A 121,896-nucleotide genomic window follows, 5' to 3' on the forward strand; every position below is an offset into this window, starting at 1 on the left:
GGCTAAGCAGACGTTGCGCAGGGGGTTCTGATGATCTCAGGACCACGCAAACATCAGGTTAGTCAGATATCAGACTAACCAGGCTAGAACAGGCTGCCCAGGGCAGTGGTGGAGTCACCGTTCCTGGATGTATTTAAAAGCCGGGCAGACGTGGTGCTGAGGGACGTGGGTTAGTGATGGGTTTTGTCAGTGTTGGGTTGATGGTTGGACTCAATGATCTGAAAGGTCCTTTCCAACCTCAGCAACTCTATGATCCTATGATTCTAAATGTTAATCCAGCCCTTAATCTCCAGAGAGCATCTCCGCTGCGGCACAGCAGCATCACAAAGACAAGGCTCCAGGCCAGACTCACCTCCTATCCATCTTACTCACCTGCAGAAGCACCTTCAGGGCAGGTTCTGGGGCAGCCCAGCTGGTACTCACGGGGATGAACTCTGTGTGCACCCAACACATTGAACTGCACTCAAGGGCACGCTTACTCCCGTGTGGTGCAAAGAGGCCCCGGGACTGTGTGAAGCCTCTGCCTATCCCATTTGCCCTTGCAGACATAGCCTATGACCTTTATCAGGTGGACAAGAGTCATAGGATCATAGAATCGTCCAGGTTGGAAGGGACATTTCAGATCATCAAGTCCAACCATCAACGCAACACTGACAAATATCACTAACCCATGTCTCTCAGCACCACGTCTGCCCGGCTTTTAGATACCTCCAGGGATGGGGACTCCACCACTGCCCTGGGCAGCCCATTCCAAGGCTTCATAACCCTTTAAGAGCAAAAATTTTTCCTAATATCCAATCTAAACCTCCCCTGGTGCAACTTGAGGCCATTTCCTCTTGTCCCACCGCCTGTTCCTTGGGAGAAGAGACCAACCCCCCCTGGCTACACCCTCCTTTCAGGGAGTTGGAGAGAGCGAGAAGGTCTCCCCTCAGCCTCCTTTTCTCCAGGCTGAACAAGAATGTCTGGAGTGAGACAGAAATGTCTCTCGCCACATTGGTGCAGGTGGGATTTGTGGGCTACATGAGCTCAGGCCAAGTGTGAGTGTGAGCGTGAACATGAGATACTTTGCTGCTGGTGGTCCCAAGCCCCAGACCGCGTGGGAGCCCACCTTCCCAGGGCAGAGTAGTCACAGCCCCTCTGCCTCCGCTCCGCTGCCTCCACAGTAGCTGTGATCATCCCCCTACCAGCAGCGCTGGGAGGATGAAGGCAGCAATGGGTGCTGTCTCACACAGTGGGGGCCACTGTGACCACCAAAGACGGGGGTGTTTGAGAAGAGGTGGGAAAGCTGACAAAGAAAAAGTGGAAAGGTAGAAGCTCTTTCCTGGAAACTATTATTCCTGAGGAGCACAGCACAGAGAATGGTCCTTGCCCAGGGCAGAGGGGATGGAACCGGATGAACTTTAAGGTCCCTTCCAACCTAAACCATTCTATGATTCTATGATAACAGGGAAGAAGAAATGAATGATCATATCACTGCCAAATCCCACCCCTCCAGAGTCATGAGTCAGGCGCCACAGGATCACGAGACTTCAAAGCAAAATGTCATTTTTGTTCTTTCTAGTCGCCATCTGATTTTTTGAGTCCCTAGGGTTCATATGCAAACTTTTCCTCCATCAGAAAAATAGAGATGAGATTTTGCCCTAATGGCTTATCTCCAGAATATGTGGTTTACACCAAACAGAACAAAGCTCCCAATGAAACCTCCAGAGCTGAGAAGTCTCCTGTTAATCAGAGGGTTGGAGAGAGAAGGAAGACGGGAAGAAACAAGCAGCAGAAAGAGAGGAAAAGGCCGCAAACACCTCTTTAAGCCCTTCCTTAAGGCAGTAAGGGACTGGAAGACAGGAGATAAATTAGGGAGCGTGGTAACAGTCATACCTCTTGGGAGAAAAATGAAATTCTCCTTAGTTTGCCTTCTGCCCCAAAGAGACTGCAGCAAGTATTGAGTTTAGCTAAGAAATTTAAATACTGTATTTCAGCTAAGAAATGTAAAACTCCAATGTATAGCATGGATAATTAGTGACATGGCTAATTGGCGACTTTCACAATCTGTTCTCCTGCTGTGAAACAGAAGATGTCTCATATTTGTGTAGACTGCGAGTCTGAAAGGAGTGGGAAAAGGAACACTTGAATATTTGCAAACATGGCATGACTTGTTGTAAGGAGCAGGGTGCGGGTAAGGGAAACGTACTTGAATGAATCCACTGAGTCTTTTGGTAACGGCTGATGCACGCACACAGAGGAGGATGCTTGGCCATTCATCGTGTCTCGCCGGCAACATCTGCCGCGTCCCCGCTGTGCTCCTGTCCCCACACGGCAAAGCTCCCCGCTCCCGCCTGGGAGAAAGGTCCTGCAGATCACATACCCCCCGGTGCAGATCCCAGAATTTTTTATGAATGTGGGGAATCCAGATGTAGCTGACAGCTCAGAGGAAGCAAAATAAAGAGGGCTTTGTGTCCGTGTTTGCAGTGTAGCAAACAGGTGAGCCTGATACACGGCGTTAGATATATCTAGGTAATAAATCACACCACAATAAATCACAGTCTCATTGTGCTGTGAACAGCCCTTTTTCTAACTCATTCTTCTTTGACATGGAGTCCTTGTTCCCATTATGAAACTTCGTATTTCTCAATGACTCGCTTTATCAATTTGCCAATCAAGTTCCACAGCAATACAAAAGCATCAGAATTTTAATCCAGTTTAAAAATTCTAATGTTAAAAGCATAGATAATAGCACAAGTCCCTGCCATTTCGACCAAGATTCTTCATTGGCATCCAAACCTTTCTTTCTTTTTCTGTGGTGTCCGTTACTGACGTGCTACAATAGTCCCAAGGAAACACAAAGGTCTCTGTTGTACCTACAGGTAAAATCTTTGTGATTTCCTAAATTAGAGAACTGTGCACGGGACTGTTTTGGTTCCTTTAAAAGGTATTGAAATAGTCATCCTCTCAGAGGGGCAGAAATTCTACTTTAGAGTGGGCACGCTGCTGGCAGCATGGCATCCTGGTTTGAGCGACATTGGATTAGGGAAACTGTACTTTTAGAAGACTCTAGTGTCTGAATTTATGAAAATATTTACTTTATAGTCACCTATGATATGTGGGCTTCAAGGTCTCGGTGTTTTCGACCTCACCAGGTGTGGGGATGGGTAGGGGCAAGACCCGGGCACTTGACCCAAAGCTGCCAACAGGGTTATTTCATACCATGAATGGCACATTCAATAGAAATTAGAAGGTTTGCTGAGAAGAAGGACATAGACCTGATGGAGCAGGGCCAAAGGAGGCCACAGAGATGCTGGGAGGGCTGGAGCCTCTCTGCTGTGGGGACAGGCTGAGAGAGTTGGGGGGGTTCAGCCTGGAGAAGAGAAGGCTCCGGGGAGACCTTAGAGCCCCTTCCAGTCCCTCAAGGGGCTCCAGGAAAGCTGGGGAGGGACTCTGGATGAGGGAGGGGAGCCATAGGAGGAGGGGGAAGGGTTTGACACTGACAGAGGGGAGATGGAGATGAGATGTGGGGAAGAACTTCTTTGCTGTGAGGGTGGTGAGAGCCTGGCCCAGGCTGCCCAGAGAAGCTGTGGCTGCCCCATCCCTGGAGGGGTTCAAGGCCAGGTTGGAGGGGGCTTGGAGCAACCTGGTGTGGTGGGAGGTGTCCCTGCCCAGGGCAGGGGGTGGCACTGGGTGGGCTTTAAGGTCCCTTCCCACCCAAACCATTCCATGATTTTATGATTTACCTGAGATTTATTGCAGCATCCTCACCTGGGGGACGGTCCCCACCAGGAGGTGACATGCTGATGGTGGCGTCAGTCAGGCCAGCAAAGGGAATATCTAAAAGCTCATCTATATTCACACCAGCTCAAGGGCACTTCCCAACACCCACGTGTCCCCTCTTTCAGCTGCAGGAAACCTCTCTGGCTTGCATTTGCCTCGGCTCTTTCCCAGCCAGTGCCTTTCCAGAGCGAACACAAACATGACTCAGCTTTTCCTTTGAAACAGGAGAAATTGGGTTCTCTTTGCAGTTCCCACTTTGGTGTGCTGTGACAGAACACAGATCGGCCTTTCGCTTTGTTTAGAAGACGTGACGCCAGTAGCCGTTGTGGATTTCCTTGTATTTCGGCTGCAGGAGAATCTCAGTTATGTTTTTTTATGTCTCTCCTGACCTCAAAATGCCAGCTTTAGACAGGCAGAGCATTCTTTAATATCACTGATTGTGGCTAGGTCTGACTTAGGCCCTCATAAAAGAAATTACTTCTTTTTTGTCTGAAATGTTCATTTTGGCAATATAAAAACCCGTCTCTTTCATATATATGTGCGTGTGTATATATATACGTATATTGAATAAATGTCATTCTATAATTGCATAACGAATTGTATAATTAATATTTGAATTTCATCATGACACTGCGTAACGCATCTCTTGGCGCATAAATAAGCGTCAATATTCAAACCGTCTTTCCTACGTGCACCACCACCAGCAGAACTCCTCAGGAACCCTTAGCACAACGACCATGGCCTCAGAAGAAAGAAAACGCGTTTGTAAAGGCTGAACCCTCCTGTCAAACACCTCTCAGAAATAAAAAAAAAACCACCTTGTGATAGTCTTCGTTTTGTTGCATATTTAACAATGTTCGTTATAACTCATACGTGTTTCCTATAAGTTATTGCTTAAGGATTCACATCTGTGCAATATCGCTGTCACCTTGCCTTAGATGGTTCCTGTGCCCTAGCTCTCGGGAACTGTATTAGAGATGTTTTAATCTCTTAGTCCAAACCCAGCACGCCTCACCGCTTTGATAAAGTTCCCTCTTCTGGTGGGACTGATTTTTGTACCACAGTTTGGTGACAGGCCTTAAAAAGCACCTGGGAGCAAGGGAGGCAGGGAGGAGCTGGTGTTGCGCATGGCGACGGAATAAGCAGCTCGTTAGGGTAATGAGGAAGGGAGACCTAGCTATTAGCAAAAGAGGGTGGGTCTGAATCAGCCCAGCTCCCTGCCGCGGCGATGCCTCACCTACGGAGGGTGTGGAGGAGCGCGGGCGGATGGGTGCTCCCAGCCCCTCTCCATGGGGCCGTCCAGCATCTGCGCCGGCTCCCCACCCAGCCCACCTTGGGGTTCCTGGTCCTCTTTCATAGAACCATAGAATTGTCCAGGTTGGAAAGGACCTCTCAGATCATCGAGTCCAACCATCAACCCAACACTGACAAAACCCATCACTAACCCATGTCCCTCAGCACCACGTCTGCCCGGCTTTTAAATCCCTCCAGGAATGGTGCCTCAACCACTGCCCTGGGCAGACTACTCCAAGGCTTGACAACCCTTTCATTGTAAAACTTTTTCCTAATATCCATCCTAAACCTCCCCTGGTGCAACTTGAGGCCGTTTCCTCTTGTCCCATCGCCTGTTCCTTGGGAGAAGAGACCGACCCCCCCCTGGCTACACCCTCCTTTCAGGGAGTTGTAGAGAGCGAGAAGGTCTCCCCTCAGCCTCCTTTTCTCCAGGCTGAACACCCCCAGCTCCCTCAGCCGCTCCTCACAAGACTTGTGCTCCAGACCCCTCACCAGCTCCGTTGCCCTTCTCTGGACCCGCTCCAGCCCCTCAATGTCCCTCCTGTGGTGAGAGGCCCAAAACTGGACACAGCACTCGAGGTGGGGCCTCACCAGTGCCCTGTCCAGGGGGACTGTCAACCTCTCATGCCACCCTTGAGAACCAATTTGGGAGCCACCACAGAGAGGCTAGACTTGAAATCATAGAATCATCAAATTCTCCAGGTTGGAAGGGACCTTTCAGATCATGGAGTCCAACCATCAACCCAACACTGACAAAACCCATCACTAACCCATGTCCCTCAGCACCACGTCTGCCTGGATTTTAAATCCCTCCAGGGATGGGGACTCCACCACTGCCCTGGGCAGCCTTGTCCAATGCTTGACAACACTTTGAGTGTAAAAATTTTTCCTAATATCCATCCTAAACCTCCCCTGGTGCACCTTGAGGCCGTTTCCTCCCTGTTCCTTGGGAGAAATTAAGTTCCAGGGGGGGCGAAACAGCTTCTGCTCAAAGCATCACACAAAGCCCAGCCCCCAGCTTTCACTCGGGACGGGCGAACTTTCATCCATCGCTCCTCTCCTTCCCTCTTCCTGCCTCTTTCCTGCTTGGCCCATTCCCATCCCCGTGTCAGTGCCCGTGCCTTTTGTGTGTCACTTGGCCCAACACCAGCGGAACACAATTTACACAAAGCAGATATGAGACATCAGGGCCACTTCTCCTCTGCTGGAGAATCAACAGCCTCAGGAGGGGTCGGGGGGTGGTGGGGTGGTGGTGTTCTCTTTTCCTTCTTTGTCCAGCTGGGAGTGGTGAGGGAGAAAGAGCTGACAAAATGATATTCCGAAGATGCATTCCCACTTAATAAAAATGGAACGAAAACAATAAAAAAATGAGCAAAGAGGAAAATTTTCTTTGGGGGATATGATATAGGGAAGAACTTTGTAGTGTAGGGTAGATGGTTGGACTCGATGATCCCAAGGGTCTCTTCCAACCTGGATGATTCTATGATTCTATATGATTCTATGATTCTTCTTTCTGCATTCCCTGTGAGGCTTCACTTGCGGCACCCGGGGATTGCCTGGCTGCTGGTGTGTTTTCCACCCAGGGCCAGGCTGGTGAATGGCTTGTTCTTGTACAACATTGCCACGGCAGGACCAGGCAACGCGGCCGCCCTCCCTGATTCGGAGAATGAATGGTTAAAGGTCGTTAGTGTAGATTTAGTACAGCTTGGCAAAGAACAGAGCTCGGAGCCCAGGAGCCCAGAGATTCAGGGAGCTGAGAAACGGAGCCCCCGCACTTACGGCAGGGTAAAAGCCACGTAAATCTGGGTTTGAAGCCTAATTATTGGGGATCAAAAATACCAGATACCGGAACCCCGCCTGGAAAGTGCCGATCTGGTACAAAACTCACCGTGATAATTCAGGTTGTGCAAAAAAAAGGTCCTTCTCGGGTGCACTTTGGCTGGGATTTGCAGGCTTTACGCCTGACCCTCTGGATTTCCACCAGCCCAGGCGGCAGAAACGTGCTTTCGGGTGATTACACAGAAACGCCGTGGTGTGCCACACCTAACCTGAACCAAACACGTACTTCTGGGAGATCCAGTCATACGCGGATCCAGCCGTAGTAGTCACGGATTTACAGCCCGAGAAGCCTCCAGAGGGAAAAACTACAGGGCCAGGAAACAGCCAGGAATTCGTGGAAACAGAAGGCAAAAGAAACCATTATTGCAAATTGCTTCTTTGCATAACAAAGCCTGTAAAATCTTGTTCTTTGAGAGTTGTCAATTAAGCAATTTTTAATTCACTTGACGCGGTGGGATTGTACTGCTTTCCTGTCAGGCACTTCTTCAATCAGTGTCATGGGGGCAAACGCTTCTCAGAAGTCTAAAGGGCAGCAGAAGGAGTATTGTTAGCCCAATTTCTAATTTGGAAGTGGGGGGAGAAATTGCTATCAAATTGAAATCCAGACACTATAAAACTACATGGTCCAGCATCAATTATGCAAGTGTTCCTTTTCTTCACTGTTTGCATGCCACAACGGCCACTCTGTGATTTTTCTCAGCACAGGAAGGACACGGACCTGTTGGAGCGGGGCCAGAGGAGGCCACGGAGATGCTGGGAGGGCTGGAGCCCCTCTGCTGTGAGGACAGGCTGAGAGAGTTGGGGGGGTTCAGCCTGGAGAAGAGAAGGCTCCGGGGAGACCTTCGAGCCCCTTCCAGTCCCTCAAGGGGCTCCAGGAAAGCTGGGGAGGGACTCTGGATGAGGGAGGGGAGCCATAGGAGGAGGGGGAAGGGTTTGACACTGACAGAGGGGAGATGGAGCTGAGATGTGGGGAAGAACTTCTTTGGTGTGAGGGTGGTGAGAGCCTGGCCCAGGTTGCCCAGAGAAGCTGTGGCTGCCCCATCCCTGGAGGGGTTGAAGGCCAGGTTGGAGGGGCCTTGGAGCAACCTGGTGTGGTGGGAGGTGTCCCTGCCCAGGGCAGGGGGTGGCACTGGGTGGGCTTTAAGGTCCTTTCCAACATGAACCATTCCACGATTCCATGATTTACCTGAGATTGAAGCAGTTTCCCTGTTTTATTTGCTACAATTTTTTGACGCCACTGGCAGATCTCTGCAGATCTCCGCAGGACGTCTCGGCGTGCTGAGCTTTAAGGCTGGCGGGTTCAGCGCGGCTCTGTGCCAGCTGCGGCGAGGCTCTGGGGAGCACTTTGAACAAAAAAAAACAAAAACGTTTTAACTTCAGCAGGGACTGCTTGGTGTCCTTGTCGGTGGGGCAGGAGCTCGTTTCTGTCAGCCCCAACAGCCACCCAAGGGCGTTGCACATCCCCGGGGGGCAAGATACCTCCACCCTGCCCTTCTCCGCAGGCAGTGGGAGAAAAACAGCGTATTCAGCCCCCGGGATATCGGGCCGTTGGTCTCCGGTCCCCACGGCAAGGCAGGACCGGCAGAAAATATGCCTTATTGTGCAGCCCGATCTGCTAATCCTCTCTCAGGCTGCTGGAAAGTCTCTTGTCTAAGCGCAACACCCTGGCTGTAGGCTTTGGGGAGCCTGCTTGCTGTAATTACAGGCTGTCATAACACGAGCTTATTACAATAGTTCATGTAATAGGCAGAAATGTTTGTTCCCTTATGAAATACGCAGATGCTGGAAGATTTATGTGGGTAATGCAAACAGTAACGCCATCCCACATTACCAGCCACGCTTGATCCGCATACACCGCGCTGAAGAAATAACGACGGCAGTTTATAAAGTTATCTGCCCAAAGCCAAGATTTCGGTAAATTATTCACCTTCAAGGCAGCGACATACCACCTCTCAGCGATGCTTCTGTCTACGGACAATCACAAGTTATTTGCTGCCACTTAAAAATAAAACATAAGGGGGGCGAAGAGATGTCTCTGCTCAGGGGGAGGATTTCTCTTGGATTTTTAAGCACCACCAGCCCCCTCCAGGAACCAGGTACAGCATCGCTTTCCTCTACCCTTTTTGATCAAAGAACCTCCTAATTTCAGGGCGGAAAAAAAAATAATCCTTGCGTCATCCTCAACAGTACAGCCACAAGACCTACACACAGCTACCCAAACTGAAGTTAATCTCTCAGTGCTCATTTAGAGTGTTTTCTTTTGCCTGGCTCGTTGCCCCAGGCTCGCCCGCCTGGCAGAGTGAAGCAGGGTCTCTCTGTGTTTTATATTTATTTGTGATTGTTTCAAGAAGCCTTTATGAGGAGCTGTAGCTCCTCTGCCGCTCGTTGACAGTGTCTTAAAGGACAGGCCTGAAGGCGGCTGTGGCAGCGGAGGGTTCATGCAGCTTCTTGGGCTACTTATTTGTGCCAGTGTCACCCCAGAGATCATAGAATCATAGAATGGTTTGGGTGGGAAGGGACCTTAAAGCCCACCCAGTGCCACCCCCTGCCCTGGGCAGGGACACCTCCCACCACACCAGGTTGCTCCAAGCCCCCTCCAACCTGGCCTTCAACCCCTCCAGGGATGGGGCAGCCACAGCTTCTCTGGGCAACCTGGGCCAGGCTCTCACCACCCTCACACCAAAGAAGTTCTTCCCCACATCTCACCTCCATCTCCCCTCTTTCAGTGTCAAACCCTTCCCCCTCCTCCTATGGCTCCCCTCCCTCATCCAGAGTCCCTCCCCAGCTTTCCTGGAGCCCCTTGAGGGACTGGAAGGGGCTCTAAGGTCTCCCCGGAGCCTTCTCTTCTCCAGGCTGAACACCCCCAACTCTCTCAGCCTGTCCTCACAGCAGAGGGGCTCCAGCCCTCCCAGCATCTCCATGGCCTCCTCTGGCCCCACTCCAACAGGTCCGTGTCCTTCCTGTGCTGAGGACTCCAGAGCTGGACACAGTTCTCCTGGTGGGGTCTCCCCAGAGCGGAGCAGAGGGAGAGAACCCCCCCCCTCACCCTGCTGGGGATGCAGCCCCAAACGGCCGCGGGCACCTCGACAGCGATAACCCGCGCTTGGCCTTGGGAGCGATTCTGCGGCAGGGTTGGAAGTTCAATTTGTGTAAAGCCCACCAGGCGCGAGGAGGTGTGTCGTTCCACCCTCTCGCTTTCGTTAGAGCAAAATTTGCAGAGATACTCGTTTGCACGCAGGCTAACGCTGCGTCTGTTTGTACGAGCCACAGCAAGGTACCCCCCCTTACATCCTCTCTCTGCACACCGAGGGGTTGGCGGGACGCACAGGGATGCCACGCGTCGCACCGACACGACTGTTCCTTCGGATCCGCTGTTGACTCCGCTTGAGGTATTTTTATTTACGGTTATTTTCCTCCCGAGAAGCAGCCGGGCACACACCAGCGGGGAGACACACCGGCATTGCTTCTCGTTGAGAAAGCACCGCAAAAATACTACTCGTGCCTTTGCAGAACATACATTCAGAAGCGCAGAACAAGCGCGCAGGACAGTCCCTGCTCCGAGCAACTCAATTTAAAACCACGAGGAGACACAGTTTATGATAAAAAAAAAAAACAAAAAACAACCAACCAACCAAAAAAACAAACCAAAAAAACCCAAAAAACAAACAAAACAAAAACAAACAAACAAACAAACAAAAAAAAAAACCAACAAAAAAAACCAAACAAACAAAAAAACCCAGAAGGAAACAGAATAAACATGCTATTGAAACTGATGTTAGAATGTTCCCTACTGAATAAATTTAATTGCTTAAGGCTTAAGTATTGCTTTGGGTACTGCATCCTATCAGAACCCTCCACGCGCTCGATGCTTAACTTCCTACTTAAATTTAATTACCTTTGGAAACCACAGAAGCCCCTAGTGCCCGCAACACCCGATGCCAATGAATTCTGTTTTAACAACGTGTTGCGTGAAGAACCATCTCCTTTGATTTGCTTGAGCTTCCCACCCGATTATTTCATGTGATGCCCCCTAATTCCCGTACTACTAGAAACTGTTCGTGTCGTCCCCCCCCCCGAGCTTCTCCCTTCCGCTCCGTTTATCGATTGCTGGTTCATCCTCCCTCCCTTATCTCTCCTTGGGCTCGGGGATCTCAGTCTATGTAAGTATTCCTGATAGGAAAGCCCTTCCCTATCTCCAGGGATATTTTATGACCTTCTCTACACCTCGTATAACGTTACCGTACCTTTTTGAGAACCACACACAGTATTAAGGGGGGGGGGGGGGTGTTGTATCATGGATTTATACAGGGGGGTGGTTTTACTGCTACGAGCAATTTCTTATCATCTTCAGCGGCCAATCCAACCATGTTTTGGAAAAAAAGCAAAATGATGACAAAAAAGTAAACGTAAATCTGTTTGTAACTTCCGTGACCTCCCACTGATTCTGGAACTTGATATTCAAGCTCGAGTTTCTCAAGTCTAATTACTGATTTGGGGAATCTAATTGCCTCACCGGGGCATATAATTCTAAGTATCTTTCAGGCTGTAAGCAGAGATTTAGGTGCCTGCATTCTGTTTGATACTCATCTCTGGTTGGAAAAAAAAAAAAAAAAGGTAATTTTTTTGTTTTCCTTCTCCAGATTCCTAGGTGAGAACGGGACGGGAATGAAAACGCCTCATCTTAGAAGATAAAACGCTACAAATCACAAACCTTCTCTCTCCCTCCTTTTTTCCTGCTGGTATTTCTCTGTTTGCTCCCAGAAGCTGAAGACACGACCTGTTGCTGTTATTGGCCAGAAACAGAATCTTAAAGAACTCTATTAAGCAAATATATATAAATATATATATATAATTTTACTGGTCACACAGTAAGAAAAGCTTTTCACTGTGTGAAAACTGGCTATAACACATATACAGTGGTATATAACATATATACAAGGGTATATTGCGTAGCCACACTTGTTATCACAGCGCATTTGGCTATTTTGAACATAAATCAGCACCGGTTCTCTGACACCGATGGAGACGTGCTGGTTGAAATTAACTGGAAGAGGACAAAGCAACTTTCTGACCACGGCAGAATCGTAACTCTCCTGTCCCTTCCCAAAGACCTTCCAAGGGCTCCAACGGCAGGATTTACCAGGCCACAGGAGGTCCCAGCAATCCTCACGCCGCATTTGCAAAGCCATACTGCTGACAAAGGCGTTATTTACACCGGCTGCTCTGATAAGAGAATGTAAACACCTTAAAAGTGCCATTCCTCTTGCACAACGGGTCTGCTGGCTGCTGCGTCAGCGCTCCGGGGACAGCCAGCCCGCACCTACCTCCACTGCCATCCCCAACATCTCTCCTTCTCCAGGGCTCCACCGGAGCCTACGGGAACCCAGCCGGACTTTTGGCCACTCAGCACACAACTGTCATGCCCCTTTCCTCAGTCTTTCATAAACTAACGCACTGGAGGATGCGTTAGAGGTCCAGAGAAGGGCAACGGAGCTGGTGAGGGGTCTGGAGCACAAGTCTTGTGAGGAGCGGCTGAGGGAGCCGGGGGTGTTCAGCCTGGAGAAAAGGAGGCTGAGGGGAGACCTTCTCGCTCTCTCCAACTCCCTGAAAGGAGGGTGTAGCCAGGGGGGGTCAGTCTCTTCTCCCAAGGAACAGGCGATGGGACAAGAGGAAACGGCCTCAAGTTGCACCAGGGGAGGTTTAGGATGGATATTAAGAAACATTTTTACAATGAAAGGGTTGTCAAGCCTTGGAATGGGCTGCCCAGGGAAGTGGTTGAGGTGCCATCCCTGGAGGGATTTAAAAGCCGGGTTGACATAGAATTCAGAGACATGGTTTAGTGATGGTTTTTATCAGAGTTAGGTTGATGGTTGGACTCCATGATCTGAAAGGTCCCTTCCGACCTGAACAATTCTTTGATTCTATGATCAGGCAGTTGGGATAATGCTCCTTTTCACCAGGGCAGGAATAACCAGAGAGAATCCCCACCTTGCACACATTTTCTTTCAGGACGAGTGCACTTGTTCCTGAATTACCAAACCAACCTCTTCCCTAGATTAAAAATATGAAGAATCCCAGTAACTACTGACTGTTTTAAAATATATTTTTCCTTAAGTTTGTAGGTTCTTGCAAAAGCCCAATAACTCTAGAGAGCAAACCTCCGTACTGTCTGGGTAGGGACAGACATCCTGCCTTTGTAAAACACATCCTTAGAATCCTAGAATGGTTCAGGTGGGAAGGGACCTTAAAGCCCATCCAGTGCCACCCCCTGCCCTGGGCAGGGACACCTCCCACCACACCAGGTTGCTCCAAGCCCCCTCCAGCCTGGCCTTGAACCCCTCCAGGGATGGGGCAGCCACAGCTTCTCTGGGCAACCTGGGCCAGGCTCTCACCACCCTCACACCAAAGAAGTTCTTCCCCACATCTCAGCTCCATCTCCCCTCCCCTTCATCCATTCTGGGTAAAAACCAACGGATTTGAACCACAGATAAAGGCTTATCTTTGATTATCCAGAGAGGCTGTGGAGTCTCCATCCTTAGAGATATTTAAACATCCGCTGGAGATATTTAAATATCTGGAGATATTTAAACAACCGGCTCTGAGTGTGGTGAGGGGGGGTGGATTAGATGATCTCCAGAGGTTGTGACCTCAATCATTCTGTGATGCTGTGAGTTTATGGCCACTCACTGTATTTCAGTGGAGGGAGCCCTAGTGAACAGGTTATGAGGATCTTCACATCGTTGTAACCATCAAGGGGAAGTAGCAATAAAGAATTAAAGAAAATTTTGGGAGAAGAAAACAACTATTATCTACAGAAAAAAGAAAACAGAAATGTTAGAGGTTGGAGAGGTGCTCCCCAACCAAATTATCAGCTGGCAGCACAGCTCCTCAGGAAATGGATTTCATTTAGACTGAGGGAACTTCCAGCACGCCAGAGTCTGCTTTCAACCAGAACTGAGATGAAAAATGCAGATGATACATTTTACAGGAAAAATCCAAAATATTTCAATTAGTAAAAAATGTTACTCCTGTTAATAGATTATCACATAACACACAGTTGAACATAAACACATGCACATAAATAATAAAAATAAAAAAAAAAGAAAGAATTGGAACAAGAATACCAACGCTGAAAATCCAGGAAAAGTGATATGCAGGAGAATTAAAAAAAACCCACAAAACCAAAAGACTATCCAAATGGGATCTCATATTTCAATTTTTAATTTCTTTGAAATTTTCCCATGCAAAAAGCCAGTTGTTTTCAACGTTCTGCTTCGTGAAGTACCCAGTGGAGCAGCATTTTCCAAAGGGAAATTTCCATTTCAAAACTTTATATCAGTTCTCTTCAGCTATTCTTCCAAGAGCCAGTATCTTTGAGGAATACGGGCTTTCTTCACTGATACAACTTCGTTTCTTGCTGAGCCAGGATTCTCCTTTCCTCGCAATAAAGCAGTGAATTCTTCATGTTTGTTAGACATTCCTCTAGTGTTTTACAAAAAAAAAAAAAAAAAAAAAAGACATCTACAAATTTTAACTAACTGCCCTGTTTCTTTCCGGACCACCCTAACAAACAACTTCTGCTTTATTTTGAGAATTAGCCTTGCTTGCTGGCTTTTATTTTCCTGTGCAGCCCTAACATGATTTACTGTAATTCAGGTTTAACTGTTGGTTTGCTGCACCATACACCTGACGTGAAGGCACAAATAATCCTATTTTTTTCTCCCTGGGTGCTTCATGTCCCTCATCACTTAGGCTATTTGAGCACCCCGAATATTGACGATCAGAAAGAATAAAAATTATGCGACTTTCTTACTTCCAAGTGAGGGGGAGAGGTAATAAGATTCGCTTCCCAGCGAGTCCTCACTGCATGAAAAGCCATGACACGGCGCATTATGCTCCTGAATGTAAGAGTATAATAATTATGGAGGCGAGTGATGGCCAGGGAAGGAGGCTTGTACTTCTAGTGGTGTCATGCATTAAAGGTCACCTTAGAAGAACTCTGCATTGCAAAGATATAAAGAACTCTGACGTTTCAAAGGGATGTCGGTGAAAAATGAGTCTGTTTGGGGCTCCTGTGACTGTGTGAAGCAGCCGGCCAGGAAAAGGTTAAGATTATCTGGAAGTGGCGTCTCCGCAGATGGCAAATTCCTCTTTCTGATCAGATGAGACCGTCAAAAACAAAACAACCTCTTTCTCAGAGAAAGAATACTCATTTTCCACGAATTCAAGCCTTCCTTCTTCCACCGTTTCCTCAGCCGTTGGTTCACCGCCAGCTCGCTGCATCCTCAGCTCCCTCCCCTTCTCCAAAAAGACGGTGTTTGCCCCTTGCTGTTGTTTCCCGGCCCTGCTCTTGCTGTGGACGTTATCTCCCTCTTTCCCCCTGCTCTCATTCCTGCTTTTCCCTCCTGCCTTCCCAGTTCCATCCCCAGTTTGCAATGCCATGCGCTGCTGGAGCAAAAGACACTGCCTTTCCCCGTAAACCTGACTCATTCACACCTCTGAGCTCACAAAGTTAATTGCCTCAGGGGTTTTATTCATCTTTTTTTTTTTTTTTTCATCAAGCTCAGCCCATTCTCCTGATGATTGGGTTTCAGATCTATGCATTAACAGCTGGGGTTTTTTTCAGATCTTCTCTTGCTTTTCTGTGACAATCTTCATTTGCTTCACTGGGATCTTCTTTACCCTCACAGCTTTCAGGAACTGTTGTTGGCAGGCTTTACTTTTTCTCCTTCAGCCTTCCTCCAGGGCTTGAAAGGCTTCTCTTACATTCTCCCCATTTATTCTCCCTATTTATTTTTTTTTTCCTATCATGTAAGAAGAATTAACTGTACTTGACAACTAGTAGAAGCTCAACCATCAGCGTTAAATGTCTTAACCAAGACATTTAGGATACATCTCAGGAAGGACACATCCTTCTCTGGATGCCAGAACACTCATTCCAGAGAATGAGGATGTATAAAATTGGCCACTTCTACGGATTTGAAATTTTCTCAGGAGCAGGCCCATTTCTCCAGCAGGGATTATAATTCCTGTTTGTGTTCTTTGGCTCTAGAGCATCCATAACATATATGACTGCACTTCTGGTCAAGGTTTCGCACTTTCACACAGTTATACCAATAGTTTTTCTATATTCTAATGAATGATATAAAAATCCCCCGGCCTCTGAACAGCTGAAGCCTTACAAAATCTAACACAAATGCTTATCAATCATTTGGTTTAGCTCTGTGTTGCAGTTGCAGTAATTCAGTAGCGATGAATAACTCGGGAAAGGACGTTTAGAGAGGCTGCGTGTGCTTCAGAGGTGAACTGAACAGGAGGACCTCTCCAAAAAGCTGTGCTTACAGTACCAGGGGGACCAGGTATTGGTCTTAGAACACTTAAGGCACTTGTAAGAGAAAGTCCTAATTCTGTGGGAACATCCTGCACGAGACACCTACATCCAGGAAAAGATAAAATACTCTCCATAGGAAAAATGTGAAAGCTTTCATGATGAAATATTATCACAGAGCTTTTAAGTATGTGGCACATGAAAATTATTACTTCATCATCTTTTCCTGCTGTCTCTCTATGCTTTTAACTCCACTTTCACTCCCCTCCGAATTCTAACGCTTCCTTATCAGCACCTCTCCCAAAATCAGCTATTTCTGCTGCTGCCCGACCACCCAAACTGCCCTGTGCAGCGAGTCTGAGCCAGCTCATTTTTCATAGACTCATAAAATTGTCCAGGTTGGAAGGGACCTTGGATCATGGAGTCCAACCATCAACCTGATGAAAACCATCACTAACCCATGTCTCTCAGCACCATGTCAACCTGGCTTTTAAATCCCTCCAGGGATGGGGACTCCACCACTGCCCTGGGCAGCCCATTCCAAGGCTTCATAACCCTTTCAGTATAAAAATGTTCCCTAATCTCCAATCTGAACCTCCCCTGGTGCAACTTGAGGCCGTTTCCTCTTGTCCCATCGCTTGTTCCTTGGGAGAAGAGACCGACCCCCCCCGGCTACACCCTCCTTTCAGGGAGTTGGAGAGAGTGAGAAGGTCTCCCCTCAGCCTCCTTTTCTCCAGGCTGAACACCCCCAGCTCCCTCAGCCGCTCCTCACAAGACTTGTGCTCCAGACCCCTCACCAGCTCCGTTGCCCTTCTCTGGACCCGCTCCAGCCCCTCGATGGCTTTTTTGTGGTGAGGGGCCCAAAACTGGACACAGCCCTCGAGGTGGGGCCTCACCAGTGCCCAGTCCAGGGGGACGATCACCTCCCGAGTCCTACTCACCACACTGTTCCTGACACAGACCAGGATGCTGTTGGCCTTCTTGGCCACCTGGGCACACTGCTTTTATGCTGATTTATCCCTAAATAAGGGCTTCATGGGGAAAAGGAATGGAAAGCAATCTCTCGTTTTGCTAATCACAGTCCCAATTATGCAAATGGGACCCACCACCGTTACTCTGGCACCTGTTTTCGTGGTGGTAGCCATCAATTTTCACGTCACCTTTGGGTAAGCCGTGCTGGCTGGCTAAGTTCTTTCTTTATAAATACTACCTAGAGCTGTTGGAACCTGGGTTTTCCCAACTCAATCGAGGGTGAAATCTGGCTCGCTCAGTCTCAGATAAGGAGCAACCAGTTTCTCTAGCGCCTGGATGTTTTTACATCAAGAAACCCTCACAAAATACGCCTCTAGTAATTCCAAGGAGTTTCCTGGTTGTTAAATCAAGCTATGCCATGACAAACTGCCACTTTTAAACAAAACACAGTCTCATAATTCTCCCATTTCTGCAGATAAATGTTAAATGAGAACAATGTGGCGAAATTCCAGGCAGCTTTCTGGAAAGCAGAAAGGTTAATTAATCCTCAGTGTAGTTTCAATGGTGAACAAATAAAAATGTTTGAAGACCTCCAGGGCTTAGGTTTCAGCAGAGGCTGCTCTGCACACAGCAAGACTGGGATGTTCTTCATCAGTGTCTGGTGCTCCCCACAGATTTTGCTGCATAAATCCCACAATTTAGGATTTGAGTTTGATTCACATAACAGGGCTTAGGCTGAACGGCCAAGCAAAGCTTACCGGGGCACCCTTCTAGCTTCAGCTCCTCATTTCTCCCCTCTTTCCCATCTTTCCAGCGTCTGATCTCTTTTCTTTTCCCTTCAGACATCACCGCCGTCAGTCCCACGCCAGAGGCAGGCCACGACTCCCAGACTGGCATTTCTTCCCACCGCGGACCCAAGGATCTGCTCCGTGGTAGGAATTTGCCCGTTAAAACATTGTGTCCAAAGAAATCTGTGGCATGAAAAAGCCTTACTCACTCTTCTGCCATGGTTTCCCATTCTAGGCACCGTATTTTCCCAAAATGTTCATTTATAGAAAAAATAATGAGGCATTTTGCTCCTTAGCACAATTGGGTAAATGATTAGCGAGAGATCATCATGTTAAGGAGACCCCCCCACCCCGATAGCTCTGATCCTGCATCAACCAGAGGAGCTTTTTCCCGTGACTTGGGTGGGAATCAAATCTGTCCCAAACCCACCCGAAAGATGGGTAGGGGCAAGTGGGTGTTGACAGCTGGCCGTTGGGGAGCGTGGCATATGAAAGATCAGACCTGCAGCTCCGGCAGCGGGGAGCTCAGGGCTCGAGTACGTGATCCCGTGACTCGTGCAGCGAGCGTGACAAGCACAACGACTTACAGGAGGAGGCGGCACACCCAGTATCAATGTTTGAAGAGCTGAAACTCTATCTGATACCTTTGCAGAAGGACAGAGAGGCAAAGGACTATTAATATGTATTGGGAGAGGGATGTAAATTCGAGCCGTGAAACAGCCCTTGTGGAATAAAACCGTGAGATAGGCCACGGCCAAAACTATAGATCTGAGTTTCCTATTTCCCTGCTATGGGAAACTAGAACCTCAGGCACAACTGCACCGAAATCCAGCGATCAGGACTTTGGACCCGGATCCGACCTTTCCATCTTTGTAGGTTTTCCGCAACGATGGTGAGATTTGGTCTAACGTAAATTCAGACCCAGACCCAAAAATCTCAATTCAGACGACCCAACTCTACTGAAAGTGAGTTGTTATCCAGTTTATGCCATTCAAATCCAAATTTGTCCCTATTCCTAAGAAGTTCCACTTCAGCTAAACTGATTCGGACGTTCTATGGTGAAGTTCAGATTCAGATGCCTGAAGTCTGGAGAAATTAGGATACCAGGAATAAGAGGCAAACACAAGGATGGAAATCGGAAGCAAAATAGCGAGAGGACCAGCTGATGGCCAAGAGAGGAAAGACGCACTGAGAAGGGAAAGAAGGAGCCACTGTTGCAGAGCTCTGTTCACACTTCTATCAGGTAGGACACAGAAAACTGGTTCTAGTGTGGAAGCCATGGAGATAGGTCAGCAGGCGATGTGTCTATTCCAATAAATCTTGCTTTTCAGGTAGACTTGTCGCAATGGGATCACTCTCATCCTAACCAGCGACGTAGCTCTGGGACTAGAGCTGACTTGAATTTCTCTTGGAAGCGATGGCACCTGACTGCTTCCACCTCCTGAGCAGGTATCCGGTATTTCAGATAGCTGGCATGTCATGAGTAGACATGACGTGAGTCCTGGGTAACAGGCCCAAGGAGAAGTAACTTAAATCAGTACCAGTGACATCTCTTCAGCTGTTAAAGACCCTCATATTAACACCAAACTCTTGGTTTAAATGTGGCACCACTTCTAAACTGAAATGGTAAAAATCTTACTCCAGCCCTAAGAAGGTTATTTCCATAAATGGAGCCACATGTGGAATATTACTGTTTCAGCTTTGCTCTTCTTGATAAAGAAGGACACCACAAATCCTCGCTTGCTCTGTCCTACAGAAAGACAGAAGGTAAAACACCACCAAGTGACCTCTTGCTGTGCAAGCACCAAGGCTGAGACCAATGTAAAGGCCTGGTAAGAAATAAACCTGAAACAGCCCTCTTCCACCTCAGCACGACCAAAGGTATAAACTTCCTCACACACGGTGTCTCCTTCATCAGCAAGATCCACGTGGGCTGTGGAACCCAACAGAAACTGCTCTGTGTTAGTGCTCTGCCTTTCCCATCTCTCGTGTACTCACCATCGAAAATAACTGGAAAGGTCATTATTCAAAGACCCAAAGACACCTGCAAAAAGCACCTTCCTCAGCCTTTACAAAGGCAGTGACATCGCAGAAATTCTGCAAAATTATCGTGCCAAACTCAAGGTGGTGTTGCGATCTTTGTCCTTTCCTATCGTTTTCACATTTTTCTTTACCTACTCATCACGTGCAGGTGTGAAAACTGCACATACAGCCCCAGGTGCAGTTTTTCACCCATCTGTGTGCAAACCCTCGACACACGTGGGTCAAGGACAGATTCCAGAGCAGAGATGGTTGTGTGGCGAAAAAAAAAATAAGGGGTAAGGGGTAAGGCCCATGGGAGCCCAGACCAAGTACCAGAGATGCCCGATAGCTAAAGAGGTTGGAAATTGAAGGCTGGTCCTGAAATTCAGCTAAGACTTTCATGGGGCTGCGGTGAACAGAAAACTGGACTGAAAAAAACCAAACACAAACCAGAAAGGAAATCCTACCAGTGTTGAAAAACTTCATGAAAAGGAGAAAGCAGGAGCAGTAGCAACAGAAGCTATTAAGATCAAAGGTGGAGATTTTTTTAAGGTGGACTAGACTAAAGCTTGCTTGCATTATGGGGCAAAAAAAAATGGCAGAGCAAAGAGAAATGAAAGCAGAAAGCAGAAGAGAGCAGGGATGGGAGGGGTCCAGCCAGATATTGGCCTCCGGAGGGGATATATTCCCTACCTCATGCCCCACACACCCCTATGACCAGCCACAGGGTGCCTGCAGCTTGTGCAGCACGACCACATTCCCTAGACATCAGCTCAGCTGCTGCCTTATCATATTCATAGAATCATAGAACGGTTAGAATTGGAAGGGACCTTAAAGATCATTGAGTTCCAGCCCCCCTGCCCTGGGCAGGGACACCTCCCACTAGACCAGGTTCTAGACCATATTCCTCATTAACCACTCCGGGATGTGCTTTTAGGACCCTTCTGGGTTGGGCAGATCTACCTACATGACAGGGTTGCCGTGGGCCAAGGAGCTATAATGACAAATCTCAGCTGGGCTCTCACATCTCTGAGCGTGAGCACATAAAGACTTTGGGCACAACAACAGGGAACAGGCCCTTGCTCAAAATACACTAAATTTTTTGAAGCATTTTTTTTCCCCAAAAACTGATGGCATAGCCTGGGAAATGAAAGCTGGTCTGCAGGGCATTATGCTGGGACCTACAGAGTGGTTTTTTCTTCCGCGCCCCAGATGTTTTTTTGTTTTTTTTTTTATCAGTGTTAGGTTGATGGTTGGACTCGATGATCTTAAAGGTCCCTTCCAACCTAGACAGTTCTATGATTCTATGTGGTCCCTTCCAACCTAGACAATTCTATGTGTCGATTCATGGATCCGTGCATGACTGCTCACATAGTGAACTGCACGGCAGCTTGACATCACCCACACAGCAACTGCTGGGAAGAGTCTTCGGAGTTAAAACATTAAGTAAATTCTTTGAAAGGCCTGGAAGAAGTTAAGGTGAAGCTTTCTTTTTTTTTTTTTTTTTGGTTTTTCTTTTCCTGAGACATTCAGTACTTGGTTCAGACCCAACATTATGTTACATGTACGTGGTGCTCGCTTTGGGTATACAAGAGCTTGAAGATGTTGAGCATCCTGGAGGAACTGGTGACACAAGTCCAAGGATAGACTTTTCTTGGGAAATCATTTCAGGTTACCTTTAAAATTATAGGGCAAAAGGCGACAATAAAACAGGTAATAAATTACTATCACAACCAGAGCCCTGTATCTCCTTCTAAGCAAACATCTGAGCGAGACCAAACTACCGGCAGCGCAATAAAACACAGAGGGTGTGGAGTTTGTGTGACATGAAGACATAATTTCTGCTTCATGAATCTACTTATAGAAAGAGGAATGAATTTCTGGGAAGTAAGCAAGTTTGTTTAAACAGAAAATAAACTTCAAAGAAAATCATAAAAAAGGGAGGGTAAACGCCGCAGAGATGACTTTGTTTTGAACTCTGTACAATTGCTCAATAAAAATGTCTGCTTTTCAGATTTCACTTTGGGTTCCAACATTATAGTTTCTTTTGCTACTCTTGGCAAAATGCTGTCCTTATCCCGGAGGCAGTTCTGTCATTGCTCTCTTCCTCAGGCTCTGACCTTAAGGCTCAACGGGGACAACGAATTCATCCCCATAGATTAGTTTCCAGGACTGAGGGGTCGCTTACAGCTTCTCAGAGGGAGTGGAGTGATGTTTTTCAGATATGGAAACCTAGGTTTTCCTGCAAAATCAGCCCAGGTTCACTCAAAGCTGGAGAAACTGGATGTGTTACTACTGTAGAAAAAACATAAGATCCCATTCTTCACTATTTCTTTTCACACTGTAGCATAAATTTCAACTATAAGGAACCTACTTCTGATTTTTAACTCAAAATTACACATTTTTAGAGCAGTGGGGGGTTAGCTGGCAAGACAGCCCCTGCTTTTGCTCTGTTGCTGATCCCAATTCCTCTTTTAAAAGACACTGTGACCCTCTTCAGCGAGGCGTATCAGACACAGAGACATGGAAGCGAAAGATGCAGTTTCCATTTACTCACGTGCTGTCTTTGAGAAGGAGAAGATGAGATTGTCTGGAAGCAGATGTGCTTCAGCAATACATGCTCATAAGCCCTTGTTTTTAAACTGATCCAATTTCAATTTTTATGAAATGCCGTAGCCATATTTTACCCACAATTTCCTTATCCTCCCGAGAGCTGAACCAGCTGACATTTATGGCTTTAACTGCTAGTATATGTGATATAGCTGAATTCACGTATGCACTCTGCACACAGCAGCAAGGGCTGCCAGAAGAAAAAGCAATTTTTAACAGTCAAACTTCCTTTTAGTGGACCTAGCTCCCTTTGGGGACCTACCTCCTTTCCCTGCCTTTGAAAATCCAAACCAATATTAATATTTAACAGTTTTCATAGCAACCCTTATACCAGGCTTTTAATGTTCTTTGAACAGATTAATGAATTGAACTTTCTAATACCCAAGAGAGACAAGTGGTATTTGCATACAACAGATCCCAAAGACCTCAAGAAGATAAAAACAAAACCCAAAGCCCACTGGAGACAGAGGAAAGCCGTGGGCTGACACCAGGGACATCAGGATCATGTTTTTGGCCAGTGGCTGCGCTGAAAGCTGGAAAAAAACCAGAAATTTCCCTATTTACCCACAGGCTTGGCCTTGCCTTGTGAACATCAAACTCACTCGGAGCATGAAATATTTCTGGAGACTATGGAGCTGTTTTGATCTGGTTAATATTTCTTCTTATAAAGCTTTTTATCACACTTTTCAAACAGTGTTAGCACCAAAATGACCTGCCACCTTTCATTTTTAAAGAAGCATGGCGGGCCAAATTCCTAGGAATAACTATAAAAGCCAGAGGGCACGTGGTAGCCAAAGATCCTCTACCCTTATAACCAACTACTTCTGTAAAACATTGCTTCAAGCAGAGAAAATGTGGCAGATAAGGCATTGCTGGACGACAGTTACATTTTCCTCAAAGCAGGAAAAACAACGTCATAGTTCCCAAAGGCCTCATCTCTGTAGGTTTGAAATAGAGAAAAAAAAAAAAAGAAAAAAAATATGTAAGCGCTGTCTTCCATTTCTCAAGAACTGCCAGTAATAAAAAGACAACAGATAAGCCTTTCTCGCACTGTATATAATATTTTTGCATCATCATGAATGTTATATATACAAAGCATACAGGCACACAAGTACACAGAGATGTCAAGAAAAAGAATCCCATTAAAGCAGCCACAGAGCTGAGTGTTTGAAAGGCAGGAAAACGCAGTCTTAAAATAAAACGCTCTCCCTGACCTTTACCCTCCTGTATTTATTCTAAGATATGGGATTTGTTATAGAAATGAACAGGAGAAATATGGGTGATTCCAACAGCACAAACAACATCAACCCAGTTTTTGTACAGCTCAGCATAATATCCTCTACAAAAAGTAATGTTTTGCCTTTCCAGATCTATAGGCCGGAGAACTTCAGCTCGGCTAGTTTTCTGCAGCCTTGCCATATATGAGTTGCAAAGGTCTATTAATTAAGCTAACTTTGGTTAAACTGTCTTATTGCTCAGCTGTTCTTGCACAAAAAAAATGTGTGGCTTTACCTGAGGAAAAGTTATTTAATGCATTCAGAATGAAAAATGCAGTAAATGCATTCTCTTTGCTGCAAGGAGACAAACTTCGAAATTCAATTGAATTTAGTAAAATTGTGCACAGTTGGGCCAAGGACTTAGAAATCTAAAGATCTCCCTTTAGTACTCAATATTATTACTAATACCCTTTTGAACCCACCCAAACACTAATGCACTCCTAAATTAGGCAACACACACTCTGGAGTACATCCCATTTTTCCTTGTCTTATGTGAAAAAAAAAGTAATAATAATGAATGAATTAAATCTCTGCACTGATATCGAACACTGACATTTCATGAAATGCTTTTACCAATTCACCACTGAACAGAGCGCTACTGCAGGTTAAAATTAAATGAAACGTAACGTTAACTCCTGCATCGAGGGATTAGAAACAAGAATTTCTGCAGCACGGCGGAGGTTATCAACTGGAAACACAGAAGGGAAGTCTGAGGATATGAGGATTGCTGGATGCTCATTAGACACAAATGTAATTATGAATTAAGTAATGCAGGGGTATCTCAGACGAAGTGTTTCCATCAGAAGTGGAATAATCTTCAGGGCAACGTGCAAAGCACTGCTGCACCTTTGTCTGAAATATTTTGTATACATTTCTGACCAGCCATTGTTCGGGAGGGATGAATTCAGGATGCAAAGACAATGCAGACGACTGGCAGGAGCCAAAGAAGGGGTAGGCCACCATCTATTAGCATACAATAGCCTCATTTGTTTAACTTCGTGAAACGAAGGTCAAATAGGGATGCAGCATAAACGCCAGGAAGCTAAAATAACTTATTCAGCTACTGGATAACGATGACGCTTGATGGAAATTGGAGTGATGAAATTTTCACCGTAATTTAAATTTTTAACCAGCAAAGAAATAGGGTTCTGAAACAGACAATAGGAAAAGTGGAAATAGAGAATCTAACTGGTTTTACAGAGAAACTCGATTAACTTGTGAAAGGGATTGTATGGTACAATTATCTGCAACAGGAGAGACACAGATTTGATTCTTTTGGTTCCTTTTGGATTGTATTGTCCTACCTGATAGGTATTGATCCCATCAGGATGGCATACCCCACAGCTTTTTTGGGGTCCAGTGACCTGTAGAAGACCAGGCATCCCTGATGTTTCGAGGATTGCAACAGATGACAGGAACTATGACCCCAAAATCACTTTTTCATTTAAATCGAGAGCTCTCGGGCAATGCCTACACATATTTTGGAGCACAAGTCTTGTGAGGAGCGGCTGAGGGAGCTGGGGGTGTTCAGCCTGGAGAAAAGGAGGCTGAGGGGAGACCTTCTCGCTCTCTCCAACTCCCTGAAAGGAGGGTGTAGCCGGGGGGGGTCGGTCTCTTCTCCCAAGGAGCAGGCGATGGGACAAGAGGAAACGGCCTCAAGTTGCACCAGGGGAGGTTCAGATTGGATATCAGGAAACATTTTTACATGGAAAGGGTTATGAAGCCTTGGAATGGGCTGCCCAGGGCAGTGGTGGAGTCCCCATCCCTGGAGGGATTTAAAAGCCAGGCAGACGTGGTGCTGAGGGACATGGGTTAGTGATGGGTTTTGTCAGTGCTGGGTTGATGGTTGGACTCGATGATCTGAGAGGTCCCTTCCAACCTCGGCAATTCTGTGATTCTATGTTTACACATCCCTGCTTCAAACTGCCAGGTGTTGACCACGAGCACTCAGAGAGCTGGAAACCCTGCACAAAACCTGCAGTAAACCCAGAGAACTTCCTGAGGGACCAGCAGCATCCGAGCAGCCAGGATTTGGAAATTCTGGCTCTCAGCAAGAGGACAGTTTGTTACCATGAGCTGTGGATCTTGCAGCGTTCCAAGCCTGGCTCTTTGACTTCAGCCTGTTTTCATCCAAGGACAACTTTTTTGGATGGAAAGGGTTGCTTCCTGGTCCATCGCCAACCATCTCCAGATCGTATCCGTGATCTGGAAAACTGCGGCTACGGCGTACTATAAAGAAGCCTTGCCCACCTACAGCCCTCACCTGCCACTCCTCCTGCAACCTCATTAAGCCGTGTTTCGCTCCGCTGACACCAACACTGCCAGAGAAGGTTGGATGGCGAAGGAGACTGCGTTAGTAAACACGGCTGGTGTTTTGCCTCCTGCAGCTGAGATCACTTCTGAGCGCTGACTCTCCACTGATCCGCTCGGACAGTCCTCTCTTCAGCTTCCCAACGATGCCGTGCGCTTGCAATGGGGCTATTGCACTGGCCTTGCTCCACAGCAATGATAATATCTATAATTACTATTTTTCTTGCCTTGTATCCTCTCTTCCCCAACCAGCCACCCGAGTTGTTGAAATACTTGGTGAGCCCGTGTCCCCGTTCTGCTCCTAAAGCTCCCAGCAGCCCATTCATCGTAACTCACAGCAACCACTCCACTTCGCGGGAAGATTTTACTTCAGTTGTTGCTAATCTGGGTTAGAATCTTTCTTTTCCAGGTGTTCCCTCGTGAAACACTCATCCCCCTCGTGAAACACTCATCCCTCTCGTTCATGCAGGTCTTTTCATTTCAGAGATCGGAGATGTGAAGAGTAAGCTCCGTCTTCTTTGCACGGTGTATAAACAGCCCTAAATGTAGCGTCCAGGATGGAGTTCATTGCACTTCACCTTAGCCATTGAAAAGTCGGCCGCATTCCATCATCTGGATTCCCTCGATAATGGCTGGAAAGGGAAAATTTCTTTCAGAAGGAAAACCTCTCCTACACATGGGGAGGTCTCACCCCCTGGAGAGGTCTCCCTCCACCCAAGGCAGAGCGTGACTAGGACACATAATAGGCAGAAAACTCCAGGTAGGTGAGACCGATGATTGATGTTTTATGTCTTGACAGTATTTTGTAAACAGAAACGAATTATTTCCGGCTCTTAAAAGCTAAGTCAAACTTTTTAGCCCATTTTGGAGAAGGTAAATAGAAGCACATAGAGGATATATATGACCTGTCAAAAGACAGACTGGCCATCACCGTCAAAGTCACAGGGAGAACACAGGAGACCCTCAAACAAAGTCCTATGCTAAGACCATTAAACCATGCCTCTTTCAACAAACATCTTTCTACTTGCCAGCAAACATCTCAACAGCAGTTTTACACGGGTTATTAATTGTGCCTTGCCTTTGAATAGCAATAAAAAGTGGTCACACACAAAGGGTTCTCTGGAACTGGGTGGCCACTTCATGTCTCTTAACCCTTTCGAGCCAGCATGAAGAAAGGAGCCAAGTGCAGCATCCAGAGCAGTTCCAAGCTCTGGATTCAGTAAAATTCCAGTGGAGACACAGCTGGACCAGAAAAGGAGGGCTTTTTCCCCAGGAAAGAAGGGGTATGAGCAAAAGCAATCTTTCCTCCAATGATAACTGTGAAAGACTTTCCAGTTCCGAACATATTTTCTAGTGTAGAGCAGACCTCCAGCCTTCCCAGGTACTGCATCACCTCCCATCCATAAAAGTTAGGCCAAAGAACCTTCAAGTTCATAGGTTACCCAAGCCACTATAAATATATGTGTATCTGCGTAAATATATACATACATTTACATCTTTGGATGTACCCAGGAGTGTTTGCATGCATTATTATTTTTAGGAACTAATTCTTGGTATTTAAATATTTTGTCTTACTAATAATGTATACAGCTCACCAAAAATTTGTATGTACCTACAGGGGAACCCAAGAGGGATTTTTTTTCACTTTACCAAGCTGGACCCAGCCTTCAGGAGCACTGAAGAGACCCACGGAAAGGACCAGGAAGGGAGAGGTACGGCTCTAAAGCCAGGGTGAATAATTAGTGGTGTGATGTAGTTGTAAAACCACTGGGGAAATACATACCCGCTGAAGTCCCCTTGGGCTGGGGAGGGCACGCCGTGGGGCAGCTGGGCTGTGTCCCACTGCCAACTTATCAGAAGCAGCCATAGGTCAAAGAGAAGGATTTGCTCTTTTTCAAACACTTCGGTGACCGAGGGCAGAAAATAACGTGTTTGTTTGCAGTAGAGGCAGCAGAATATCCTGCACTCGCTCTGCTACTGGGCAGAAAGAGAAAACCTAAGAGTGCAAAAGCAACAGCATTTTTAATTTCAGGTTGTAACTGCTGTACCCTGCTCTCCACGCTTCACGCTGAGGAAAAGCTGCAGCGTGCCAGAAAGGGGCTCTTTTCAACGAGCAGAAACTAAACAGAGGAAACTGGGAATCCACGTTATTTACTGCAGCTAAACCTCTTTCTTATGGTAAGCAACAGCCCCGGCCAGCAAAGCCGCAAACCAAAAGACACCTTCGTGGCCCAGGAAGTTCAGCAATCTTTGAGTTAAATATTGAGCAACGCAGGTGCAGGCTGCAGATGGGAGGTTTGGGCGTGAGAGCCTGCCAAGCGCGTAACAAAACTCGATTGAAGGAAGCCAATTTTAAGATCTGGGTCTGAATTCGTTGCACAGAGAGGGCAGGAATTCCACAGATACACCCGGCCTGAGAAACAAGAGTTTTCAAGGTTCCTCAGTGTGCGAGCCACTGGCAGAAAAAGGGACCTGCTTTGCTTTGCTTTCTCACAATTAGCAGTTATCGCTCGGCACACCCAAGTATATCTTCTGTAAAATATGCAGGGGCAAATAACTTCTCAGTGTAACTCGTCTGAAACGAGCAGGGGATTTAGTCTGCATTCACGGAATCAGTGTTTGTTTTTCAAGGTCTGTCTCTGATTATTTGAGAATTAAGAACTGAAGATTATGCTGAAAGCATGAGGCAGACCAGCCGTATATTAATTATTTCCACCTTACTTCTTCCGCTCATCTTTTGGGCACTTTGTGTTCCCCTATCCACCGGGATACACGAACCATTATTAAGATTGAAAGAAATCCTGTTTCGGTGTATTCTTCCTACCCACCTATAAAGAAACAGGAGCTCTAGTCTGTAAAACTGACTGTTTATATCAAGCAATAAATTAAATTATAAAGAAAAAAAAAAAAAAAACAACAAAGAAATGCTGGGAGAGGGGTATTTGGAAAGAAAGGTCTAGGTGCTGATGGGCAGACAGGCTTTACCACGCTTTGAAGACTTGAATTCTGCCCATTTCTGCAAAACAGCCCAACTAATAGTCCACCATTTGAGGGGAAGAAGATGTCACCCCCACCAAAAAAAATAATACAAAGCTGAGGTAGCATCTTCTTAAAGCAAATTATCCTTGCTTCAGTTCAAGCAATGCCTACTGTAAACCTTAAAACAGCGGCAACCACCCAAGAGAAATCCACCTTGAGTAACGCCTTCCACTGAAGGTTCACTAGGCTTTTCTTGGTGAACCTACTGGCTTAGAGCTTCCTCGAACAGGATCTCTAAAGAAACAAATAACATCTGCATATTCTAATAATAATAATAACAACTGGTTTGATTCCTTAAGGTGTTTTCTCCTAGCTTTGTTGTCTTTTTTATTAATATAAAAAAGAAGCAAATACCCACTTCTTACCCCATCAGGCTATTCTAACTGTAAATTATAGGCAATAATAATACATTATCTGCTGCATGTAAAGTTTAGTGAACAGCAACCCCACAAAAGTAGCCCCTTGTATTTCCTTGGAACTATTGACATAAATATTGGCATTTTGGATCAGGATCGTTGTTCATTTTGATATATAAAGCCCTCTGTGTGCACTAACTACTCTGTTACTGTTGACACATACTTAAAAAATCTTATGATTTATTCTTTATGTCTTACATTTCTTTGTTTAGGTCCTAATCCCACCTAAGCTTTACAGCCAGCATTTTAAGTTTACACATTATAGTCATTATATCAGAAATATTTGCAGTATATTAGGTTAGGCCCAGAGTTAAGTCTTCGCAGAATCCAGGATGCTTATCAGTTCCCAGAGACTGAAGTTATCTCTTCTCAAGTACGCCTTTGAAATTCCTCCTAAACATTTACTCCGACTTAAGGATGTAAATGGGATTTATGCGGGGAACGGGCTGTTGCTGGCTGTTCACACGAGTGAATTTTGTCCACTGGGTGTGTATGTTGATTTTCCACTCTAGAATTTCTGATCCTCCCAATTCTTCATCACTACCTGCCAAAATCACTGCTGTTAGTTTTTTGGGGTTTGTACACTTGAAGCCAGATTTATGACCTCTGTGGTCAAAATATTGCACTCCTGATCCTTCTCCCATTCACCTTTAACTCTCTTCCCCAGCCCTGATCAAAACAGCTTAAAAAAGTTTAAATGGATCAGTGACCTTTTTATTAATTACTCGTGTAAGTAAAAGCTAGTTTGTTAGCAGAGTAAGTCTTGGTGTCTGGATACTGTGGAAAAAGTGTGTCACTGAGGACTTCTCCAAGTCGATGGTGCCTATATAAGAAGCTCTAACTTTCTCAAGTGCTTATTTCTGAGAACTTCCAGCCCCAATGGACTGATGTTTATCTTTGCAACAATTTTCTTTGGGAAGATTTGAGACTTTAAAGACTTCAGACTTAGTCTGAAGGAAATTTTGCAGGAAGTACATAGCCCTTTTTGAGAGAAACATTCATTTGCATTTTTAATTATATAATTATTTTCCCCAAAGCAATAAAATTCAACTGCTTTCGTATATGAATGTTATTTTACCTGTCATAATTTTTAAAAGAACATTTCCTTAAAACATGACCCTTAAATTTCATGGAATCACGGAATTGTCAGAGTTGGAAGGGACCTCTAGAGATCATCTAGGCCAACTCCCCTGCTAAAGCAGTGTTGCCCAGAGCACATCACTCAGGACTGCATCCAGGCGGGTCTTGAAAATCTCCAGAGAAGGGGACTCCACACCCTCCCTGGGCAGCCTGTTCCAGGGCTCTGGCACCCTCACCGGAGAGAACTTTCTCCTCATATTTAAATGGAACTTCCCATGTTCCAGCTTGTGTCCGTTGCCCCTCGTCCTATCACTGGCAACCACTGAAAAGAGTCCGGCTCCATCATTCTTCAACCCACCCTTTAGGTACTTGTAAACATAGATAAGGTCTCCCCTCAGCCTTCTCTTCTCCAGGCTAAAGAGCCCCAGCTCTCTCAGCCTTTCCTCGTAAAGGAGGGGCTCCAACCCCTTAATCATTGTTGCCCTATGCTGGACTCTCTCCAGCCGTTCCCTGTCTCTCTTGAACTGGGGAGCCCAGAACTGGACGCAGTATATTCCAGTTGTGGCCTCACCAGTGCAGAGTAGAGGGGGAGAATGACCTCCCTCGACCTACTGGCCACACTCTTCCCTACGCAGCCCAGGATCCCATTGGCCCTCTTGGCAACAAGGGCACATTGCTGGCTCATGGAAAGCTTGCTGTCCACCAGGACTCCCAGATCCTTCTCCTCAGTAGTGCTTTCCAGAAGATCCACCCCTAACCTATAGTGGTGCCTGGTTTTAATTTAAGCACCTTTTTCTACTTTCACTTTACATCTTCAATAACTGACACATTTTATTATCATCTCTGAAACCCAGAATAGAAAAAATCTGATTTCAGACTTATGTATTCAGAACTTATACTCCTTCCCTGCCATAAGCACACTCCAAAAAGAGATGTAATTTTGTGCCAGAACATAATCCTACAATTATATCACACTTTCTTTTCTAAAGTCAAGCATTCAAACATGGTAGAGAAAAAAAAAAAAAAAAGTTGTAAATTGCATTAGAAGCGAGAGTCATTAGAGTTATCCTAGAAAAATACATATTTTCTGTACAAAACTGGAGGCTCCACAAGCCCCAAACTCTAAATTTCCAACTATTCATGGAATAAATGGCTGACCAGTAGCAGTTTGTCCAGGCCTTTTAATAGAAGGATGCACAACATATTATCTTCTCCTGATGCTCTCTGCAGAGGCTTCATAAAGAGGAGAGATGGCAACAGGCACAGTGGGAACAGGCCAAAGGAAGATTTTGGATACTCTGTGCCCCAAAGAGACGACAGAGCAGAGTGGATGCCTGCAGAAATAAATACAGCACAAGTGCCCCTCAAAGTACCTTCACAGAATAAGCAGGAAGAAATGGGAACGGACACCTTTTTGCGCTCAAGAATGAATACTGAGCATTTACAAGGACTTTAAATCAAGCTTCAGAATTGCTACAGCAGATCTTTATGATGGTACCTCTAAATAACTGTTCACCAAAAGCGGAATTTCTCCACTGATGTGAACCTGCTTTGGCCACATCTCACTCCCTGCTGCTGCGGGAGTCCTTTTGAGAACCTCATCGGGTTCCATAGTTCTCTATAGCTCTTTTGAGAACTGTAGGAGCAGCTTTGCTGTTCATAAGGGATCCAAAGAAGCCTGAAGAGAGCATGCCTCCAGCGTAGACAGAGGAGACATCTTCATGTTCTCCTAATCTCGGTCTTCTCAGCCCCATGTAACTCAGACATCCCAGACAGACTCTTCAGCTCTCCTAGCACCAATACACTTTGAAGCATAGCCATTATTAGCATTCACCAACAGTACGGTTGGACTTGATGATCTGAAAGGTCTCTTCCAACCTAGGGAATTCTATGAGTCCATGATCCCCATGGATCATGATCCCACACCCAGCCCCAGTAAAACCCTCTTACCAGCTTTCTGAAAGCATCTCTGGCAAGTGGCCGCATGGCTGTCCTCCCCCGTCCCCATTCCAGGTCAGTTGTCTCCTCTCTGAAGACCTCTTCCTCTCTTCCATCTCTCCTGCGTTCTGTGAGACAATAGGGATAAGGATCTCATCTACGGCTTTATAGATCCACCAACCCACATTTTGCTGCCTGTGTGACCCAGGAGAGGTAAGATCTCATTTCTGGAGAGTTTTCAGCAACTATTTCCTGTTTTGGGAACTGTTTTATTTCTGTTTAAGTGTTACTATAGATACTGGGATTCGGCCTCGTGGAGTTACACAACTCTGCAGGGGGGAGAGCAAGGATGCCAGGAGGGACGCAGCATCCTCCCGTGAGCACCCCAAGCAGAGGAGAGGGGTCAGTGAGGGAGCTCTCGGGAGGAAAGGGACCTCTGAGACCTCTCCCCAGGTCTGGGAGGCTGCCTGCCCACCCTCGGACCCATAAGGGACTGACAGAGGCGGGAGCATCTGGGACCAATTGGGTGAAACTAGTCATAGGACAGTCGTTAAAAATATTGAAAGGCCAAGAGCAGATTTTGTTCAGACGCGGAGAGACGGCAATACAAACAAACGAGACATCCCACAGCCTGGAAACAGGAATGAAGCGACATCACATTTGTCCGGATTGTTCAGGGCAGGGATGCGCAGGAAAACCAACCCGCTTTGGAAGAAGCAAACTCCAGGACCAGAGCGCCGGTGTGGCCATGGACCCTGGTTAACTAGCCCGAAAAGCAGGGCTAGTCAGCTGACTAGCAAACTCTGAGCCAACTCTGAGCCAAGTTGCCCAACCACGGCGGTATGCTCACAGCCTCGGGCATTTTTCTATTACTCAGGAATATTTCTTTACCATACGGCAGGAAAAAAGAAGTTTCTAACTTGTAAATGCTTAAAGGCATTTGGCTTTTTCACTACCACGTTCATCATTTTGGAAATCACTTAGAAACTAAGTCCACTCTCCTCAAAGCCTATCAATTCTCTATCACTCCACCAAATGCAACAGAATCCCACCTGCACAGCAGAAGGGGAAGGATGGGTCACTGATTTCCCAACCTCCCCCAGATTCCCAATGTTTTCAAGAAAGCCAGGTTCAGCTCTTGACCCCTTGAAACATCAAAGTCTAAGTCCGCATTTCTAAACTGAGGAACCTTTGGAAACATCTGAACGTTTAACAGAGAATCTATTGATTCAGACACTGTAATTTTCACCCTTCCTGCTAATAATACCTCCGTTTTCCACGAGTGAAACGGTAATGATGTCTCCCTATTTCACAAAAGTGCAGCAAAGAGAAATTCCCGTAGCGAGTATGCGATGCTCATCATCAAATTTTGAAGAAAAAGACGGCCGAAATGGAGATTCCCTGCACTGCAGGCATATAAAATGACCAAATGGTTTTTATTGAAACTTGTGTCGGTTGTAACATCGCTTTTCTTGACAACAACCATGAATGCTCCTTTTACAACCAGTACAGAAAATTACAAAAAATAAAAAAAAAATAAATCCAAAACAAACAAAAAAATAACTAAAACGCCCAGTTTGCCCTGAGAAATGCCAACAGAGAACGATCTCTAGGATGCTCTGGCTCCTCCACTTTTTGACAATCTGATTCCTTCAAAAGTGTCTCAAGATGCACATTGAAAAGCTGAGGACTTAAAAAGGACCCAGTCATTTTTGAAAATATAATACTAACATGAAGGGTTGTGGATTAAGGAACAGAAAGGGGTGAGCCTTCCCTTAAAACTTAGACTGCAAAATGTTTTTCTGGTGCTGGTTTTATCTGATTCATGAAAAATTACGAAGGTGCTTGGCGAAACACACTGTACAAATGCTTTTCCTATTGTATTGAAAAAAACTATGAGCACAACTGGAAGACTCGCACATATTGTGAAATAGTTTCTTTGCTTTCGCGTCATTTTAATGTCACTCAATTATTTCTTTAATGAAATACTGTACAATAAACAGGGCTGCAGGCAGGATACCCCTACGTAGTACCCCCTCCCCATGCCTTCGGATGCTCCGAATGCCACATCCCCTTCTACCCCAGCACCTTTTCTTTCGCAATCCCACAGACTTTGCTTGAATTCTAACTACGATCGGGGTATTTCAAAGAAATCCAGGCCACTTTAACCAATCAGTTCAGTGTGGTTCTTTGCTCAGAAATGCCAGTCTGACCTTACCATTCGCCAAATCTGTAAATAAGTAATTATTTGGCTTACTTATTAAGGTAACACACCCTAGCTAGGGTGAAAAACCAGACCTACAAGATAATCCTCATCTCAGGTTTCTGCTGGCTGTACTGTCTCCAAGTACTCGCCCCTACTGTATTAGCGACACTTCATCTACGCTTCATACTGTAGTTGGAAGTGTGAGGCACGGGGGGTCAAAGCAATTAGTCACCTAACAGGTGTTTTCTCATTAAATTATAAGCTTAGAATCTCGTTCTGCAGATACAACAGAAACTGTGTTGCTAATAATGCAATCAAAACTTTCTGACATATCACTTTTCATTAAAACAGGTGGATCAATAGCGATATTACTAAGCGTAGAAGGCAAAGAATTATGTTCCACACAAGGGTACTATATTTCACGCCACGGCTGATATCGCCCAGAACATTCATCTTTTTGTTTATACACTGAAATTCTAAATAATACCACTGTCCAAAAGTAATTTGGAAGTATCATGAAAACAGCAGTTATGTTAAAAAATTAGACAAGTTGATATAAGAAAAAAAAATGCATTTCTTGAAAGGATGTGAAGCTGTATTTTCCCAAACGCTTTTTTTTTTTTTTTTTAGAATATGCAGTAAAGGAAAAACTAATAAAAATTGATGGTATTGCTGATAAAAATAGAGAACAGCACTTGTTCTCTTGTTTTTAACCAGCAGATATTATTGTTGCTGGAGTATATAGTTCCACATACAGGTATGGAAGACGGTAGCCACTGGCTATTCCTTTATTTTGTTGTTAATGTCTGCATTATGGTCATTTTAACTTGCAATTTGTTTTTTTAACTTGCAATTTGTTTTCAGTCTGGTTTTCTGTTTAACAAGTACAGCATTTTATAGGTAGCGGCCGCCATGAACAGCCTGATTTTAAAGCACATAATGATCCTTATCTTCCCCTAAAAGTGGTACTTAATGCAGAATCACAGTGTGGGTTGGACTGGAAGGGACCTCAGGAGGTCATTTACTCCAATCCCCTGCTCAGAGTAGGTTCAGCTCTGAATTCAGAAGAGATTAGCCCAGGCTTTGTCCACTATCATCCCCAAAATCTTTGGAAAAGATTTAAGAGCCTCTCTGGGCAAGCTGTTCCAAAACTTTATGGCAAAAGAGTGGGTTTTTTCTTGTTTTGTCTGGATCCCCCTCCTTTGTCCCCCCACTTCCTCATTTTTATGACCACTGTCTCCCATTCTCACTGTGCTCCTCAGCTTCAGCTCCACCTTCTCAGTGACCTCCCCACAGGTGCTGGGGGGGCTGCTGTCACAGCCCTTACGGAAATATTTTTTTTATATATACTGATATTTTTAATATACCGATACATATATTTAATATACAAAAAATTTAGCTAAAGATGGCAGCTAGTCCAAACCGGTCACATTCTGCAAAGTTTTTTTCAAACAGGAAGGGAAGGCACCAATATCAGGCCAACTTCAGCACATCTCTTCAGGTAAAGGAATTAAATTCCATGGTTTGCCCAGTAAGTCATTTCAGGACCTCACAAATCAGCAAAGAAATGTGCTAACTTTTCAGTAAGTATTTAATGACATTAGAGTAACAGAGGTACAACATTTTTCAGTCCTGCAGTAACTTCTCAAATTGTGCTAGTTTACATTTTTCACGCAATACCAGCTTTGCAAGGGGGAGAAAAAAAAAAAAGTTTCCCAAAATTCCCTGCTTTTGGAAGCTGTTTTTGAATATTGAGCACTATGAGTCATTTGTGACTGTGGAAATTCCAGTAACTCAACAGAGTTATGTCAGACCTGAGTTGGATTCTTGAATTTCTAACAGTATGTCCTAAACTCCACAAGCAAACAAACTCCCCAAACGTGAAAGGAGGAAAAAAAAGCCAAAAATGGGTGTTAGCATCTTCCACATTCTAAGACACCTCTCAATAGCCCAAATTAGATTCAAAGTTGTTCCTCCATTCTAGCAGAACACCTAAAAACCTGTGATCTCTGGCTACACGAGACCCCCAAAGGTCAATCTGTGTCCTACTCAAGTTATATAAAGCTGTAGCAACACATAATAAAAACATGACAAAATGGGGAAAGAAATGCTTTAATTAACCCCCCTCCAAAAAAACCAGAATAAATTAAAATTTATCTATTTTCCCATCCGTCAAACAAATAAATAATAGCTGGAGGTCTAGCAGTCTTAACTCTAGGCTGCTATAGTTAGATAGCCTTAACTATCTCCTGGAATATCCAAGATCTACCTTTCTGCATCGAGTTGCCCGTCTGAGCAAAGTCAAAGTGACTTTTACATGATATGGACCCTCAGCAGACATAAATAGATACATCTAACTTACTTTTTTTGCACCACAAAGTCAACTTTCATCTGTTAACAATTTGACTTTTTTGTCTAACCGGCACATAACAAGGTTTTTTGAGAATAGCAAAATGTTCTTCGCATCCAGAGATGGACTTCCCATCAAAGAGCATGGATGCTCTTTGCATCCAGAGATGGATTTCCCATCACTTCAAGACTTCCACAGCGTATTTTGCAAATCTTTACACAGTGAAAGCCAACAGCAAGGTAAGCAGACTAGTTTACATTTTATATCCAGTGGATGAGCTGAACAGAGCAACTCAACACCTATCCACGTGTTTCCCGTTGCTTTCTGTTGGGAAGGAACAGCAAACAGAGACTGAACGCAACAGGACTTTGATAACCAAACCACTAACTGCATATATTTTTTTGTTTGAGCAAATTATATCACCTTTCCATTTTCTATTCTACACTCTGAGGAGACATTCCCAGTCCCAGTAGTGAGGAAAAAAAGATGATGAGGGGCTTGGAGCATCTCTCTGCTGAGGAAAGGCTGAGGGACTTGGGTCTTTTTAGTCTGGAGAAGAGAAGACTGAGGGGGGATCTGATCAACGCCTGTAAATACTTCAAGGGTGGGTGTCAGGAGGATGGGGCCAGTCTTTTTTCAGTGGTGCCCAGGGACAGGACAAGAGGGAACGGGCACGAACTGGAACATGGGAAGTTCCATCTCAACATGAGGAGGAACTTCTTTGCTGTGAGGGTGGCAAAGCCCTGGAAGAGGCTGCCCAGAGAGATGGTGGAGTCTCCTTCTCTGGAGACATTCCAAACCCGCCTGGACACGTTCCTGTGGGACCTGCTCTGGGTGACCCTGCTGTGGCAGGGGGTTGGAGAAGATGATCTCCAGAGGTCCCTTCCAACCCCACATCATTCTGTGATAATGTCATTATAGTGATAAAACTCAAGAACAGCAGTAGAACGCAGAGCATCTACACAGATGGCAAGACTGTGTCCTCAATTACATCAATACCCGCACCTCCTCCTGACATGAGTTCACGTCAGCATAAATGCAATGAGAATTTGGTCTCCAGACCCAACGATCTTTACACATACACATCAGCTATTACTTCCAAAATTGCTGCTTTTCTTTCTGCTGTGGAAATCTCAAGCGTCCCCCAACTACGTCTTGGGCATCAGTAATTAATAGAACCATCTTCCTACACTTCAAATAATGGAATTCAAGACCAGCGGCCTTCAGTAGCAGTTACACCTGCAACAAAAACATGCTTGTTCTCAAAAATACAAGAAAGTCAACACACACACACACACACAGACCCCAAATGTTGTCTCTGTAATGTTGATTGCTGCAGTGGAGGTGAGGGCTGACCCTCGGAGGGCTGGGTTTTAATTAAAAGCAGTCATCTGTGACTCTATGGTTTTACTTGGGAACACCATCCGTCCAACCTTTCCTCGGGTGAAGCAGTGAGCACAAAAGAGCGGTGTGTTGTGGTTTTTGAAAGTTGTTTCTACACAAAATGAGAATTAATTTCAAGGGGGTGAGAAACTACAAGCCATTGCCTTGGTCCTCGGCCACAGGAAGGGGCAGGCTGGGAGGAGGAACCTGGGCCAGGTCAGGCAGCAGGACCCATGGTCCCCCAGCGCGTGGGCAGGAGGAGGTTCTGCCCGAGACACCCATGCACCTCAACACCGGCTCTGCCCAAGCTCCTCCGGTGGTTTCCTCTTGCCCGCCGCCTCACCCTTCCTCCCAGCAAACCAGAAGGTCCCAATTAGGCAAAACAGGCCAGCTGACTCATAGGTTGCTCACATTCCCGAGTGGCTACAAGATGAGAGCCCACCGTTTCAACCTGGGAAGCTTCAAGGCAATAAAAGTGCATCTTAGAATCATAGAACTGTCCAGGTTGGAAGGGACCTTTCAGATCACTTAGTCCAACCATCAACCCAACACTGACAAAAACCATCACTAAACCCTATCGCTAAGCAATTTACCATGGAATTGCTGAGGTTGGAAGGGATCTTACGTTGTACTGTGAGGTTTTTAATACCTGCAAAAGCCTTTCCCGGGGACTGGTGAGTTGATGCTACCCACGGGAATCATAGAATCATAGAATGGTTTGGGTGGGAAGGGACCTTAAAGCCCATCCAGTGCCACCCCCTGCCCTGGGCAGGGACACCTCCCACCACACCAGGTTGCTCCAAGCCCCCTCCAACCTGGCCTTGAACCCCTCCAGGGATGGGGCAGCCACAGCTTCTCTGGGCAACCTGGGCCAGGCTCTCACCACCCTCACAGCAAAGAAGTTCTTCCCCACATCTCAGCTCCATCTCCCCTCTGTCAGTGTCAAACCCTTCCCCCTCCTCCTATGGCTCCCCTCCCTCATCCAGAGTCCCTCCCCAGCTTTCCTGGAGCCCCTTGAGGGACTGGAAGGGGCTCTAAGGTCTCCCCGGAGCCTTCTCTTCTCCAGGCTGAACACCCCCAACTCTCTCAGCCTGTCCTCACAGCAGAGGGGCTCCAGCCCTCCCAGCATCTTCGTGGCCTTCTCTGGACTCATTCCAACAGGTCCATGTCCTTCAAATTGTCTGCCAAAAGATGGGGCCGAGTCACAGAATTCACAGGAGGGTACGTCTATACTATAGTCACAACCGACGTGACTGCAACACAGCGTAAACATCGCCGGGCCAGCCTGGGCACTGGGAGTAGTCTGGCCATGGAGTTCAGGCCAGTCTAACCACTCAAGTATTTACCCAGCTTTTTGGGCACGTTTTCCAGCCGGCTTTCAATCCCACGCCGCCACAGCTGGATTGCTACCAGCTCCCCAGTGGACTTGTTTAAAACCAGCTCAGGTATGTCTGTGACTGCAGCGTAGACATACCTAAGCTTCTAAATCATTTAAACTCCTGTTTAAACTCCTGCTGCCTCGTGTTCTGCACTTCTAAAAACTCAGAATTACAACACCGTGTCGTCACTGTACTGCTGAGATTAAACACTTGGGGTGCAATAAATAAATAAATACCACTCGAAGCGTGAAATTTATGGTTTTCCCGAGATGGGAACTGTGTTTAACAAAAATACTGAATATTGCTGGCTGCGTGAGGACCTGTCTCTCGCTCATTCCAGAAGCAGCTCAGTGAGCACCAGACATACAAGGCGAGTATCTGACCTGAAGCTCTGGAGAACTCTGCAGTTAGGTTTATACACAGATATCCAAATACCTCAAACATGTCCAGGCCTTACCCTGTATCTGTGGACTAAGGGAAAAGTCCACTGATTCCCGTGAACGTTTTCCCTGCATAAATACCACTCGCTGACCTATACAGTACATTTTGTAACACAGGGAAACTCGGAAGAAACCCCAGCTTAACGCTCGCATTGCCTGGGACCAGCAAACCACTCCAGCTCCACTCCGTAACCTGAAGTTGAACTAAGGACTGAGAAAGCACACAAAATTCTTAACCACTTCTTTTATTCTTAACCGGTTTTTGGGAAGCAGAATACGGCTTTTATCTTTAAAAGCCATAAATTTGTGTACAACTTAAGCCACATTCATCACAGTGGTAATTTAGCTGATGGTAGCAAGGGTTCATTTCCTTATCGAATCATAGAATCATAGAATAGAATGATAGAATGGTTCGAGGTGGAAGGGACCTTAAAGATCATCTAGTTCCAATGCCCTGCCCTGGGCAGGGACACCTCCCACCAGACCAGGTTGCTCAAAGCCCCATCCAACCTGGTCCTGAACACTTCCAGGGATGGGGCAAAACCCAAGGACCTTCACCCAAGGTCTTCACCCATGGATTTGGTCCTTTAGCAGACACATGAATATATTATACCTTTTCATTTAGCATTTTAATGCCCAGTTGTTCGTGCCAAAGATCCATACGTTCCCCTGCACCCATTCTATAAGCATCTCCTCTGCTTATAACCGAAATTTGTATCTGCCCTAATGCTTGGGGCTATGGATCCTCAAGGCCCCCTCATACCAAATGCTCCATCTCATGCCACATGCTACAAACCAAGGACACCCAAGCAATAATCTTCACTTTCTCCATACCAAGGACTCGCATACCACTGCTCTTCCTTGTTTTGAGAGAGAAGTCCTCCAGCACATCTGAAATGCTGGGGGGATGATGGGCAGAGCAGGGATAGAGGAGGTGTTGCGCTGGAAGATGTTAAGGGCCGCCACCAGTCGGTCCTTTGATCTAGAAACACTTCCAGACCTGGTTAAAACCACCGGGTCTGCTCACCAGATGGCAAGGATTCTCTGCGCTTCCCAGCTTCTCCCTCCCAATGTTTCAGCTCCCATCAAAAATCAATGAGAATTCTGCTCCCTTCAGAATTTGAACATCCCTTCGCATTTTTGGCTTGTTAAAAGCATGAAAAACAAACACAGGGAAGGGCAACGAAAGGCTGACAAGTGCACTACCTTGCTTGGCACCGCAAAAAAAAAGATCCTTCACAATCCTCCCTCTCCTCTCCATTTGCCAATATAAATCCAAAGTGACTTCACAAGTAGACAGTGACATTACATCACATTAAAACAGGTTCATCTGAGACCAGAACTAGGTAATAGTTAGCAGGAAAAGCTGGTGACTTTACCAGGAGCAGCGTGCTAGCTACTACTAAATATTTTGGCATTTCTCATGATTTGACATCAAAACAGCTCTGTCTCTGACCTACGGGTTCTAGTTAGCTAGTTGCCAGAATAAAAGAATGCAAAACTGGGACACAACTACTTTATCTTGAGCGTGTTCCTGCAAGAAAACTACAGCAGTGCCTTTTCACAGCCCTAATGAAATCCTTTGTGTCCATGTGTATGTTCTAACACAGCCATTCTGTTTATTTTATAGGCTTATAATAAAAAAAAATGACACTATGAGCTACATGATAGTATTTCAACAATACCTTGTTGTGACATGATACGGTGTAATTACTTAGCAGGAGATACTAACAGTGTATTGTTATGTCATTGAGTCATAGCCTTCAGGGCTTCAGATTGGTGTCTTAGTTTGCTTTTTAAAGCCATACAGACCAGCAGGCTCAGCCAAGGGATGCATTAAAACATCCTAGAAATAAAGACGTGGACTGAACACGCGTCTGCACACAGCAGCATGTCTGAAAACACTTCCCGATCCTTTCCCCGTCCGTCTTTGTTTTGATTTTACAGCATTATCGACTGGGTTAATAGTAACAACAACAATAACAACAACAACAGACATTTCAAGCCAAACATGCAAAAAACAGGAACGTTACATTAGGGTCCTATTCAGGCAGTTAAACGCACAGACTGAGCCTATGGAGCCGGAGATGCTCAGCAACTAGTACTGACTTCACCCACAAGACGAAGCACGTAATGGGGGTCCCAGAGGACAGCCCGATCCAGAAGCATCATCTCTGGCTTTTCATCTCTCCCCGCAGTTGCCGAGCACAGCATCTGCCTTTTCCTGGGAGTCATTTCTAGGTACCTTATATCAATCCCTGGAGGTGTCCAGGGCCGGGCTGGATGGGGTTTTGAGCAACCTGGTCTGGTGGGAGGTATCGCTCCCTACAACTACTGAAAGGAGGGTGTAGCCGGGGGGGTCGGTCTCTTCTCCCAAGGAACAGGTGATGGGACAAGAGGAAATGGCCTCAAGGTGCACCAGGGGAGGTTAAGGATGGATATTAGGAAAAATTTTTACAATGAAAGGGTTGTCAAGCCTTGGACGAGGCTGTCTAGGGCAGTGGTGGAGTCCCCATCCCTGGAGGTATCTAAAAGCCGGGCAGACGTGGTGCTGAGGGACATGGGTTAGTGATGGGTTTTGTCAGTGTTGGGTTGATGGTTGGACTGGATGATCTGAAAGGTCCCTTCCAACTTCAGCACTTCTGTGATTCTATGACTCTTGCCCAGGGCAGGGGGGTGGGAAATCTTTAAGGTCCCTTCCGACTCCAACCATTCTGTGATTCTAAGGTTCTATCCATCAGGAGAGGACATGGTTTCACATGGCACACTGCAACAACCGTCAGCACAAAATCCAGTGAATTACTGCCAGCACCTTCCCCTGACCAACGGAGCCCAGACAGCAGGCCGGGATGTATTTTTTCCCTTTAAAAAGCATTGCTCAGACTCAAGTCCCTGCTCCTGCTGCCAGAGGAGCCCGCAGGAGGGTGGAGGACCGGGGGACACACACCCCTGCCCCGTGGGGGGGGGGGACCGAGCCCAGCCGCCAGTCCCGGAGCCGGCCACCACGGGCAGCCATAAACCCAAGCCCCCCCCGGCCGGGGCCCCAGGCAGTCCCGGCAGCCGGGGCGGGCCGACACCTCTCACCCCCCCGCCCCTTCACCCCCGCCGCTCTCCGGCCTGGGCCCGCCCGGCCTCGCCTCCTCCCCGGCGCGACGGGGCGCGGTGCGGGCACCCCCGGGAGGGACCGGGGCGGGGGGGGGGGGGCTGGAGGTAGAACCGCAGCCCCGCTGCTTTTCCCAGCCCCCGCCGGCCAAGCAGCGCCCGAAAAGCCAGCACCTCCCTTCCTTCCCCCCCCACACACCTACCCCCCGGGGTGCTGGGTGTTGCTGTTGTTTTGCCGGGGTGGGCGCGGAGGGAGGGGAGGGGAAGGGAAGGGGGTGCGCGGCGGGGCCGTGTGCCAGGCGCACGCCTCTGCTTGACCCACGGGCGGGGAAGGAGGAGCTGGACGGGCAGGTTTGTCAACGGGGCGGCCCCGCTTCCCCTCCCTGGGCTGCCGGGGGATAATGAGTGTCTGTGCGAGTCGGTCTGCCCCCGGGAGGCAGGGCGGGGGGGTGGGGGGGAGTGGCTGCCCGCCCGCCCGCCTGTTTGTGCGGGGTGACTCGCCCCGGCCCCCTCGGCGTGAGCCTCCACCCCGCGGGCGGACGGGGAGGGAGGAGAGAAGCGGGGAGGGGGGGAACCGCCCGACCCGGCCCGCCCCGACCCGTCCGCAGCCGCGCTCCCCGCCGTGTGACCCTCCCACCCCGCCGCTCACCCCGCCGGCCCCGGGGAGCCGGGCAGGGCCGAGCGGCGCCGGCGTCATGTGACAGCGCGGCCCGGTGCCAGCAGGCCCCCGGGGCGGGGAGGGGGGAAAGGCGAGCGGGGCGGAGGGCGGGAGGGGAGGCGAGGCAGGGCAGGGCAGGGCGGGCGGCTCCTCCTCACACACAGTACCCGGAGCAGCGGCGGAGGCGCCTCAGCCGCGGGACACGCCGGCCTCCCGCTTCGGTGCCGCCCGATTACCTCCCCGCCTCTCCCCCCCCCCCCCCGCCCCGCTTTCCGCGCTGCGGGAGCCGACGGAGGAGCCCCGGCGCCCTCCCGTAAGTGTGAGGGCGGTGGGGAAGGCGGGGGGGGAAAGCGGGATGGAGGTGCCGGAGGAGGAAAGTTTGTAACCGGGGAGGCGGGAGCCGCAGCTGGGTCGGGGGACGGGAGGGGGGGGGGTGTCTCCGTTTTGGGGGGGATGGAGCAGAACTGGCCTCCGGGCCCCCCCCCCCCCCCGCCGCGGCCGTGAGACTTCCTGCGCGGCGGCGGGAGCGGAGCCGGGGGGTGTGAGGGAAGGGGGGGGGCTACCGCCGGCCATCGCGCCCAGCCGGGCGCAGAGCGCACCTGTGTGGCCGCCGGCGCCTCTCCTCCGGGCCGGGGCCGCCGTCGCCTCCTCCGCCGACCGCCTTGCCTGGTGAGAGGGGGGGGGAGTCCGGGGCCTGCCGGCCGCCTGACCCCCGGCGGGAGGGCCTGCGGGCCGGGGCGCCCCTCAGCCCCCGGCGGGAGGGCCTGCAGGACGCCCGCCCCCTCAGCCCCGGGGGCGCCCCTCAGCCCCCGGCGGGAGGGCCTGCGGGGCCGCCCCCTCAGACCCCGGCCGCCCCTCAGCCCCCGGCGGGAGGGCCTGCGGGGCCGCCCCCTCAGACCCCGGCCGCCCCTCAGCCCCCGGCGGGAGGGCCTGCGGGCCGCCCGCCCCCTCAGACGCCGGCCGCCCGGCGGGAGAGCCCGCGAGCCGCCCCTCAGACCCGGCCGCCCACCTTTTCAGCCCCCGGTGAGGCTCCAGTGAGGGACCGAAGTGTCAACCGGAGTCACAGGCTCCCGGTGAGGGACCGAAGTGTCACTGGCTCCCGGGAGACGCTGAGGGTTCTGAGGGCGGTGAGGGGGAACGTCGGGGCCAGAGGTGGCCTCTTGGCGATGTCCCCGCTTTAACTCCCGGCGAAGTTCAGGGGTGAGAAGCGGCTCTCGGATATTTATCCCTCACGTTGTGCTTGGCCACGGCGTGGGCAAAGTTAAAGCTCCGGGGACAGCACCGCAGCTACGCGGGGAGTTGGAAATAGCGACCATAATTAGCTTCCCTTTTCTAGAGTGCCGTTTGTTGGGTTGGTTTTGGGGTTGTTTTGGGGTTTTTGTTGGTTTTTGTTTTTTTTTTTAAGCCGAAATGGGTATAGGAGTTGTTTGCTTTGGGGCTTTGTCAGGTGAGTGCCTGGGGGAGCCCTGGAGTAGGAAGGTTCCAGCGACAGGAGCCCACGGTGGGAGGTCACAGCACCTCGCCGCAGGTTGGGGAGAAATAGGTCCTTCTCTTTCGGAATAGCTCTGGTGGTCATTCAAGAGTTACATGAGAAGGAAAAAAAAAAAAAAATACACTAAAGTTGTTTCTCGTGTACTCCCCTGGTGGCTGGGGTACGGTACCTGCGCTGGGTTATTTGCTTCCTCGCCTTTGGAAGTTCAGGAAGCGTCACTGTTTGTGGAGCTGAACTCTGAAGGTTTTATTGTTGGGAAAAGCTGAATTCGGGTGGCTGATAAGAGAGCTCTGAAGACTTTATTTAAACTAACATCCATAAATGTTCATTACCTGTATTGAAAACAGAAGGATTGCACGGCTGCTCACTAGTGACTTTTCCACAGGATACTTTTTAAGATGTAGTGTCTTGATAATTGCATGAGGGGCTGCTTCTTGTGTGAGGGGAATTCCATCTGGATTTGATAATCCTGCCTGACCCAGAAGAGATTGATTTCAAACTAACTTTCCTCTTGTATTTTTAAGAATATTTTGTCTAGTATCAAAATGGTTGTAGTATCTGATGGTTGGACTCGAGGATCTGAAAGGTCCCTTCCAACCTGGACAATTCTATGATTCTAAAATACAGAAAAAACCTGAAGCAGACTTGAGTAGCCTTTTTTATTTTTTCCCAAGCAGGCAAATACTTTTTTTTTAATTTTCCCTTGCACAACCCTGCCATAGCTGTGCTGCAGACCACAGGGGAGACTGGGGGTCAGGGCAAGGGTGGAAGAAAAAGAAGATACTAAACGTTCTCTCCTTTCTCTGAGAAATGGAGCAAAATTCCCTGTAAGTGGCAGAGCCGCGACGGAGCCCTTAGGTCCTGTGAGGATTTGACCCGGGCAACACCTGTTCAGCCAAAAGCAAAACTCTGCAGATAAATAATGCTGTAAATGCAGGTGAGATGAGTCGAAGGCGCAGAGATAACAGAGGTGGGAGTTGTACAACCACCAAATCACTTACGTTTCCAGGTATTCTGTATGAGGAAAGTAACGAACTGATGCTGTCGGTGTGACAGCTACAGCCCTGGGTTGCTCTGTAGATGCCGTACTCGCTGGTTGTCACCTCCTGTGCCAAGAAGCCCCACAGCAATTACTGGTGGTGCTGCTGTGCTTGTCCCCATAATTTGCTGTAACACCTTCTCACATTGGACGATATTAGATGTCCCACCCACGATATATAAATAACCGATGCAAAGTGTGTAAGAGAAGAGGGAGAGTATTTGAACCCAGGGCTTTGAAGAATTGTTGAAGTTTTTCTATTGTGTGACATCTAGACAAGCTGTGCCTTTCCTCCGCCTGCTGTCGTTGGCTTATTTCATTTATTCAGCTGTGTATTTGGGTGCATATCCCTGGAAAACCAGGTCCTGAGGTGAAGCCTGAGAGCGCACGTGATACAGGGATACTTCTACAGGGATGTAGAAGGCCAGGCGTGTGACGACTTAAGAATGCTCTTGGGCACATCGAGTGGTGTCCGTCCTCAGCTGTCAGGCAGGAGTGGAAAAGGGTCTGAGAGCAGCCCCTCGGCTTTGCCATGGTCTGATCCCAAAGAGGATCTCACTGCCGAGGAGGTGTTTACTGGCGGGCTGGCTGCTGCCTCTTTGATGCCATGAAGCTCTTGTTTAGCTCCTGGCGTTCTGTAAATACAGTCACGCACCCGGCTGGTCCCGGGGAAGGTCCCGGCTAATCATCGTGACCCGTGGTGTCTAAAAAATCTCCCGCTCCCTTGTGCCCAGGGAGCCTGTTTGTAAATAGGGCAGGTCCCCTGCATAAGGACAGTGTTTTTATTCACACCCAGTGAACAAACACCTCCACCCACTGTTGTTGTTTTAAAAGACTCCAGCTGCTCATGAATATAGGGTCAGGGAGGGCCGCCTAAATGTTTCTCTGTGCTTTCTCCCCAGCGCAGCCAGCAGAGCTGTTTCCTGTTCTTTGTTTCAAGGCTGGGGTTTGCGTCACACATTCCAAGTGGCATATGTGGTGCTCTTTTCCTGTTTCAGGCTGTTTTCTGGCAGATCGGTGGCCTCGTCCAGGCCCCTTGTCACTGCCCCTCAACTCCCAATCCCCACCCAGTGAGTTATCGTGTCTCTACACACTCAGGATTGCTTAAGATGCCTGCGTTATGTCATCATGAGGTTTCCAAGTTAACCTTTAACGCACGCCCTCGACTCCACAATAATAGTTCGGGGGTGGGGGGGTTGAACTGCAGAGCTTCCCTCCCGTGGCTGAAAACTTGGGCTCCGCACTCCAGAAAGTTGCGAGCCAGTTTTCTGCTCTCGCTTGCTCAGCAGCCCGTCTGGAATAGGTCCATTAAAGTCACGGAGATGCACTGGTGGAAAAAAAAAGCACGAGAAGAGAATCCTCATCTCCAGGCTTATACTTGTAAGAGGGTTTTGGCTTCTGCCCTTCCCTAACCTGCGTGGCCCACCGTAAGCACCTTGTATTTCCAAATCTCAAAAGGAATAGGTGTTTTTCTCCTTATTCAAACTAAAAGATTCACTGTCTTTCAAATGTAATACAGAAAATGAGGCTCTGCTGGCTAATTTTTCTTTGGAATCAATAGGAATGGGTGTCCCCCAGTTTGCATTTTTGAAGACGTCAAAATAATTTTTTTTACTCCCGTTCTTATATTTGTCTTTCCCTCTCCACGCCCTGTTGCAGGCAGACATAGAGAAACATGGAGAGGAAATTCAGTATTTCTGTTGCTTCAGATCTGACAGGAGAAGAGCTGAAGGATCCCAGCCAAAGCTCATTGAAATCAGGAGAAAGACTTGCATTAACTTCAATGGGCTTCGAATTGGGCCCTGGATGAAAATGCAAGATGGAGTTTTTATTCTTCTCTGTCACTTAGGGGCCAGAAATACTTCCACCCTTGCTTTTTACCCCTTTTTTAATTTCACTCAGTTTCAAGTAATCTTTGCGTTCCTGCTGTTGCTTTTTTGGATGCAGAAATTCAGCTGTTTGTGATCACTGCAGGTATCTTGTGAGAAGTATCCGAAATACATGCTTTAAACTTCCTCTTTTGGGGCTAATTGTATGTGAAAAATAATTTTTACTGAATTATGTGCACATCCTTACATCAGCTTGTTTTTTTTTTTTGTCTGTTCAGAAATCCAGATAAGAAGTATTTGGCCACACAGTTTTGGTAAGTTGTTTCTTGATTGTTTTCATTTGTCACTCTCAGTTGTTTTTCTGTTAATTTTAGAATACCATGGCTGAGTTTATCCGTTAGAACCTGATCTTAATTCTGCTACTGTTAATTTGCACAGGATTTCAGACATATTTAAGCTTTTTTTTTTTTCCCCATGACAGAGGAAGAGTGTTGCATTTAACTGCATTTAATACTGGAAACTGGTGTATAATAAATGCAGTACATTTTGTGGTTCACACCTTTTTGTAGCCAGAAGTTCTACAAAATCAGGGACTGAGATTAAAATTATAATAGTTTTGTAAACCAACTTTTTAATATTAATTAACACCGCTAACAGGAGGTCTCTTAGAATTCTTTCATGCTGTCAGTGTTGAAGCTTTGTGTTTTCATTCCAAGGCTTGTTGCTTCCAACCCAGAATATGAAGTTTGGCAGAGCTGGTTTGAGGAGAGGTTTAACCCTTCCCTGTTCAGTGTTCACTTGGTGCTGAGGCTTCCTTTGAGGGCTCTGTAGCTGTGGTTGGTGTTTCCCAGGGGAAGGAAGTGTAAGTGTAGATCAGCCAAATGGAAAGATAAAGCTCTAGCAGGTTTTTAATAGTAAACTAAGTCAGAATGGAAAAAAAAGCCACCCAAGAAACGCATGGTGTGCCTATCACGCAGTCAGTGTGTGTTACCAACAAACTTGATCCATGAAGGCGTGACAGACTTTCCACTTCTAAAGAATCTGAGCTGCTTTGATCCCTGTCTCATTTGTACCCACTACACCATCTAGCTCTTCTCCCTCTTTTGGGTTTTTTTTTCCATTTCTGTAGGTGCATAGAAGTTCATCAACATTTGCCCTGTATTCAAATCCTCATTCAAACTAATCGTTAAGGCTATTATTCATAAGTGAACACTTGCTTGCTTTAGGATTAGATTTTTTTTCTTCTTCCCCATACTATCAGAAATGTTGAATCTCTGCTTCATATGTTTCATGAAACAGCAGCAGCCCTTACCTAAGAGAACAGTGTTATCTGCCGCTCTTCCCTGGTAATAAAAAAGAGAGGATTTCTATTTCTTTTAAATTATCTTCAAATTTAACCTCTTAAGAAAAATACAACAACAAAACAAAAAACAACAAAGTTCACTTTGGGAGGGAAAGATTATCGTACCATTCCACATACTTCACTTGTTTTCAGAAGTCTGATCTTTTATCCTTACTGGACTGTTTCTCCTTCTACGAAGTAGCTTGAGACAGGAAACCAGACAGGAGTCTGCACTGATAAGGGAGAATATTGTTGGATGGAGGTGCCTCAAGAGCTTTTCTTCCGTTAGGTTCAGTAAATGTAGAACTGAAGGTTGAACAGGGTTTACGTGGGCTCCGTTGTCCCTTGCTAGAGAAGATATTTTCTTGATGAGCACTGCAAGAACTTCCCTGCCCAAAATTTTTATCGACAAGAAAGCCACGTTTCCAAGCATCTGGATTCAAAGAGTCTGCAAGGGTATTACCGTAAATTTAATGGAATTACTGATTAGTCCGCGACACGGCTGATAAGTGATTATGTCAGAGCAGTTCTAGGTCAAACAAAGTGACGTCAAGCAAAGGCAGGATGCACAAGTTGTGCAAAAAAAACCCCAGATTTTTCAGCCTACTTCCAGGTCTGGAAGGAGGAAGGTAAAAGATTTTCAAGTCAACAAAAAGCAAAAATAGTCTGAAATACTAAATAACTAAATAACAGAATCCTACAGAAATCATCCTTTTCTTCATGCCTACCAAGTACAACTTTTTTGCCTAGGTCCCATTTTCTTTTTGACACGATATCCTGACATTTTCAACAGTTACTCCCCTTTCCCGGTGGAAATGCAGTGAATAAACAAAAGGCAGAGGGCTGCCGACCGGTGAAGCCTTTTCTTGGTGTACTGATTCTTCCCCATTTCTCCCCCGCTGTTCTTTGGGGGGGGTCCCTTCCCCCAGCACCATGTCTGGGCCTTTTCTTCTTCCCCTGCTTGCTGTGACCGAGCCCGACAGCAGTGCTGAGTTGGAGATTTTCTTTGCCTGCTGCTATTTTGGGATCCAAGCACAGTTGGGCACTTTCTTACTTCCCATTAAACTTAATGGAACTTTACAAACACTTTTTTTTTTGCTGACTCAGCTCTTGATGAGCAACTGGTGCAGTAAGTGCAAACACATTGTGTTACTAGCCCTACAAAACTTACTTTTTTTTGACCCTTTCCAGGGAATCCTGCTCTTAGAATCTGTTTTTTCCTCTGTCAAGCTGTGTTTCAGGGTTCCACTGGAGGAGACTTCTCACCCAGGTTCAGAAAACCTCTCCCTACCCTCCCGATTTCATCAGTGGAGAGTCTTCTGATGTTATCACTTCTCCTTAGGATCAGGGGAAGTTTGACTGGAGGCTCACAGAAGTAATAGTTTCAGAGCAACAGCCTAATTCCAAAGGGGCTGGGACTGAAGAGCTTCGGTTCAGAGCAACAGCCCAAGGCCCAAACACCATTTGTCCCAAACTGGACTGAAGAGCTTTGGCTGCACGACTACGTTGGCGGCCAGATAAACCATCAGCACTGCAAGAGTGGCTGAGTCTTTGCAGAGGGCACTTGTGAGGTGCTAATTTAGCAGAGATCGTTACCTTATTCTGTAATTATACCACCAGTAACCATCCTACCTTGAAGCTTCTAGTCAAAGCCTGGCTGTACCACGGGGCAGCATCCCATGCTTTCATGCAGGGTGAAGAGAGGCAGAATTCATGGTCACCACCTCCCTGTCCCCAACGGGCCAGGTGGCTGGCTGCTCTTCTTGGTATTTAATGAGAGCAGAGGCTCTGTGTTAGAGGGGGGGCTTTGTCGTTGTTGGGTGTGCGGGGTCAAACCTGTCCCTCCACCCCACCCTTTCCTTTCACAACAGGTCTGAGGACCTTGAAGGTAGATGTCCAGAGCTGCCAGGAATAGCCCCAATGCGGTTGCTCTTCTCCAGCTGGTCTGCAGTGCAGGTCATAGCATCATAGAACGATTTGGGGTTGGAAGGGACCTTAAATCCCATCCAGTGCCACCCCCTGCCCTGGACAGGGACACTTCCCACCAGACCAGGTTGCTCCAAGCCCCCTCCAACCTGGCCTTGGACCCCTCCAGGGATGGGGCAGCCAGAGCTTCTCTGGGCAACCTGGGCCAGGCTCTCACCACCCTCACACCAAAGAAGTTCTGCCTGAGATCTCATCTCCATCTCCCCTCTGTCAGTGTCAAACCCTTCCCCCTCCTCCTATGGCTCCCCTCCCTGATCAGGAGTCCCTCCCTCCCCATCTCTCCTGTAGGCCCCAGATGTGTAGCCTGGGCGTATTCTAGAACCGCTTTGCTCGTTCTATCCAGGGTAAATAATCTGTACAAGTCCTTAGTGTCAGAACACGCATTAAGTACCTTTAAGCTTTCATTTGCTCTTAATTATGTCTCCGAAACAGTAAACCGTACCTGCCAGGAGGTTAATCTTGAGAAGTCTTCAATCCTGACAAGGCCATGAGCTCTACCCATGATGAACTTCCCTTCTGGAAGGGCTACTTCCCTGCGTATCGGACCATAAAGACAGAGTTTGTGGGGTTGTTTTTTTTCTGGACTTTAGATAGGAAAACACCAAGGGGCTTTGCCTGGACTTCACCTTGCACCTGTCCTTATTTGCATACAAAAACCCAATTGCTTCATTTGTCTTTCTGAAGTACAGGGCGTGAGCAAAAAAAAGAAATCTTATCAAAAGCCCCGTGTCCTGTTTGGACAAGTTGGACCGACTTGGCGGGGAGCCACAGGGCGGGGTGAAAGGGAGGAGGCCAGAAAGTAAAACTGGGTGGTTTGTGAGCAGGAAAAAAGAAAAAAAAAAAAGAGAGGGAGAGCAAAAAAATAAAAATAAAAAAAAAAAGAGAGGGTGGAATGTTTGCCTACCGGATTGTAGTTAATTATTTAGTTTCAGATTACATGCATTTTAAATTCTTTTAACCCACATGAAAAAAAACCCAACCCTTTAATGCAAAATAGTTTATCTAGTAACATGAAAGACAAAGGCCCTTGTTTTTTAATAGGCTTAATATGATTCTATTGTTGTCTCCTCACTGTTTTTTTCTTGTCTACCTCAGGAATGAGAGGCGGTATTTTGATTTTGCAGAAATTAGCTGTATTTACTAAACAGTTTGTGGGCTTTCAAACAAGTAACATTATGAAATCAGTGTGTAAAGTAGAACCCGGCTGTTTTTTTTCATTCCTCTGTAACAGAAACAGATAAGGCTGTTTGCCTTCCCTACTGCCCCCTTCTCAAATGTTTGGGACAGAGAGTTTTTGAGTTAGGAGGCACGATTTTATGAACAGATCAGGAAAAACTACTGACTTCTTACCAGAAATAGCATGTTTTTTGTGTACATGTATTTTGTTTGTGAATGTGGGTCCAAGCAATCGATTTGAAGCGTTATTTTTAAATACGAAGAGAATTGTTTTGTGAGAGAATTTTATTTGCAGCCTTTGGAAAGGTGTTCTGCTAGAGTTTAAATGCCAGGCCCAGAGCTGGTTTATATTGACTCTGCAGCAGCTCCATCCGTTCCCACCCCCTGATCTGGACTGACAGGACCAACCGTTAAGATACTAATTAATTTTCTTGAAAATTGGTTTCCAGCCACTATCAAATAGGGAAGGGAAACCTACAGCTTCAGAGTAACCTGATAAAGAGGTGCTGGATTTCTGGACTATGATGCAGCAATAAAAGTCACGTTTTTCTCTGCCGTTCTCGGGTGACCGCACCTGATAAAGACTGGGAATTACTTCTCACTTCTATTCAGAGCATTGCACTTCCTGTTGTCTGTGTCAGTCTTAATTCCTGTAATTCCAGTAATTTAGAGCCCTCTCAGGAAACACTCGGATGCAGCATGACAGGCGAATGTCTTTCTTGAAGGAAAAGGTGAAAAGGAGTAATTTGTAAACTGAAGAAATTCCAATTTTAAAACAAAAAATTGACAAAAAGAGTAGCCTCGTGAGTGTGGCTGCTTCCTTAGAACAAACTCTTCCTTCTCTCTCTTTCTCTCTTCTATTTCTCTCTTCTCTTCCCTTCTTTCTTTTCTTTCCTGCCTCGGTGTGTCACTTTATCTATGCACATATAAACTAAAATTTAATGCATAGATATATGGATATGTTTCTGGGAAGACAGCCCTTTGAATCATTAATTCCAGCTATGGGAAACGTTAAAAACCTGGAAAAGATAATCATTCAAAGAAAAATAGTGTAGTTAATAACCTTCTCCCAGGCATACCTGAAGTATTTACAAAATTATTACAGTTTCCAGCAGATAGTGCTACTTTACACAACTGCTCCTAAAATAAAACTACGTGTTAACTTTAAACTGGGAATTGTGTTGAGTTACTCTATTCCTTTCACTTTTCTTTTTTTTTTCAATTTGGTTTTTTCAGGCCTTTGAGTTCTGTAAGGAGAATGATGAAGACACTTTAATTGACCTTTTTATACTTGTTTGATTTAGTTATTCAAAACCTACACGGTTTTAATAGATTTACATAAGTCTTTAAACTTTAATTAGTGTTAGACTTTTAAAACTCATTCTCTGGAAGCTCCTAACAAACTTTTATCTCTTAACACACGTGATAGTTAATTGCAAGATTGTTCATTAGTGCAGGCTTATTAGAATTGTTTTAATTTGAAGCAGGTACATCTCTTAAAATTTTCATTTAAATTTCTGGGAGTTTTTCCAGCCCCGGCTACACATCTGTTGTTGAGCCTTTAGCCTACTTCCGCAGGGGGAAATTCTCCGGTTCTCCAGCTGGTGTAGCCTGGCTGCATTCCTTTCTTTCCAGTGCCATCTACTGGTCGAAATTGAATTTGTGTCATCTTTTTTTTTTTTTTTTTTTTTTTTTTTTTTTTAATTTTTTGTTCTTGCATCTTAATAGAGGTCATGCCCCTTTCAGGCAGAGCTGTGTGTGTATGGTCAGAACTTCCTTCTTTAACATCAACCATATAATGTATAACCTGAAGTGATTTATAAAAGCACGCCAGATTTTTTGAAGTGCTTTTCTTTTGCACAGTTAGCACAGATTGTTGTTGAATTGTCTCTAAATCTATTATCTCCAGGAAATAACTGATGTATAACTGATGTATTTTTTAGTGTTAAGTCATTACAGCATGTTCCATGTACCCGTCAATTAGTCCTGGATTTTAATCTTTCTTTTGCATTGATGTCAATGTCCATATATGTAAGAGTTTGGACTTTTCTATCGGGACAAGAAAGCACCTCTCTGGAATCAGTTCACTGAATTATCAGCTAAAGGAGATTATTCTGAAGCTCTAATGCTGATGACAAATGTATAGTCTAATACAGTTTACGCATTAATGACAGCTAACGAAAGTGACAATTCTGTCATCTCGGTATGCTGACATGCACAACAAAAATTAAAGGTAACTCTCATTAAAGTGAGCAGATGCCCCTTTGTTTCAGCTTGGAAACAATGAACTTACAGTAACTGAAAGATGCCAATGCAGCCCAGTCAAATATTTAAGAAGCTGTGTCGGAGATGGGTAAATATTCACATTAATCTGACAAAATAGTAAGTTCTTTAGAGATGGGAGGGTTTTCTGCGGCTTTCTAACCCCCTGTCTGTCCCTTGCAGGCCAGGACACCAGCGGCATCAGAGCAGGTGAATATAAAAGATGCTGATGTTTGACCCGGTCCCTATCAAGCAAGAAGCCATGGAGCCTGTTTCAGTGGTAAGGCTTTTAAAATGTTTTAGCCTTTGTGATGACTGTGTGGTTTTTACACATTTAAATTCATACCAGGTTTTCTCCGAGCTTTGGACTAGCTTAGGAGAGGCCGTGAAGTTACAGACTTCACGGTGAAGTGGCCAGAGCCCAGGGTTTCGACGTTTCTGAACCTTTGGACTAAACCAACTCACGATCCCCATCTCTCTTTCTCTCTTGGTCTTGAAAACACATGCCTGGAGCTTACTGCACTCTAACCAGCAGAAAATTAATCCTGACCAAAAAAAAAGGAATGGTTTTCCACTGGGTGAGCCGGGTGTGTGACCTGAAGAGATAAGAACCAGGGCGGTGGAGGAGGAATGGGGGGAAAAAAGGGGAAGGGAAGACTTTTATTTTTCCAATTGGGTTGGTTTTCCATCATCTTGGTGTATGGGGTCATCTCAGAGAAGAGCCTGATAAGCAACAGCAGCAAGAAGGGGTAGCTGTGAGGGAGTTATGATGATTTAGGCTCTAACCAACCAAAAATCCCCTTATTTTTTTTTTTTGGTCAGGTCAAAGAGGTGATCTGACTCACCCTGCAGCTGCTGGAGCAAGGGGAGGGTGGAGGAGGAGGGAGAGGGACCTCCCCTTTCAGCAGGAGCCTGCAATAAAATCAGATTAAGCATAACGTGAACCACACCCTTGCAAAGGCTGATCAATTAAAAGGGTGAAGTCAGTGTGCATAAATTAGAGTGCCTTAAACTCATGCTGCTCTGGATGGCATCTTTCAGTGAAAAGTTCACTTCCTGTTTTGTTTCAGATATAGAATAATTGTCACCAGTACAAATGCAGTCTGATTTCTTCAGTGCTATCAATAAAACTTCCTGAGAGTTCTGTTTATGTGCAATTTAAAATTACAGTTTGACTTTTCATGGAGTTTACCAACTTGGGAGCGATGATAGAAAAATCACTGATCTCTCACTGAGGGTGTAGGTGTGACAAATTCCAGTATTTGGGTCAAAAAAGAACCTTAGTACTGGCCAGTCTGTCACTTCAATCATGGTTATTGTGGGAGATCTAAGGAGATGGCATGGACTAGCCGTTAGAGGCCATTCAGAGCGTTTTACCAAATCATAGAATGGTTGGAGTTGGAAGGGACCTTAAAGATCATCGAGTTCCAACCCCCCTGCCCTGGGCAGGGACACCTCCACTAGAGCAGGTTGCTCAAAGCCCCATCCAGCCTGGCCTTGAACACTTCCAGGGATGGGGCAGCCACAGCTTCCCTGGGCAACCTGTTCCAGTGCCTCACCACCCTCACAGGAAAGAATTTATTCCTAAATCTCGCATAATGAAAAGAAAAGAAGAAAAAAAAAAAGCAGGAATGGAAAATCAGAAAGTCCAGAGGAAAGGCCTTTTTGTTTAGAGTGAGGTTGCCCTCATGGAGATGACTGTGGTCATTCTGATAGTATCGTTAGAGGCCAAACTAAATGAAGGCCCTTAGGAATTATTTGTTATTTTACCTGAACACACACTTTATATAGGGGGGGGTGTGTGTGTGTGTGTATATATATATATATATATACACACACACTGTAGGTATAAAGTCCATCTTTAAAAAATCCCATTAGCTGGGGTGGGAGAAAGAGGGAAATGAGGGGTTTGAGGGCAGTGTATTTCAGGGTGTGTGGCTGAAAGGATTAACTCCGCTTCTCAAGACGACTGAAGCTGGCACCCGCAGAATTTCATCACTCTCCCCTCCACCAACAGCTCTGGCCTTTCATTGAATTGAAATATTAAGCACAATTTATGATAATTCTTAATGAACTGGTGACAAAGTCATCTGAGTCCTACCCAAATAGTTGCTGCGAGAACTTCTTAAATATTTGGGCAGATACCACTGACCTTTTAGTGAGAGAAGTTGCTTTTTTATGTGTTACTATCTTTCTTTGAATTGAAATAAACTGGTTTTTTTCTGCCCTCCCATCAGGCCCGAAACTACTTGTTCCACCCATTTTTAAAGACAGCTGTGTGCTACATGCCTAAATTTTAATGTTAAATTTCTAGGGTTATGTCGTTTATAAAAGACTTGAAAATCTGTGTGCTTGGATAACAAAGGAGATGTTTCACTGGGGCAGGATCATAGAATTTAGCAAGTGATATCAGATTAGTGCTTGATAATGTCCCTTGATAATGTCTTCTGAGTGGGGATGGGTGTGCTTGTGACATATTGGGCCAGTGTTGATTCTTGATAGATTCTCAAGAGGAAAAGCCTGGCGATCCTTTCTCCTTTTGGGTGTTTTGATTTAATTCTTGAGCCACACGGATGCGACTCAAATATATTAGAAGTTCCTTTGATTTCTTTTCCAGTTCCTTTATGGCTTCAGCGCTCTGGGGTTTATTATGGAAAAAAAAGCCAGGAAAGGTAAATTAATTGCTTTGTAAGGCCCAAAGAGTGATGATTTCAAGAATAAAAAAGAGCTAGAGGGAGACTGTAAAGAAGTATACGTTGAAATACAATCCTGCATCTTTATAGTGATTTACTGACATACCATTCTGCGCAGGTGTGTTGCAGGAAGCAGAATTTACAGGAAAGAAGGAATTTGGTGAGTTTTTTTTCAATCTAAGTCAGACCAAACTCCTGCACACACTGTTTATTCCCACAGGAGAAATCCAGGGAAAATGTAGCAGCTTAAATATTCTCGGCAAACAGAGCAATGATAGCTAATTTTCCATTTTTCCACCAGAATACTTCCCGTAAGTCCTAGGACAGGTGAGAAAAGATGGCTCCTGCAGGCTATGGAATACACTCCTGCTTCCTGCAGTCAGTGGAAAACCAACCAGAGGTGGTTGAGCTTTTTTGTTTGTTTGTTTGTTTGCTGTTGTTTATGCTCCCTATTTATAGAGAGAAACTCCCTTATGCCCCAAGAGACTCTTGCTCTATCGTTCTTCCAACTTTTTCACCCTTTTTTCTTCCCAACACAGATAATTTGTCGCACCGCATTTGCCTGTTGCAACTTTTATCTGTAGTTCAGCTAGAAACACAGCAATTAAAAACCAAACCAGGAGGAAAAGTTTCGAAAAGTGAGTCAGCTTCCACAAAGTGCCAGAGAAAAAAACTGATGTTAAATTTATATCAGCTTCATTACAACAATGAAAACCTCCTACACAAAATAATATAGGGCATATGGGGTAAAATACCGTGTCCCTAAAATAAATAATCACTTCTTAAGAACATCGTTATTTTCTTCCTAATTCTTGGAAAGTATTTCTTGCTTGTCTAAATATATTTTACTGAGCTTTTCCAGTTTACGGTTCTCTGCGCGAGGTTTTAATAGTTTGGTGTTTTTTCAGCACACGCGCAGCTGATGTTGCTTGAGGAGCTGGAAGAGGAGAACTGTTTGTAGAGAAAGGTTACAGCTGGGAGATGCTGTCGTCTTTAATTCTGACTGAAAACATTCCCTGAGATTGAAATGACATCGCCCTTTTCCTTTCCTAGTATTCTTGCCAGGGAAGAAATGCTTGTAGGTGCTGAGCCTGTGGGGGAACACTTACAGTTTGTTGAAGGCGAATAAACTTTGCAAACCGATGGCAGCAATTTTCACAGAAGCACTAAATATCTCCTGCATGTTTAAATTTTGAATTTTTGCCTGTGCCCATAGCTTGATCAGATTTAGCAGGTATTAAATACTGTTAAATACTGAATTCTACCAACATCCAGTGGCCTTCGTCACTTGGAACACTCATAATTTCGTCACTGGGCTCAGCAGTGGTGTCAAATCTGCACAACTAGTTTTAGCCAGCGCTGCCTGCAATAAGGGCATTTTAAGAGGGTTCTGAGGAACCAGTTACCATCAGAGAGGAACGTTTTTATAGATCAAGTCTGGAAGAACAGCCATAAAGAGAATAAATAAAGTTCCAGAGATTTTAATGTAATATTTACTGTTTGAAGATTAATCACCATCGCATGTGCTGCTTTATTGGAGTATTTTATGGAGTAGGTGTTTTGTTATTACAGTGTTACGAGTGTGGCAGGAAAAGTCAATATTTTCTAAACTCACTGTTTCAAACAGTGACTGAAAAGAAGAAAAACATGTCTGTGTCATTTTGCAAAAAGAATTTTGGACATTTAAAATCACGTAAATGTCCCCCAGGGAAGACCAAGGTAAGAAACCAGAAAGAAGGACTGCTGGAAGTTTCCACCTCAGGAAAAAAAATAACTGAAATGTCATGGAAACGATTGTATAAAAAGACAGTAGTTTTATACTTCTGATCTGCTTCACTTTCTGCCATTTTGAACATTTTTTTAATCTTACTCATTAAAGTCTTTTTGACGCCGAAGAATTCAGCAGTTTTTTACTGTTAGTGTGAAATGGCTTAGCCTTAATGGGAGGCTTTACTTACCTGGAATCCCAAGATAGCATTTTATTTCCAAAAAATTTACAACATCTAAGGGCTATAAAACTGTGTGTTTGCTGTGTTAGAACATCACTTCGGTTCCAGTTACTTGCTTGTGAACAACCTCAGTTTTCAACACTGTTTAAATGCCAAATTGACCTGGATAGTTGTTTAATAATGCTGGACTCTGCAATGAATGTTGTTATTTCTCAGTTTACAGAAATTATTTCCACTAAAAGGTGGATGTGATCGCATACATCGAGATCAGCTTTGGGATTTATAGGATCTTCTCAGGAGAACTGCCGGCTACCGCCGACAGAAATATTCTTCCAACACACCAAAAGTTTGTCCTTGTACTAGTTTTCCCACATCAGACTGGCTGCTTAGCTGCTTTATTCCTAAATAATAATAATAATAAAAAAAGGTTTAAAACTTACCTTTTGCACTCTTGAGTTTCTCACCCATTGCTTACACAGTTCAGCTGTGTATTTTTTTATTTCTGTAGGGTTCATGTACATCATTTCTTTCTTTAGTGATGGTTGTTTTCCAATTAAGCAGTTGATTGGGACCCGTTACTTGCAGTTTTAAGTCCAGTGTTAACTCCTCCCTTGCTTGACTTTGGGATCCTCATTTTACTGTTACACGCTGGCCCCAGCACCAAGGAACTCCCAGGTCAGTGATGTGCAGCTTAGTCTGTGAAAAGCAGTTTTTAAGGGAGAAAGAGAGCTGGATAAGCCTTGAGGATTTGTTTTCATCATCTGTTTTACGTTGTTTCTGACACAGTTTGTGAATCTACTTGGATAACTTCCTTTGTGTGAAATCCTGGGCTTTATTTAATTCACTTTTATTTAGAAAGTACATTGAAGTGCTTTCTTGAAACTTTTCCACTTCGCCTCAGTTGTGTGAGCTGCCTTTCTTTTTCAGCAGTAATTGTGTGTGTCTTGATTTATTATTTGATTTTTCTTTATTTTTCCACTTCTGACAGTCATACCCATCCAATTACATGGACCACATGAAGCCAAACAAATACAGCGTCATTTATTCTACGCCAAGCATGTTGCACAACAAATTCTACTCCAGCCCCGAAGGACTATCGAACGGCATCCAGATGGAGCCCGTAGACCTCACGGTGAACAAGCGGAGCTCACCGCCTTCAGCTGGAAGTTCTCCTTCCCCCTTAAAATTTCAGACTGCCCACAGGAGGACCTCCCCTGGATTGACTCTCTCCTCGCCCAGCTCCCCCCTGGGCAAATTCACCCCGTCTCCCCCGGGAGTGCAGCCCATTTCCATGCCAATCACCATCCCACCGGTGATGGCCGCGGCCCTTTCCCGCCATGGACTGAGGAGCCCCGGCATCCTCCCAGTGATACAGCCCGTCGTGGTCCAGCCGGTTCCCTTCATGTACGCCCCCCACCTTCAGCAGCCCATCATGGTCTCCACCGTTCTGGCGGACGAGATGGAGACGCCCAGCAGCATGCAAGGTGGGTGGTGGCCAGAGTTTCTCCTTTGTGCCCTCTCATGCTGGGGAAAATAACCATAGTTTTCACATTTTAGGAAATAGACCATAATTCCCATTCTTTTGAAATGTGCAGGCGTAGAATTTACTGTGTAAATAGAATCGTAGAATTGTCCAGGTTGGAAGGGACCTCTCAGATCACTGAGTCCAACCATCAACCCAACACTGACAAAACCCATCACTAACCCATGTCCCTCAGCACCACGTCTGCCCGGCTTTTAAATCCCTCCAGGGGTGATGGGTTTATAATATTCTACCCAACTTACCAAGGTCGTATTCAGTTCTGATTTATACCTGTGTAAAGCTGTTTTATCTGCCAAAATTCGGACTGACAAAGATGTTGGACTGATGAAAATTAATAGAATTGTTTTGAATCTGAGTTCATCAGGAGATAGACTCAGACTGGAAGATTTTGTATTCTAGCATGAATTGATGCGCTAAAAGTCAAGCTGGGGGATTTCTTTTAACTATGAATTTTTACATATATAGCTTTATTCCATAATAACTGTCCATATTTCTGATGTGTTGCCTTCCCTTCTCCTCCCCAGTGCCTGTCATCGAGTCTTACGAGAAGCCTGCCCTGAAGAAAACAATCAAAGTAGAGCCAGGAACCGAACCCTCGAAGACCGACTTCTATCCCGAGCAGATGTCACCGCCCATGATGACCTCGCTGTCCCCCCAGCAAGTCATGCTGCAAGAGTAAGTAGCCCCCAGTAGTCCCAAGATCAGCAGAAGGATGAGAAGACATTCGTTGCGGCCATTCCCCGGTTCTGAGGAGCGGGAGGGAGTGTTGCGATGCTTTAGAACATGCGATAAAAGACAGAAAAACATCAAAACATCCTTCCCCCTCCCTACTACCTCTGGGAAATGTGACTTACAACTTTTTTTTCACCTTTTCAGCAATACAGGAGTTGATACGTGCTTATACATGGCAACCACGTAGATCTGCCGTTTATATAATGCATTTTTAAGGTCCTGTGATTCCCAATCCTGCGATTCACTGAAAGTAGGAGTCCCAATAAGCCAGTGATACCTGCTCATATAAAACCAGCATCAAACTGGAAAGATGCCCTGAAGACATCTCATACTGATCTCTCTATTGATGTTACCCAAAACACCTGTCTTTAAAAAGATTCTTGGGACTTTCTTGTCGCCTCCAAAAAATCTTGGCTGCTTGGTGGAAAGAACCCCCTCAGGCCTAGGAGTTCTGTGTTAATCCAGTGAAATTCCGTGTTTCCCTCGGGCCGTTGTTTTATGGGTGCCACGGACACCCTTCTGTTTCCCCGTTTTCCTGGAGAAAATTCTCTCAACTTCCCAAAATCACAGAAGAGCCCCAAGCCCAGCTCATCCTTTGGGGCAGTGCTGGGGCCGGAGCTGAGGTTGGGAATGGAGCTGAGCTAGGGGTACAGGACTTCAGAATCCATTTCTGGCCCTTCTTCCTGCAGGAGGCCATCGCCCTCGACGGGCACCTCCCCTCCTCGGGTGGGAGATGTTTTATTATAATAAACAGGATAAAATAGTAAGATAAAATGTTTACTAGGTGGTTACTGACCTTCCATAATGGGCCTCTGAGGGAGTCAGGTCTGTGTGTGCTTGGAATTAACTTCTGCTGGGTCCGAACTATCCAATGGTTCATTTTTTTAGTTCTTTTTCAGTACTTTTGTTCTTCTTTAACAAGAGCAAAGCAGTAAGTACTGTTCCTGGGTGATACCGCACCCTTCCTCCGGGGCCCAGACTTCTTCCGACTCGTCACCTGCATTAGTGATTTGCATTCATTATTTCTCAATTAGTCCAGTTTCCATAGGAAACCCATCCGCTGAGCGAAGAATATAAAAATTACAAAAATCATTGGAATAGTCCATGCTAGTCCATGCTCCCGAAGCATCTCCTCCGCTTTGTGTTCATGGGGACCCCATCCTCACATTGTAATGGTTTAAATTCCTTCCCGGAGGTCCTGTGGAGCTGCAGTTCTCGCTTGTTCCTAAAGCCCCTTCCAGGTTTATATTCTGCTGTATCCACCTTGAGATGTCTGTAAATGGTGGTTTTAATCTTTTTTTTTATCATTTCAAAAAATACACAGTTAACAAGGGGAGACCTAGACCTTTATAATATAAATTGCCTGTTGTCTCACGGCTCCGTCAGCCTCTCCCTGCGCATTGTGAGCTATCATTAGGCAGTGCTTTATCAATTTTTTTAGGTTCCAGCTGCCCAAAGTACACTGTTCAGACACATAAACTACATTAAAGGGACGTAGGGAACCTTAGTCTCACTTTTAATTTTGCTTTGGTGTTAGTTTTTGTCCCACACATTATATATGTGTGATATTGGTGGTGCTTCTGTAGGGCTTTCTATACCTCTGATGATTGACATGGCCTCGCGGGTATTTCTAAAATCAAAACTGAGGTAATAATCTGTGAACAAACACAGGAAGCTTCATTAACGTTGCTTTTTCTTGCGGGTGCAAGTCTAAGTCCTGCTGCCAACAGCATGTGGTCTGCTAGTAAAGGAGGAGAAAAAGGTCTTGAAATTGTAACATGATTTTTAGAAGATGCTCTTGCCTGTTAAAGAATGGTGCTGAAAGAGTTGTATGGTGGGCAACGGGATGGCCATGAGCCAGCAATGGGCCCTTGTGGCCAAGAAGGCCAGTGGCATCCTGGGAGACATAAAGAAGAGTGTGGCCAGCAGGTCAAGGGAGGCCATCCTGCCCCTCTGCTCTGCCCTGGGGAGGCCCCATCTGGAGCACTGGGTCCAGTTGTGGGCTCCCCGTTTCCAGAAGGACAGGGAACTGCTGGAGAGGGGACAGCAAAGGGCTACAAAGATGCTGAGGGGCCTGGAGCATCTCTCTGCTGAGGAAAGGCTGAGGGACTTCGGTCTTTTTAGCCTGGAGAAGTCTTTTTTCATAGAATCATAGAATGGTTAGAGTTGGAAGGGACCTTAAAGATCATCGAGTTCCAACCCCCCTGCCCTGGGCAGGGACACCTCCACTAGAGCAGGTTGCTCAAAGCCCCATCCAGCCTGGCCTTAAACACTTCCAGGGATGGGGCATCCACAGCTTCCCTGGGCAACCTGTTCCAGTGCCTCACCACCCTCACAGGAAAGAATTTCCTCCTAATGTCTAATCTAAATCTCCCCTCTTCCAATTTAAAACCATTACCCCTTGTCCTGTCACTACATCTCCTGACAAAGAGTCCCTCTCCGGCTCTCCTGGAGGCTCCCTTCAGATATTGGAAGGCTGCTATGAGGTCTCCCCGGAGCCTTCTCTTCTCCAGGCTGAACAACCCCAGCTCTCTCAGCCTCCCTTCACAGGGGAGGTGCTCCATCCCTCTGATCATCTTCGTGGCCCACCACTGGACCCGTTCCAACAGGTCCATGTCCTTCCTGTGTTGAGGACTCCAAAGCTGGACACAGTATTCCAGGTGGGGTCTCACAAGCGCAGAGTAGAGGGGTAGAGTCACCTCCCGTGACCTGCTGGCCACACTTCTCTTGATGCAGCCCAGGATGGGGTTGGCTTTCTGGGCTGCCAGTGCGCACTGCCGGCTCATGTTGAGCTTCTCACCCACCAGCACCTCCAAGTCCTTCTCCTCAGGGCTGCTCTCCAGCCATTCTCTGCCCAACCTGTATTTGTGCCTGGGATTGCCACGTCCCAGGTGCAGGACCCTGCACTTGGCCTGGTTGAACTTCATGCAATTTGCACAAGCCCATCTCTCCAGCCTGTCCAGGTCCCTCTGGATGGCATCCCTTCCCTCCAGTGTGTCGACCGCGCCACCGAGCTTGGTGTCATCGGCAAACTTGCTGAGTGTGCGCTCTGTCCCACTGTCCATGTCTCCAACAGAGATGTTGAACAGCACTGGTCCCAGTACCGACCCCTGAGGAACTCCACTCCTTACTGGCCGCCACTTGGACATTGAACCATTGACCACAACCCTTTGAGTGCGGCCATCCAGCCAGTTCCTTATCCACCGAGTGGTCCATCCATCGAACCCATGACTTTCCAATTTTGAGACCAGGATGTCGTGCGGGACAGTGTCAAACGCTTTGCATAAGTCCAGGTAGATGACGTCTGTTGCTCTGCCCTTGTCCACCAAGCCTGTGGCAGTATCATAAAAGGCCACCAGATTTGTCAGGCACGGTTTGCCCTTGGTGAAGCCATATTGGCTGTCTCCAATCACCTCTTTATTTTCCATGTGCCTTAGCAGAGATTCCAGGAGGATCTGCTCCATGATCTTGCCAGGCACAGAGGGGAGGCTGACTGGCCTATAGTTCCCCGTGTCTTCCCTTTTTCCTTTTTTTAATATTGGGGTTATGTTCCCCTTTTTCCAGTCAGCGGGAACTTTGCCAGATTGCCATGATTTCTCAGATATGATGGAAAGCGGCTTAGCAACTTTGTCTGCCAGCTCCCTCAGGACCCGTGGGTGGATTTCGTCAGGTCCCATGGACTTATGCACCTTCAGGTTCCTTAACAGGTCTCGAACCTGATCTTCTCCTACTGTGGGCAGTTCTTCATTCGCAGAGCCCTTGTTTTTGCCTTCTGTGACTTGGGCAGTGTGGTTAGAGCCCTTGCCGGTGAAGACTGAAGCAAAAAAGTTGTTCAGTAGCTCAGCCTTATCCATATCCTGGGAGGCCAGGTCTCCCGTTTCCTTCCGGAGAGGGCCCACAACTTCCCTAGTCTTGTCTTTGTCCCTGACATATCTGTAGAAGTTTTCTCATTGTTTTTTATGTCCCTGGCTAGATTTAGTTCTGCCTGGGCTTTCACTTGCCTGATCCGGTTCCTGGCCACTCGGACAGTTTCTTTATATTCTGCCCATTCTACCCATCCCTGCTTCCACCCTCTATAGGCCTCCCTTTTGGTCTTGGGCTTGTCCAGCAGCTCCTTGTTCATCTGCACAGGCCTGCTGGCTGTGGACTTCAGTGGCCCCATCCTCCTGACACCCGCCCTTTAAGTATTTATAGGCGTTGATCAGATCCCCCCTCAGTCTTCTCTTCTCCAGACTAAAGAGACCCAAGTCTCTGCTGTCCCCTCTCCAGCAGTTCCCTGTCCTCCCTCCACCTGCTGGTCACACTCTTCCTGATGTCCCCCAGGATGCCATTGGCCTTCTTGGCCACAAGAGCCCATTGCTGGCTCATGGCCATCCTGTTGTCCACCAGGACTCCCAGGTCTTTCTCCTCAGAGCTGCTCCCCAGCAGGTCACCCCCAACCTGTCCTGGTGCAGGGGGTTATTCCTCCCCAGGTGCAGCACCCGACACTTGCCCTGGTTGAATTTCATCAGGTTCCTCTCTGCCCAGTTCTCTTTTCAGAAGCTGGATGTGTTTCCACCTGCCTGAACATTGATGTTTTTGTTGTCCCGTGTGTAGTCACGCCTTCACCTGCGCTCTCACCTGTGGGGCTTCGGGAGGAACAAAAATTGCTGTTTGTGAAGGTGGAGGGGACAACTTGAGACATCCTGTGGGTGTGCCACCCCGGCTAAACGCTGCTTTTAGGAATTGACGTCAGTGGGACAGGGAGGCCGCACCCTCCTGCCAGCACCAAACAGGAAACTCTTAATTACCCGTCACAGGAGTGGCTGGAACAATAAAGATCCGAGTTCTGCCTCCAAATCCTAAAGATATAATTTCTCTAATAACCATAGAATGGTTTGGGTTGGAAGGGACCTCAAAGATCATCGAGTTCCAACCCCCATATAATACGGAATAGCCGGTTCCATTCACAAGCAAATCAGTTGCATTTGAAGGAAGAAGAAAAATTGTGGAAAAAAAAGGCCAAGAAAAGTTCACTGTGAGTTTGAGAAATCTGGGTTTGACTGAAAAACAGGAATTTGAAGGGGATTTTTTTCCTTGGTTAGTTTAAAAAAAAAAAACAAATGCTGGGGGGGGTGGTAAAAATGGCTCCATCATGCCACAAAGTGAGTAAACATTGAAAAATGTGAAATTTAAAAAAAAATGGAATTTGCTAAACCCTCTTGAATTTTTTGACAGGGGTGTAATGGTGTGTTCCTGCTGCCAGGAGAGGGAGCGGTGGCGAGTGAAGGGGTTTGTCCGGGATCACATTTAACTGAGGTTTTCCTGCCCTAAATGTTTCTTTGTTTTTTTCCCTCTGCAGAAATCACCCTTCGGTTATAGTTCAGCCAGGGAAGAGGCCGTTGCCCGTGGAATCCCCGGACACGCAGAGGAAACGCCGGATACATCGGTGCGACTACGAGGGCTGCAACAAAGTCTATACCAAGAGCTCCCACCTGAAAGCTCACAGAAGAACCCACACAGGTTTGAGCATCGCTGTGCTTTCACCAAATCTGTGTCAGATAGTCGATGTAAGCTTTTAGTCAGCCAGGCCGGCACGGGTGTGAACAGCAAAATGACTGGGGGTGTTGGTCAACCGTCAGCTGAACAGGAGCCAGCAGTGTGCCCAGGTGGCCAAGAAGGCCAACAGCATCCTGGCCTGTGTCAGGAACAGCGTGGGGAGTAGGACTCGGGAGGTGATGGTCCCCCCGGACTGGGCACTGGTGAGGCCCCACCTCGAGGGCTGTGTCCAGTTTTGGGCCCCTCACCACAAAAAAGCCATTGAGGGGCTGGAGCGGGTCCAGAGAAGGGCAACGGAGCTGGTGAGGGGTCTGGAGCACAAGTCTTGTGAGGAGCGGCTGAGGGAGCTGGGGGTGTTCAGCCTGGAGAAAAGGAGGCTGAGGGGAGACCTTCTCGCTCTCTCCAACTCCCTGAAAGGAGGGTGTAGCCAGGGGGGGTCGGTCTCTTCTCCCAAGGAACAGGCGATGGGACAAGAAGAAACGGCCTCAAGTTGCACCAGGGGAGGTTCAGATTGGATATTAGGAAACATTTTTACACGGAAAGGGTTATTCAGCCTTGGAGTAGTCTGCCCAGGGCAGTGGTTGAGGCACCATCCCTGGAGGGATTTAAAAGACGAGTTGACATGGTGCTTCTGAAATTCTGAAATGAGTGTCACGGGTTAGTGATGGTTTTTATCAGGGTTAGGTTGATGGTTGGACTCGATGATCTTAAAGGTCCCTTCCAACGTGGACAGTTCTGTGATTCTCTCTGGGGTTGTTCTAATTATGGGCTGGGCTAAAAACAGAGGATGGAGCAGGAAGAACCCACCAGGAGAGACCGAGCCAGAGCCGGATCACGGCGGCCGCTGTTGTGCTTCACGTTCACTGGCTCTTCGCTTGTGTTCTGCCCAGTTCCCTGCAGAAGGCTCATTCTGCGCACCCCCTAAACACCAAATCCGTTCAGATCACGCCACCTCACCTCTTGAATCACTTCAGTCTGAGTGAGGCTCCCATGGGAGTAGCCCATTTTCCGAAGCCTGGACTTGCGTGTGCCGAATACAGACACCTCTGCCTCACGGGGAGGTGGTCACCCCTGGGCCCACAGCGTTTACTTCTCTCTTTTTCTTGTCCCAACAAACATCTCCCCACCTCTCTCCTCCGCAGAAATGGTCCAGTCTCAACGCGCTGAAGGAATAGAGGAGCAGCCCAAGGTTGTACAAAGATGTGGGACAGTTTTTAAGGTGAAATGGAGCCAGGTTCCTGTCCGTCCAACATCTCCAGCCTTTTTCCCATGGGGCAGCACAAGCGTTGAGGTGGTGGAGGAGGATCATGGATTAGAAAGTAATGGTTGGCAGCAAATTGAAGTGGAGCCGTTGGTGGCAGTGGTGCCGGTTGTTCATTCCACAGTGACTTTTTAACAGGTTCTGGATGGTATCAGCAGTCCTTTCTCCCCAGCTCATCTAGACCACGACGTCCTGGGTTTTGCAAACACTTGAGCAACCACTGAAACCTTCACGCTTCTGGGCTTGCTGAGCCAAAACAAGCGCTAATAGGGCAGAGGGAGGAGCAGAGAGACAAGAACAAAATAAGCTGCAGGAACAAAATAAGTGGCAGGAAACAATACGTTTTGATCTCTCAACTTCAGCTGCAGGGCTCTGTGCAGCCCAGCGCTGCCGGGAGGCTCGTGGAGTGAGCCCTCAAGTACTCGCTGAGATTTGAGAAGGCGAGAGGATAAATCTGTCAAAATACTTAATAACGGATGTGTTTGTGTTCTTAAAACCCCCCTTTTTCTGTCTTGTCTTTTTCCAGGCGAAAAACCCTACAAGTGCACGTGGGAGGGATGCACGTGGAAGTTTGCTCGTTCCGATGAACTGACGCGGCATTTCCGCAAGCACACGGGCATCAAACCCTTCCAGTGCCCAGACTGTGACCGCAGCTTTTCCCGCTCGGACCACCTCGCCCTCCACAGAAAACGCCACATGCTCGTCTGAACCTCTTCGGTCCCGACTCCCCTCACACCCCTTTTAGTATTTCTTTTTTTTTTTTTTCACACGTGCATTTTAATTTGGATTCAGCTGGTCTGAATCCCCGAGTTTCTACCATTAAAAGCTTCCGTATGGTCAGTAACAGACGGTATCCAACCCTCCTATGTCCTTGCCACGGGTCAGACCTCAAGAATGTGAACGCTTCTCTCTTCTGTTTGGTTGTTCTCCGGGGGGATGCTAAGCAAACCCTTCCTGCAGACAGTGGGTCTCGTGTATTCCGGTGCGAATAAGGGGAATCTGTAAACTAACAGTTTCTGTTGGTTTCTTCATTTAATCAACCCGGCCTATATGGATAAAGTAGTAAATGTTACCGAGCATCCGAAATGCTAGTCCTTGCCAGAGACTTGTTATTTATGTGCCCTGGGAGGGACACGCTCTCTTTTTACGCTCAACAATGCAACGAATGGACTCTTCCCAAACCGCCTGGATTCCTGCAGCACGGTTGATCCGACAGTTGTGGGAAAGGGGTGCCCGATTCAGAGCTCCCCCCCCCGCCCCCCGCCCCAACCCTCAAGTAACGCCGTAGAAATAAATCTTAAGCCGTGTCAGTGCTTTCCAGAAAGACTCGAGTCCCGGTGTCGTTGGCAGGAATGGATCTGCAGGGAACGTCGTGCATCTCGGGCGAACCTCCTCTCTCCTTTGCCTCCTAGAGAGGTGTAAACCCTTGGTTTTATCGCGCGGTGGGTTTGCTGCGGGCAGCCCTGCTGTGGGGCTGTACCTCTGGTTCCGGCGGTGCGGGGATGGGACGCAAACGCGGTCCTTCCCGCTGACACCCGGAGAAACCCCCCGCAGCTCCTTTCAGGGACGCAGCCTCTCCCCTGCACTGCCTCTATAAAGAGTATTTTTCTCTTTGCTGTACCTCGGAAAAATAGCAATTGTTAAGGTTCAAAATGCTCCGAAGCGCATTGGGGCGAGAGGGGGCCGCTTGGATACGCTACAGTACTGAAAATTACTCCTCCACGGGATTTTTACGGGAAGATGGGAGCAGAGATGAAGCGCTTGCTGGTGATAAATTGAGCCCTGTATCAGTTTGGGATAAAAAGGTGGATCGGATCATCCCTTTGGTAACTCTTGATCCGTGACTCTGGTGGTCTGCCAGCATTAGGTCGAGTGAGATTCCCTGGGGATGTGTCTGCTGCGTTCAAAAATCCCATCGGAAGGTCTTGATTCCCACTTCAAGTTACCAAAAATGAACATCATGCAACCCCGTGTTGAGCTGAGAGCCGTTCCCGTCGCTGGGAGCCTGCTCGGGGGGAGGTTTCTGTCTTTATGAGCAGAATTCGTGGCCCTGCAAGGAAACGGGGTGTATTTCTCCAGTTTTATTCCTTTCCCCTGCGTCGGGTAAAACCCGCTCCCTGCAACTTAAACACCCCGAAGTCGGGTTTGCGTTTCTCTTGGGGGGGGAAAACCCCTGGGCAATGGAGGGGTGAGGCGAGGAGGAGCTTCCCAAACCTCTCCGGGGGCAGTGTCCATCTGCAGGTGGAGCTCCTGGAGCAGGAAGGTTCTGCTTCTGCGCGGCGGGGGGTCCAACAGCGAACCCAAACACTCACGGACCCAAGAGTTGGGGTGCAAAGAGCCTTCCCTCGGCGACAGGCTGTCTCCTGGTGGCCCAGAGAATTAGGGAGGGAGAGGATCTGTGCTGCGGGGAGAGAAACGCTCCTGCCGGGATTGCTGGGAAACGCCCAAAGTGTCGTTCCGGGTGTGGAGGAACAAACCTGTTGGAATATGGAAAGGCCAGTTTTATGCCAGGAACGGAGCCCAAAGCGGGGGGCGTTGGGGGGGGGGGGTTTGAAAGCGGGGCCGGGAGCGTGGCTGCCAAATCGCTCTCCTTTAGGTGCGCCCGGTTACGGACACGGAGGGACTCGGAGGGAAGAGAGCGATACTCGGGAGCAGCCGGTCCAAAACGGGGATTCGGGAATGTTTTTATTGGTGGCAGAATTGGGCGCTTTCCTTCGGCTCCAGGTTTGAACGGTTCCAGGCGTACGGAGGCTTCTAAATTTGAGCTCCTGCGGCATCAAACTTAGAGACGTTCAGCGTCCAGGGGTGAACAGGATTCCTCATTCTCTTCTAAGGGAAAAAAAAAAAAGGCAGATGAGTCCTGTGAAAAGGAGCGGTTTAACGGCACCGGCTCCCGTTTCAGCGTAACAAATGCAGGTGCAGGACACGGGGGACGTTGAAGGCGCGTTTCCTCCCGACGCTCTCTTTCAAGGCCTTTCACAAAACGTTTCCTTTAATATTTTTTTTATTTTTTTTTTAAAGTAGAAATCTAAAATCGAGCACCCGAAAATCAGAACTTCTTTGTACCGAAGAGTCGCTGCGGAGATTGAAACGGGGGTTAATGACCGGGTTTCTCCGTGAGCCGAGGGACCTTCTTCCTGCACGGATTTACGCTGACGGGAGGGGGGGGGGGGGGAGGTTCGACAGAACTTTAAAATACCTTTCTCCGTGTGCCCTGTGATTTAGGACAAGAGGAAGTTAAGTATTAAAACGCGAATATTGGAGCTTGTTCGGTGTAAACGCCTCGCCTCCGGGATTTCTCCCTCGTGTCCGCGGCGGCTTGTGGGACGTCACAAAAAAAAAAAAATCTCAAACAAGTAACGCTTCCCTCTTTCCACCGAAAAATGTGAATTTACGTCTTCGCTGGTTCCTTGACGCATTTTAGCAAACTTTGATTTGAGGGGGGTTCTTGTCATTTTTAGGATTTACAAAACTAAATACTTTTTTTAAAGCCAGTTCCTTCCCCCTTTGCCCGGTTTAGCTAAAGAGAGCAAACCCTAACCCTGCCCAAGGTGTGTCTTTATTTAAAAACCCTCCCCTTTTTCCCCAGCGGCGCGTCCCGCCCGACGCCGATTTACTGAAACGGGGCTGCTGAAGCTCTTCTGTCCCAGTAACTGACTGGTTTCTAAGGCAATCGCAAAAAAGCCAGGCAGGTATGACCTGGGGGGGGTGTGGGGGGGTATTTAAATAGACCCCGCCGTTCTGCAGCGATGCTTCTGATGCCGCCTCTTGGCCGAAGGAGTCGTCTGCCTGGAGGTCAGCACCGGGGAGGTGAATGCAAACCCCTTCTAGAAAAACAATACCCTTTTCTAGAAAAAAAAAAAAAAATCCTTTTCTATAAAATCGCTGACAGAGCATTTTTCCACGCCCTCAGAGGGCTGCACCGGTTTTCTTTGTATTTTACAGATATTAGCACTTTTTAATTTTTTTTTTTCTTAAATGTACTTCAAATCCTAGAGGGTCAAAGGCATCTTTCCTGCTCAGCGTCTCTCTCCTGCAGCCACAGCAGGGATGGTTTATTTCCTTTAATACTTGTAAAAACTATGCAGACAATTTTTTTAATAAAATGTAATATATTTTCGAAGCTGATGAGACTGGATGGGTAATTAAAGGTTTGCTGGAACTTCCAAAGAGGGAGACGTTTTGGTAATCATCTTTTCTGTCTCGAGATGTGAACGTTTGATGCACTTCTCCCTGATCCTCCTTTGGCAGCCCCAAGGGAACTCGGGAATGACACTTCGTCACCTCAAGCTGTGAAGGCGGATTTGTAGTGTCCAGCCCTGCTCTGGTCCCGACACAGCACCCATGGATCCTACCTGTTAATAAAGCCCTCCCCGTGGCCTTTGTGGTCACCTCCTCACAGCCTACCACGCAGAGCAAGGCCAGGAGGAGGAAGGCGGGGTGTGCCTGGGGATCCCCCTGGCCCCTTAGCGGGAAAATCACCGAATCGGAGAATGATGTGGGGTCGGAAGGGACCTCTGGAGATCATCTCCTCCAACCCCCTGCCACAGCAGGGGCACCCACAGCAGGTCCCACAGGAACGTGTCCAGGAGGGTTTGGAATGTCTCCAGAGAAGGAGACTCCACCACCTCTCTGGGCAGCCTCTTCCAGGGCTCTGCCACCCTCACAGCAAAGAAGTTCCCCCTCATGTTGAGATGGAACTTCCCGTGTTCCAGTTTGTGCCCATCACCTCTTGTCCTGTCACTGGGCACCACTGGAAAAAGACTGGCCCCATCCTCCTGACACCCACCCTTGAAGTATTTATAGGTGTGGATCAGATCCCCCCTCAGTCTTCTCTTCTCCAGACTAAAAAGACCCAAGTCCCTCAGCCTTTCCTCAGCAGAGAGATGCTCCAGGCCCCTCAGCATCTTTGTAGCCCTCTGCTGTCCCCTCTCCAGCAGTTCCCTGTCCTTCTGGAACTGGGGAGCCCAGAACTGGTCCCAGTGCTCCAGCTGGGGCCTCCCCAGGGCAGAGGAGAGGGGGAGGATGACCTCCCTCCACCTGCTGGCCACACTCTTCTTGATGCCCCCCAGGATGCCATTGGCCTTCTTGGCCACAAGGGCACATTGCTGCCTCATGGTCATCCTGTTGTCCACCAGGACTCCCAGGTCTTTCTCCTCAGAGCTGCTCTCCAGCAGGTCTCCCCCCAACCTGTCCTGGTGCAGGGGGTTATTCCTCCCCAGGTGCAGTACCCTACACTTGCCCTGGTTGAAGTTCATCAGGTTCCTCTCTGCCCAACTCTCCAGCCACACTGAAGGGCTCACTGGATGGTGGCATGGCCTTCTGGTGCATCACCCATTCCTCCCAGCCTTGTGTCACCAGCAAACCTGCTGAGGGTACACTCTGTCCCCTCATCCAGGTTGTTGATGATTATGTTGACCAAGACCGGACTCAGTACTGACCCCTGGGGTCATTTCATAGAGTAACAGAATGGTTTGGGTGGGAAAGGACCTTAAAGATCATAAAGTTCCAACCCCCCTGCCCTGGGCAGGGACACCTCCCACCAGACCAGGTTGCTCCAAGCCCCCTCCAACCTGGCTTTGAACCCCTCCAGGGATGGGGCAGCCACAGCTTCTCTGGGCAACCTGGGCCAGGCTCTCACCACCCTCACACCAAAGAAGTTCTTCCCCACGTCTCATCTAACGCTGTGATCATTTATTTCAGTTTTCCCAAGAGGCCAAACACCTTGTGCGTGTTCCAGTGTGATGCTATTCCCTATTTTCAGGAAATAGTCGCTGATCCTTTAATCGGCCACAGGGTGTCACCCTCCGCCGGAGAAAATGGCAACATTTAAGATTAGGCGTGTAATTTAAGAAAATACTTATTTTCTCACAGTTGAGAAATGAAGCTGTTGCATCTGCTCTCACCTTCTGTCCCAGCGTCACATCCTGCCCCGCACAGAAACCACCTCAAGGATCCAAACCCGATCTTGGTGTCTTTAGAGCAACTTTTAGCCCTAAAACCAGCTTTTAACACACGCGCTACAGTTACAGCTCCCGCCTGGCCAAGCACTAACAGAGCTCATGACACACAACGGCTGCTCTCACCTGCCCTTCCAGGCGGCCCAGCTCGGGGAGAGAAGCTCCTGACATTGTTTTCATAAATATGGACATTAATATGACAATATTTCAAGAGTTCAACCAGATACTGGTGTCCTCTCTGTCTTGCAAAACTTCTTCCCACGAAGAATGATGTGGGGTTGGAAGGGACCTCTGGAGATCATCTCCTCCAACCCCCTGCCACAGCAGGGGCACCCACAGCAGGTCCCACAGGAACGTGTCCAGGCGGGTTTGGAATGTCTCCAGAGAAGGAGACTCCACCACCTCTCTGGGCAGCCTCTTCCAGGGCTCTGCCACCCTCACAGCAAAGAAGTTCCTCCTCATGGTGAGATGGAACTTCTTATGTTCCAGTTTATGCTCGTTCCCTCTTGTCCTGTCACGGGACACCACTGAAAAAAGCTCTAAGAAGGAACGAAATAAGCACCTCTATGAACAAATTTTTAAAAAAAAATAATCTTCAGCAGTGTATTGCCTTATAAAAACCAGGGGAAAACAAGTGTTTTGCTACACTTGGCCAAACCCCCCAAAAAAATGATCATCAACACTTCGTGTACCCTCTGCAGAGAAACAGAGCTTCAGGAGAGGAGGAAATCATAGAACGGTTAGAGTTGGAAGGGACCTTAAAGATCATCGAGTTCCAACCCCCCTGCCATGGGCAGGGACACCTCCACTAGAGCAGGTTGCTCCAAGCCCCATCCAGCCTGGCCTTGAACCCCTCCAGGGATGGGGCATCCACAGCTTCTCTGGGCAACCTGTTCCAGTGCCTCACCACCCTCACAGGAAAGAATTTCCTCCTAATATCTAATCTAAATCTCCCCTATTCCAATTCAAAACCACTACCCCTTGTCCTGTCACTACACTTCCTGACAAAGAGTCCCTCTCCGGCTCTCCTGTAGCTCCCTTCAGATATTGGAAGGCTGCTATGAGGTCTCCCCGGAGCCTTCTCTTCTCCAGGCTGAACAGCCCCAGCTCTCTCAGCCTGTCTTCACAGGGGAGGTATGGAAGTGCCAGGAGAGAAGCGATGAGAAAGAGCCTCAAATGCCAACTTAACGGAAGAAAACCCAAATGAATCTGCTTTGTCAAGGGAACTCCGAAGTGTCTTTGGAGCGGCTGGAGCGTGCAGCGCAGGACGTACGTAACCGCAACACTCGGCCTGGGGATGGCCGATTTGTGAGGTAGGAAGGACGGCGGATAAAGAAGGGGTGTGAGAGGGTTAATACCCTAAAACAATTAACTTGGCAAACTTCGGGAACTATTCCTTTCACACTTAACCTACAACTTGGACTTGGGAACAGTCCCAGAGGGCAGGGACTCTGCCCCGGCCCAGCCCCTGGAGGTTATTTAGGACTTAACGGCCACTTTGCTGAGGGGTTGCACTTACAGGGACCGGAAAGCCTGATCTGAGAAATGGTACTTCCTCTTTTCTCCTCCAGTAAACAGGAAAGACCTTGTGCCCGTTAAGATGCCATCGCTGGGCGTGATGCTAATCCTGTCCTCAGACGGGAACGCCTCAGGGAGGAGAAGTCTTTCACGAAGAGGGGGCACAGGTTTTTGGGTAGCGTTCTCCACTGTAAAGCGCAGAGGAGCGCTGGAGAGGCAACAAAAATCCCAACCAGACCCTGGCTCTGTTTTGGGTTGCCATGAGGCACCAGTAACTCTCAGGGTAGTGTAAAATCTTCCTGACTCAAAGTCCTGCAGAGCCCCAAGCTCCTCTGTCTCTTCAGACATCTCCCCTCATCGTAAATAACTTTTCTCATGTGCTGCAGCCTCCAGCTCCCAGCCCAGTACCGAGGGTTTCACAGCCCTTTTTAAGGCCCACAAAGAAACCTTGGTCTTGGCTTTGGGAAGGGGGAGACTGGAATCAGAGAATGATGTGGGGTTGGAAGGGACCTCTGGAGATCATCTCCTCCAACCCCCTGCCACAGCAGGGGCACCCACAGCAGGTCCCACAGGAACGTGTCCAGGCGGGTTTGAATGTCTCCAGAGAAGGAGACTCCACCACCTCTCTGGGCAGCCTCTTCCAGGGCTCTGCCACCCTCACAGCAAAGAAGTTCCTCCTCATGGTGAGATGGAACTTCCCATGTTCCAGTTTGTGCCCGTTCCCTCTTGTCCTGTCCCTGGGCACCACTGGAAAAAGACTGGCCCCATCCTCCTGACACCCACCCTTGAAGTATTTACAGGTGTTGATCAGATCCCCCCTCAGTCTTCTCTTCTCCAGACTAAAAAGACCCAAGTCCCTCAGCCTTTCCTCATCAGAGAGATGCTCCAGGCCCCTCAGCATCTTTGTAGCCCTCTGCTGTCCCCTCTCCAGCAGTTCCCTGTCCTTCTGGAACTGGGGAGCCCAGAACTGGTCCCAGTGCTCCAGACGGGGCCTCCCCAGGGCAGAGCAGAGGGGCAGGATGACCTCCCTCCACCTGCTGGTCACACTCTTCCTGATGCCCCCCAGGATGCCATTGGCCTTCTTGGCCACAAGGGCCCATTGCTGCCTCATGGCCATCCTGTTGTCCACCAGGACTCCACAAGATCTCAGTTGTGTGTTATCAAAGAAGTCAGTAGCCAACTTCCCTTCAAGACTTAATAAAGCATTTCAGCCCTTCTTTCCAAAGCCCTACACTCGGAGCCAGGCCCTCAGCACCCTGTTGAGCTAACCCTTTACCCTGAGCTGGGAGGTGGGTGCACAGCGGTGTCTCAGCACCTCCGGCCACCTGGAAGCTCTCCCGTAGCTTCCCGTTCCACCTCCTCGTCTGGCTGCCACCGCACAGGCCTGGCAGGGGCTCGGGCAGCCGCCCCAAGGATCACCACTGGCTTGCTCACCGCTTTGCGGTTCCATGAAGCCCTAGGTATAATTACCCAACTCCTCACCACCAGCGGAATGACACCAGGAAATTTAATAACGGATAAAAAAAAGGAGAGGTTTATTAGATTGCCAAATCAAATCCAACCACAGCAAATGATTAGGTGTCTCCTATCAAGAAACGCCATTAATCAGTTTGATTTTAGCAGAGAGGTTATTTCCCGATGAAAATTACTCCTTTTTCACCCGCATGAAGACCCTCAGCCCCTGCTAATGAAAGGGCAAGGCAATCAGTGAAAGTCCGGGAATAAGAGGGGATTTACCTCTAAACATCGAGCTTCTGAGTTTAAATGTTTTAAAAATGACCCAATTCAGTGACAGTTCTGGTACTACCACTCTTTCTCCATCATTGTCCAAGTCCTGATTCCCACTGTTCGTTTGCAGCATTGCCAATTTTCTATAAATATGAGGGGGGCCTCCTGTTATTATTGCATAAAAAGTATTCTAAATACCTATAAAGCTACGTTATAATGTAGGTTACTTAGGAGCTGCTGCAGAGAGATAGCAATAAACTATATTTTATAATTTAACAGAAGAATTACAGTGGAACGACCGAGTAAAATTTTTGTAATGAAACGGCAACAGACTGAGGCACCTCCTTTCTCTTCGCCCTCTTACAGTTGAAAGAGTTCATAATAAGAAAAATATTTTATTGAAATATATAACTATGTTTTAGAAAACAGAAAAAAGGTAAAAATATGATCACGGCAGAAAGCAGCAACAGTATAACACTATAAAAATTGCAGAAGTTCAGATATTAACTATTATTTTGAAGCTAATGGATAGCGAATTCTATGAAATCGTGACTTTGTAGGTAAATTCAGGCAAGTGGGAATGTTTAGTACAGAAAAGGAAGGAGAGTATTAGACAGGGATTAATGGTGTAGGGACACCCCACCCTGGGCATCTACTGTACCAATGGACAGGAAGGGATTTAATCAAGACTTCTCTTCCGCTTTGTATTATTTTAATTAAACTCAAGCCCTGCCATCTTATCCCCACCTTAACATCCATGTCAGAACAAAGATTAAACGCATGCCTTGACACTCCTGAGGACATTGAAACAACCACTATTTTCGTTACTTTCAAATGTGGCTTTTCAGTGGGAAAAGCCCCAAATAAATGCAACCCAGGCTTACAAAAATAAGTGCAATCACTAGGAAAATTTCTCTCTCCTTCTTTTTGTTGACGATGGGCAACTACAGAAGACTTCTGACTGCTTTCACGCCTAGAATAAGCAATAGCCATTTCTGTATCACACTTACATGTTGCTCCAAACTAGGAATGCTGTAAAAAACTATGAAAAATTGATTAACACAATTTAATGCGAGACAGTCAAGTCAGTTATTCACGTACTCACTTATACCACTAGTAGAAGTAACATCGTTCAGCTCCTCATTTGGTTCAAAGGATTTTGGCAGCTTAATGTTAATAGCTGCCCGCAGGTTGGCCCAGAAAAGGGCCCGCTTGCTCCTCTCCTTCGGCCACTCCAGGTAGGTTCGCTTTGCCATCAGAGCCTTCAGCTTGTGGTACCTGGCGGGGATCACGTACGGAGGGATGGGCTCCAGCAAAATAAGGATTAAGCTGTTGGAAGTCTCACTGAAGAGTTTGTGGTGGGCAAAGTACAGCTCGTAGTGACACCACTCGCTCTGCACAAAGTTGGGAGACAACACAAAGATGGACTTGTAGCTCTTCTCGATGCAGTTGATGATGTTCTCCACGATGCTCTTGCCGGGGATGAAGTTCCTCTCGTGCTGGCACAGTTGTACGCAGCCCTCCCCCTTCTCCAGGTTGGGCATCAGCTCGTTCTTCACCCACAGCGCGTCACGCTCGCTGTAGGAAATGAAGGCGTGGAACTGCAGAACCCCCTCAGGCTCCTCGGGCTGGTTGTGCCAAGCTCTCCGCTTCGTCTGCGTCCACTGCCACGTCATCCGCACGTACCACGGCACGTCCAGGTAGATGCACAGAAAGGCCACCACAGCCACCAGCACCAGCGTCAGCAGCAGAGCCGTCACCAGCAAGAGCGTGGTGTTGCAGGCCAGCTCGGCCAGGTGGAAGTCCTCCAGACGCCTTCCTCGCAACTCCTCCGGGTACTCGCACACGTACGCCCCCGGCCAGCCAAACAGCTTCCCCCCAGACCGCCTCTCCAGCTGCACAAAGTCCTGCAGCTCACAGGAGCACTTGAACGGGTTGCGCCCGCCTTGCAGCTCCCTCACCCGCGGGCAGCTCTGGAAGAAGTCCGCCGACGGGGTGAGGATCAAATTCATCTCCACGTTCAGGAACTCCAGGGACGTAAAGCCGCCGCACCCCGGCAGGTCAGCCAGCCTGTTGGACGCCAGGTTCAGCTCTCTCAAGGACTTCAGCTCGGCCATCCCCTTGGGGACGCTGGTGATCTGGTTGTTCTGCAGGTCGAGCTTTTGGACGTTGACTGGCAAGCACTCAAACACGGCATCCGTCAGCTGGTTTGAGGACAGGTCCAGCTCTGAGAGAGACTCAGCCCATCGGCACTGCACATCAGCTCCATCGTGGCTCAGCAAGTTGCTGCTGACATCCAAGAATTTCAGCGATTTCATACGGCTGGTCATGAAGCTGACCTTGGGAAGGCTCTCAAATTTATTCCTCTGTAAAATAAGTAACTTCAGGTCTGTCAGAGTGCCACAGTTCTGGAACAACTCATCCGTCAGGGCGTTGTGAGAAAAATTTAAATACTGAAAGGAGCTTGTTCTGTTGGGGCAGAGCATGTGGGGCATGGACGCATCGTATATCGTCAAACTGGCAAGAGTCATCTCTGAAAACTGCCGGTACAGAAGCTCCTGGTTGAAATAATAAACCTTGTTACGAACGTGCTCCAAAGTCAGCACTTTCATGGAGCCACCCAGAGAGATTCTTTGCTCCAGAGAACTTAATAAGGTTAGAAATTCATATCCGGGCACCGCCAGGGGTCCCCGAAAAGTCAAATTTCTCACAGTCAAACGTTCCACAGGCGAATACCAAATAAGCAGGAAAAGTTGCAAAATGATAGGCCATTGTAAGTCCACGGTGTCCAGCATCAGAGCTGTTGCCTTGATCTTCTTCAGAAGCGTTACAGGAGGAGAGGGGAAATATTCATAGCTCAAGGTATACCTTAAATTATCGATTCTTAAGTTTTCCGAAGCGCTCATTCCGTCGTACAGGAGGGAAAAACTGAAGTTTTGGTTTGCTGCGAAAACAAGGCGGAGGCTCCTTGTATCCAGGGCTGTCAGGCTCTGAGGCTCGTACAGGGAAAAGCCTTCTAAGGTCAGGAGGACAGTGCGCAGCTGCAAACCCCTGATGTACCTGAAGTCGGAGCGTCGCAGCGTCGTGGCGCTCAACCCCAGGAACTCCAAACGGAACATGTTCCTGAATTCCTGACAGACGGGCAGGGCAGTGAACTTATTGAAAGAGAGATCTAAATGCCTGAGGTACGCAAGAGTTTGGCAGTAAACTTTCAAAATGTTGTTATGAGAGAAATCTAAGTGTTCTAAGTCTTGATTAAAAAAGAAGACACCGAAGTCGAGCTCTGTAATTAGATTATGAGAAAGATTTAATACTTGGAGGTCAGAAAGAGAAATAAACTCCAAGGTACTAAGTCCAGAGATCCTATTATGGGATAAATCTAATACCTGAGTATGGACTGGAATGGTTTTTGGAACATTGGTTAGCGAACGGCTTGAATAATTTGCAATAAATTCATTTTCCACACTTGTCTGGATATTATTCCAGAGCAGGAACGTACAGACACAGGCAAAGACCTGGATATTTGAAAGGGGTCCCATTGTGCCTTCCAGGTTTATCTCGGTTCCTTACAGAAACACAGAAACATTTCTTTGTTTGCCGATCACTATTTCTCGGTGAGGAGTCCAGCCCTGTGAAAAGAAAACACATGGAATTTGATGAAATTGTGGAACTGTTGAAATTGCTTTTCATTGCTAAAATAAAATTCAATACAAAATTTATTTAATAAAAAAATTCCATGTTTACATACTCTTGTTCCAAATTCTTATCAAGCCTCCTCACCCCCATTCTTTAATTCCAGTTACTGATTGTCTCAGTTCAGCACAAACTAATTTCTTTATAATGGGAGGAATATGAGTGGTGAGTTAAAAAAACATAAATTTGTTAAGAAATATATTAACAATATTCAAAAATTCAAAACCGGTACAAACAGACACCAGTGCATTTAGGAGTAAAGGAGAACACAAGTCCCTCATCTGCTCTTTCCCTGCACGCCACATCCAGACACATCTGGGGACAGACCTCCAAGAGCCCCAGGGACCCGCAGAGGAACCAGCACAATCTCTTCCATCAGAAGAACCAAAGGACGTTCCTCTTCACACCCCAAAAACCCAGCACAGGGCCATGCACCCCCTCAGGGTCAGCCATCAGAGAAGCTGAGCAGCTCTGGCTTTGCTCCAGCACAAAGGCAGAACCGAACACTACGTATGGAGTAGCGGTACCCAAAATCTGAAAGAAAACTCTCGACACTTCCAAAGACTCCAGGATTTCTCAGGAGTCCTAAGAAACCTCCGACATTCTCCAAATAACCCCACAGTTGCAACTTGAACAAAGAACCCCTCTAGAAACAGTGGGAACTGGACAATGACTCTAGTTCTAAGGATCAAAAAGCCCAGGGAGGGAAAGATTTGGTGGATATGGAAAATGGTCCAGTAGAATTAATCCATGGCCATGTCTATCAATAGCCTGCAAAGATTTGGGGAGGCATCAGTCTTGTCATGGAAAAGCACGACCTGGGTGTTACTCTCTTGTCATCAAGCACTTAGCACACGGACAGCTGAAGCACGAGCAACTCATAAACTTTCAGGAGAAAAATAGCCTCAATTTTTCTCCTTGTGCTGATTTTGTTTGAAAAAATCCTCTAGTTTTAAAATTCTGCCCCTGTGTAACTTCTGTTAAATAAAACCCAAAAGTCTTTTTTTTTTTTTCTTTTCAGTTCTAGGTTATAACTTGTGTTAGTTCCCAATAATTTGTCTGAACTGGTATCAAAACTCATCCCTTCCCCTCCAAGTCTCCTACCAAGTTAATCAAGTTTTCTTTCAAAGAAGTAAAGTAAAATAAGTAAATTTCTTTCAAATTACACGTATAAAAATATGCATAATTAACATCACCAAAAGCAAGAAAAGAATAATCAGTAAAGTGGAAATTTCTACCTCAACAGAATCCAATTGAGAGGTCAAATTCTGTCTTCAGAAAGGGTGTCTGAGTAGAACAGAGTATGAGAATAGAAACGATGGTCGGTCAAAGTAAAACATCACCCACAAGAGGAACCAAGACAAGGAAATCTGACCTGGCTTCCTCCAAAGAGCAGGCGACCCTGGTTTTCAGGGTCCAGGCTGGTGAAGAACCTCTGGAATCAAATAAACTTCGATCTGGAACTATCCGGAGGAACCTCCCCCCCAGGAAAAAGGGATATCAGGAATAAAGCAAGGAACTTTCTGAAGGGAGAAAAAAACCCAATCGTGCACGCTCCATTGCCAGAGGAGTTGTCATTTACTGTTCATGCTACGCCATACACTGCAAGAAGGGCTGATCCACGCTGTGTAGCACTGAAGAGAGCCACAGTCGAAGAAAGCAGGTATGTCTCACAAAGCCATACTAAGGACCAACAGTTCCCCCTCCAACACTATTTTATGATGGTATTAAATTAGAGTTCACCGAAAAGGAAAATCAAACTTTTTTTTTTTTTTCTTCTCTTTGTTGATATTCAACATGCAGATGAGCATTTTCACTAAAATTCAAAATGCAAGAATATCTTCCACCAGTGAAGAAACACCAGCACCTGAGATTGGACGGAGCCCAAAATACATACAACAAAAAGGAAAAAAGAAATGTAAATAATGACGCAAATATAACCCACCTTTTGTGCGTGGAATTCACCTCCAATCGAAGAACAAGCAAAAGACCTCTTCATACCTGGGTAACATCCTCAAAACAGAATTTCACACGGGTGTAATCTTCAAGCTGGGGAATCTCCCATGAGATGCTACTGCCTTAATAATTAATACCTCAGGAAGTAGAAAGAACAGGGTATTTTTATATATACTACAGAATTCTAAGAATTAATCAGATTTCCCTACAAGGCAGGTATTAAGAGCACAATGAAAGGAAGCTTTTATCAGTCCAGACTCAAGATACATTTACTTCTCTAATATTTACATAGCGGTACGGTTTAGGAGGAAATGACCCTATCAGCAGCACAGAATATTCCCCAAGGCAAGGTTGTTTTAAATAATTCCGCATTTCTAAGTTCACGTCTGCTTTGGAGAGTGACACAGATGTTCTAGAAACTCTGTCAACTGCGTCTCCTCTTTCACACACACAGAGAAGAGGAAGCAAAACCCTCATCACCAACTTCTCTTCATATCAAAATCCCTTGCAGAGCTCTGCCCCGCTGAGCTACTTCCCTCGGCACACAGACTAATTAATGTAGCACGTTAACGGATGGCAATACCTTAGATCTCAAAAGCTCGTAATGGGGGAAAGTGGCACAGTTCACAACCTTCACAGGTCAGTCATCTTTACACTAGACGTTCCTCAGATGGTCACCAGGGATGCCCCACCTTGTGGCGTTCTGCAAAAAAATTATAAACAATGAACTAGAGAGAATATTCTCTGTGATAAGGAAGCTGTAAGGAAGCCGTGAAGAACACAGTAACACAGGGCCATTGGAGGGTGGAGGAACCCAATCAAGCAGCCATTCAATTAACGTCTGGAACAGGGACAGAAGCCTGATGAGCAAATCACCCGAGCAGAGAGGGAGGGCAAAGGCAGATGCCAATAACCAAACCCACCGCCTCACTCCCATGAGCCTCCAAACTAACACAACGTGCTCCACTAAGGTTAATTAGCGAGGAAGAAAGCAGCAGAGATTAATACACGAATGAAGATTCATTGAATCTTAAAGAATTTTAAGATTAAATTCACAAAGTCATAGAATCATAGAATGGTTAGATTTGGAAGGGACCTTAAAGACCATCGAGTTCCAACCCCCCTGCCCTGGGCAGGGACACCTCCACTAGAGCAGGTTGCTCAAAGCCCCATCCAGCCTGGCCTTGAACCCCTCCAGGGATGGGGCAGCCACAGCTTCTCTGGGCAACCTGTTCCAGTGCCTCACCACCCTCACAGGAAAGAATTTCCTCCTAATATCTAATCTAAATCTCCCCTCTTCCAATTTAGAACCATTACCCCTTGTCCTGTCACTACACTTCTGACAAAGAGTCCCTCTCCGGCTCTCCTGGAGGCTCCCTTCAGATATTGGAAGGCTGCTAAGTCCGTAATGAATTCTTCAGGTAGGAGCAAACGAGGGGGAGAGGGGGCACCTGGGCCCATCCTGGCCTCAGTCTGGAGCTCACCCCCTAAAACAGCACCTCGGGGGAGAGCTGGGGGCAAGAAGGGGCTCAGATAAAGAAGCAGAGAAGTATGGCTGGTTTTTGTGGATAACAGTGCCAGTTCTATCTCAAGCTTGCATTAGATTCCTTTGAAACTTTTCTTTTGTCATTAACTTTCCCATTTTGTAGAGAATAATTTAACCCTTTGCTTCACTGATAGAAAATTTCTGGTTTTCATTTTGAGAGTGACGAGTAAAATAGCCTGAACTGAAACTGAACCAAAACCATTCTACTTTCCTCCACGCAGCAAACATGAGTAACACGTTACAGAAAGCCCCGAGACATCTGTGACCCGAGACAAGAGACAAGACCGTGAATGTTTCTCAAGAAGCAGCAAGAGTCTGCTCCTCACCTGATACTGTCTCGTCTTCAAGGTGAAGTTCCCATTGCTGGGCATTAATCCATGAAAACGAATGGACTAAGGCACTTGTTGACAGAACAATACTATCACAAAGAAATTAAGAACTAAATCATGCAACCCAGGGGCAGTTTTGCTTCTGATACAATCCATGAAAAAGCGCTGTTGAACGGACAAAATCAAATACACCATCAGCTTTCATCAGAACTGACCCCAGTGCCCACAGAGCTGTAAAAAGCAAAAGTATCTACACGTTTAGTAGTAGTGTGTTTAATTTCCTCACCACGCTTCATTATGAGACTTTAAAATACATTCAAATAAACAGTTTGCCATAAAGAAAAATCTGCGACTAGTCAAAATAAAACTGATACTCCTGAATACCTCCGTGAAATCATTGGGAACATTGCGCAATGTTAGTTTTACCAACCAGTTCAGCAAAGCCGTGTTTGGGGCTGGTTTCAGTTCACTGATTGAGTCGTTTTGCTTGACAAACAAAAGCTAAAAAGCTAAAGTGTATTTCTGTTCACGCATCCTGAGGCGTACCGGCTAAATTCCATCCTTCCCACAGTCGGTGTGTCCCTACGCTCATGCAGACGCCTTGTGCCATTTCTGGAGTTTGTACCACCGGGGGTTTTTCGCAGCCGATTCTATCGATGAGCACCATCTCCCCAAACAGCCGTTCCTCGAGGTGTACTTCACACTCCTGCCCGCACCTCCTGATGACTTACCCAGCGAGGAACCGCAGTCACACACGGCTGGGCACCAGGAGCGGCTCAGGAGCAGCACCGTGCCTGGGGGGGTGAAGCATCTCTCCAACTGGGACTGCAGAAGGGAACTCACATGGGCAGACACCAAGTTAAAACACAGCCAGAGCGGATCATAGAATCATAGAATCGTTCAGGTTGGAAAAGACCCTTGGGATCATCGAGTCCAACCATCTTCCCTACTCTACAAAGTTTTTCCCTACACCATATCCCCCAACACCACACCTAAATGACTCTTAAACTCATCCAAGGATGGTGACTCAACCCCCTCCCTGGGCAGCCTGTTCCAGTGTCTGAGCACTCTCTCTGTGAAGAACTTCCTAATGTTCAGTCTAAACCTACCCTGTTGCAGCTTGAAGCCATTCCCTCTTGTTCTATCGCTATTTGCTTGTGAGAAGAGACAAGCACCAACCTTGGACCCATCCAAGCCCTCACGACGAGTTAATACAATTATTAAAGGCAGCAAAGCCAGTGTTTGGTCCTATTGAGGACCTTATCTTCAACTGCAATTCTCATTGTCACAACGTAATCCTGTCCGTCACACAGATGAAACAGGGGCCAAATGCCACCACGGGTCAAAACGAGCAGAGGTTGTATCACATTTATGGCCAAGCCTGTTTCGCTCGGGCACAGACAGACGCAAGGATCAAAGCCGGGGAAAGCAAACTGCCAACGCAGAGCCACCCTGCTGAACACACAACCTTCCCATTCATTGCTTTATCGCTGCCGCCTCCTCTTGACCCAACAGGGACTACAAATGAGCATTATACTCGATCCCAGCACACGTCGCTGAAAGAAAGAACAGCCGGACCGAAGCCCGGAGTAAAAACACGGGTTTCACAGAGGTTTGGAACCTTCCCCTCAGCAGAACGCCTCACTGCCCACAGAGTCCCCTTCTTTTCCCTCGAGCGCCTCTCCCTGCTCTAACCCTCTGCAGCTGAGCTTCGGCACCGGAGCTTTGCGACATTTCCAAAGCTAAAAAATGAGCTGAGCTCTCAGCAGGGACACCCACACCACGCCAGGGCTCCCAGTCTGTCCCAGTTCAGTTTCCTTTATACCACACACTACTTAGACATAAAAACATTCACACTTTCACTTTGTTCTGCACATTTCCTAGCCTTTGGAGGGCGTTTAACCCCCACGTTATCAGGTTTGCATGTTGATATTATGATGTATGTAAAAATAGCATTCCTGCTCGTCACCGAGATGACCAGTCAAATGCCAGGAATCTGTTCTGATACAGGGTCTGACATCAGAATGTATTTACATACTCCCTTTTCCTGGTATCTGGAGCACATTAGCAGTTAGAGCTTTCAGTGCAGAACCAGTTCCAGACTCTCATCGCCGGGGAGCACAGAAAAGGGCAGCCACTTTCCAAAATGTGAGAAAACTGGGAAAATCATTCTCTCCTGTGGAGTCAGAGGAACTCGATGCAGTAATTCACAGCACGTGCACCTGTTTTCTCAATCGTCTGGCACATAAACTGACAAAAAAAACCTATTAGTATGTAGGCTTCTGGTTCCAAAGTACAAAAGTACAAGTTGTAATTGCTCCCCGTGCTCATTAAAAGCCTCCCTTTCCAACACAACTCACAAAAGGATTTTGGATACATACCAAAAACCTGGAATTATATATTTCTGCTTCTGATCGCATCAGGTCACGTAGTTCCCAAGTTCTTTTCCAAGTGGCAAGCAAACCCCAGCTAAAACCTTCCACTCCTGAAAGAAATCATTCCTTTCTGGCAAGAGCTGTGCGCTGAGTGACAGGAAGGATTCCTGGTGCACTCACTGACTTCCAGGGGGTTCCTCCAGCCAACAGAAGCAGCCATACGGGTTCTTAAAGCTTCACACGCAACAGGGGATGTTAAAGCTATGACAGAAATTTCAAGAGCTGCTGAGCTAAAACTCAGAGACTTTCAAAGCAAATTTTCAATCCAGCGACTCCGGAACAGTCCAGCTGTCCCCGGCTGTGTGAAAGGGACCAGCAAACCAAGTTCGGTCTGTTCATCTTTAGTTTTCTATGGGTTAAATGTTAACACAATGTTGGAGGGGAGAAGAGGAAGCACACAAAACATTTCATTCAGGGCTGCGGAAGGAAATGCCTGCAATTTGGCAATAGGTGTGTTATAATAATTTTGAGGCTGAGTGGGATGAGAGAGGCAGAGGTGTTAAATTGGATCTCTCCCCTACGAATCATTAAACAGTTGCTCACAGCTCAAGACTTCAACTCAAGAGACCTCAGGTAAAAAAAAAAAAAAAAATAATTGGTTAATAATAAGGGAAGACAAGAATGAGATCATCTTTAGCAGTTGTGAAACGTTTGCTGGAGAGCAAACTTTCTAGAAGCCAAAGCAGCCCAAGTACAGGTAATGGGGGCTGCTGTATTTCTATGAAGGACAGCAAATACTGTAAATGCAGCTTGTCCTTCTGACCCGTGGACACAGCATCTCACCTGCTGTCACAAGACGTGGCAAATTTTTTCCAGCCTCGGAGCGGTTATTCCCTTTCTGATCAGAACTCGTAGCTGTGCTGAAAAAGATACTGTTCCGTCTGAAAAGGACGCATTCTTTTAATCATAAGCATAAAGTAAGATGTAGGGGTGAAAAGAAAAAGTAGAAAGCTAAAAAAAAAAAAGCACAATGTAGAGAAGTCAAGAGTTTCTCTTTTGTGGCATGGCCATGTTTGTCCACCGACACCAGATGTTCACAGAGTCCTGTATCTGGGTCCTATCCTCTTAATCTTCGCTGAATCTGAGAAAACTCTACCCAGGAACAATCTCAAGCTCTGCACTTCGAGACACCTTCTCAGGATGCATTATTTTCTCTCTTGCAAGCTGATTCTAGCAAAAGAGGTCCTGTGACCAAGCTGCCTACGCCCTGGGACTAATGCAGCTCTGCAAACTCTCCAGAAACTCAAGCATTCTTCCACATGCCTACACCAACTGCTCCAGATTTTATTCTGCTGAGAAAAATTCACTGCAGTATTTCAAGCTGGTTTGCAAAATCCACATCCAAACTCATGTCCATCTGCTATCTCTGTATCAATTTCCAGAGAATACCAGGACACTGAGTTGAATTTTGCCTACAGTTAGAAGGTGGCATAGACAACTCTGGAGAAACAAGGTTCTGTAACAAAAAGTTAAATATATCAACAACCAATGGAAATCATAAAGTATTTATTGCTTCACCCAGAAAAAAAAGCAGAAGAAACTCCATGAGAAAGATTCCTAATCTGTTTCCCCACACCTCTTTCCATCAGCCACTGGCAGGTTAATGTTAATAGCTGCCCGCAGGTTGGCCCAGAAAAGGGCCCGCTTGCTCCTCTCCTTCGGCCACTCCAGGTAGGTTCGCTTTGCCATCAGAGCCTTCAACTTGTGGTACCTGGCGGGGATCACGTACGGAGGGATGGGCTCCAGCAAAATGAGGATTAAGCTGTTGGAAGTCTCACTGAAGAGTTTGTGGTGGGCAAAGTACAGCTCGTAGTGACACCACTCGCTCTGCACAAAGTTGGGAGACAACACAAAGATGGACTTGTAGCTCTTCTCGATGCAGTTGATGATGTTCTCCACGATGCTCTTGCCGGGGATGAAGTTCCTCTCGTGCTGGCACAGTTGTACGCAGCCCTCCCCCTTCTCCAGGTTGGGCATCAGCTCGTTCTTCACCCACAGCGCGTCACGCTCGCTGTAGGAAATGAAGGCGTGGAACTGCAGAACCCCCTCAGGCTCCTCGGGCTGGTTGTGCCAAGCTCTCCGCTTCGTCTGCGTCCACTGCCACGTCATCCGCACGTACCACGGCACGTCCAGGTAGATGCACAGAAAGGCCACCACAGCCACCAGCACCAGCGTCAGCAGCAGAGCCGTCACCAGCAAGAGCGTGGTGTTGCAGGCCAGCTCGGCCAGGTGGAAGTCCTCCAGACGCCTTCCTCGCAACTCCTCCGGGTACTCGCACACGTACGCCCCCGGCCAGCCAAACAGCTTCCCCCCAGACCGCCTCTCCAGCTGCACAAAGTCCTGCAGCTCACAGGAGCACTTGAACGGGTTGTGCCCGCCTTGCAGCTCCCTCACCCGCGGGCAGCTCTGGAAGAAGTCCGCCGACGGGGTGAGGATCAAATTCATCTCCACGTTCAGGAACTCCAGGGACGTAAAGCCGCCGCACCCCGGCAGGTCAGCCAGCCTGTTGGACGCCAGGTTCAGCTCTCTCAAGGACTTCAGCTCGGCCATCCCCTTGGGGACGCTGGTGATCTGGTTGTTCTGCAGGTCGAGCTTTTGGACGTTGACTGGCAAGCACTCAAACACGGCATCCGTCAGCCGGTTTGAGGACAGGTCCAGCTCTGAGAGAGACTCAGCCCATCGGCACTGCACATCAGGCGCATCGTAGCTCAGCAAGTTGCTGCTCATGTCCAAATATTTGAGCAATTTCATATGGCTGGTCATGAAGCTGACTTTGGAAAGGCTCTCAAATTTATTCTTCTGCAAGATTAATGTCTCCAGTTGAGTTAATTTGTTGCAGCTTTGAAAAAGAAGATCTGTTAAATCGTTCTTTAAAAAATTTAAGTATCTGAAGGGACTGTTTGATGAAGGACACAGCATATGTATCATCTCTGATTCAGTTATTGTCAAGGCTGCAATATTCATGTCTGCAAATATTTTGTATAGGTCATCCTGTACAAAGTACAGATCCGTGATTAAAACTTTTTTCACTGTCAGTGCTTTCATAGAGGTACCCGAATAGTTAAAGTTATAGGCAGTGACGTCCAACAGTTGAGTTACGCTGTTAAGATTGAAGTATTCGACGGATGAGTGCCACACAGCCTGAAAAACGTCAATAAGAGCAGACCAGTCCACTGACACGTTTGTCAGCGTCAGATTGTGTAACCTGGAGCCTTGCCTGAAATTAGATAATAAAGCTACTAAATTTTTTACATTATTATTTGTGATTTCTGACAATGACAGGCTTTCTGTAGTATTTTCTATCACAACCCAGTCAAAACTGGCTTTGGACTGACGATTATTTGTACGCAGGAGTGGCAGGCTCTCGACTTCTTTGCCAGAGCCATCTCCTGGAAAATTGTTAGAAACAGACATAAAGAGTTCATGTTCCACAGACAGGCTGCTGAGGTTCCAAAAAGTTAATGCAAACAGAAACTCGTAAAAAAAAAAGTTTCTCAGAGAGCTCATTTTTTCTGCCATACTGGTTTCTGGCTCTTTTGGAGATGCTCAATGCTTTTCTTCTCTGTCCACCTTTGTTCTAATCCTGTAGCAAAACACACAAACAAAAATAGAAAGCAGATTGTATCATTAAGTGGCTCTGCAGGAGCTATTGTACGGATTCATTTTTTAAGGTTTCAATTTCTCATCTCTCCCTTTGAATCAAAAACCAACGAAGGCATCTGTTATCATTCAGGAGAGGCATTCTCTATTAAGAGAACACTACTGACATTTCTATTTGGTAAATGTGTGGTATTTAATAAATAATGAGTCTGTTTCTTACAAAAGTTGTCTGATTTCATACTAAAATTTGCTGCGTACGTACAAAATTACTGCTGTGATTCAATGTATTACGAAGGCTTCCTACAACTGTATAATGCACTTTGATCAGAAAGTACAATATTTGAGGTCAGTATGGTCACCCTCTCCTCCGATTCTCTCCAGAAGGATATGAATGAGACTCAAGACATTTTTTCAGATGGACTTGGGACTATAAAGCCTGGACTGAGGCATAGGAGAGAGGTTCAAGAGTGAATCAAAATCTGGTTGTCTTTAGGTAGCTGAGATTGGTCATTAGGGTAGGCAGCCTCCCTTTAAGTCAGCCATTGTGAATACTGCCTTAAATCTCCTTTTAGATATCGCCATAAATCCATTAGACCGCCCTTCTGAAAGAGGAACTGGTAAGAACTTAGCTAACATTTTTCTATGTGTAAATCCTGATTTAAAGTTACTTTCCAGATTTCTGAAATCTTTTTGTTTCCTCTTCCTCCCGTTACTTTTAAATTGTAGTTGTTGTACAAAGCTTTCCATAGTGCTTATTCGTGACTGCACTGGCTTTCGGCTTTCCCTTAATATTGAAACGGCTAAATTGAGAGTCTATATTTCTAGTGACTCTACAATGAGACAGTAATAGCTGTCACTTGCTGGACTAAAGCTACAACCTCGAGGACTACATCCTCTGTGCTATTAAACATTCCACAAACTTTCTAAAATTACATTACTGGGTCTAAAATGTACATTCTCCTTGATCTAACACAACCTATACTACAAAATCGGCAACAGTACAACAAAAAACAGTCCCCTGAGATCTTCTTTCATAAAGAATGCATGAAACTGGGCTTGGAAATAATCTAGAAACAGTGGGGCAATATGGCAAAACTTTTCCAGCCTTTTTCCAGATTTTCATTTGGAAAATTTATATGCAGTTTTACCATCATAGCCCTCAAAACGCATTTGGGCATGTGCAGAGAACAAAAGATAATCAGCCTCCCCTATCCTGTTCTTCCAATCATTTGGGCAACACTACTAATGTGTATACAATCAAGCAAAATACGTAGCTTCAAAAGAAATCTGAAAAAAAATAATCTACCTTCAAATCATTATTTCTTCTTAGGACAAAATTTCAGCAACATCCAGGGACAAGGTGAAAGAAAGAAAATTAAGCACATGTGGAGGAATTATATCTTTCTCATTCCTATATCCTGGCCTTCAGTCAAATTATTTATGAGTACCTTCAAACTTTCTTTAGAATATCCTATGAACCAACAAAATTAACAACAGTTATAACACATGACCCCTGATTTGGGGGCCAACACTAGAGAAAATATCCTTTACAATCATGCCCCTTTTAATTCAGAAGTATTCTCAAGCCTTCAAACTTTACAAAAAGAGCATTACCAAGATATAAGCAGAGAAGCAGTCCAGTAGGGTACGCAAACCAAGATCTTAGTGAGAAATTGTGCTGCTGTTTAAAGAGTGAGAGATCAAAATTGAGGTTTTAAGAGTTTTTCCAATATAAACTCGGTATGAACTGATTAGATTTTCATACAGGAAATGTACAGAATGCATTGAGCTATGATGATTCAGTATTACTTGCGCTTCACAAGTTATCAGCAGAATACAAAACTCGACTGTTAAAAATATCTTTCATACGGATGAAACATATCATCAAGTTAGACCCATTCCTGAACTGCAGTAAAATTATTCCCATTCAATCCCTGTGACCCCCCTAACCATGGCTGTACTGCGAATACAGAGAGACTGCTATTTGGCCAGCTTCTTTGGATAAATTACTGAACATAAACAACTTTAATTACATTTGAAAGTACATCACATACTTGCTAATAACCCTCTGTGGAAAACATGGCTCACTTTCACATAAGATGCAGAATATAAAACACTTTTAGCTAAGTAGCACCCACGTAAAATCAATAAACAGCGTAAAACGAAACGTTTCTCACCGTAAATCCCTGCTCTCCGAAAAAGCAGAAAACGTACTCAGGAAAAGATGACAAGAAAACTTCCTGTAACCCTATCCGACTGTGTAATAGTAACCTAGGAACGCCCAAACTTTTTATGTGAAGCTTCGTGCCACCTACTGAAAGTTTATGAAATGGCATTTGCTTTCCTCCAAATGTATTTTCCACATACATTACTGTAATTTCCCCACTTTTTCATTATTATTTATATATAATATATATTTATATGTGTTTTCATGCTTTGCAATAGATCGAGCAGGGAAAAAAAATAATCTTTTTACCAACTTTCTGTCTTCATCAAATTAATAGGAAAATAAGTACTATTTCTGAGCAAGTTTTACGCTCCCATACCAACTTAGTTGTCAAGTTCTTATCGAGGCTCGTTTATAAAAGTGCTTGCCTTTTGTTTGCCTTATTTTAATTTCCATTTAATGGGAATGGAAAAATAATCTCTCTCCTGCTGCAGCAGTGTTGTGATTGGGTTGAACAGTAGACATGGAAACAGTGGGTGTGGTCTTTTTTCCCTTTTTTTTTTTTTTTATTTTTAAATAAAAGCAGAGCACAACTTTGGCACTGAAGGCCCAAACACTTGGGTTATTGTCCTGGCAAAGACATAAACCAGTCTCTCTTTATTTCTGTATAACGTTGGTCAGAAATTCCACCTTAGCTGAGATCTAAACACAGAACTGCCACACTACAACCCACCTTTCTGAGTCAGCATTAACACAACACATTCGTTATTTAACATTTCGGTGATTCAGGAAGCAGGGGAGATAGTCTTAAAAATTCCTTTTTCACTTTAAAGCTTATTCTGTACGTTGTATTTCATTTCTCAGCTTCAAGAGAAAAGAGATCATCCAAAAAAGAAAGGGAAGGATAGGACAGGTAGTAAGCAACAGGGTATGGACAACTCATATTCTCCGTTGTTACATCGATGAGCTTTATGGTGGTACTTTATGATTCTTTCTCCGTTTCTGTCAATACGGACAAGAGAATTCACAGCTGGTTTCCTAATGACACCTTACAATGTTGTGACATAGAAACCTCACCAGTGTCTGCCCTTAGCTGCAAAGATTTTGCTACCCATCCTCAGGATGAGATAAAATCCTAAGTTAAGACCTTGCTGCAACCAAACATTTATTCCTGTTTTGTAATATAATAGTTTAACTGCTTGAATATAACCTACCTATTACTTTCATGAATACAGAACCAGATGTACATTTGGTTAACATGTAATAACAACCATAAATTAGAGACCCTCATTGCAGAGTATCTCTTCAATTAAGTGACAATATAAGCTGGCCACTGCATAGTTTGAGTTCTCCATTTCCATCTACATACTATAAAGAGAGATAAAGCATATGTTAAACAGCAAAATAGCCATATTACCATTAATTGCATGCCACTAGCCCTCAGATTTACCACTCAGATTTACCAGTGCAACCACTGGAAGAAGATGAATATACCTCTAAAATGTTATGCATATTCTGTGTTTTGTTAAAAGTAGGCAAATGTAGTTGTTTCCTTCCATCTTTTTTTTTCTATTTATTTACTAAGAGGCAAGTATTTTTTGGGGAAACCCATGAGGAAGATGTTAACACTCAGAATAATAACAAACCTCAGTGAAATCTGAGATGAGTAGAAGTGTTCAATCTCTGTTGCTTATTTATTCCAAGACCATTTGCAGTATTACCATACTGAAAAAATACAAGTTAAATTAATTACTGGAAAAGCGAAAGAAAAGTAGAAAATGCAAGTGCTAAATTCAAGAAAGTAATTTAGGAACTTAGGAAACTAATACATCCTTCTATCCCAATAGACAGACATACACATTTATGCACTTATAATGTTAATTTCATCCCGAAGTAGTAACTTTATATTACAATAGTAATTAATACTGTCTTGCAGCTCTAAAACATGCTTGGCCTTGTACAGAATTTGCAAAACTTACAGCACAAGATCCACTTTACAGTCAAAATTACCATCCCTCATGGGAAAAAAACAATTTCCAGCTCTTGAGCTTCATGGACGGTAATTCCCCCTGAAACACTGCCCTTACTCTTCCACAGGCTCCACTGAAAAGCAGAGGGAAATCCTTAAGGCCACTCTATATTTCATTTTCAATACATCTATTATATTAACCTAGAAGATGCTACAACTACCAACATGCCCCGATACTTAAATTCCCATTAAAAAGGCTTCCAAAAAAACCTTATTATTTAGGGATACAAGCATTTGGTTTGCTACCACCTACCTTAATGGGAACCTTCAGAGACTTTTTGCCCGACACATAGCGTGATCGGTTTTGAGGACTAGGGCTTCATTTTGTGACCTCCTAGAGCAGTTCTCCTCAGCCGTTCACAACAACTAGTAGTTTGCCTCCCCGTGGCAACAGCCATTTCTTGCTTCAAGCAAAGGAAGATGGAAAGGATGCCGCGATGCAATCGCGGGACTGTCTCTTACCACAGCAAAAAGGGCGTGCTTGGCCTTAAAACCAAGTGGCAAAAAGGGGAAAGGGCATGGGGAATTCAGAGACATGAACCACCGGTTGTTGGGCAAGAGCCTGCAACCCCCTTATTCAACCCAGCTGGATTCTGAAACCTGGCCCTGACGTAATTTACTGGAAATAGGTGTATACACACCCCAGTTTATTTTAGCGGCATTTCCCATAAACACAGGCATAGCCACCGTGCAAAGTGGCACCTGGAAAGCTCAATCTCAAGTAATTTCACGCCAGCTCAGTGACTAGACTCGATAAACGCCTCGGTATGTAAGTTTTCACATCAGCGTTGGCAAATTTACCCATTTTTGCCGCCTCAGCAACCGCCGTGTCCCACAGGCGCCTGTCAGCCCGCCCCGGCCGCCGGCACCTGGGGGCCGTGAGAGGGGGGATAATGGCGGCCGGGTGGGCTCTCGGCGGCGGCTCCGTTCTGCCGCCCCGGCCCCCAGCCCCTCCGCACCAAGGCGGCCGCCTCAGAGAGACGGAGGGAGAGCGAAGAAAGGCCATCCAGCCCTCCCGCCGCCTCTTCCTCCTCCTCCACCTCCTCCTCCTCCCCGCGGCCCGGCCGTCCGGCCTGCCCCTGCCTCCTCCTCCCTCCGCTGCTGCCGACGTGGCGGGGCGGGGAAGGGAGCAGGGGGCGCGCCGGCCGGGGGACTGCTGAACGGTAAGGAGCAGGGCGATTTCTTCTTCTTTTGAAACCGGCTGCGGGCTCCTCTGTGATAACTCTGCCCCCGAGGGGATTTGAGAAAAAAAAATAATAATAAAAAAAAAGAGAGGGGGAAGCTGTGGCCGCTGAGGGTTGGAGGGAGCGGCTCCTGCTTGGCGGGGGCAGGGGGAGCTGCCGCCGGGGCAGCCGCCTGAGGGGGCCCGGCCTCAGCTCGCCCGTCCCGCCCGGAGGGAGAGGCGACCAAGCGGGCGTCGAGCGAAAGGGAAGCGCCGCCGGCCATTTAGGGGAAAAAAAAAAAAAAAAAGTTATTCCTCACGGAGGGAAAACGGCTGAGCTTTTCTTTCCAGGCGGGATGAAAGTCCCCAGAGCGGCGGGGCGGCAGGTGCCGCCAGCGCCGGCCCCTGAGGGGAGGCGGCCGGTCGCTGTGGGCCCGGGGCTGGCCTTGGCATCCCCCTCACGAATTTACCTGTAGAGGGGTAATTATTCCCTTTGGGGTGGAGTTGTCCGAGTTGATTTAGGTCATTTTAGTCTCACAGGTGACAGCTGGAATGGCTTCTGTGTCCCCCCCCCAAGTCAAGCTGTGGGATCAGAGGGATGTGGTAGTTTGCTGTTACCTCCTTTGCTCCTGTCTGCTAAACTTTCCTTACAGCTAAAGGCTCTTCGGCCCACCTGGTCCCCAGAGATGACCCAGTCCTGCAAAAATTCATGTGCATGGCTGTGCCGGGATCCTTTACAAATTGTACCGCCGTAGGGGCATTTTCTTGCCAAGGTTTAATCCCCATGCAAAATGATGATGTGTGTGTGTGTACAGATTTCACAGGTTTTGGTACAGGATCTTCATATCTGGTTTACAAGAATTTTCTTTAGGTGATGCTGCCCATCACGCAGTGAGTACTGTTAAAACAATGGCGAAATTTACCTACGCTAACGCATTTTATCATATTTGCTATATTTGTAATGGGAAACACAAATACTTGTGGCAAATGGAAAGATTCTGATTTGTAAATGCATGTTTTCTAAAGATAATTAAGTTACAGTGTAAGCTAAAGTAATATAAGTGGCACCAAGTGCTTATTTATTTATATATTTATGTTTCTTGTTCACTGATCCCAAATGCTATTCTTGGAACTGTTCAAACAGCCGATCTTCATTCAAGTTAGATAAACAGGCTGCTAAAGCCATGATTCTATAGACCTTAATAAAATATTCTAATTTAAATACATGCTTTCCAGGCAGATCTCTCCTAAATCCCAGTTATATTTTGGTTTTTGCCTTTATTCCACCACCACCACCCCCAGCATGTTCTTCAATGTCTCTTAGACCCTCAGTCCTTCCTAGCAGGTACAAAGCTTTGAACCATATTTAATTAATATGGGAGTCAATGAAAAGACAACATCTTCTGAGAGGACTGTGTCAGTTTATTTTATGCCGTGCAACTCAGTATGTAGTCAAGAGCTTGCAATGACAACTCCCTGTCAAGGGTTGTCTTCTAAGTAGAGTCCTGGCTGTTGTTGCCAGCAAGTAAGTGGTGGTAATCACTGTACAGCAGTCCTTTTGGACTCTGCCAGTGCCGCTCCTTTATCAGCTGCAGAGCTTGCTCAACGGCCGTTTCTTTCCCTTCCTGGCTCCTCAGCCTGATGACTGCACAGTGGTCTTTTTCTTCTAGAAAAAAAGAAAGTTACACTGGAAGATAAGAAGTAAATAAGATAAAACTGGTTTGGAACTTAAAAAACAAAAATATTAAAAAATGCAAGCTTACCTTGCCTTCAAAACTGAAGTTTAATCACAAAACTGGAATTTTAGGAGCAAGTAAGAAGAAGAAGCATTGCTCTCCCCAAACAGTAAGCCTTTGAGACAAGTGATGCAGAAATGGTGTGAGCAGTGAATGCTTCCTGGCTATGAAGTGGGCCCCTCACCACAAAAAAGACATTGAGGGGCTGCAGCGGGTCCAGAGAAGGGCAACGGAGCTGGTGAGGGGTCTGGAGCACAAGTCTTGTGAGGAGCAGCTGAGGGAGCTGGGGGTGTTCAGCCTGGAGAAAAGGAGGCTGAGGGGGGACCTTCTCGCTCTCTCCAGCTCCCTGAAAGGAGGGTGTAGCCAGGGGGGGTCGGTCTCTTCTCCCAAAGAACAGGGGATAGGACAAGAGGAAACGGCCTCAAGGTGCACCAGGGGAGGGTTAGATTGGATATTAGGAAAAATTTCTACACTGAAAGGGTTATTAAGCATTGGACCAAGCTGCCCAGGGCAGTGGTGGAGTCCTCATCCCTGGCGGTATCTAAAAGCCAGGCAGACGTAGCGCTGAGGGACATGGGTTAGTGATGGGTTTTGTCAGTGTTGGGTTGATGGTTGGACTCGATGATCTGAAAGGTCCCTTCCAACCTGGACAGTTCTGTGATTCTATGATTCTGAGTGGCTGAAGAGACCATGGCATGGCATGTTCTCAAATTATGCCCCTTCTCCAACACATAGATGCCACCACAGTTTTAGTCACACTGTGTTTGTCATTCTGTTGGAGCTCAGATTATCTTCTTCTCCAGTGGTCTTTCATACACGTCTAAGAGGGAACACAGGAATTAACCACGTGGAAGCTCTTATATTTGACTACTTCAGACAAATGAATGTTGTTTCTTCCTCACCGATTTGTATTTTGGAAAACAGTAATGCTGTTCTTCGTACTTGACTGAGGTCCTGCAAGGTGAACGGAGTATTCAGTGTCATTGTGATATCAGTGCCGGCACGATGCATGTTCCAAAGGGCTCCATGCTTCAGGAGGCCTCACATAAAAGCTGTATCACTTTTTGGCAATAGTTTATGGTAAACACTGCATATTTTGTAGCCATTCCAATGTTTATGGAACCTAAAAGACTTTATTTATGTTCTGTATCCAGAACTGAAAATGTCTGAAGACATAGGTGATGGCGTCCCCTCTGAAGAAGAGCCTGAAGTAATGGAAAAGCCCAGCAGTGAGGTGTCGCCTAGTGAGTCAGTACCACACCTCGTGGAAGCTGAGATCTCGCCTGATTCTACAAAAGATGAAAGTGGACAGGCCGCTCCAAGTGCCAGGAACGGACAGGAAGGAGACATATTTATTCACGAAAACCCTTTGGCTGGAAAAATAGTTGAAAGTCTGCCTTCCAGTGGAGAGGTGACTGAAGACGTGGCCACTGAGTGCAATGAGACCGTGAGCCTTGATGCGGAACCTGAATCTGAAGAAACACTGAATGAACAAAGCAGCCCAGTAAGTAATACATGCTTTTCCATAAAAGCCCTCCTTTCCCTGCTTTGGAAGGACAGGATTTTGTACAATGTACGTGCTGTTTTTCACAAAAGCCTAGGGAGTTATGTTCAGAGAACCTGCATGGGAATAAAAGAAGTTAAATTGCAACACCAAGCTTTTGGAAACTAGGAACAGTGTAATTTCTCTTTGCCAGTATGATATTAATTTGGTCTTTTTAGCCTGGCTGCAATAAAACTATACCAGAGCCTAAATCTTATTAAGAATCTAGACTGTTTTATATAGCTGTAATACTCCTGTGATTTTCTTACACGGCTTTCGGTACAAATATGCTTCATTCAGTTCACGGAATGAACCTAGAAGGGGACAGAAGTTAAGCTGCATATGCAGCACTGAATCTTGTACTTGCTAATTCTCAAGTCATTGACTTTACAAAAATGGTGTATGTTTCACAAGGCTCAGTAGTTTTTCATTTGTTCTTGGCCAGCAGTTTTCTTATTTGATCCACAGACCTTTGGGGGTCCTGTGAGTAATTGCAAGTAGTTAATAAAAGAAAACTAAGAAAATCAAGGCTTTTTTACGGTCTACGCAGCTACACGTGACGTAGTTGAAGATGTTGTCATCACTGAAGAATGCTCAGACATGCACAAATTGGAAAACACACTGTTTTAGTCCTACCTCAGGATCTTTAGGCCTTTAGAGTCTAAAGGACCTTAAGTCCTTTAGAGGGACCTACCTCAAAGAGGTGACAGGGGATCCGTGCACTGCACAGTCCAGGGCTGTTTTGGGCCACTCCAGCTTTTCGGTTTGAGTATGTTGTGTAGGGATGACGTCTTACTGGAGACTTTCTTGAGACAACAGTTTCTTAAGACGACTTAAATATAGAATACTGATAATTGCTTAACACCAGCCGTTGATGTACAAGGTGGGCAGCACCTCCTCTGGCTGTGTTTTTATTGAACTCAGGAGTTACCTGTGCACATCTACTGGGTTATGCCTCTGAGGAGACTCAGGCAGAGAAGTCTCTAACTCTTTCTCCCACTAGAACTCCGGAAGCAGGTGGGTTCCCTCCTCTCCCTAATAATAATAACTATACAACAAACTTGCATAGTTTTATAGGATCGAGTTCCTGAAGAAATATTAGGACATCTGTAAAGACATCTCTGGAGTTTTGGGCACTTTCAGGAACAGGGGATCTGAGCTAAGCTTCCCATTCTGCTTTCTTGGGCACAGAAGCTCAAACTCCACGTAATACCCAATCTAGCACTGGCCATAAGTGTTTAGATTAGCATTAAGAATCTGTTGCACTTTTAGGAATGAAAAGAGCTTTTGTCAGTTATCATTCTGGGCTATTTCTCTGTGTGTTCCGACTCTTGAGAATCATTCCTCAGGAGGCATCACCATGATTAGGGAAGCCCAGTATTATATTACAAAGTGCCTGTTTGCAGATTGTATACCCTTGTAAGCAAAAGGCACAACCATTTTTGCTGATATCATCGTTTATTATTGTTGCCTGACAGGTTCTTTGTGTTTCCTCCTGCCTGTGGAAAACATGAATTTTAGACAGTGGAGTAATATTTTTGTTCTTACAGGCCGCAGACTCCTCACCTAAAGGAAGTAGATGGGGAGCCTGGGGTACCTGGGGAAAGTCTCTCCTGTCGTCAGCTTCTGCCACAGTGGGTAAGTGTTCAATCAGTAAAGTACATGGAAATAAATCAGAATTTTAATTTGTCATTAGACACATTCATGTTGTCTCTTAAAGATTCAGAGACAGTTTTGTTCTGATATGCTTGGCAATTGTGATTATGTTTTTTTAATGGGAGGAAGGACCTTCCTAAGCTGTCAAAACACATAAATATTTCTTTGGGTCAGCTTATGGACAAGGTACTAGGCTTGTTTGTATAGTTTGAGGTGAATTACCTCATTGTGGCTCCTTCACAGAAAGGATGCATAATCCGATGCTATTATTATCATCAGCCAAAGGCTTATGGTATTTGAAGTTGAAGCACTCCAGCCCAGATTAATGCATGTGCATGTTTGTGGTTTATACACCGTGACTTCTATCTGTACAACATGAATTCACTTCTCATAAGTCATTCCAGCTTTCTCTGCCACCCAGTGAAACTGTGGAGCTATCACACTTGACTTCAGAGGCTAGAACAACAGATTGAAACATGGACCCTAGAGTCCCTCTCCCTATACTCTGGTTTCTGATAGTATGTCAGTACAACAAGTCCTTGTGAAGACTTCAGGTGAACTTAAACATTATGCGTTGAAAGCTCTCCCAGGCAAAAAGCTAAGCATGGAAATACCTTGTTACCAGTGGGAAATAATTTCTCAGATAACAGCTACTAAGCTGTTAATTAATCAGTTCTCATAAAGACCTGATTTCCTTCAAAACACCTTCAAAAGATGAACCTAGGAATTAAAATCAATTACTAAAAATAATGGAGTCAACAAGGATACTGGTTTTATGATCTCATATAAGGCTAAATGATTCTCCTCCTTATCCTCCTCTGTTCCATGGGCAATAAATTATTTCCATCTATTCCTCAGAAAAGGAGGGAACCTCACAGAATTGTAGGGGCTGGAAGGGCCCTTCAGAGGTCATCTAGTCCCTACCCGTGTCTCTGTAGGAGATCAGCTACGACTGGAACAATAATTCTGTCTGTGTCATCTGACACCAACAGACTTCACAAATACATTTTAACAGCAGCTTTTAGGAGAGACACTTTAGAATTTGACTTCAAACGTGCAATTAAGGAGCTTAAATCCTGAAATAACTTTGAGGCCCTGGGTCAGTATTCCTCAAATTCTTACCTAACACTGCACCTGTGCAGCAGACAGAAGAACAGATTCCTTACCTCAGCCCTGTACTCACCCACAGTCCATTAATTGTGGATTAATTGTTCTAGACTTCTGGAAACTAGATGAGGCCAAACCCTATGGCATTGGGAGGACCAAATCTGTTCAAACTGATTGTAACAGAATATTTAGCAATTTGGAAAGTAGGCAACTAAAGTTACATGTGCCACTGAAACAAGTTTTACATATCAGATCCAGAGTATTGTATTTCAGTTTTATCATTTCTAGTCAGTTAATACATGGGATATAGTAGAATAAGTGAATTATTAACCTAGAAAACAATTGGACAATTGGGGTAAGTTTAATAGTTGTCTTGATTGTCATCATTTGTGGAGTATAAGAATACTATTCACTGTTAGTAATCAGCTTTCAAATGATACAGTCTAAAATATGCTTCTGCTGCAGGTCATGGGCTAACAGCAGTAAAGGAAAAAGCAGGAACTACCCTGGGAATTCATAACTCAAGTTCAGCATCTTTGGAAACAGCAGACCCTCCTGCAGCTGAAACACCAATTATACGTAAGTTCAAGTTCACTGAAATTGGATGAAGCTCTTGGACGCTGCCAAATTAGTCCGATGTACAAAATTCTTAAGATTTTGATCACAGCATCCAGTTTACTGTAATTGTGACTTGAAAGTATGCTAGAGCTTGCTTTTTTTCTTTTGTTAGAAGCAGAAGATTCTCTGGACCAAAGCTCTTCTGAGACTATTCCTTCTCCTTCATCTGGATCTCGTGGCGTGTTGTCAGCTATCACTAATGCTGTACAGAACACAGTGAGTCATTTTAGCAGCCTCTCTGCTCTAGTTCTTCGTCATTTTTAGGTGCAATTGTACCGTGGGTCACATTTAACAGGTGAAGATTGTTAAGTTGTAGGTCTTTGTGAAAATCAATTCTGTTTTAAATCTGTTTTGAGTCTGTTCCATGGCAAAATAACTGTATCAAATTAAAAAAAAAAAAAAAGTCAACCACAACTAAGTCAGTTACTACGCTGACACTAGTTGCAGTGAAAAATACGGTCTTCTCCTAACTATATAGAATTCTGTAAATTCTTGGGAAGTCTTTTTTATGGTTGTGGCACCATCGTCTAATGTGGTCCTTCCAGAGAAAGTATGATAAAATTTGTTACCATTTTTGAAGGCAGATAAAATAAGAAAATACTCCATTTGTTTATTTTAAGGCTTTTACTAAACTCTGTATCGTCAGTGCCTGGCCCATACCTTCACCACTCTGTCTAGTCTCTCCTTTCATATTGGCCTTCCCAGAAGGTGGTCTGATTGCAGGCTCAGTGAGGCAAAATCTTTTGATCATGGTTCTTTCCTATTACGCTTTGGATATATTTTCTATGTGTTGCACTTCATCCTTTTCTGGTTGTCTGTGTTTCAGCTTTTGCAAAATCCTGTGCTGTACTGTTTCCAAATCAATTTTTGTGTCATCTTCTTCCCCAACATTTTTTACAGACTATTACCATAGGAAATGAGCTTTTCAGTATGATGTTCGCCTTGAAATTTGAAGAGATTTTAAGCTAAAAAAGCATAGGAGACTAACTCCCCATGAGCATGTTTTACCAAGTGACAATTGTTTTTTGGTGTATATCTAATTCCCTTTGAGTGCCTCAGCGCTCTAATGTCAAAGATTTGGGGAGCAGAGGGAGATTCCTATAGACTATTCCTAAGACTTGCTACAGAATCTGGAGCATCGTAGGGCTTGTGAGAGCTGGACTCCAGTAAGATTACCTAAGCATTGTGTAAGATTTTTAAATAAGAGAAATGTGCTCTTAATCAAACCTAGAGAGGCTTTTACACCACAGGGATGAACGTCACCAAACAAAAAGAATGACTAAGGTCTCGGTAAGTCCCTAATGCCATTTGAGACTTTGGTAGGGTTTTCCATTATATATCAGGGTACATCAGCATGTGAGTATCTGACAGATGCATAATCCAGACTGAAATGGAAATCTTTACCCAGTGAAAATTCCTCAGCGTACCTGAAAAATTGTGAGTAAGGGCTAATGCTAATACAAGGCACAGGAGAAACAGTTGTATTTCGATAGACAGTTCTGGAGTCATCACAAGTGTCAACATCTTAGAAATCAGTTGGGTAAGGCAGGGTCATCCTGTTCATGATAGACTTTGGCTCCATATTATTCACATCTAAAATGTGTTCCCATGGACTAGATGCCACTTGGGGGGAAATTCAAGTGGTATTATTCATAATTTTTTATTGCCAAAAGGTGTTACATTTCCTCCAATGTGAGTCTTTTAATCAACTAGAAATATTTGCATGGTTCATTTTGTTCTTTTTGAAAATGTATTCAGAACAAACTAACGCAATTTTATAAATGTATCAATCCTATTGTTAGTTAAAGCATAGAAAATCTAGGGGCCTGAATGTTCAAAGGTGGTGTCAGCCAAAACAATACTCTTTACAGTTCATATTAGCATAAAGTGGAAAGAAAATAACCCCATTGCATTATTTTATACAGGGGAAAAGTGTATTATCTGGCGGCTTAGATGCTTTGGAATTTATTGGGAAGACAACCATGAATGTCCTTGCAGAAAGCGATCCTGGATTTAAGAGAACCAAAACACTGATGGCACGAACAGTTTCTCTCTCTCAGGTTGGATTTATTTAAATACAGTTGGTCTTGCTCTGCCAATGCAGTTTCACATTCTTTTTCCAGAATTTCAGATGCCTCAGGGGGAGGCTTTATATATTGCAGTAGATATTCCAGTAGGCTTATGGAAATAAATATTGTGCTTTATATTTGCTCCACTTTCTTTTCCTTCACAGAACTACAAAAAATAATATAAAATCATCTTTCCTGCATAATCACATGTACAGTAGCTGATTTTAATAAGATAGTATATGCAGTGATAAATCATTACACTCTGGAGACAGAATCAAATCGTTGGTGTTTTTGTAACAGCTGTAGATAGATGTCTTCCAGCATAGACATCACTTTCCTTGGAAATGAGTAATACTGGAATATGACATACATTTCACTAGGAATTAAATCTTAATGTCTGTCTCAACTGATGTTACCCTTACACAGTCATGACTCATACATTTAAAAGTTCAGAGACATGATAAAAGCAGAACAAAAGTATAAGTGCTGTCAGTACAAAATTATTTAGCTTTCCAGACACTGAGAGGAGGGAGGCTGTGGAAATCAATAGACATTGAAAAAAACTTTTAATTTTACTACATGTTTAATTCCTTGTAGAGAGGAGTGAAGTATTTTTCTTTTAATGAGATATTTCATCTTTAGTGTTGGTCATTGTAAGTGCAAACAGACTGATACTGTTGTATGATTCCGTGATTCTATAACTCTTATTAAGGGTCACAGGGTTAAAATGAGCTTTTCAGAATACCTTACTAAACAATACTTATTTTTCTTTCATTGTAATTAGTGGCTAAGTTTATGATATGATATGATATGATGTCCATATCTGACATTGCTTTTGAGAACATAAGCAAGATTATTTGTTTGTTCGTTGTTTTTTGAAAAAAGATGATTAGCAATTACCACTGGGAAAACCATACTTGGAATACTACTTCAATATTTTATTAAAGGTTATCAAAAAAGAAGTTAGATATTTCAGCTCTAAAATTTCAGCTCTGCAGATGTGATAGATTCACAAATTTTATTACCACTTCCTCAACAAGCAGAAGGTAATAAAATCTGTCATACCTACAGCACTACCAATAAAACAATGGAAATTATGTCTATTTTTGCAGCTGTTGAGAGAAGCTAAAGAAAAAGAGAAACAGAGGCGGGCCCAGCAAGTTACAGTTGAAAGAACAGCACATTATGGACTGCTTTTTGATGAGTTCCAAGGTTTGTCTCATCTTGAAGCTCTGGAAATCCTGTCAAATGAAAGTGAAGCCCAGGTACAGTATGCAGACAGCATAAATCAAAATAACGGTTGGTAAAAAAATTGTTCTTTCCATTAATTTCACTCTGCAGGTGCATGTGAAATGAACAGTAAGTTTTTCATCGACTTCAGAGAAAGCTGGATTGGTCCCATGGGCCAGTTCTGGGCTTCAGGAAATCAATGTCAATACATGTAAAATTTAACTCCAAGATTAACTCAGAACAAACAGCTTCAAAGCTGAAAGTTATTTTTGCTAGGACCATAGATCAGCTCATGACGCTCTGCAGGTGTCTTTCCAGAGTTTGCAGAGGTTCTTGTCTTTTGGTGTTGTATCAGGCACTGGTACTTACTATCAGGAATTCCAGACCTGCTACACCTGGAGACTAGTGAATTAAAATGAATTCCAGGTTACTTATTCAATTCCTAGGTCTTCTTTATTGTGTTAGGTTTTAAACTTACATAAAGCTACGCCAAGATATCATTACCAGAAGTGTACAAATGCTATATGTCTCTCTGAAGAACATGCTAAAGTTACTAAGGCCTGTATAATAAATATATTTGTGAATTTCAGCTGTCAGTAGGTCTCAGACAGTAGATTAATTTTTTAGATTCCCAGCAGTATTTTGTACTGAAACAGTGTTCTGAATAAATTTCTTAAAATACATGTTTTTTTCTTTTTTGTTTTAGTATTTAGCACTCCTTGTCCTCTGGGTTATTTCTAATAAAAAGTATCCAACCTATTTTTTAAAATATTTTTTTTTGCTGTCACAATTGCTTATTTTAATAACAGCCAGGTACATGCTGTCCATGATGGTTCTGGTTTTTTGCCCTTATGAATAAATGCAAAATTATAAATTCAAAACCTACATGTAAAACAGGCTCGGGTTAACTGCACACTTCGACACTATTTTTCTTTTAGTGTTACATATCCCAGGGTAGGGAAGACTTGGGCAGGTTGTTACCATGAGAGATGAGAGAGACTGAAGGCATTGCTGATGTCCTGTGTCCTTGCCACCCTATTATAGATGCAGGGACTTGCAGGTACCTGAGACACCCAAAGATCTGTGTGTTCTCCAGAAAAACAGGTAGACTGGTAGACTATCAATAATTTTGGTTGCATTTTGAGGGAGGGGAAATAGGTTTCTTTTTCTAGCTCCTCCTATGAGTTCTCAGACTAAGCGTGAATTTGACCTGTGCTCGTCTTTCCTGCTGTCTTCATCCAGGCAATCCCAAAATGCTTATTACAGTTTGCAGTTAAGCCACAATTTTATAATTCAAAATGAATGTTCCAGGAGAAGGTAAAGACTTGATGATCTGGCGTGATTTTTGTGATGCTTTGTTGATGAGAACTAAAAATGTGTCTACATAAATCGGAAGATTAGAGACAAGATTTGAGCATAATGGAAGTTGCCATTTCTTAGCCTGTTCTGGTATCAGCTCTAAAATTAGCAATTTAAGAAAAAGGCTCTCTTTTGTTTAGGAATCCCTTCTGTCCTTTCTTTTGCAGATTCAGTCATATTTAGCAACACTTGATGGAGAGCAGCTGGAGACTGTGAAAAATGATTTAATTGCTATAAAGGAGATTTTTGTTCCAAAGGAATCAGATGATGAAGTGGTACAGGCACAGAAAGGTAATTACAAATACAGAGACTTAACTGTATTGTTACTTCTGCATATAGTAATTTAAAAAATTACAATCCAAACTATAATTTCTGATATCCTGACACTCTTCAGAAGCAAGTCACTAAAATTAATACTGTGAAAGTTCTGGAAGCTGATCAATGCTTAATTTTGAATTTATATTGTAATTGAAGCATGAGATAGAGAAAATATAAGGTAAGGAAGTATTGTGTTACTTTAATATATCGTCAGTGAAAGCAGAACAAAAATATGAAGAATAACTTTTTGGATAACTGAAGTTTTCTTGCAGAATCTGTTCATGAAATTGTGTAATCTGAAACTTTAGGAGTGTTTAGTGATGCTTTTCTGTTTGGCAACTTTATCCTTACTTTGTATCCTCCCTTGCTAGACAGGGAAAAGATTAGAGTGTCATAACGGGACTTAAGAACCCGGATCTTTTTGAGGGAAAGTCACTTTGAAACCTAGTGGCAAAGCTGCTTTCTAGGTACTGCTTGGTGAGACCTGGCATATGGAGTGTCAGAAAGAATTTAAAAGTAGTGTTGTCCCAAAGTGGGGTCTTTTACCCCGTGCCGGTCGTTTACCCTCCAATATACACACAGAGTAGAGGTTATTATTTATTTGTTTCATTTCTGAACATCTGGATGAACAAATAGACAAAATAGAGCCATAGCAGAAGCATCCGTTGCTCTGATGTAGTGCACAGCATGGAAGAGAATGGGACCAGCACGGCAGTCCACAGATCAGCTTGCAGAAGTTACAATAAAAGGGGTGGGCCCTTTGGTTGGGGACAAAATAGGTGCCTAAATGAGCTCTGTGCATCTCTCCGGCCTTTCGGAATACATTCTTCTTGACCTGCTCCCCAGCTGTTCAGAGGAAAGCTCAATCTCTTGGTCATTGCAGGTGAAGAGTTCTTTGTCTAATTTGTTTTATAGCACCGAAGGTGGGCAGTCTTTAAATGAAAATACCTAATAAATGAACAAAATGCCTAATGAGTAAACAAAACAAAAAAAGTGGGAATACAGGAAGACGTGCAATTCATTTTTGAAGTAGCAGGACTTTTATCAGGCTCAGTATGGGGACTTTGAACCTTTTAGCGTCGTCAGGCTAAAAAAAGCTGGATTTGGTATATTCCCTCAGGAATTGTCAATGAAGATTCCAAACTCAGTAAGTGCAGATGGACAGAACCAACCAAAATACCAACTTTTAGGAACCTAGAGCATGTTAGAATATGGCAACTGCAGGTAGTCAAAGGGATATATGTAATAAAGGTAAAATTTGAATACTAATGATACTTATCTTTGCTGATAAATCTTTCGAAATGTAAGTGCAGATTCTTTAAGGCTCATTATTCCTAAGCAGAAGAGAAAACATTTTTCATTTAAACAAAGCTTAATCTTAAAATAGAAAGAAAACACACCTCTTATGTGGAGTTTACAGACAGGGCAATAGAAAATATATTTTCCAGTATGTTTCCTCTGCAACTTACTTGGATCTGGCCCTGCTGCTGTTTTTATTCCTTGGTTTGAAAGATGAGTTTAGTACCTCTTTGTTGGTTATTTTGTGGGTCATGTATTTTTGTCAGAAAACTGGGGGTCGTTCAGCTGCTTCTCCTCTTTCCTGTTTTTGTGAAACTTAGTGGAATTTAGGATGGGGTGGAAAGAGTAGCTGAAGTGTCAAGCCAGCATATCTGGTTGTGCAGGTATCTCTGTTGCTTTTTCTCTTCTTTCTTTGAGCGTATACACACACCCATACCCACACACCCCTGTCACTGTCACTCTTTTTCAAGTGCTAGAGTGCCTGGGGAAATTATTTGGATGCATTTGAGCATGTAGAATACTATAGTGATAACAACCTAACAATAAATTGTCTTGTTTTTTCTTGCAGCAGATATGGGAGAGGAGTTTGTCAGTATGCTCACGGAACTGCTCTTCGAATTGCACGTTGCTGCTACTCCTGACAAACTTAATAAGGTTAGCATCTCTTAGTGAGCTGCCCTCTGTTTCTTGGGCACAAAGAGCTTTGGGCTTTGCTCTGAAATCTGACACAGAGCAGGACCTATCTCAGTCCAGACAGTTCAGAAAGCGATTAGAGATTTTCAAGTGAGATTAGTAAGGCATAGAATTGTCCAGGTTGGAAGGGACCTTTCAGATCATGGAGTCCAGCCATCAACCCAACACTGACAAAACCCATCACTGACCCATGTCCCTCAGCACCACGTCTGCCCGGCTTTTAGATACCTCCAGGGATGGTGGAACAGAGGTCACAAGCCTGGCAGATTTGGTCTTGCATGCTGGGAACAAAGGTCACGTTCAGAATTTTTTTTCTTCTTGGATTTATCTCATCTAGCTTCAGTCATGTAAAAGTTAGATGGCTAGAAGACAGTCTCATCACCAGTCACATTTTTACTATCGGGCCCCTTTAAAGGTGATTCACCTGCTGATCTTAGGTTTAGATCTTAACATATTTTAATTTGACTTAACGTTAAAAGAGAGAAATCATAAATTTCCTGCTAACCATAACAGTAGTCTGAAGTTGTATAAAACTTCAAGGCTTTTCCACTTTGATCTACTTTCATGCCTGGGAAGGCAGTTGAGGATACAGTGATTTTCTATTTATTTTTCCTTTAAGAATTTAAAGGAATCTCTCTTACCTCTCCATTTTTTTTTCTTTTTTTTATAGTACCTTCTTATTTTTTTTATTTGGGAAATTTATTTCTGTGTAAATTCCTTTGAAACATACCTCATAAAGCTGAAATGCTGCTGACTCTGGTATTAATGCCAACTCTTTGTGTCGGTTGGGAATATAATACCGTATCATCTTTAGGCAGTCAGAAATGCTTCTCCCTGTATTTTCTTAAATACACACTTAACTAGATGCCACCTAGAGGCTTCATATGTTTAAACTTTGGATTGTAAAAAGGATTTGTTAATGAATGTTCAGGAACATCATCTGATATTGCCTATTTGAAGTGAACTTTGGGGTTGTTCTTTGTTTATCAGGCTAGGAAAAAAGCTCATGAATGGCTCGAAGAAGCCAGTTTCTCCACCTCAGTAGACATAGAAGAGAAGCTAAAAGAAAAATCAGAAGAACCAGGTGAAGACAAGACTGAAAAAGAAGATAAAATTGATGGTGATAAACCAGAAATAAATAAAAACAAAACTGTGGAGGTAAAATAGCTGTTGGGGGATAAGTTTCATTAAGCAAATTGTCATACTTTGTTTGATAAGATTGCTTCTTTATCTTTGTGTGTTGCTTTTAGATGTTGTCCTTATTTTTTAAACTCGGGGAACTATTAAGAAATATTAATATATAGCTACTCACTGTAGACCCACTAGGAAACTAACTTACTTAAATATTTTTACTGTTAATCTGGTCCCTTAAGTAAATATCAAGGTAGCAGGTCCTCTGCCTATGGCATTGTTTTTATTTTTTTATGTCTATATTTTTGTGTGTGTGCTTGTGTATGCACAACATCCAGTGAGCTGAGGGGTTCTGTGGTATAACATGGACAGCATATTGAAAGTCATTGCTCTGCATTCCTTGGCATCTCTTTCTCCCGGTGACAACACATGGAGGAAAGTCTCAAACTTAATTTAAACACAAACAGTTTAAATCACAAACAGAGAAACCAGAAATTTTATTGAGGCAACTCACAGGTGTTAATTCTCTTTGTGAAAGGTAGCATTTAAGGGTAAAAGCGTTGTGTTTAGACAACCCCTCTTGTTGCTAAGGTTAATTGTGATTAAATGTTTTACAGAATCATAGAATGGTTAGAGTTGGAAGGGACCTTAAAGATCATCGAGTCCCAACCCCCCTGCCCTGGGCAGGGACACCTCCCACCAGACCAGGTTGCTCAAAGCCCCATCCAGCCTGGTCTTGAACACTTCCAGACCAAATTATAGCAATATTAAATGTAGCTGGTATCTTTGTCAAGATTTTTTGAATTAATTCTAACAAAGAAATTATCCTTCATGTTTCCTTACAAAAAAAAGGTCCAAAGAAGGAAACAGAGCTACACTGTATATATTACAGATGTTTATGTGATTGCAGATTTCCAGCTGGCATCAGCTTGGAAAAGTTGTAATACTAGAGTGCTAGGTAGGATTTTTTATTATTGCTGGTAAAATCCACTTTTTTATTGGGAGAATTATCCACTTCTTCTCTGGAGATTCATCTGAGGGATGACACGATACTTGTGGCTCCATGTGAAAGCAGTTTTGATTTATTCCAGACTTAAGGGATCTTTGTATTCGTTCAGACTAGGTTTAAAAGTGCTATGTTAGAAAATCCAAGAGCCTGACCTAGTTCCTTGCCAAATAAATGGTAGATTTGTTCCCACTCATTTTCAAGGATGAGTATAAGGTCTGTAGTTTATAATCTGTGGATATTTAATTTTCCAGTATTGTTTGCAAGGATGATGTTGTGGCTGTTACTACTTCACATTGTATGTGGTGGTGTTTCCAAACGCGGAGGGAGGGGGGGCTCCTATGTTTCAAATTCTTTTATATGTTTATTAATTGGTGATGTTATTATTGATGATATTATTCCCGGGTTTTATTTTAAGGAAATCTACATGCTGTCCATTGAAAGTCTGGCTGAGGTAACTGCTCGTTGTATCGAACAGCTTCATAAAGTAGCAGAATTAATTCTACATGGGCAGGAAGTAGAAAAAACAGCTCAAGATCAGGCAAAAGTACTGACAAAGTGAGTATTCTGTATTTCATATGTGAACATTTGACTTTTGCTTAAAACTCGTGAAGTTCTGTTCAGCTTTTGGCACTTGAAGGCACAGTAAGTTCATGGGTCAGCAGATAGGGTTGGCTTTAGGGGTCCTGGTGCTATATTTTTTGTGTAATCAATGAAAACCTGTAGTTTTTTGACATGGTTAACATATGGATGTTTTCATAGGCTGAAAGTTGTTTCTGCTTCAGCAAGTGAATGTACATGCTAATTTAGGGTTGCTAATTTTTGCTCTGCAGTGATACCATGCTAGCATATACAGAATCCGCTTTTAGAGTGCATAATGCAGTCTTATTATCTGCCAGTCGTTTCCTCATCCATTGTTTATCTGTCAAAAATATACAAAAATTAATCTGCAGTTCTAAACAGTAAGACCATTTTGCTGACCAAAGTTGTCAGCAGCTTTGTGGTAAACCGTGACAAAACATACATAAATTCAAGGAGCCAGTTCATCTCGTGGGACTCAAAATTCAGATCTCAAGCTCTCTGTAGCAATTGATTCTGCTGATTTCAGTGGGGTTTGACGTTAAACTGTTGTAAGCACTTGAGTCCTAAGCAATAAAGCATTAAAGCAGGTGTTTAAGAATGCTAGTAATGATAGCAAAGTCCATAGCAACGTGTCAGTCTAAAACATGGTACTTGAACAAGTACTGATTTATTTCCAATGGTATTTTTGGGAGTTGTGTTGCTGCAGGCATCAGAAAAATAATACTTAAACTAGAAGTTTAGAATTTAAAAAATTGAAATATTGCCCTGTCAAAAAAGGCTGGTGTTGGAGTCAACATGACATCATTTTGCTACTGTAGACAACAATGGATTTTTCAGTGGAGGAATATAAAAACTATACCATGAAAAAGGTCTACCCCAAAATATTTAGAAAATGACTATAAGAAAAATTGCCTTAAGAACATGCTTGACGTCTAAAATGAAGTTTTTACCTGGGACAGCCATAGGGTTTTATATACAGGACAAGGATGTATTTTTATATTCGTCTCTCTTTTTTTTAAACCAGTTTAACAAGTGCCATGTGCAATGAAGTTTCATGTTTATCAAAGAAGTTTTCCGACTCTTTGACAGCAGCTGGGGTAAGATAATAGCATTTTCTGGAGCATTTGAGCTTCTTTTAATATAGTTCACTTCTTAAAACAGAAATTATTACCCGGGTCCAGTGGCTTTACCTGAGGTAGTAGCAAAGAGGGCACTTCTTCCCTCAGATCAAGAATGCAGGGCATTTTTACAGCAGATTCCCTGTTGCAGAGAAAGTTTATGAGCCTTGATAGACGTCAGCGTGTCCCCTCCTAAAATCTCTCTTTCTGGACACCATTTCCCATTTTCCCTTACATTTTCCCATTTTCCCTCAGCACTTCTTATCTTCTCATACTGAAAGTTCCGCAACTTAATGATATTTTTCTTCTCCTACTCAGCCTTTCCCAGTTCTCCCATTTGCTCTTCAGCACATCTCTGAGCATGTTTTTTCAGAGTTATTTCTAGAGAACACGATTTGTTGGCTTACTTTTATTCTGAATAATGTACATTCCTTCCCACTACTCTGGGAGAAACTGCATATTTTGCATTTTGGGATTGTATTTTAGCATATCTTTGCTTGACACGAGCAGTAAATACACACACAGACAGAGAAAAACAAATTGCACATGAAATAATAAGCTGGCCCAACTCAGAAGATCGGAAACTAAAGCTTTCATGAGCATTGCACTAGGTTTTTGTTCTTATCAACTCTATACTCAGTTTTTTAGGACCAGGTTGCTTTCGTGGACGTTTGTGGGGACGCATAAGAAATTGAGTACAAGGACACTTCCCACTGCCAAAATGCCAAAGGAAGAGAGTTTTAGTAGGGCAATCTGATGATCTTTGTGTGCTGTCCCACCCCTGTAAGCTTTTGGAGGAAGATGTGGGCCTTTTGCTTACCGTGAGACCATGAGTAAGGAGCTCCTGTAACACGGGACTGTAGAAAATCTACATTTTCCTGCATGTCCCAATGGTTCAACTTCTTCCTCAACCAGCCAACAGTGCCCGGCTTCACAAACACATTCTGGTGTCCTGCAAAGCGCATTAACTCATGGGAAACTGAGAAAAGGCTTAAAACAGAAAATACGGGGGTTTTTTTCCAAACATGAGGCCATCCCTATAGTTATACCTGGATAATTCAGGTTATAGTGCTGGCTGTGCACGTAGTCTATTATGTTGGTGATGTTTCTGAGCGAGCGGTAATGCAGAAGAAATTCACTCACTGCACAAGATTTCTTTAAAACTTTAACTTACTGATTCATGCAATCAACAGTATTTAATTACTGCTCTCTATCCATTTGAGTTTATTGACAATCAACTGAGCAGTGCACTTCCTAATGGATTTTCTAGTGACTGTCAGTAGAATTGTTCATCTTTTCTCTACCCATCTTCCCCTCGTTCTGCCACCTTTCTCCAAATGAAAATTAAGGTGTTGGTGTTTCTTTAAACCTGTAATATGAAAGCTACAAGATTGTAAGTGGAAATCCCTAGTTAAATTAATTGGTATTGTGTTTCCTTTGTTGTAAGAAAGTCCACTGTTTGGTATTGAAAGAAAGCAACTCTTGCTGGAGGTTACTGTTATTCTATAAAAACACAATGCAAAGAACAGTGATAGTGAAAAAAAGGAAAGAACTTTTGCTGTTCTGAAAAGCAGAAGAACTGGCGAGTCTTGGTTTTCTCACATCTAGTAGTGTCACTACTCATCGTACCCATCTTTATTCCTGTCTGGAGGTTGAGAAAACCGCGATGCACGCTGGGCTCTATTTACTGGCCAGTCTGCATTGTCCAGCTCGACAAATACTGCCTCCAGTTTGAGTTTCACCTGGTTTTCCTTTTTCGGGGGAGCTAATTTTCTCCTAACCACAGATACTTGTGAAACTTCATTTTCCTCTGACTTGTATTTTTCCTTCTTGTTTCGTTGAAAATCAGTTAAAAATTTTAGGGGGAGATGAAAAGGGGCACTGACAGACAGATGGACAGACAATGTCATCTCATAAATCGCACATCCGTAGGAAACCAGGCAATCTGAAAATTCATGAAAAAGTAAAACCCCGGGCCCATCTTAGTTCATCGTACTCAGTGATAGAAATATGTAGGGTCTGCTGAAGTTTGTATGAAATGTAGATGCAGTCATCAGGAAAACTGTGAAAAACAGTCTGAATAAGAATCAAGGTGAAGCGAGACCTTTATAGAATTCATAAAGCCACTTCTCACATATGTTTCTGTTAAATGTATTTCTTGTCTTGGCATTTCATTCTATTTTCTGGTTTACAGAGCAGTATGAAGGCAGAGGCTCTTAACCCCATCATCAACAGCGTGCAATTAGAGGTAAGCCTTGGCTATTTTCACATTTGGAAAGGTTCTAGTAAAATGATTCTGAAATAAAACAGTCGCATTTATGTCTGAAGAAAGAACTATATAAAAAGTAACGACAATATCATTCTGGCTGTTCAGTGCCATCTCAGAAACCTCACGTTTCTGTGTTCAGCCTCTCCCACAAATACTATACTAGTAATACTGTATTTACTGAGGAGGCTTAAGAGCTGTATGACCGAAGTGAGACTGGCCAGATCCTAAATCCTGCTGCTGGGTAGGTCAGAGCACAGGAGATAATTCGCAGTGTGCCTTTAAACCCTTTTCTAACCCATTCACAAATTGCCTGGGATAAGTCTATCCTTACTGTTCCAGTACAGCATATTGCAAATATACTGTAAATTGGAAATGTACTGCAAAATATATCAAATAATGCAAAGTGTTTCTGACACACAGATAGTTTCAGGCTACTCTGTTCTTTAAAATTTGGGTTGCAGGTGTGCTACAGTGCTTCCCATCCATGGGCAGTTAGATTTCTACAAAGAATCAGAGTCTAGCAGCAGGCTTGGATAATCACCTGTCAGACATCACCAAGATGTTCATCAGTGATTTCTTTTATTAGACACTTTGCTCTAGGAGTGACCTCTTCTGTTAGACACTGTGAGGTATTTTTCATCAGAAAAACACAGTGAGTAAAATGTGCCTCAGTTTCACTGAGAAGAGAAGAGGTCGAGAGGGAGTAAAACGTTCATGCAGTTCCAAAATGTGTACTATCTGCAGCACGAATTCTTTTCACTCTGTTAATTTGATCACGCTTCTCTTTAAACATAAATAAACATATAGTAGTGACTACAAATTGTCATTCTGTATCTAATAGTTGCATTCCCTTAGAAATGAGGGAAAGATTGTTTTACAATAAGCAACTTTGCACTGAATTAACAATGCCTTTAAGGAAAATCATGGAAAGTTGAATAGAACTCCAGTAAAGATCCTTTTTGTTACAGTTCCTTTTGTTATAAGGTAAATTTGCCGTTGTAGCTGATGTATCTTTCTGTGCTCCAGGACTTGTAAAATCCAGGAATGTCCAGAATTGTGGAATACAGTGTTTTGTACATGTTAAATCCCATATTTGTATACAAATATGTCTTAGTACAGCCTCAGTTCATGGGGGAATTACAAGCTGCTACACCGTTCAGTATTAGAAATTCCAAAAATAGTAGCAGGTGTTAAAACCTGTTAATTTCAGTGACAATTCTTCCACCTGCAGCAAATTCAAAATGAGTTCTGTTGATGGAAAGACTGGCTGGTTTGTATCTAAAAAGTCAAATCTACTTCTGAACACTGGCAGTTTATTCTACTCATATTACAAATAAAACTGTCCGAGAGTTCAAACTGAGGGGAAATCAGGTTTCTATATATATATATTTTAATCAGGTTTCTAAATATCTATATACATATTTGGGCTGCCCCTGTGAGCTGTAAACTGTTGTAATTTGTCATTTTTGTTATCTACAGGTTGTAAAATTTTGTGTGATTCTAAAATCTAGCATGATGCAGATGGGAAAAAAAAAAGAAAAACACAAGAGTTTATTTTAAAAGTACAGTGTAATTCCTGAAATACGTGGCAACTGTACTGATGAACCGCATGTTTTCTCTCCCCATCAGGGTTGCAACAGCATTACTTATATCCAGGATGCTTTCCAGCTCTTGCTTCCCGTTCTGCAGATTTCCCATATCCAGACCAGCTGTTCGAAGGTGCAGGAGTGACCTTGTCCCAGCAGTTGTCACCACGGGGCTTAGCAGAAACCACAGACCTCACGTCTTTCATGTCTGCAGAGAGAAGAGATGGTACAAGGGACGTCTGGCCACTTGGAGTCCTCTGAAGACACTAAACGCGGTTTTGCACATATTGAACAACATCTTGAAACTTTTAGACTTTAGAAGTAGTTAGTAAAGTGAGGAATTTCTTTTCCATTAGACTATATCCTTTGCATTAATTTAAACTGAAGTTTATTGATATTGGCATGGACTTAAATCCAGATTCTAAGTGTCGACCCTTTCAGTTGAAGACGATTTATGAAGCAAATTAGAATGTAAAGTTTTTTAAAAGGTTTCAGCCCAAATGACCATTTCCATTGTCTGCATCCTGTCAGTTAAAAATGTGTATTTCAAAAGTTGTTTTCAGTATTTAGTTTTAGCCAACGTGAACAAATTATCATAGTGTTCTGCTTGTTAAATTCTTTTTACAGGAGCAAATAACATCACAATAATCTGTACCGCTGTGTTGAAAGAGTAATACGGTACGTATTAGTACCGTAATAGGCATTACCTTTACTAAATTAAAATCATGGAGTATACACATCCAGAATTATACTGAAAAGACGTTTTCTGAGCCAGTTAAGAGTACGGGTAAAGCTCTATATTTGCTGACCCATAATTTTATATTCATTGATGTCTATTTCTTCCTTCCAACAGCTGAACAACATCGCAGGCCAAAGTAATCTTTTTAATACTCAATGAATAGAAAATTTCCCATTTGGAACACCTCCAGAATAATCTCCTCTCCAATGTGTTACCATTGTGGGCTTTGATGTGGGCTTTAAATGTCATGAACCTTTTTATCAGCTGGAGTTAGTGATACTGACAATTCAGAAATAGGGTTTTGGTGGCTTAAAGGAAGTTGTGAAAAGAAGGTAGGAGAGAATTGCTGTGAGAGAACATCAGAGAAATCGCATTTTCTCTGAGGCGGTAGAGAGACAGAGCATAACTGAGCAGCAGGAGTGAGGTTTCATAGTGACACTAACAACCATGATCATTTATCTGTATCCTTAGTTTAAAATCCTGAGCTGTGTTTAGGAATTTGAAATATCCTGAATTTGTTAAGGCTGGTTCACCTGGTAGACAGGAAGAACCTTCCAGTATTTTATGTTGCCTGTTCTTCTGGATTTTCATTGTTTATTACATTTCTTTCAGCTACTTTGTACCATTTTTCCCCTCCCAATACACTCATTAATTGTATTTAAATGCTTTTTAATTGTAGTTAACACCTGAATATGTTTAATCATAGAAGCATAGTTCATACAGGAGGAAATACTATCCTGTTTGTTAGAAAAGAGAAACCGTGTGTTTGTTTTGCTCATGGTAACTTTTTTGAGTCCAAACACGAGGGGACAGAAAGGTCTGTGTGTGTCCTGTACTGTTGTGGTCCCTGTTCTGCTGTCACACGTATTGTGACTTTTCCATCTTTTGTTATTTAGAGACGGGATTTTCACTGTCCCTGAAAAAAGGCAACTGGTGAGCAGACTCGCTAGCCCAAAGGGAGGGTACAGCTCCCACCCACCGTTACAGCCACGACACTTCCATCTGGCTTCGCTTCATTTCTGAAAGCATCTTTTCAAAAGCCTATTACAAAATAACGTTTAGTTGATGCAAAACCTTGTGTCATCCCCAGTGGCTCCTCTGGCTTCTGCGCTTTGGGGACAATAAATGTACTCCTTTCGAGTAGTCCCGGCTGGAAGAGACACACACCTGGACTCACTTGAGCAGGGCTCGTTCTTGTAGACGTGCTGTGACCCAGAAGAACAACTGGACACCGGTGAAAGCTTGTAAAAAAGGCCTGTTTATATCAAGCCTTTTTTCCTATTTCAAGCCTTTTTTCCTATTTCAAGCCTTTTTTTTCTATTTCAAGCCTTTTTTTTTCTATTTTCAAGCCTTTTATTCTGTTGTTCCATGCTGGCAAGCAGAATATAACACCTGGTTAAAAGGCTTGTTTATTTTTCAAAGAAAGACCGTCAAGAAAAGCCTGGCATTTTTACCTATCAGTCATTACATCCTGGATTTATTTTTACTTCATCATTATTTTTCATCGAGAAACCTCTCTGTCCACGTCGGAGTAGAGCTCTGCATCAGGTATCTGTAAACGTGGTGTTACTGCCAACTGAGTCACAGAACACAGCAATAGCTGTTTGATGCTGTTCCTATGCCAAGTTAATCTTTTCAATCATAAATTATTTTAGTTAGTTTTTTATATGGATTTTTTTTTTCCTCTGAAATGCAGTGCAGAATATATAGTGCTAAACCCATCAGAAAAAAGTGTTGACTAATAGTGGTGCCTTTTTAGCAGAGGCTGAACAATGTATTAGAAGCCTCAGGGGATAATGTTTGCAATCTCTAGGGGGCGTTCTTAAGACAAAGATTGCTTGTCTGAGATACTTCTTACTAGAGGTTTCAGTGTCTTGTGTATGTAATTATGTATGTATTGAATAAAGTACCTTACCCTAAAGTAAAAGAAGTTAAAACAAGTAACGTGGACTTGAAGTATTTACATCCATACAATGTAGGAAGGGAAATAGGACAGATTATGAGCATAGGGATACTCCATCTGATCTTGGATGCAATAATCTTTTCCTAGGAAAACTGGGTATTATATCTTTAAATCAATTTTAGGTAAATAATATTTCAGTAGAAAAGTACTACGTGGATGTAACCAGTATATTTTGTTTACATTGGTTTGTATTTTTCCATCAGTCAAATAAATCATTTGAGATACTGAATTGAGATTATAGTAAAAAAGCATGTTTTGAAGAATAATGTGATGGGAGGATGTACTCGGTGAAGTCTTTCACGTTGTGATTTTGTGATTTCCCCTTGGAATGATGAGTGTGATTTTACTGAGAGTCTGACAAAACCAGACGTTGCCTTAAACTTGTCAGGGAGGGTGTTTGTTCTTTCGTCAGCACCTTTTTCAGGTCAGTCCACTGAGTGTGCTTGGGCACTTGAAATAAGTACATAAGTACTTATTTCAAAAATAACCTAGATTATGAAAATTACCCGTTCTCTTGAGCAGATCTGTTTTTCACGGTGTTCAATCCACTTTTGAGCAGGCCTTTTTATGCAGAGACAGAGGAGGCAGGCGTCTGCACTCACGGAGTTGAGAGATTTATCCAGACGGAATGTAAAAGGCTGCCTGCCCACCTGCAGATGATCTACTGCTACAGGTCACCACTGAAGGAGGAGGTAAAGTAAGCTAGTAGACAAGTCA

The 121,896-nt window shown here is 45.1% G+C and overlaps 4 protein-coding genes across 5 annotated transcripts; 2 read left to right on the plus strand and 2 right to left on the minus strand.

Annotated features, from left to right (window-relative positions):
• The first annotated feature begins 44,323 nt into the window (after positions 1 to 44,323).
• KLF3 (KLF transcription factor 3) lies at positions 44,324 to 70,355 on the plus strand. Its single transcript, XM_074147917.1, has 7 exons — positions 44,324 to 44,505; positions 48,831 to 48,866; positions 55,502 to 55,598; positions 60,949 to 61,444; positions 62,028 to 62,178; positions 67,577 to 67,737; positions 69,561 to 70,355. Exons 3-7 carry the CDS (start codon positions 55,542 to 55,544, stop codon positions 69,740 to 69,742), a joined length of 1,047 nt encoding a protein of 348 aa, XP_074004018.1. The 5' UTR covers positions 44,324 to 44,505; positions 48,831 to 48,866; positions 55,502 to 55,541; the 3' UTR covers positions 69,743 to 70,355.
• Positions 70,356 to 79,325: 8,970 nt separating this feature from the next.
• On the minus strand, positions 79,326 to 81,861 carry LOC141464471 (toll-like receptor 1). The gene has a single exon (XM_074147409.1). The coding sequence runs from the start codon at positions 81,777 to 81,779 to the stop codon at positions 79,326 to 79,328; it is 2,454 nt and encodes an 817-aa protein (XP_074003510.1). The 5' UTR covers positions 81,780 to 81,861.
• Positions 81,862 to 89,690: 7,829 nt separating this feature from the next.
• On the minus strand, positions 89,691 to 93,994 carry LOC141464455 (toll-like receptor 1). The gene is made up of 2 exons (XM_074147388.1): positions 93,977 to 93,994; positions 89,691 to 91,782 (listed from the first exon to the last, which is right to left on the minus strand). Exon 2 carries the CDS (start codon positions 91,716 to 91,718, stop codon positions 89,757 to 89,759), a length of 1,962 nt encoding a protein of 653 aa, XP_074003489.1. The 5' UTR covers positions 91,719 to 91,782; positions 93,977 to 93,994; the 3' UTR covers positions 89,691 to 89,756.
• Positions 93,995 to 97,107: 3,113 nt separating this feature from the next.
• FAM114A1 (family with sequence similarity 114 member A1) lies at positions 97,108 to 121,410 on the plus strand. Of its 2 annotated transcripts, XM_074147133.1 has the most exons (14): positions 97,108 to 97,158; positions 100,048 to 100,397; positions 101,987 to 102,074; positions 103,665 to 103,778; positions 103,930 to 104,033; positions 105,743 to 105,877; positions 106,999 to 107,151; positions 108,643 to 108,766; positions 110,661 to 110,746; positions 111,776 to 111,943; positions 113,341 to 113,480; positions 114,529 to 114,601; positions 116,817 to 116,870; positions 118,521 to 121,410. In XM_074147133.1, the coding sequence occupies exons 2-14, from the start codon at positions 100,056 to 100,058 to the stop codon at positions 118,620 to 118,622; spliced, it is 1,683 nt and encodes a 560-aa protein (XP_074003234.1). In that variant the 5' UTR covers positions 97,108 to 97,158; positions 100,048 to 100,055; the 3' UTR covers positions 118,623 to 121,410. The 2 variants fall into 2 exon arrangements, with proteins under 2 accessions (XP_074003234.1, XP_074003235.1); XM_074147134.1 differs by lacking the exon at positions 97,108 to 97,158 and having other exon boundaries at positions 100,056 to 100,397; positions 110,664 to 110,746; positions 118,521 to 121,405.
• Positions 121,411 to 121,896: the final 486 nt, after the last annotated feature.

This window comes from Numenius arquata, chromosome 5 (assembly GCF_964106895.1).
Source record: "Numenius arquata chromosome 5, bNumArq3.hap1.1, whole genome shotgun sequence".
In the NCBI taxonomy this organism is placed as follows: domain Eukaryota; kingdom Metazoa; phylum Chordata; class Aves; order Charadriiformes; family Scolopacidae; genus Numenius; species Numenius arquata.

Bases quoted from the DNA above. Each gene is read 5' to 3' on its own strand.
- LOC141464455 (XM_074147388.1), bottom strand. From the start codon at position 91,718: ATGGCAGAAAAAATGAGCTCTCTGAGAAACTTTTTTTTTTACGAGTTT.
- LOC141464471 (XM_074147409.1), bottom strand. From the start codon at position 81,779: ATGGGACCCCTTTCAAATATCCAGGTCTTTGCCTGTGTCTGTACGTTC.
- FAM114A1 (XM_074147133.1), top strand. From the start codon at position 100,056: ATGTCTGAAGACATAGGTGATGGCGTCCCCTCTGAAGAAGAGCCTGAA. The intron at 104,034-105,742 runs GTGAGTCATTTT...TATTTTATACAG, and splicing joins CTAATGCTGTACAGAACACA to GGGAAAAGTGTATTATCTGG. The intron at 113,481-114,528 runs GTGAGTATTCTG...TTTTTAAACCAG, and splicing joins CAGGCAAAAGTACTGACAAA to TTTAACAAGTGCCATGTGCA.
- KLF3 (XM_074147917.1), top strand. From the start codon at position 55,542: ATGCTGATGTTTGACCCGGTCCCTATCAAGCAAGAAGCCATGGAGCCT. The intron at 61,445-62,027 runs GTGGGTGGTGGC...TCTCCTCCCCAG, and splicing joins GACGCCCAGCAGCATGCAAG to TGCCTGTCATCGAGTCTTAC. The intron at 67,738-69,560 runs GTTTGAGCATCG...GTCTTTTTCCAG, and splicing joins TCACAGAAGAACCCACACAG to GCGAAAAACCCTACAAGTGC.